The 144,179-nt window shown below is 45.0% G+C and overlaps 1 protein-coding gene across 19 annotated transcripts; it reads left to right on the top strand.

Annotated features, from left to right (window-relative positions):
• The first annotated feature begins 67,730 nt into the window (after window positions 1-67,730).
• On the top strand, window positions 67,731-126,352 carry LOC125513227 (uncharacterized). 19 transcript variants are annotated; one of them, XR_015608038.1, is made up of 13 exons: window positions 67,849-67,942; window positions 68,044-68,147; window positions 68,758-68,842; window positions 69,323-69,425; window positions 69,809-70,039; window positions 70,718-70,790; window positions 70,902-71,058; window positions 71,266-72,470; window positions 72,555-72,634; window positions 72,731-74,588; window positions 75,996-76,129; window positions 76,624-76,740; window positions 77,416-77,741. XR_015608038.1 is itself a non-coding variant. In XM_087527687.1 (13 exons), the coding sequence occupies exon 13, from the start codon at window positions 79,764-79,766 to the stop codon at window positions 80,184-80,186; it is 423 nt and encodes a 140-aa protein (XP_087383813.1). In that variant the 5' UTR covers window positions 67,849-67,942; window positions 68,044-68,147; window positions 68,758-68,842; window positions 69,323-69,425; window positions 69,809-70,039; window positions 70,718-70,790; window positions 70,902-71,058; window positions 71,266-71,630; window positions 72,071-72,470; window positions 72,555-72,634; window positions 72,731-74,588; window positions 75,996-76,129; window positions 79,511-79,763; the 3' UTR covers window positions 80,187-82,893. The 19 variants fall into 19 exon arrangements, 14 of the variants coding, with proteins under 14 accessions (XP_087383818.1, XP_087383823.1, XP_087383813.1 ...); XM_087527687.1 differs by lacking the exons at window positions 76,624-76,740; window positions 77,416-77,741 and adding an exon at window positions 79,511-82,893 and having other exon boundaries at window positions 71,266-71,630; window positions 72,071-72,470; XM_087527696.1 differs by lacking the exons at window positions 76,624-76,740; window positions 77,416-77,741 and adding an exon at window positions 79,511-82,893 and having other exon boundaries at window positions 72,731-73,021; window positions 74,510-74,588.
• The last annotated feature ends 17,827 nt before the right edge of the window (window positions 126,353-144,179 follow it).

Raw genomic sequence — 144,179 nt, 5'->3', positions numbered from 1 at the left:
CCACGGCTGCGCTTGCCCCCTTTGCACCAAAGAGGAAAGGAGGACGCTGCGCGGGCTGGCACCCGCCTGGCGCCCTGAGTCGTCATGGCTTGCGTCACGGGCACCTCGCGAGGTACCCCGCCTTGATCTCTCCGCCTCCTCGTGAGCCTGCCTGACGAGGCCGTGCCTGAGGAAGCTCCGCGTTGTCCACCCCGCGAGGCTTGGCCCCTCGCGAGGGTCTTGAGTTTGTGTTGGTGAAGATGGGCCGTGATGGGCCCCCCTTTGAGCCACGCCACAGGCCGCAGGCAGGCAAGTCTGGGGACCCCCGTTCCCAGAACGCCGACAGCCTGGTCAGGTCGAGGCCTCCCATGAAGGCGAAACCAATACACCTCGGTAAGCCTGTCGGGGCCAGCGTAGGTTCACTCCCCCACCAAGACTCCACCGCTCCTCCACACCGCAACGCAAGTCTCCCATCGGTGCGATGTCGAGCCCCTAGATGGTTAAGTGGAAGCCCTTTACCACATGGCAGCCACTTAGCAGGAAGCTTACTCAACATGACACCTGTCCAGAGACGTGTCAAGCAAACAGACAGGAAGATGACTAAACGGCGCGGCAAGGCTTGCTGAGCTACGTCCACGACGTGACATATAGCGGTGCATTTAACGCGCTTTATCCTGTCTGCCAGAGTTTACCAAGGAGCGTCCAAGAAATTGACATGCACCAGAGGTGGACTTTCGTCCCACTTTGTCTCCAGCCCAATCCGCATCCGTGTACCCAATGAGATCAAACTTAGCATCCTTGGGGTACCATAGACCTATCTTTGGGGTGTGAACAAGGTATCTAAGAATATGCTTAACCGCCTTATGATGACTTTCCCTAGGGGAAGCTTGAAATCTAGCACACATTGAAATTGCAACTAATCAATAGGTGGTTTTGGTAATTCTTAACAACATATAGCTCAACATCGTGAAGAGCTCGGGAATCGTTTTCGTCATCCCTTGCAAATTATAGTTCATCACGAAGTTCTAGTAGCTTGGTGATAGTGACTAGAGAACTCTTTCAATCATTATCTTATCTCGAAGATTAACTCCCACTTTATTGAAGTGATTATACTACCCAAACATCCTGAGTATATGCTCACTGGCTGAGCCATTATCCTCCATCTTGTAGGCAAAGTACTTGTCAGAGGTGTCATACCTCTCGACATGGGCATGATTCTGAAATACCAATTTCAACTCTTGGAACATCTTATATTCTCTGTGGCATTCAAAATGTTTTTGAAGTCTCGGTTCTAAGCCGTAAAGCATGGTGCACTAAACTATCAAGTATTCATCATACCGAGCATATTAAACGTTCATAACGTCTACATCTGCTCCTGCAATAGGTCTGTCACCTAGCGGAGCATCAAGGACATAATTCTTCTGTGTAGCAACGAGGATAATCCTCACATCACGGACCCAGTCCGCATCATTGCTACTATCATCTTTCAACTTAGTTTTCTCTAGGAACATATCAAAAAACATAGGGGAGCTACAACGCGAGCTATTGATCTACGACATAGATATGCAAATACTACCAGGACTAAGTTCATGATAAATTATGTTCAATTAATCAAATTACTTAAGAACTCACACTTAGATACACATTCCTCGAGTCATCTAAATGATTACATGATCCAAATCAACTAAACCATGTCTGATCATCACGTGAGATGGAGTAGTCTTCAATGGTGAACATCTCTATGTTGATCATATCTACTATATGATTCACGTTCGACCTTTCAGTCTCTAGTATTTCGAGGCCATGTCTGTACATGCTAGGCTCGTCAAGTTTAACCCAAGTATTCCGCATGTGCAAAACTGTCTTGCACCTGTTGTATGTGAATGTAGAGCTTATCACACCCAATCATCACGTGTTGTCTCAACACGACGAACTGCCGCAATGGTGCATACTCAGGGAGAACACTTATACCTTGAAATTTTAGTAAGGGATCATTTTATAATGCTATCGCCATACTAAGAAAAATAAGATGCATAAAAGATAAACATCACATGCAATCAAAATATGTGACATGATATGGCCATCATCATCTTGTGCTTTTGATCTCCATCTCCAAAGCACCGTCATGATCTCCATCGTCACCGTCTTGACACCTTGATCTCCGTCGTAGCGTCGTGGTCGTCTCGCCAACTATTGCTTCTACAACTATCGCTAACACATAGTGATAAAGTAAAGCAATTACATGGTGTTTGCATTTAATACAATAAAGTGACAACCATAAGGCTCCTGCCAGTTGCCGATAACATTTACAAAACATGATCATCTCATACAATAACATATATCACATCATGTCTTGACCATATCACATCACAACATGCCCTGCAAAAACAAGTAAAAACAAGTTAGATGTCCTCTACTTTGTTGTTGCAAGTTTTACGTGGCTGCTACGGGCTTCTAGCAAGAACCGTTCTTACCTATGCATCAAAACCACAACGGTGATTTATCAAGTTTGCTGTTTTAACCTTCAACAAGGACCGGCCGCAGTCAAATTCGATTCAACTAAAGTTGGAGAAACAGACACCCGCCAACCACCTTTATGCAACACTAGTTGCATGTCTGTCGGTGGAACCGGTCTCATGAACATGGTCATGTAAGGTTGGTCCGGGTCGCTTCATCCAACAATACCGCCAAATCAAAATAAGACATTGGTGGTAAGCAGTATGACGATCACTGCCCACAACTCTTTGTGTTTTACTCGTGCATATCATCTACGCATAGACCTGGCTCTGATAACACTGTTGGGAAACGTAGCATGCAATTTCAAAAATTTCCTATGCTCACGCAAGATCTATCTAGGAGATGCATAGCAACGATGGGGGGAGAGTGTGTCCACGTACCCTCGTAGACCGAAAGAAGAAGCATTTGACAACATGGTTGATGTAGTTGAACTTCTTCTCTTTCCGACCGATCAAGCACCGAACGTACGGCACCTCCGAATTCTGCACACGTTCAACTCGATGATGTCCCTCGAACTCTTGATCCAGCAAAGTGTCGAGGGAGAGTTCCGTCAGCACGACGGCGTGGTGATGGTGATGGTGAAGTGATCCACGCAGGGCTTCGCCTAAGCACTACGTGAATATGGCCAGAGGCGTAAATTGTGGAGAGGGGCGCCGCACACGGCTAACAATTGTTGATTGTTGTGTGTTCTAGCGGTGCCCCCCCCCCCACATATATATATATAGGTTGGAGGCGAGGAGAGGCAGCTAAGGGGGCGCCCCAAGTAGGAGGAATCCTACTTGGGGTCCTCCCAATTCGGCCTCCCCCTTTCCTACTCCTATTCAGAGTAGGAAGGAAAGAGGGGGAAGGGGGAATCCTATTCCATTTATCCTTTCCTTCTTCCCCTTTCCTTCTCCAATTTAGCCAACCCATATGGGGGCGCACCAGCCCCTTTGTGGCTAGTGTGTAACCCCTCTTGGCCCATTAGGCCCATATAACTTGCCGGGGGTTGCCCGGAACCCCTTCTGATGACCCGATATGTACCCGGTACCCCCATAACACTTCCGATGTCCGAATACTATCGTGTTATATATGAATCTTTACCTCTCGACCATTTAGAGACTCCTCTTCATGTCCGTGATCTCATCCGGGACTCCGAACAATATTTGGTCACCAAATCACATAACTCATATAATATAAATCGTCATCGAACGTTAAGCGTGCAGACCCTACGGGTTCGAGAACTATGTAGAAATGACCGAGACACCTCTCTGGTCAATAACCAACAGCGGAACCTAGATGCTCATATTGGTTCCTACCTATTCTATTAAGATCTTTATTGCTCAAACCGTAATGGCAACATACATTATTCCCTTTGTCACCGGTATGTTACTTGCCCGAGATTCGATCGTCGGTACCTTCATACCTAGTTCAATATCGTTAATGGCAAGTCTCTTTACTCGTTTTGTAATAGATCATCCCACAACTAACTCATTAGTCACATTGCTTGCAAGGCTTATTATGATGTGCATTACGGAGAGGGTCCCGAGATACCTCTCTGATACTCGAAGTGACAAATCCTATCTCGATCTATGCCAACCCAACAAACACCTTCAGAGATACCTGTAGAGCATCTTTATAATCACCCAGTTACGTTGTGATGTTTGATAGCACACAAGGTATTCCTCCGGTATCCGGGAGTTGCATAATCTCATAGTCGAAGGAATATGTATATGACATGAAGAAAGCTATAGCAATAAAACCGAACGATCAACATGCTAAGCTAACAGATGGGTCTTGTCCATCACATCATTCTCCTAATGGTGTGATCCCATTTATCAAATGACAACACATGCCTATGGTTAGGAAACTTAACCATCTTTCATTAGCAGGCTAGTCTAGTAGAGGCTTACTAGGGACACAGTGTTTTGTCTATGCATCCACACATGTATCATGTTTTCGGTTAATAAAATTCTAGCATGAATAATAAACATTTATCATGATATAATGAAATATAAATAACAACTTTATTATTGCCTCTAGGGCATATTTCCTTCAGCTTTCCACTCAAATCATCTTTCCACCATATCCAAATCTGTGAGAGAGAGTTGAGTGTTGGGGTGACTATCATTTGAAGCACAAGAGCAAGGAGTTCATCATTAACACACCATCTATTACCTTTTGGAGAGTGGTGTCTCCTGGATTGATTAGGTGTCACTTGGGAGCCTCCGTCAAGATTGTGGAGTTGAACCAAGGAGTTTGTAAGGGCAAGGAGATCGCCTACTTCATGAAGATCTACCCAAGTGAGGCAAGTCCTTCGTGGGCAATGGCCATGGTGGGATAGAAAAGGTTGCTTCTTCGTGGACCCTTCGTGGGTGGAGCCCTACATGGACTCGTGCAACCGCTACCCTTCGTGGGTTGAAGTCTCAATCAACATGGATGTATGACAGCACCACCTATCAAAACCACACCAAAAATCTCCGTGTCTACATTGCGTTTGCTCCCTCCAAACTCCTCCCCTTTACCTTCATGTGCAATGATTTACATTCCGCTTCTATACTCTTAGAATTGCTTGTGTAGGTTGATTCCTTGACTTTTGTTAAGTTGCTAAAATCTGCCAAGACTTAAAATTGGGAAAAGGCTAGATTTTTATTGGGTCAAGTAGTCTAATCACCCCCCTCTAGACATACTTTCGATCCTACACACATGCATACATTGAACATGATATCTGGTCTAGATGCACAAAGATAAAGCAATGAACCAATCATGGAGCGGTAAATAGATGGGTCAAAAGGGATATCGTTTGTGTCTTCAGTGGGTACAATTTTTGTTGGCATGGGTATCTTACATGGACTAGCATCAGACATGCCAAACTTCTCTAGAATATCCTTGAGGTATTTTTCTTGAGACAAGAAAATTCCTTCTTGAAATTGTTGAATTTGGAATCCTAGAAATAACTTCAAGTCCGCATTGAGTGACATTTCAAAATTCATGGTCATGGAGGTCGCAAACTTCTTGCACAAATGAATGTTAGGAGAACAAAAAATGATGTCGTCTACATAGATTTGGAATAGGATCAAATCACCCTTGTCCCTCATAGTAAAAAGAGTGGGATCGATCACCCCTCTCACAAAACTATCATTGAGTAGAAACTTCTTAAGATGATCATACCAAGCACGAGGTGCTTGTTTGAGGCCATACAAAGCCTTGTGAAGTTTATACACATAGTCTTTGTGGTCGGGATCAATGAACCCGGGTGGTTGTGATACATATACTTCCTCTTGTAGGGGACCATTAAGGAAAGCACTCTTGACATCCATTAGATGTAATGTAAAATCATTGTAAGTAGCATAGGCAAGTAAGATGCGAATAGATTCAAGACGGGCAACAGGAGCAAAGGTCTCACCAAAGTCCAAACCTTCAACTTGTGAGTGCCCTTGTGCCACTAACCTTCCCTTGTTGCGGATGATTATACCATTCTCATCTTGCTTGTTCTTGAAAATCCATTTTGTTCCAATGACATTGTGTTCTGTAGTTGGTCTCTTGACTAATGACCACACTTGGTTGCGCTCAAAACTGTTTAACTCTTCTGGCATAGCAACAAGCCAATCGTTGTCCATCAATGCATCTTGTACCTTGAGTGGCTCAACACTAGAAACAAACGAGAAGTGAGCACAAAAGTTTGTCAATTGTTTATGAGTGACTCTACCTTCCGATATGCCGGTAAGAATTTTATCAACATCAACACGACCAGCAACTCGGGGCATGATGGAGGTTAGGCTTTCGCGAGGTTCAACTTCATGTCCATCATCCACATCCTCAACATATGGGTCATTAATGTGTGGTGGGAGATCTTCTTCTTCATATTGCATTTGTTGAGGTTCATCATCAATGATTGCACTTTCTTGTTCTTGCTCTTGGTGATGATCTTGTTCTTGAAAATGATCATGATGAGGGACTTGATCATCTTCTTGCACTTAAACTATGGGCATTGGTTGAGAAATAGGAGCTTGTGGTGGTATCGATGTTGAAGTGGTTTGATGATGTGTGAAACTTCCATCTTCTTCTTCATCATCACGAGGTTCTTGTTCCATGGGAAGGAGGGCACCAACACCCATGGTCAAAATATCTTGAGATGAATCGTCTTCACCTACATCAGTTAGATCAACTTGCTCCCCATGGGATCCATTAAATTCATCAAACACCACGTGACAAGTTTCTACAACACATCCATTGGATTTGTTGTAGACTCTATAGGCTTGAGAGTTTGATCCGTAGCCAACAAATATGCCATCAGTTGTTTTGGATTGAAATTTTCCTAACCATTCTCTTTTGTTGAGGATGAAACATTTGCACCCAAATATATGAAAGTACTTGACGTTTGGCTTGTTCCCGGTTAGGAGCTCATATGGAGTATTCTCCAATATTGTGCGGAGGAAGAGCCGGTTTGATGCATGGCATGCGGTGTTGACAGCCTCAGCCCAAAAACTATGTGGCGACTTGTATTCATCCAACATGGACCTTGCCATCTCCACAAGTGTACGATTTTTCCTTTCGGTAACACCATTTTTTAAGGTGTGTATGGTGCGGAATATTGATGCTCAATCCCTTCATCAATAAGAAATCCTTCCATGGTGTAGGTCTTGAACTCGGAGCCATTATCACTTCTTATTGCCAAGATTTCTTTGTCAAACTTGTGTTGTGCTTGCTTGGCAAAATCAATGAAGGTGATCTTCGTCTCGTCCTTGGACTTGAGGAAAAACACCTTGAGTAATCATCAACAATGACAAGTCCATACTTTTTCCCACCAAGACTATCCCATGAAGGAGGCCCAAAAAGATCCACATGAAGGATCTCCAAAGGCCTTGAAGTAGACACTATATTCTTGGGTGGGTGCTTTGATTGATGTTGCTTCCCGACTATGCATGCACTACACACACGATCTTTCTCAAAAGAGACATTGGTTAGTCCAAGGATGTGATTACCCTTTAAGAGATCTTTAAGATTTATCATGCTGACATGGGCAAGCCGGCGATGCCATAGCCACCCCTTGTCAGCCTTGGCCATTAGACAAGTTTCATGAAATGTGCTCTCTTTCAAGAAATCAACCGTGTAAAGGTTGCCATCCAACTCACCAAAAAAGGCCACTTCGAGAGTATCTCTCTTAAAGACTTTCACATCTGTTAGTCCAAAGAGTGTATCATAACCAATAGAAGCCAATTGGCGAACGGAAAGAAAATGGTATTTAAGGGATTGGACAAGCATGACATTTACAAGAGACATGTCATTTGTGATAGCCACCTTGCCCAACCCGAGTACCTGCCTTTTGATCCACCACCAAACATAATGCTCATAAATGGTTGAATAGCTTCCATGAAATCGTGGAGCAATTTGCTGTCTTCGGTCATATGATTGGTACATCCACTATCGATCACCCATTTTACTCCACTAGAGAAAGCAACCTACACACAATTATGACTTGGTTAGAGGCACCCATTTTGCAATGGGGCCTCTCAAGTTAGTCACAAGGGTCTTAGGAACCCAAATAGCATAAAACCAGAATGCATTTCGAGGACCAACAAATTTTGCATAAACTTCTCCATCCTTAGTTTTACGAAGTACATAGGATGGAGGCATGAACTATTTCGGCTTGTTGAGAGTGGGCATGCCCCTTGTGGCATTCCCACTCACAACCTTACCTTTGTCCTTGTGCCCTTCTCATACAAGCGTTTCTTTCAGAGGAGCGGTGCACTTTTGACAAGACATCTTCTTCTTGCTTGTGCTTGGGTTAAACTTTGGCAAACACCTCATTGTGTTGGCTCAATACCCCATTAAGGTTCTTTTGTCCTTGAGCACATGTCATGAGTCCTTTCTCGATTTGAGCTTTGAGAAAATGATTCTCCTTAAGAATAGATGCTAGGTCACCACTAGAGTTAGCAATACAAGCATCAACATTGATAATAGGAGAAGAGTAAGCCTTGGCTACGGCTTCAAGATAAGTAAGCTTGAGTGTCTCAAAAATCTTTGTAAGAAGAGTGAGCTCTTCTTCCATAGTCTTGAGGGACACGGATAGAAGCTCACAATCCTTAGGGAGAGAAGCATGAGACTTCACAATCTTACTTTTATCATTCATCAACTCCTCGCAAGAGTCCTTAGCCTTTTTCAAGGAGGCAAGTTCTTTAGCATGAACATCAATGTTTGCACCAATTTTCAAGCATAGTTCATCATTTCGTGCTTCCTCATATTGGAATTTTTGCTCAAGGATTTCATATTTTTCCTTTTCCTCGATGACGAGGGTTTCAAGTTCCTTAATGGTGATGGTGTGCTTACTCACCATCTCCATAAGCATACGAAACATAGTGAGCTTCTTTCCTTTGAGGGAGCACATGAACTTATTTAGTTTAGCAAGCATAGGATCATCTATATCATCATCATAATTATCCTCCGCATCAAGATACTCATCACAAGGAGTAGAAGGGGTGAAAAGAGGAGGGTTTGATCGTGGGGTTACCTTGACCTTATTAGGAGAGTTTTGGTCCTCTCCATCTTCTACCACGTCCTTTGCCATTAGGCACTTGTGAGCATTGCCCTTGTAGTCTTTCATATAGTTGTAGGTGACAACATCACCACTCTTGTTGACTAGCCTCAAAGTGTTTTGAGAATCTTGAGCTACTCCGGCAACACCACTAACATCATCCAGATCGGATTCTTCATGTGCAACCATTGCTTTCCCATCTCTCTTCTTGAGCTTGGAGTTCAAAGGATTTGGTACCTTTTTCTTGGGAAAGGTCTTGGGAAACCTTGGTTTAGCTTCTCTCTTCTCATAAGGGCAATCATTTGAGAAGTGGTTGGTTTCTTCACAGTTGTAGCATTTTCTCACTTTCTTCTTCTGGAATCTTCCCTTGAATTTTCCCACGCTAAACTTCTTCACAAAGAGGGAAATGTATTCATATGAAGGGATCTCATCGGAGTCAATCTCATCACCATCTTCATCCTCATCATCTTCTTCTTCTTCACTTTGCTCTTCTTCATATACATGTTTGGCCTTCAATGCAAGGTTGATTTTTTATGTTGAGGTACCATGCATGGCAAGATGTTTTGTAGCATTTTCCTTTGACTCTTCAAATAGTTGGAAAGTGGATATGATGTCCTACAGAGTCATTTCCTTGAATCCATGGTGTTCTCTTATGTCCCAGACCATTTGGTGATGATACAGAGCAAGAGCATGAAGCAACTTGCCCAGGAGAAATCGCTTAGTCAAGTTGAATCCATCTTGTGTCTTGTCACAATCACAAGACTCGATGTCGGCGGTGAGAGTCATGAGACGCTCAAGGAGCTGCTTGGGGGATTCACCTTTCTCCATACAAAAGTTTTGGAATTAACCCTTGGCAATTTCATATCGAGCAAGCCAAAGAGTGGAGGTACCGGTCTTGGTCCTCACAATGCTATCCCACAATTCATTGGCACTTGTGATGTGTATGTATGGTCTCCTTTGCTTGTCAGTCATACCTCTCTCCTTATGCACATGGTTGTCGTGTCATTGAGATTCTTGTCATATATTTCTCTTGGTGTAAGATTCTTCGGGTCAACAACTTTGTAGCCATACTAAAAGATATCCAACATCTCATCTTTTCCATATCGAAGATGATCCTGCATAGCAACTCTCCACAAAGCAAAATCGGTAGTGTCATCAAGTAAAGGAGGTTTTCCTTGAGGGTTATACTTTGGTTTTTCTATTTGACGTCTTGCATAAAGCCATGGAACACTGGAGTGATCATTACTAGGAGGTTGTTGGCTAAATGAAGGAGTAGGCACAGTTGGCCACGAGGCCGCACCACCCAAAAGTGGTGCAAGCATCGTGGTTAATGTGGCTAATCTCATTTGAACCAAGTCCTCAAGAGAAGCATCATGCTCCTCCTTTTGCTTAGCAAGGGCCTGTTCCAGATCCTCAGAATTAAAGGACTTGACTTCCTTAGAAGCCTTGTCCTTGTCCTTCGGATCTGCAACAAGGGGAGTACCATCGGGGTTCATCTCGCTCTAGGGCAGTTAAGCCACAAGAATAGAGCACGAGGCTCTAATAGCAATTGAAAGGATCAAGATGGACCTAGAGGGGGTGAAGAGGTACAATTAAAAAAATTAATTATTACTTAGCAATTTTCGACAATAATGCGGAATATGAAAGTGAGCCTAACAATTGCAAATATGATGCTAAGAGCTAAAGAAGGTAAACGAGTAACACAAATATATGAGTAAGCAAGCACAATATAATATAAGTAAGGCCTAAGAGACAAGTAACCACAATTAGGAAGTTAGGGTTAGGAATAACCGCAACTCCGAGAGATGAGGATGTATGCCGATGTTCACTTCCTTGGAGGGAAGCTACGTCACTGTTAGAGAGGTGGATGTTACCACAAAGCCACACCAATGCCACGAAGTCTCACCCTATTCTCCCTTTGAGACAACACCACGAAGGCGTTTCTCCACCACCAGTGGTTGACCTTGTGGTGGTCTTCAAACCCTCACAAACTTTCCGGGGGAAATGACAATGGTCGATTCCTCTCTGAAAGACTCCTACCGCCTAGGAGTCTCCAACCTCCAAGAGTATCAAGAACGATGGGGAAAAGCTCAAGATTTGCTCAAATAACAAATTCCTTTGGTGCAAAGAAGGGGAAGGAGTGGATCTATCACTTGGGTGGACAACTTCTCTCAAAAGCTCTCAAATCCCTTAGGGATCTAAGATTTGGTGTAGGAGAGTGAGAGAGAGAGAGAGTGAAAAGTGTTCTTGAGGATGTTTGAAGTGAATGATCAACCCCCCCCCCCACGGGATAGGAGAGAGATATTATAGTATGCCTCAATAAGTCATCGTTGGACCAAAACAACACAACAGCATCGGACGTCCGATACTCGTCGGACGACCGAGGGCTCGGCAGACACCGGACGTCCGACAGGGATGGGATGTACGATGTTTTGGCACGGTATAGAAGGTACCGGATGATCGGAGGATCCTGGACGTCCGATGTTTTGGTTCTGTGGAAAAGGTACCGGACAATCGGAGGATCCTGGACGTCTGATGTTTTGGTTCTGATGAGGAGGAGTCGGACGTCCGGTGGAAACCGGAAATCCTATGTTTTGGTTCAGGAAAGTGTTGGGGAACGCAGTGTTCAAAAAAAATCCTACGATCACGCTAGATCTATATAGGAGATGCACTGCAATGAGTGTGGAGAGTGTGTCTACGTACCCTCGTAGACCGAAAGCGGAAGCGTTTAGTAACGCGATTGATGTAGACGAACATCTTCACGATCCAACCGATCCTAGTACCGAACGTATGAACCTCCGTGTTCAGCACATGTTTAGCATGATGACGTCCCTCGAGCTCTTGATCTAGTTGAGGATGAGGGAGAGTTTCTTCAGCACGACGGTGTGGCGACGGTGATGATGAAGTTACTGGTGCAGGGCTTCGCCTAAGCACTACGACGATATAACCGAGGTGGTAAACTATGGAGGGGAGCACCGCACACGGCTCAGAGATGTCTGTTGTGCCTTTGGGGTGCCCCCCACCTCCGTATATAAAGGGGGGAGGAGAGGAGGCTAGCCAAAGGGGGGCGCGCGCCATAGGGGAGTCCAACTAGGATTCCCAATCCTAGTTGAAGTCCCCTTCCTTTCCAAGAGAGGGAAGGAGGAGGAGGGGAGAAGGAAAGAGGAGGGAGCCATCCCCTCCCAAGTCCAATTCGTACTAGCCATGGGGGGCGTGGCCTCCCTTGCGGACCTCCTCTCTTTTCCATTAAGGCCCATGAAGGCCGATTAACTTCCCGGGGGGTCCGGTAACCCCCGGTACTCCGAAACTTATCCGAACCCATTCCGGTGTCCGAATGCAACCTTCCAATATATGAATCTTTAACTCTCGACCATTTCTAGACTCCTCGTCATGTCTGTGATCTCATCCGGGACTCCTGACAAACTTCGGTCATCAAATCACATAACTCATAATACAAATCATCATCGAACGTTAAGCGTGTGGACCCTACGGGTTCGAGAACTATGTAGACACGACCGGGACACATCCCTGGTCAATAACCAATAGCAGAACCTGGATGCTCATATTGGCTCCTACATATTCTACAAAGATCTTTATCAGTCAAACCGCACAACAACATACGTTATTCCCTTTGTCATCGGCATATTACTTGCCCGAGATTCGATCGTCGGTATCATCATACCTAGTTCAATCTCGTTACCGGCAAGTCTCTTTACTCGTTCTGTAATGCATCATCTTGTAACTAACTCATTAGTCACATTGCTTGCAAGGCTCATAGTGATGTGCATTACCGAGAGGGCCCAGAGATACCTCTCCGATACTCGGAGTGACAAATCCTAATCTCGATCTGTGCCAACTCAACAAACACCATCGGAGACACTTGTAGAGCATCTTTATAATCACGTAGTTATGTTGTGACGTTTGATAGCACAGAAGGTGTTCCTTCGGTATTAGGGAGTTGCATAATCTCATAGTCAGAGGAACATGTATTAGTCATGAAGAAAGCAATAGCAATAAAACTAAACGATCATTATGCTAAGCTAACGTATGGGTCTTGTCCATCACATAATTCTCTAATGATGTGATCTCGTTCATCAAATGACAACACATGTCTATGGTTAGGAAACTTAACCAACTTTGATTAATGAGCTAGTCTAGTAGAGGCATACTAGGGACACTATGTTTGTCTATGTATTCACAGATGTACTAAGTTTCTGGTTAATACAATTCTAGCATGAATAATAAACATTTATCATGATATAAGGAAATATAAATAACAACTTTATTATTGCCTCTAGGGCATATTTCCTTCAGTCTCCCACTTGCACTAGAGTCAATAATCTAGATTACATTGTAATGATTCTAACACCCATGGAGTCTTGGTGCTGATCATGTTTTGCTCGTGAGAGAGGCTTAGTCAACGGTTCTGCAACATTCAGATCCGTATGTATCTTGCAAATCTCTATGTCTCCCTCCTTGACTTGATCGTGGATGGAATTGAAGTGTCTCTTGATGTGTTTGGTTCTCTTGTGAAATCTAGATTCCTTCGCCAAGGCAATTGCTCCAGTATTGTCACAAAAGATTTTCATTGGACCCGATGCACTAGGTATTACACCTAGATCGGATATGAACACTTTCATTTACTGCTTCCGAAGCAGCTATGTACTTCGCTTCACACGTAGATCCCGCCACGACGCTCTGCTTGGAACTGCGCCAATTGACAGCTCCACCATTCAACATAAATACGTATCATGTTTGTGACTTAGAGTCATTCGGATCAGTGTCAAAGCTTGCATCGATGTAACCATTTATGACGCGCTCTTTGTCACCTCCATAAACGAGAAACATATCCTTAGTCCTTTTCATGTATTTTAGGATGTTCTTGACCACTGTCCAGTGATCCACTCCTGGATTACTTCGGTACCTCCCTGCTAAACTTATAGCAAGGCACACATCAGGTCTGGTACACAGCATTGCATACATGATAGAACCTATGGCTGAGGCATAGGGAATGACTTTCATTTTCTCTCTATCTTCTGAAGTGGTCGGGCATTGAGTCTGACTCAACTTCACACCTTGTAACACAGGCAAGAACCCTTTCTTTGACTGATCCATTTTGAACTTCTTCAAAACTTTATTAAGGTATGTGCTTTGTGAAAGTCCAATTAAGCGTCTTGATCTATCTCTATAGATCTTGATGCCAAATATATAAGTAGCTTCACTGAGGTCTTTCATTGAAAAATTCTTATTCAAGTATCATTTTATGATATCCAGAAATTTTGTATTACTTCCAATCAATAATATGTCATCTAGATATAATATTAGAAATGCTACAGAGCTCCCACTCACTTTCTTGTAAATACAGGCTTCTCCAAAAGTCTGTATAAAACCATATGCTTTGATCACACTATCAAAGCATATATTCCAACTCCGAGAGGCTTGCACCAGTCCATAAATGGATTGCTGGAGCTTGCACACTTTGTTAGCACATTTTGGATCGACAAAACCTTATGGTTGCATCATATACAACTCTTCTTTAAGATATCCATTAAGGAATGCAGCTTTGACATCCATTTTCCAAATTTCATAATCATAAAATGCGGCAATTGCTAACATGATTCGGATAGACTTAAGCATCTCTATGGGTGAAAAGGTCTTATCGTAGTCAACTCCTTGAACTTATCGAAAACCTTTCGCAACAAGTCGAGCTTTGTAGACAGTAACATTACCGTCAGCATTAGTCTTCTTCCTGAAGATCCATTTATTCTCTATTGCTTGACGATCATCGGGCAAGTCAACCAAAGTCCACACTTTGTTATCATACATGGATCCCATCTCAAATTTCATGGCATCAAGACATTTTGTGGAATCTGGGCTAATCATCGCTTTCTCATAGTTCGTAGGTTCGTCATGGTCAAGTAACATGACCTCTAGAATAGGATTACCATACCACTCTGGTGTGGATCATACTCTGGTTGACCAACGTGGTTCGGTAGTAACTTGATCTAAAGTTTCATGATCATCATCATTAGCTTCCTCACTAATTGGTGTAGCAATCACTGGAACTAATTTCTATGATGAACTACTTTCCAATTCGGTTGAAGGTACAATTACCTCATCAAGTTCTACTTTCCTCCCACTCACTTCTTTTGAGAGAAACTCCTTCTCTAGAAAGGATCCATTCTTAGCAACGAATATCTTGCCTTCGGATCTGTGATAGAAGGTGTACCCAATAGTTTCCTTTGGGTATCATATGAAGACACATTTCTTCGATTTGGGTTCGAGCTTATCAGGTTGAAGCTTTTTCACATAAGAATCATAGCTCCAAACTTTAAGAAATGACAACTTAGGTTTCTTGCCAAACCACAGTTCATATGGTGTCATCTCAACGGATTTAGATGGTGCCCTATTTAATGTGAATGCAGTCGTCTCTAAAGCATAACCCCAAAATGATAGTGGTAAATCAGTAAGAGACATCATAGATCGCACCATATCTAATAAAGTACAGTTACGACGTTCGGACACACCATTACGATGTGGTGTTCCAGGTGGCGTGAGTTGCGAAACTATTCCATATTGTTTTAAATGAAGACCAAACTCATAACTCAAATATTCAACTCCACGATCAGATCGTAGAAACTTTATTTTCTTGTTACGATGATTTTCCACTTCACTCTGAAATTCTTTGAACTTTTCAAATGTTTCAGACTTATGTTTCATCAAGTAGATATACCCATATCTGCTCAAATCATCTGTGAAGGTCAGAAAATAACGATACCCGCCGTGAGCCTCAACACTCATCGGACCGCATACATCAGTATGTATCATTTCCAATAAGTCAGTTGCTCGCTCCATTGTTCCGGAGAATGAAGTCTTAGTCATCTTGCCCATGAGGCATGGTTTGCATCAAGTGATTCCAAAATCCCATCAGCATGGAGTTTCTTCATGCACTTTACACCAATATGACCTAAACGACAGTGCCACAAATAAGTTCCACTATCATTATTAACCTTGCATCTTTTGGCTTCAATATTATGAATATCTATATCACTACAATCAACATTCAAAAAAATAGACCACTCATCAAGGGTGCAAGACCATAAAAGATATTACTATATAAATAGAACAACCATTATTCTTTGATTTAAATGATTAACCGTCTCGCATCAAACAAGATCCAGATATAATGTTCATGCTCAACGCTGGCACCAAATAAAAATTATTTAGGTCTAAAACTAATCCCGATGGTAGATGTAGAGGTAGCGTGTCGACGGCAATCACATCGACTTTGGAACCATTTCCCACGCGCATCATCACCTCATCCTTAGGCAATCTTAATTTAAACCGTAGCCCCTGTTTCGAGTTGCAAATATGAGCAACAGAACTAGTATCAAATACCCAGGCGCTACTACGAGCATTGGTAAGGTACACATCAATAACATGTATATCAAATATACCTTTCACTTTGCCATCCTTCTTATCCGCCAAATACTTGGGGCAGTTCCGCTTCCAGTGACCAGTCCCTTTGCAGTAGAAGCACTCAATCTCAGGCTTAGGTCCAGACTTGGGCTTCTTCACTTGAGCAGAAACTTGCTTGTCGTTCTTCTTGAAGTTACCCTTCTTTCTGTTGCCCTTTTTCTTGAAACTAGTGGTCTTATTAACCATCAACACTTGATGCTCTTTCTTGATTTCCACCTCCGCAGCCTTTAGCATCGCGAAGAGCTCGGGAATTGTCTTATCCATCCCTTGCATATTATAGTTCATCATGAAGCTTTTGTAGCTTGGTGGCAATGATTGAAGAACTCTGTCAATGACACTATCATCAGGAAGATTAACTCCCAGTTGAGTCAAGTGGTTGTGGTACCCAGGCATTCTGAGTATATGTTCACTGATAGAACTATTGTCCACCATCGTGCAGCTATAGAACTTATTGGAGACTTGATATCTCTCAATTAGGGCATTTGCTTGAAATATTAACTTCAACTCCTGGAACATCTCATATGATCCATGACATTCAAAACGTCTTTGAAGTCCCGATTCTAAGCCATAAAGCATGGCACACTGAACTATCGAGTAGTCATCAGCTTTGCTCTACCAAACGTTCGTAACATATGGAGTTGCTCCTGCAGCGGGTGACGATGTCCTGGACTAGGGGGTACTCACCACGTCATCTCCCGGTCAGTTAGATTGGGCCGAGGACCCCCATGGTCGTATACTCATGGGCCAGTTTAGACAGCTGCCGCATACAAGGAAGATTCCACAAGACTTGGTGGTCAAGACAAGGACTCCTCCCCCACCGGCGTATTTGGCTAGGACCCTTGTTATCCTAGGCCTCTGGTGCATTATATAAACCAGGGCCAGGCTAGTCGATAGATATACAAACAATCATACCATAGGCTAGCTTCTAGGGTTTAGCCTCTATGATCTCATGGTAGATCAACTCTTGTAATACTCATATCATCAAGATCAATCAAACAGGAAGTAGGGTATTACCTCCATCAAGAGGGCCCGAACCTGGGTAAACATCATGTCCCCTGCCTCCTGTTACCATCAATCCTAGACGCACAGTTCGGGACCCCCTACCCGAGATCCGCCGGTTTTGACACCGACAGCGGGTCTTGCACCTAGCGGTGCTTCCAGGACGTAATTCTTCTGTATAGCAATGAGGATAATCCTCAAGTTACGAACCTAGTCCGTGTAGTTGCTACCATCATCTTTCAACTTAGCTTTCTCTAGGAACGCATTAAAATTCAAGGGAACGGTAGCACGGGCCATTGATCTACAACATCATGCAAATACTATTAGGTACTAAGTTCATGATAAATCAAAGTTCAATTAATCATATTACTTAGGAACTCCCACTTACATAGATATCCCTCTAGTCATCTAAATGATCACGTGATCCATATCAACTAAACCATGTCCGATCAGCATGTGAGATGGAGTAGTTTTCAATGGTGAACATCACTATGTTGATCATATCTATTATATGATTCACGTTCAACATTTCGGTCTCAGTGTTCCGAGACCATATCTGCATATGCCAGGCTCATCAAGTTTAACCCTGGTATTTTGCACGTGCAAAACTGGCTTGCACCCGTTGTATGTGAACGTGGAGCTTATCACACCCGACCATCATGTGGTGTCTCGGCACGACAAACTGTAGTAACGGTGCATACTCAGGGAGAACACTTGTAACTTGAAATTTAGTGAGGGGTCGTCTTATAATGCTACCGCCGTACTAAGCAAAATAAGATGCATAAAGGATAAACATCACGTGCAACCAAAATATATGACATGATATGGCCATCATCATCTTGTGCCTTTGATCTCCATCTCCAAAGCACCGTCATGATCTCCATCGTCACCGGCTTGACACCTTGATTTCCATTGTAGCATCTTTGTCGTCTCGCCAACTATTGCTACTACGACTATCGCTACCGCTTAGTGATAAAGTAAAGCAATTATATGGCGATAGCATTTCATACAATAAAGCGACAACCATAAGGCTCCTGCCAGTTGTCGATAACTTTTATAAAACATGATCATCTCATACAAAAAATTATATCTCATCATGTCTTGACCATATCACATCACAACATGCCCTGCAAAAACAAGTTAGACGTCCTCTACTTTGTTGTTGCAAGTTTTATGTGGCTGCTACGGGCTTCAAGCAAGAACCATTCTTACCTACACATAAAAACCACAATGATTTTTCATCAAGTGTGTTGTTTTAACCTTCAACAAGGACCGGCCGTAGTCAAACTCGATTCAACTAAAGTTGGAGAAACAGACACCCGCCAGCCACCTGTGTGCGAAGCACGTCGGTAGAAACAGTCTCATGAACGCGGTCATGTAATGTCGGTCTAGGCCGCTTCATCCAACAATACCGCCGAATCGAAGTAAGACATTGGTGGTAAGCAGTATCACTATTATCGCCCACTACTCTTTGTGTTATACTCGTGCATATAACATCTACGCATAGACCTGGCTCGGGTGCCACTGTTGGGGAACGCGGTATTTCAAAAAAATTCCTATGATCACGCAAGATCTATCTAGGAGATGCACAGCAACGAGAGGGGAGAGTGTGTCTACTACCCTCGTAGACTGAAAGCGGAAGCGTTTAGTAACGAGGTTGATGTAGTTGAACGTCTTCACGATCCAACTGATCCTAGTACTGACCATACGGCACCTCCGTGTTCAGCACACGTTCAGCACGATGGCGTCCCTCGGGCTCTTGATCCAGTTGAGGACGAGGGAGAGTTTCGTCAGCACGACGGCATGGGGATGGTGATGATGAAGTTACCGACGCATGGCTTCGGCTAAGCACTATGACGATATGACCGAGGTGGTAAACTTTGGAGGGGGGAGCACAATAGACTTCCAGGGGGGCCGGTAACCCCCGATACTCCGAAACTTATCCAAAACTTCCCGAAACCATTCCGGTGTCTGAATGCAACCTTCCAATATATGAATGTTTACCTCTCGACCATTTTGAGACTCCTCGTCATGTCTGTGATCTCATCCAGGATTCCGAACAAACTTCGGTCATCAAATCACATAACTCATAATACAAATCATCATCGAATGTTAAGCATGCGGACCCTACGGGTTCGAGAACTATGTATACATGACCGAGACACATCTCTGGTCAATAACCAATAGTGGAACCTGGATGCTCATATTGGATCCTACATATTCTATGAAGATCTTTATCGGTCAAACCGCACAACAACATACGTTATTCCGTTTGTCATCGTTATGTTACTTGCCCGAGATTCAATTGTTGGTATCATCATACCTAGTTCAATCTATTTACCGAAAAGTCTCTTTACTCGTTCCACAATGCATCATCATGTAACTAACTCATTAGTCACATTGCTTGCAAGGCTCATAGTGATGTGCATTACCGAGAGGGCCCAAAGATACCTCTCTGATACTCGGAGTGACAAATCCTAATCTCGGTCTATGCCAACTCAACAAACACCATCAGAGACAAATCCTAATCTTTATAATCACCCCGTTACATTATGACGTTTGATAGCACACAAGGTGTTCCTCCGGTATTCGGGAGTTGCATAATCTCATAGTCAGAGGAACATGTATAAGTCATGAAGAAAGCAATAGCAATAAAACTAAACGATCATTATGCTAAGCTAACGGATGGGTCTTGTCCATCACATCATTCTCTAATGATGTGATCTCGTTCATCAAATGACAACACATGTCTCTGTTTAGGGAACTTAACCATCTTTGATTAATGAGCTAGTCTAGTAGAGGCATACTAGGGACACTCTGTTTGTCTATGTATTCACACAAGTACTAAGTTTCCGGTTAATACAATTATAGCATCAATAATAAACATTTATCATGATATAAGGAAATTTAAATAACAACTTTATTATTGCCTCTAGGGCATATTTCCTTTAGAAAGGAGGTACTGGACGTCCGATGAATACCGGTCGTCCGACACGCGTCGGTCGTCCGACAGAACCAAGGCACGGAAGATGAGATCCTGAATAAGATCATTTGAGCAAGACTTTAGTGAGACCCCATGTTCCCCTCCTAATAGTGCAGGATCCCTATACTCAAGAGCAAGCATAAAAAGGTGCCTAAGCCAGTAGACTTATTTCTTCGTTGTTGAGGAAGATAAATATTTCTGAATTCATAATCCACACACACAAGATCCCGAGGGGACTTAAAGCTGAGATATACTTGACAAACTTTGTTAGTCCCCTATGAGTATATTGTTATCAACATCAAAATAAGATTAAGGGTATGATTGCACTTTCAGTGCCCCTCCGCCAGGCTGTGGGCGCGAGCAAAGGTTTTCCAGCCACACCGGAAGAGCACAACATGAGGGGCAGGAAAAATCTACATCCACCCAATGCTGTCGTTACAACAACCCCCATGTGCAGCTTCAGTGCACACGGCTTCTCGAGCTCCATCACCCTCGCGAGCGGGGTAGGAAGATGGAGGCGACCGTGTGGGGGCTTGTGCAGCCTGATGATGAATTCCAGCAGCTAGTCCCCAACGTAGCCTTCCATTTGTGGATGAGCGGCCAGGGGAGGGGTGATCAGAGCGCCACCCCGTCCTCCTCAACCCTGAGCACCGTGACGGCTGCAACCACGCCCTCTCCCACCTCCTCTCATGAAGGGCTCCGCCCCAGCGTCTTCGACATGAGGAGGGAGCCGTTGTCAAGAAGTATCTCTCGTCGCCATCATTGGAACACCACCGCGCCCTTTCCCTCACGTCATGATGTAGAGGAGATGCCAAACGAATGGGGAGTGTGTCAGTAGGTGCCCCGCTCACGTCCCCTTTTTAGGCGGACAAAGTTGGGGGTTGGCTCCTCACCCAGGAAACGACCGCCCCGCTCCACCAATCCAACTCTTTTGCTTTTGGCAACGGCGCACAGGATCAGAACTGACCCCCTACGCGTATCTACGGCGCTTGGCTTTCTGCCATGTGATAACCCACAAGTACAGGGGATCGCAACAGTTTTCGAGGGTAGAGTATTCAACCCAAATGTATAGATTCGACACAAGGGGAGCCAAAGAATATTTGAAGCTATTAGCAGCTGAGTTATCAATTTAACCACACGTGGAGATTAATTATTTGTAGCAAAGTGATCAGTAGCAATGTAGTATGATAGTTTTGATAATAGTAGCAACATTAACGGTAACGGTAACAGTGATATCAGTAGTTTTGTAGCAAGTGTAACAGTGATGATAGAAGTAGTAACTTAGCAAGATCAATATAGGATAAATTCGTAGGCATTGAATCGGTGACTTGTTGGATGATATTCATCATGAGACAGTTATAACCTAGGGCGATACGGCACTAGCTCCAGTTCATCAATATAATGTAGGCATGTATTCTGGAAATAGTCATACATGCTTATGGAAAGAACTTGCATGACATCTTTTGTCCTACCCTCCCGTGGCAGCGGGGTCCTATTGGAAACTAAGGGATATTAAGGCCTCCTTTTAATAGAGAACCAGAACAAAGCATTAACACACGGTGAATACATGAACTCCTCAAACTACGGTCATCATCGGGAGTGGTCCCGACTATTGTCACTCTGGGGTTGCCAGATCATAACACGTAGTAGGTGACTATAACTTGCAAGATCGGATCTAGAACATGGATATAATGGTGATAACATAAATGGTTTAGATCTGAAATCATGGCACCCGGGCCCAAAGTGACAAGCATTAAGCATGGCTAAGTCATAGCAACATCAATCTTAGAACATAGTGGATACTAGGGATCAAGCCCTAACAAAACTAACTCGATTACATGATGAATCTCATCCAACTCCTCACCGACCAGCGAGCCTACGAAGGAATTACTCACTCCCGGTGGGGAGCATCATGGAATTGGCGATGGAGAAGGGGGTGTGATGATGAATAACGAAGATCCTCCTCTCCGGAGCCACAAACAGACTCCAGATCTGGCCTCCCGATGAAGAACAGGAGGTGACAGCAGCTCCGTCTCATGGATCGCGATAATTCTTTCTCCCCGATTTTTTTCTAGAAAATAGGATTTTATAGTGTCGGTTTCATGGTCTGCGGGGCCACCAGGTGGGGACAACCCACCTGGGCGCGCCTAGAGAGGGGGGCGCCCTGGTGGGTTGTGCCCACCCAGGTGCCCCTCTCCGGTAGGTCTTGGCTAGAAATTCTTGCTTATTGTATAAAAATTCCTCGCAAAGTTTTGTTCCATTCTGAGAACTTGTATTTCTGCACAAAAACAACACCATGATAGTTCTACTGAAAACAGCGTCAGTCCGGGGTTAGTTTCATTCAAATCATGCAAATTAGAGTCCAAAACAAGAGGAAAAGCGTTAGGAAAAGTAGATACATTGGAGACGTATCAACTCCCCCAAGCTTTAAACTTTGCTTGTCCTCAAGCAATTCAGTTGATAAACTAAAAGTGAAAAAGAAAAACTTTTATGAACTCTTTTGCTCTTGTTTGCATAAATAAGCCTAAACAGCACCCAAGTTTTTAGCCAACATTATAACTAACCATGCCGACAATAACTCTTAAATATTATATTAACTCATTTCAATGACATAATCAGCTAGCGAGCAATAATAAGATATCTCAAATGACAACACGTTGTCAAAACAACCATGATATAATATGACAATAGTGGTATCTCGCTAGCCCTTTCTGAGACAGCAAAACATAAATGCAGAGCACCTCCAAAGTCCAAGCAGTGACTAAACATTGTAATCCATGGTAGAAAAGATCCAGTCATGATGCACCCAAAATTAGCTACACACAATGCATAAATCATGACAGCAGTGCTCTCAGGTTCTAGCGCTTGTTTTAGAAGGTGATGGCACAACATAAAAGTAAACAGATAGTCCCTTCGCAGAGGGAAGCAGTGATTGTAGAGGTGCCAGAGCTCAAGTTTTTAAAACAGAGATAAATGATATTTTGAGACATTCACCCTTCTCATTTACTTCACGACCATCAGTTATCAATATCATCCATGCTAAGCACGCTAGTGGCGGTTCCCAAGCGGTAAAAGTAAAGGTTTTGACTCCATTGGGATTTTTTGTTTGATTATTTGTAAGCTATTTTTGTTTGCAGTTTGGTACTAGGCATCCCTATTACCTCCCTTTTCTCGTGCGATGGCGAGTGAATAAACACTCGACCTAAGAATAACCCGCTTAGCATGGAAGATACCGACCACCTCCTATCGTTCCATGAACGACCCAGGCACACAAAAAGGATTTTTTTAGAAGTTTTTAGAGGTGGCACATGCAAATTTACTTAGGACGGTAGGGTAATACCGCATATAGGTAGGTTGGTGGACTCATCTGGAATAACTTCGGGTTCCAGTTTTTGATGTACAGGCAGAATTCCCACTTAGTACAGGCGAAGGCTAGCAATTAGATTGCAAAGCGGCCAGCTAGAGAGCAGCAACGATCATGAACATGCATTATGCATAAGTAATATTGGACACTGGCATGAGTAGGATATGAACACCATGAACATAAATATCATAGAGGCTATGATTCAACTACATGCATGAACATGTGCCAAGTCAAGCCACTCGAACATTCATAGGAGGATACCATATCATCATACTACATCACAATCATTTTTACGCAATGTTGATATCCAGGATAAATCATTATCCACTCCTAGCTACTTATGGATGGCATGAGAAACTATAATATCTAATTGTCATTGCAAACATGTTCAATCATAATGGGCCGAATCATGGATACTAGGTTATTTACACAAACAGAACAAGTCGAGTTCATACTAGTTTCTGTCAGATGTCGGGTTCCGGCAAAACCCTTGAGGTTCAAACACTGGGGTGCGCACGAAGATCTCTCCCCCTCCCTAGCTCGCACGCTCTACGATCTCACGGCCTAGCTCGACGAACCCAAAGAACACGAGACACAAGATTTATACTGGTTCAGGCCACCATTGTGGTGTAATACCCTACTCCAGTGTGGTGTGGTGGATTGCCTCTTGGGCTGAGGATGAACAGTACAAGGGAAGAACAGCCTTGTGAGGAGAGGTGTTCTTGTGCTTGGTGTGCTTGTGTGGTAGAAGATCGGAATCTCCCCCTTTTCACGGTGGTGGCTAGTCCTATTTATAGAGACCCTGATCCTCTTCTCAAATATTCAGCGGGAAGGGATCCCACAACGGCCAAATTTGAAGGGAGACAACTAGTACAAGCTATCTTGATAAAAGTAGTTGTAACGCCCCGTGACCGATGTGCCAGGTGTCGTCCAGTTATTCGCTGTTGTTGCCTTGTCATTGCTTGCGTGTCATGCATTGCATATCATGTCATCATGTGCATTTCATTTGCTTACGTGTTCGTCTCATGCATCCGAGCATTTTCCCCGTTGTCCATTTTGCAATCCGGCGCTCCGTTCTCCTCCGGTGGTCATTTCTACCTTCTTCTCGTGTGTGGGGATTAAACATTTCCAGATTGGACCGAGACTTGCCATGCGGCCTTGGTTTACTACCAGTAGACCGCCTGTCAAGTTTCGTACCATTTGGACTTCGTTTGATACTCCAACGGTTAATCGAGGGACCGAAAAGGCCTCATGTGTGTTGCAGCCCAACACCCCTCCAAAGTGGCCCAAAACCCACCTAAACCTTCTCCATCATCTCGGTCATTCGATCACGATCGCGTGGCCGAAAACCGCAGCTCATTTGGACTCTCCTAGCTCCCTCTACCTATAAATATGTGATCCCCTCCGAAATATTCGCGGTACAAACCCTAACCTTCGTCCTCCTTGCGCCGCCGGACACGTCCGCCCGGCGGCCGGACATGTCCACCCCGCCCGGCCACCTCACTCCGACCAATGGGGAGCCACCACGTCACCGCCGCCACCGCCCTCACCCAATCGGACGCCGCCACCTCGCCCGCGCCTCTCTCTCCTCCGCCGCGGCCCGTGGGGCCCGAGTCAGGCCCGCCCGGGCCCGGAGGCGCCCGCCGCCGCTCTTGCGCGCCCAGGCCGCGCCGGACCTCATCGTCGGGCCGCGCCCGACGCCGCTGCTCGCCGCTGTATGCCTCGCCGCCGCCGCCATGCTCGCCGGCGTCCTGCCCCGCCGCCTCGGTCGCCGGACCACCCCGCGCCACCTCGCCCCGCGCGCCTCGCCGGAGCGCGCGCCACCGCCGCCCTTGTCGCGGATCCGGTCGGGCCGGACCGGATCCGGTCGTCCCCGAGCGCCCCGGCCATCCTCCAGCGCCGTCCCGCCGCCCCATCGCCGGAGAGGCCACCGGCATCGTCGTTGACCTCGGAACCCTAGATCTAGATCTGGAGGTGATATTTCCACTAAGTCCCAAATTTCCTGATTCAGATGCTCTTGTTCATCATGCCATAACTCATCATCCGTAACTCCGATTTGAGCATATAGCATATCAAAATGTTCGTCTCAGAGAGTACATCATTTCATCTCATTGCATCATTTTCATTTGAGTTCATCTTGATGCCCGAAATGCTGTTAGAAGAGTGCTACTTGAGATAATTGTCAGATCTGTTGCTCCATTTAGATATTTGTCATTTTTGCCATGATTATTGTATGCATGATATGCCCATGAGCTCTACATGTGTTTTGTTAAGGGTTTTGCCATCTATCCAGAGGTGCAACCCATGTATTTTTGTGATGTGTGTGGTGACTAGCACAAGCTTGGAAAGTGAGGCACTTGGTAATGCTGATTTCAGGGACTTAGCATTTCCACTAAGTCCTTGAGCTGTTTATCTCATATGGTAATATGTTCATGTTGTTTCCTAGTGATCCGTTCCTCTTTTAAGGATGATCAGTAAGGATGTTTTGTTAATCTTTTAGTGCTCTATCCATCCATGTCTTTGTTTGCAATTATGGAGCACCCTAGCTTGAGTCAATCGAGCTCTACTTTTGCTACTTCGTGAATCTGGGCAGATTGTCTACTTGTTAGCGATTTTGCCGTGGATGTTGTAGTTGATCCATGCATGCTATGCTATTGTTCTTGCCATGTCTAGCTTGTATTTTGTGTATTCTTGATGATTGTATGCTTAATTTGCCATGACTTGCTCTGTAGTGAGTGCATCGAGCTCGTAAACATGCCTACTTGATATCTGTTTCAGCATGCTCGAGTTTTCACTAAGTATGAAAACTTATTATGTTTTTGCCATGTTCACATGCTTGCAAATGTATTTTCTAATCCCTTTTGGCTCAAGGTCACTAAGGGACTTTTGTTAAGCTCTTTGAGTAGCTCCATGCCATGCTTTACTTTGCCATGTTCAGGTCCTGTAGCTTATAGTTTTCATGCTCCGAAGAGTACTATCTGATCTGAAATTCCAGGCTTGTGTTAATTTCACTAAGTCTGAAATCTGTTTACCAAATGCATTTTTGCCATGCTTGTTTGAACCTATTAATGGATGAATTGGCCGTAGCTCAGTGCTAGACTTTTGTTAAGCATCATGAATGGATCCCTGCCATTATTTTGATGCCATGTTTGGTGCTGTAGCATGTTCATCTTGTTGCATTTAGATGGCTACTTGCTATAAATCGCAAACCGTGGTCACATTTGCATTGCTTGCCATTTCCAAACCGTAGCTCCGATTCCGGCATTCTTTATATCGTTTTTAAGCGATTTCATCTCATATTTCCAGTGGCACATTTGGTTTTCCAAGTTGAGGCCAGGTTCATGCATTCCTTGTCCAATCATGCATATGCATCGCATACCGCATCCCGCATATCATACCATGTTCATGTGTTGGTTGTTTACTATGTTGTGTGCTTCTTTCCGGTGTTTGCATCTTCGGGTTGGTTCCGGTAACGTCGCGTTTGTGAGGACCCGTTCGTCTACGTCTGTTTGTCTTCTTCATGGACTCGTTCTTCTTCTTTGCGGGATTTCAGGCAAGATGATCATACCCTCTAAATCACTTCTATCTTTGCTTGCTTAGTTGCTCGCTCTTTTGCTATGCCTATGTTGCGATACCTACCACTTGCTTTTCATGCCTCCCATATTGTTGAACCAAGCCTCTAACCCACCTTGTCCTAGCAAACCGTTGTTTGGCTATGTTACCACTTTGCTCAGCCCCTCTTATAGCGTTGTTAGTTGCAGGTGAAGATCGAAGTTTGTTCCTTGTTGGAACATGGAGATGTTGTTCCTTGTTGGAACATGTTTACTTGTTGGGATATCACACTATATCTTATTTAATTAATGTATCTATATACTTGGTAAAGGGTGGAAGGCTCGGCCTTATGCCTGGTGTTTTGTTCCACTCTTGCCGCCCTAGTTTCCTTCATATCGGTGTTATGTTCCCGGATTTTGTGTTCCTTACGCGGTTGGGTTATAATGGGAACCCCTTGACAGTTCGCTTTGAATAAAACTCCTCCAGCAAGGCCCAATCTTGGTTTTACCATTCGCCACCTAGCCTTTTTCCCTTGGGAGTCGTGCATCCCGAGGGTCATCTTTATTTTAACCCCCCCCCCGGGCCAGTGCTTGTCTAAGTGTTGGTCCGAAATGGGCAGCCTGCGGGGCCACCTCGGGGAAACTTGAGGGCTGGTTTTACTCGTAGCTTGACCTATCCGGTGTTGCCCTGAGAACGAGATATGTGCAGCTCCCATCAGGATGTCGGCGAATCGGGCGGCTTTGCTGGATTTGTTTTACCATTGTCGAGGATGTCTTGAAGAACCGGGATACCGAGTCTGATCAGAATGTCTCGGGAGGAGGTCTATTCCTTCGTTGACTGTGAGAGCTTGTCATGGGCTAAGTTGGGACACCCCTGCAGGGATTTGAACTTTTGAAAGCCGTGCTCGCGGTTATGAGCAGATGGGAATTTGTTAATGTCCGGTTGTAGAAAACCTGAAGTTGACCTTAATTAAAATGCATCAACCGCGTGTGTAACCGTGATGGTCTCTTTCCGGCGGAGTCCGGGAAGTGAACACGGTTGTTGGAGTTATGCTTGATGTAGGTTGTTCCAGGATCACTTCTTGATCATAGTTGTTCGAACGTGCTTTGCCTTATCTTCTCGCTCTCATTTGCGTATGTTAGCCACCATATATGCTAGTCGCTTGTTGCAGCTCCACCTCATACCTTTTACCTTACCCATAAGCTTAAATAGTCTTGATCGCGAGGGTGCGAGATTGCTGAGTCCCCGTGACTCACAGATACTTCCAAAACCAGCTTGCAGGTGCCGATGAGTCCATGCAGATGACGCAACCAAGCTCAGGAGGAGCTCGATGAAGATCTTGTCCTTTGTGTTGTTTCGTTCTAGTTGATCAGTAGTGGAGCCTAGTTGGGGTCGATCGGGGACCGTGTCGCACTTGGGGTTCTTCTTTTATTTTGGTTCCGTAGTTGAACCTTGACTGTATTTGGATGTTGTAATGTTTTATTCACGTAATTGTGTGAAGTGGCGATTGTAAGCCAACTATGTATCGTTTCCCTTATGTATTACATGGGTTGTGTGAAGATTACCTCACTTGCGACATTGCTTTCAATGCGGTTATGCCTCTAAGTCGTGCTTCGACACGTGGGAGATATAGCCGCATCGAGGGTGTTACAAGTTGGTATCAGAGCCTTCCCCGACCTTAGGAGCCCCACTGCTTGATCGAATTAGCGGACGAGTTGAGTCTAGAAAAATGTTTTGAGTCATTTAGGAATTATATATCGGAGAGTTTAGGAATTCTTTTTACTTCCCAGTCTCCTCATCGCTCTGGTAAGGCATCCTGACGTAGAGTTTTGACTCTTCTCTTCTCAAATTTCACTAAATTTTTTTTAGGATCACGCGGGTATCTTGGAATCGTTCCGATGGTTTTGTGACGAGAACATTGACTTGGTGCCTCCTGTCAGGGGTTTTGTGGAAGTGTCCCGGGGAGTTGAGCTCTAAGGTGTTGTCGTCATAATTTTATCGTTGCAGTTCTGGAATACCTGAGTTTAGTACGCCGACATCGAAAATCTCTTTTATGCAGTTCGTTGGTGAGATAACCTCGACGCCACCCAGTACTGGGGCGGGAGTTCGGGAGTATCGCCATAACTCGTATAACGGATGTTTTCGAAGGTTGAGGTAGATGATTTCCGAAGGTTTCTTGGTTATGTGTTGAAGGATGGATACAGCTGGATGTAGGATTTGCTAGTTTGGGTGAGATATTATGCTTCCCCTGTATCCCCAACACCTGATTGCATAACCGGAAAATTTCGGGGGTTTATAAGTGGGAATTCAAGTAGATCTTAGGATATCTTTCCGACAGATGTATGATTTGAAATTGGGGTTCGACGTCTAGTGGTCCGCCTATTCACGATCGGTTTTACAGTGGTCTCGTTGTGTCTTAAAGAGTCCTTGGCTATGCCGACTCGGGGACGCTTCGTATGTCATGTGCACTGCCTTGTACATGATGGTGCTGTACGATCGAGCCCGTGTAGGCCCCACCACGAAAACTTCGGACGAAATCTCTATCATATGTTTGTTCTGGCTTATTCTACAAGCCAACCCTTTGTTTTTGTTTTGAGTTGTGGTATTCGAGTTGCTTCAATGTCAAGTGTTGATTCCATACCTTCCCCAAATGGTGTTCTCATATTCCTATGTGAATACTAGTCCTTCTCGATCATCAAGTTTGTCATGTCAATTCTTTTCAACCGGTGTGCTTCTCTTCTAGTGGATCCGAACATTTCAACATCCGCAAGATCCAATCTCAGCTTTCTCAACGGTGTCGTTTTCTTCCATCCCAAGTTGCCTTTGGTTTCTCACCCACCCACCCTTTTTCTTCGAGGTCTCGGATTTCTTTATCAAATATCCATTTTATTATGGAAGTCTCTCCATTCTTCTCCCTTCATGTTCTTATCCGGTGATTCTCATGAAGATACTAACGAAGTTTCTAGTTCATCATTCTCCATTCTTTCCTTTTCCGGTGGATCCAATTCAAGCTTTCAGTGTCGATCATATTCTTTTCTGTATTTCAAATGCTTTTCTCGTGCCGGTGCACCTCATAACCATTCATTTCTCGCTATTCATTTGTTCCGGAGTGCTCAAGATATCTCAGAAGGATCGTCTTGTCATTCAAGATCCGTTAATCCTATTTTGAGGATGTTTATCTCACTCAAGCTATTTAACTCAACCGGTGCAATCTCTCCTTCTAATCATTTCAACGGTGTTTTCTTTTGAGTGGGCCCTAACCCACAGGTCTCTTCCCAGGATCTTACTTGACTCTTCTAATTTCTACCGGAGTTATTCTCAAATCCATTTCGAAGTTTGACGTAAGAATGAAGTTTTCATCAGTCAAATGTTTTCTCCAAGATCTGTCAAATTCTTTTCATCATTGGTTCAACTTGCCTATTCTTATTTATTCCGGAGTTTCTCAACAATTCACGGTGGTGTTTCTCGTCTTCTTCCTCATCATTTGAAGACCGAAGAAGATTTTGCCTCCATATCTTATCCGTTCTCTTCAAGATTCATGATTCTAGCTTGTTGCCATCCTCTCGTAATTGTTTTGATCGTGAGAATTCCTTTCACCTATCTGGAGTAATTCAAGAGTCTTCTCAGTTTGCTATCCGGAGTCCATCAATTCAGATTTATTCATTCTCAGTTGTCAGTTATCATTCTCCAATCTTACCGGTCCTTCATTCTAGTGATCTTCAATCAGCTCATGATCTCTTTGTTCTCTTGTATCTAAATTCTCTCAAGCTTCTTCATTCATTTGCTAATTCTTACCCGGTGTTTCTTTATCTTCTCATCGTTCTTTTCAATTCTTACGGTGGTTGCTCAAGTGTTCTCTTCCTTCTTCATCATATCAATTCATTCCTTGTTTCAATCTTACCGGTGGTCCATTAAGTTTGTGCTATATCTATCTTAATCCTTTCTACGAGTATAAGTAGTATGCCAAATCCATTGTTTATCATCAATTTAATTGGTGAAGGACAAGCATAACATAATTATTATTCTTGTTCATCCAAGTGATTAATTCCTTATTCCGGAGTGGTTCATCATACATATTCTTGGTTTCAAGTGCTCATCTTTCTTTCCCAGAGTTCCAAGCTCTAATTATCATGGAGATCCATATAAATCATTACAAGGTTTCACATTGTGCTTCCAACTTCTATTTCTTTTCGTTATCCTTTTGTTTACCGGAGTACTTCATCAAGGTGCTACATGATGGTTCATCAAGGAAATAATTCCTTCTTCAAGTGTTCATTGAGATTCTTTTCAAAGGAGCTCAAGTATTATTTATCTTGCATTTTAAAGTGCAATTCTTTCAACCGTATCATTCGAGGTGGTGTTGTGTCATTCTTGATAATTTGAGTTTTGGTTTCATGATTCAAATGTTGTTAAGAATGAGATATTTTAAATCCATCAACCTCTTCGTCGGAGGTATCTTGGGTTATTTTTCACCTAAAGCCTTCCCTAAGGATTGTTGCTAATTATGGTGCTTATATAGGACCCAAGTTCTTCTTTATCCTCCTGGTGAAATAGTTTCTCCTCTCTTTGTTCTTATCCAATCTTGTTCCCGTTAGTGGCGAGTTGTCACCTCATAATTTTGAGATGTATTCTATAAGTCCATATCAAGCTTTTCCTTTCATTGTTGGTTTTCCAACAACTCCGCTCGACCCTTCTCCTAAAGATTCCTTTTCAAGCTCTTTTGTGGTAGATGTTGGCATTTTCTTCTCCATTCTCCTATTTCAATTATCTATCTTCTATTTCTTTCATTCCGGAACCTTGGTGATGTTGCTCTTCTCAACCCATCATCCCATTCGTCAAAGGTCAGGTTATTTTCATGATTATCCATTTAACCAGAGTGTTGTGCCCTCTTTTCAAGTTCTATCACCTTATCAAGTTCTTATTCAATTCCTTTCTTTTAAGCGGAGTGCTGCCCGAAGTTGTTCTTCCTCGTTCCTCTTTTCTAACGGAGTGTTTTCAACCTCGTTCATCTTTGTTGTATTCTTTCTTTCAATTTGTTCAACCTCTCAAGGTTCTTTGGTTTCATTCGTTTATCAAAGAAGCAACTTAGTTTTACCTCTTCTTTTTCTCTTCCGTTGTCCCTCCGGTGCCATTCTAGATCTCGGGACGAGATCCTCTCGTAGTGGGGGAGTGTTGTAATGCCCCGTGACCGATGTGCCAGGTGTTGTCTAGTTATTCGCTGTTGTTGCCTTGTCATTGCTTGCCTGTCATGCATTGCATATCATGTCATCATGTGCATTTCATTTGCATACGTGTTCGTCTCATGCATCCGAGCATTTTCCCCGTTGTCCGTTTTGCAATCCGGCGCTCCGTTCTCCTCCGGTGGTCATTTCTACCTTCTTCTCGTGTGTGGGGATTAAACATTTCCAGATTGGACCGATACTTGCCATGCGGCCTTGGTTTACTACCGGTAGACCGTCTGTCAAGTTTCGTACCATTTGGACTTCGTTTGATACTCCAACGGTTAACCGAGGGACCGAAAAGGCCTCGTGTGTGTTGCAGCCCAACACCCCTCCAAAGTGGCCCAAAACCCACCTAAACCTTCTCCATCATCTCGGTCATTCGATCACGATCGCGTGGCCGAAAACCGCACCTCATTTGGACTCTCCTAGCTCTCTCTACCTATAAATATGTGATCCCCTCCGAAATATTCGCGGTACAAACCCTAACCTTCGTCCTCCTTGCGCCGCCGGACACGTCCGCCCGGCGGCCGGACATGTCCACCCCGCCCGGCCACCTCACTCCGACCAATGGGGAGCCGCTACGTCACCGCCGCCACCGCCCTCACCCAATCGGACGCCGCCACCTCGCCCGCGCCTCTCTCTCCTCCGCCGCGGCCCATGGGGCCCGAGTCAGGCCCGCCCGGGCCCGAAGGCGCCCGCCGCCGCTCTTGCGCGCCCAGGCCGTGCCGGACCTCATCGTCGGGCCGCGCCCGACGCCGCTGCTCGCCGCTGTATGCCTCGCCGCCGCCGCCATGCTCGCCGGCGTCCTGCCCCGCCGCCTCGGTCGCCGGACCACCCCGCGCCACCTCGCCCCGCGCGCCTCGCCGGAGCGCGCGCCACCGCCGCCCTTGTCGCAGATCCGGTCGGGCCGGACCGGATCCGGTCGTCCCCGAGCGCCCCGGCCATCCTCCAGCGCCGTCCCGCCGCCCCATCGCCGTAGAGGCCACCGGCATCGTCGTTGACCTCGGAACCCTAGATCTAGATCTGGAGGTGATATTTCCACTAAGTCCCAAATTTCCTGATTCAGATGCTCTTGTTCATCATGCCATAACTCATCATCCGTAACTCCGATTTGAGCATATAGCATATCAAAATGTTCGTCTCAGAGAGTACATCATTTCATCTCATTGCATCATTTTCATTTGAGTTCATCTTGATGCCCAAAATGCTGTTAGAAGAGTGCTACTTGAGATAATTGTCAGATCTGTTGCTCCATTTAGATATTTGTCATTTTTGCCATGATTATTGTATGCATGATATGCCCATGAGCTCTACATGTGTTTTGTTAAGGGTTTTGCCATCTATCCAGAGGTGCAACCCATGTATTTTTGTGATGTGTGTGGTGACTAGCACAAGCTTGGAAAGTGAGGCACTTGGTAATGCTGATTTCAGGGACTTAGCATTTCCACTAAGTCCTTGAGCTGTTTATCTCATATGGTAATATGTTCATGTTGTTTCCTAGTGATCCGTTCCTCTTTTAAGGATGATCAGTAAGGATGTTTTGTTAATCTTTTAGTGCTCTATCCATCCATGTCTTTGTTTACAATTATGGAGCACCCTAGCTTGAGTCAATCGAGCTCTACTTTTGCTACTTCGTGAATCTGGGCAGATTGTCTACTTGTTAGCGATTTTGCCGTGGATGTTGTAGTTGATCCATACATGCTATGCTATTGTTCTTGCCATGTCTAGCTTGTATTTTGTGTATTCTTGATGATTGTATGCTTAATTTGCCATGACTTGCTCTGTAGTGAGTGCATCGAGCTCGTAAACATGCCTACTTGATATCTGTTTCAGCATGCTCGAGTTTTCACTAAGTATGAAAACTTATTATGTTTTTGCCATGTTCACATGCTTGCAAATGTATTTTCTGATCCCTTTTGGCTCAAGGTCACTAAGGGACTTTTGTTAAGCTCTTTGAGTAGCTCCATGCCATGCTTTACTTTGCCATGTTCAGGTCCTGTAGCTTATAGTTTTCATGCTCCGAAGAGTACTATCTGATCTGAAATTCTAGGCTTGTGTTAATTTCACTAAGTCTGAAATCTGTTTACCAAATGCATTTTTGCCATGCTTGTTTGAACCTGTTAATGGATGAATTGGCCGTAGCTCAGTGCTAGACTTTTGTTAAGCATCATGAATGGATCCCTGCCATATATTTTGATGCCATGTTTGGTGCTGTAGCATGTTCATCTTGTTGCATTTAGATGGCTACTTGCTGTAAATCGCAGACCGTGGTCACATTTGCATTGCTTGCCATTTCCAAACCGTAGCTCCGATTCCGGCGTTCTTTATATCGTTTTCAAGCGATTTCATCTCATATTTCCAGTGGCACATTTGGTTTTCCAAGTTGAGGCCAGGTTCATGCATTCCTTGTCCAATCATGCATATGCATCGCATACCGCATCCCGCATATCATACCATGTTCATGTGTTGGTTGTTTACTATGTTGTGTGCTTCTTTCCGGTGTTTGCTTCTTCGGGTTGGTTCCGGTAACATCGCGTTTGTGAGGACCCGTTCGTCTACGTCCGTTTGTCTTCTTCATGGACTCGTTCTTCTTCTTTGCGGGATTTCAGGCAAGATGATCATACCCTCTAAATCACTTCTATCTTTGCTTGCTTAGTTGCTCACTCTTTTGCTATGCCTATGCTGCGATACCTACCACTTGCTTTTCATGCCTCCCATATTGTTGAACCAAGCCTCTAACCCACCTTGTCCTAGCAAACCGTTGTTTGGCTATGTTACCGCTTTGCTCAGCCCCTCTTATAGCGTTGTTAGTTGCAGGTGAAGATCGAAGTTTGTTCCTTGTTGGAACATGGAGATGTTGTTCCTTGTTGGAACATGTTTACTTGTTGGGATATCACACTATATCTTATTTAATTAATGTATCTATATACTTGGTAAAGGGTGGAAGGCTCGGCCTTATGCCTGGTGTTTTGTTCCACTCTTGCCGCCCTAGTTTCCTTCATATCGGTGTTATGTTCCCGGATTTTGCGTTCCTTACGCGGTTGGGTTATAATGGGAACCCCTTGACAGTTCGCTTTGAATAAAACTCCTCCAGCAAGGCCCAATCTTGGTTTTACCATTCGCCACCTAGCCTTTTTCTCTTGGGAGTCATGCATCCCGAGGGTCATCTTTATTTTAACCCCCCCCCCCCCGGGCCAGTGCTTGTCTAAGTGTTGGTCCGAAATGGGCAGCCTGCGGGGCCACCTCGGGGAAACTTGAGGGCTGGTTTTACTCGTAGCTTGACCTATCCGGTGTTGCCCTGAGAACGAGATATGTGCAGCTCCCATCAGGATGTCGGCGAATCGGGCGGCTTTGCTGGATTTGTTTTACCATTGTCGAGGATGTCTTGAAGAACCGGGATACCGAGTCTAATCAGAATGTCTCGGGAGGAGGTCTATTCCTTCGTTGACTGTGAGAGCTTGTCATGGGCTAAGTTGGGACACCCCTGCAGGGATTTGAACTTTCGAAAGCCGTGACCGCGGTTATAGGCAGATGGGAATTTGTTAATGTCCGGTTGTAGAAAACCTAAAGTTAACCTTAATTAAAATGCATCAACCGCGTGTGTAACCGTGACGGTCTCTTTCCGGCGGAGTCCGGGAAGTGAACACGGTTGTTGGAGTTATGCTAGACGTAGGTTGTTCTAGGATCACTTCTTGATCATAGTTGTTCGAACGTGCTTTGCCTTCTCTTCTCGCTCTCATTTGCGTATGTTAGCCACCATATATGCTAGTCGCTTGCTGCAGCTCCACCTCATACCTTTTACCTTACCCATAAGCTAAAATAGTCTTGATCGCGAGGGTGCGAGATTGTTGAGTCCCCGTGACTCACAGATACTTCCAAAACCAGCTTGCAGGTGCCGATGAGTCCATGTAGATGACGCAACCAAGATCAGGAGGAGCTCGATGAAGATCTTGTCCTTTGTGTTGTTTCGTTCTAGTTGATCAGTAGTGGAGCCTAGTTGGGGTCGATCGGGGACCGTGTCGCACTTGGGGTTCTTCTTTTATTTTGGTTCCGTAGTCGGACCTTGACTGTATTTGGATGTTGTAATGTTTTATTCACGTAATTGTGTGAAGTGGCGATTGTAAGCCAACTATGTATCGTTTCCCTTATGTATTACATGGGTTGTGTGAAGATTACCTCACTTGCGACATTGCTTTCAATGCGGTTATGCCTCTAAGTCGTGCTTCGACATGTGGGAGATATAGCCGCATCGAGGGCGTTACAGTAGTCTTCGCCTGCCAAAGGCTCTGGTGGTGACGCCATCTTGGGCTCCACGGTGACCTCCGTCTTGCTGTCCCGCTGGTTGTAATAGCCTGGATTTTTGCCATTTTCTTTTTCCATTGATTTTCTTGGATTTCATGTTTTGTTTTGCTTTTCCGTGGCTATGTGGTTCTGAAACTTGGGAAGATCATGTCTTCCTAGGTTTTATAGTGGCTTGTCACCCTCTTCATCATCCCAAGATCATGTCATTTCCATCCTTGACCTAACCCAGAATTCTTTTGTTGGGAATATTCCTTTTCTGATAAAGGAATAACCCTTAAAACCCTAGGTTGTGAAGCAACCTATATTTATATCACTCCTAATATTCCCAAATAATTCTCATAAATTTTTTGGGTAATATCTTCCACAAATATGGCAAAATATATCATTGGCCATGTTTCCCATCATGCTCAATAAATTCATTTCATATTCTGTCATAAATGGCACATTGTGGAATAAGTGCCATTTATCTTTGCCCAATTCAACCCAAACTTCTTGGACATATTTTTCTGTCCAACTAATTGCCTCATGCAAAAATACAACTCAATTTGCCTAGTAAATATTCCTGAGCATTTTTTTAAAGTTCCTGTCTGAGGGAAGTCATTGTGAAGGAAGTACAAGCTATACATATCCAAATGAGTTGCAATTCTGCAAGGTCATTCCTATGGTCAAATAATGACTCTCCACCAAATATGAGCTCATGTAACTCATCTGTGTGAGCCCAGCCCCAAATCTTAGTTTCTAGTCATATTTTCAGTTTGTGAAGCAACTATATTTTATATTGATTCAATTGAGCTGAAACTTTACCAGGACATGATTATACCTATATCAACTCCCTCCACCAAGTTTTAGATCAATTAGTTAACCCAATTGCCCTGTGCAATTCTTCCAAGTTTTTGTCCAGAATAAAGCTTTGTGAAGCAAGTGCCACCTTGGTATTTCCAAATGGCATGAAACTTTTACAGCAGCTTCATATCATCATATAACCCCTCTATGCCAAATTTAAAGTCATGAAAATCAAGTATGTGAGTGTATCATCCAAATCCCTAATTCTGGCCAGTTTTGCACTTTCTACAGCAACCCTCGTCTAAACTCCTCCTCTTAGTATGATTTTTGGTGATAAGCATCACCTTAGTGTGTGATCATCAGCAGACAAACTATTTACCACATTACAAAGTTGGTTTAACCACGGCAAGTTACAAGCACCTTCCTGTTAATTTACTTTGGATATAAGTGCAGATCTCTTATTTGCCCCTGGACCGATTTATTTCCTCATTTTGACTAAGGGCACGACGGTCTATCTACTGGACATGGCCGGCCCGGCCATAACGCATCGTTTGCACCAATTCCTGTGGTGATCATGCTGATGTCACGTACAGTGCAAGCTATGGCTCGGTCCGGCCACTGTTCTCGTCTCCTCACTCCTCGTCTCGAACTCCATTCATGTCCTGGAGTTAGCCCGTGCTCGACTGCATCACCATGCGTCGCTGCTTCGTCGTGGTTCGCCTTAAATGCACCGCTAGCGCCATGCCCGTGCCGCGTCCAGCCTCTGCCCGCCATTAAAGCTTCGTCGGGAGCTCGTCCGTGAGCTCCAGAGCCTCCCCGGGCCTATATATAGGACCCCCGAGCCCTCCCGCAGCTCACCCATCTCTCCCTCGCCTCATTTGGTCACCAGGATCGCCCCATCTCGCCGGAGTTCGCCTCTGTCCACCATGGCCGCCTCGGCCTCGGCATGATTCTGGCCAACCCGAGCCTCCTCTCGTCCTCCCACCACGTCCACTGAGTCCTCCTCGTTCCACTCAGCCGCCCCACCCACTTGCCCCCTCGCCGAAGCCCCTGCTTCACCGAATACCTCGACCGCCCGAGCTCTCTATAGCCTCCCCGGTCGCGGCGTCTCACCACCTCTCCACCACTCTCCGACGCCTCCTTTGCCTCTGAATGGGTGCAGTGCTCCGCCCTGAAGCCGCCGGTGCCCGTGCCTTGGTTTGAGGTGGCCGGAGCAGTCCGCTCCATCGCCGGCGCCCGCCCTTGTTCTTCTCTGTTACCAACCACCGCCGCAGCTCCAGGCCTCCCCCGCGCCTCTTCTCTCTTGGAGAAGGTGCAGCGTGGCCCCGCACCCGCCGGTGTGTTCGGCCGGGCTGGAGCTGGCCTGAGCCGGCCGCCACGTCGCTGGCAGCGCCTTTGTCTCCCTCCCCTATTCCCTGTCACGACCGAGCACGGGAGGAGGAAGACGATGCCTTGCCAGCTGGCCAGGCAGGCCCCCATCTCCAACGGATCCCACCTGTAAGTGAGCCACCACCTTATCCACTTGGATAAGTGGAAACATTTTCCTGAAAGGCGTTTTCGTTACATGAAAGCGTATTTCCTTCCTCTTTTATCCAAAATGTGTTTTACCTTCAGGAAAGCGTATTCTCTTCTATTGCGGCTGAAAATATGTTTGCCTTCACAAAAAACGTGTTTGGCCCGAAGGCGCTTTATGTTTTTCCACCAGGGGCCTGTTTGCTGAAGTATATTCATAGATTGGTCCCTGATCTTCTACACTTCACAACTTTTCAACCGTAACTCCGATCGAGGTGAAACCATTGCTCACTTTTTCGTCTCGACGAGCTCTATCTTTTGGTAACATTTTCACTAGGTGGTCCCATAGTAAAAATGACCATTTTGCACTTGCCTCAAATCAGCCCCTCCGAGAAAGAACCGCCTCGCGTTTTGTTCCGCGGCTTCACCGCACTTCTTCCCGGAGTCTTCGTCACCCCAGGCAAGCCACAATACCCACTTGCATGATAGTCATGCAGCATCCATGGTTCTCAACTTGAATATTTGTTAAATGTTTGCTTGTTTAAAATATGGTTATCGTTGTTTCAGTAATGCTTCTGGGTAGTGCTTACTTTCTTGTTATGTTTTTATGCACCTGGTTGTCATGCCCTGCTAGTTGCTAGTATTCCTTTCTTATGCTTATGTGTGCTAGTAGTACATGTTGATGTTGGTGATGGTCTTCGGTTGACTGCCATCTATCCCAAGTACCGTTTTTATGCATGTTCCATTGCATCTAGTTGGTTAAATGCTTGCATGATGGCATTGTTGATATGTTCTTGCATGATATTTATTGTTGATGCTAGTGGTCATGCTATGTTTTGGAGAAGTATGTACTTATGATGTTCACGCTAGTCAGTATGCCATGCTTAGTTGGATATGATTCATGGTTGTTATGGTGGATAGTTATGTGGTACCCTCATGATTATGTTGATATCATGCTCATGCATTGTAATTGCATCATGTATTTTATCATGGCTCAGCATATTTGCATTCAAGTTTAACCGGATTAAATTGAACTTGAACAACTGTTGGCTGAGTCATGGTGCCACCATATCAAACTGACCAGTGCAACCACGCTTACCTTTATGGGAAGGTCCTAACTGGGTCTATTGCCGTGCCTCTCGCCGGTGCCTCCAACGAGGGAAGGTTATGGGCGTGCGGTACCTTGGCCCGGTAAGCAGACATAACCTTGTGTGCCCGTTGTTGTTATGGATCTGGGTCCCCATTTGGGAGCGTTTATGTTTGGCCACGGCGGTGGTCGTTGGTGTCTTCGGTAGACACGGGGCCACCCAGGACTAGCCAGTGGGGAGTGAGTCGGAGTGGTCGGAAGAGTGTCATGGCAGTAGGACGGTTTTGTCGGAACGCCGTTGGTCCACCCGAATGGGAGTGCGAGGCCATAGGTTCCATGGTGTGGGTACAGTGTACTAACCTATGCAGAGTGTATACTAAATCTATCGATAGTCGTGCCTGCGGATAAGGGCCCAGTTCGTGTCGGTCACACTGTGAGTCAACAGTAATAATAATAATGTGCTTAATAACAACCCCGGTTCGATGATGAGATAAGTTGGTTGTGATCACCGGAAAGATCACCGTTTCAGACCAAGTGTTGGTCATGGTTGTGATCGCCGGAATGATCACCGTGGTATCGAGGATACCGAGTTGTTGGATATTCGTGATGTTGTGCGAGAAACGTGGGTAAGTATCAAGCTCCTTGTGGTCATTTGATGATTACTATAGTATTGTTTATGCCAAGCTTGATTTGATCCTGAGATAATCGTGTAATGTCCGAGGTTGGTAAGTGATGCATGTAATGGATTAGGAGGTAACCTGAGCAAATGGTGCATATAGTGTCATCATGTTGCATGCTAGTATCATCAGATTTATATGTTCATGCCATGATCATATATTGTTCTAGCGATATTATGTTCATGTTGTTCATGCCATGTTATCCTGATGATCTCATGATAATTCCTTATTAACCTGTAATTGCCATGATGTTGTTTGTCTTGAATGCTTCTAGTTATTGTGAGCTTGCAAGTACATTCAATGTACTGACCTGGCGTGTCATGCCAGTTTGCAGGTCGTGCCTGGATTTCTTGCTTGTTTGGTGTTGTTCCCGTGTTCGCGAGCTATGATAAACGTTCCAGGCAGAGTCCCTGCAGATTGGAGTCCATCATCGCCATTCGTTGTTCCGCTGCCAGTAGTTGTTCCGCTGCTTCGAATTGTTATGCTGCTTGTATAGAGCAACCTCGTTGGCGTAGTGTCGCCGTGCCGATGTTATTCATTGTAATATCGGAACCCTTGTATTCATATTCGTGTTGTAATAGAGAGCTGGTTTGTTCTATACTAAGCAGTGATGTATTCTAGAAGACTTCACCTTGATCTCTGGGCTGGAATACGGGGCATTCCGGTTTTCTCTGAGCCGGGGTGCCACAGGCTTGGTATCAGAGAAGGTCTGGCTGTAGAGCGTCCTAGTCCGCTGGAACATTAGAAAATGGTAGTATAGGATCTGGTTGTTGCCCTTGCTTGCTGCATTTGGTTGTTGCATTTGTTTGCTGCATATAGTCTTATTTCTGAGTTAGTCCGAGACGCCATTCGAGCCAGGAGATTGCTTGGTGTCGCTATACCTCAGTCTCCGCTAGCCCCTCCAGATCGTCCGCCTCGTCCGTTCGGAGTTTCAGAGTCAGCAGTTCCACTCGGTACTCCCTTAGCTTCCTCGTCAGTTCGCGAGCGTTTGGTCAAGCGTAGAATGTAGTCCATCGTGTAGTGCTTGTGCATCTGCTATAGTATCATGCTTGTGTGTGCCTGTGTGGAGCAGCTTTGTAGCTTGTTTGACGTGTGCTTTGTTGCAATAAATCATTTTCTCGTGCCTCTTTTCTTTGAATCCTCTGTGTTACCCCCTTATGGAAATTACTCCTCAACCGACACCGGATCAAAAGAAGCCGTGAGCAGTACAGATATACACCAAGGAATTTAGTTAAAAGCAATGAGATTTTCAGCTGACATCATTGGAGACATCCGTCCGGATACAAATTGTATTATGATTAGACCTTTCAGCAACAAGTACCTGTCAAAGATACACTTTATCGCATCAATGATTAAATTAGCAATAGAACAAAATTGGATCAACAACGCATTTCAAGTCAAAGGAATGGGCTATGCACAATGATTGAATCTGCCGTAAGGCAAAATTAAAGCATTGTGACACCCAGAAGTCAGTCCAAATGCACGGTGAATTCAGTAAGGACAGTCAGACAATTCTTGTCATATAAATAATCAGATGCTGGGCTGACAAAGATATATATATATCATTCCATTCACCAAGAAAATCAGTCCCGTCCTTCTCCACAATTTATTGACGAAGTGTACAAAGATAAGGTTCCCAGTCTGCATCGGTAGGGAATGAATGGATTCCCATGCAAGATATTCAGTCTTCTCGATAAAATACTACAAAAGCTTCTGTCATAAGGTACCGAGTCTTCCCTGGCAAAGTCTTTCAGGGGGGAAGCTTATGAGCACAATATCCCGGTGGTTCCCAAACGCAAGCTGCCCAGTATTCTTCTGTACGACACTAATACAATACATTAAATTATGAATTGTCAGCATATGATAGTGTTCTCCAAATGGCAGATCTGCGACAATTTGGTCTGAAACAAAAATCAGTCAGAACAAAGGTATTCCTCGAGAATCAGATATTAGTTCATTCAGTATGCTGGCAAGTCCATGCAAGTCTCTCACACAAGGAAGAATTCACGGTACACATCCGACAACCTCACTGGTTATTCAAGAAACAAAAACCAGTGGGTGATGCCATAATCAACAAGTCTTGAAGGAAAGACAACATTGAGACAATAATCTTGGCAGTGACTATCAAGATCAGTCCCGCACATCCAACAATATGATGTTATTAACCCTTTCACTGTCCGGCATAATCCCCAACAGTATTGAGATCTGTATAACCACACGTGAGCCGGATAAATATACCAAGGCTCAAAACATGAACTAGATCAAGGTATGATTGCCAGATACTGTATGTAACAGTATTCAGGGCCGCAAAAATAATCAAGGATATATATAAGGCCCCGCTCTTTCAGTTGAGGATCCAGATGAAGAAAGTAATAATGAAAGAGCAAGACCAACAATACAGGTATGTCGGTTATCATGTGAAAAATTTGGATGCCCAATACCGTCTTATTCCACGGCAAACCCAAGCAAAGATCCACCTAAGAGGTATACTCCATTGTGGTAAGGACCTCATAGCGAGGCAACCAGCTCAGTCCACAGTATGCTCAGAACTGTCAACATTGAATACCCGAGTCTGTCCGGTCAGACTCATGGATGGCTAAATATATTGACCTCAACACCCGCGATGGAGCATCGCACAGACAGTTAATCCCAGGGAGATACTGGCAAAAATGAAGAATCAGTGTGAAAACATATACTTTGAGAATTGTTATCTCTCGCATAGGGGAAGCGATTAAAAGAATAGCCTGTGTGGATGGGATTCTTTGCCAAGCTCACCACCAGTCAAGTCTACAAATCTTATCATCGGGAGATGGTGCATTTTTCTATCAGTCACGACAAGCGACAGTCAAACCTTTGGTACAACTTGGATACTCAAGACTGTGAAGCCAGGCAAGATAAGTCACAAACTCCTGCAAGATGACAGCATCCGTTAGCAAAAACAGATATGATCCACATCACTGTTTTGGAACCAGAAGGCATGCCTATATTTGAGGAATCCGATGCCAGGATAGAAGAGATTCTTTGTTCCATGGGAAGATATGTTCCCCAACTTTGTGGAATATTATTGGTACTCGATACTAGGATAACATTTCCAGGAAGGATCAATATCAAGAAGGACAAGTATGTCCATAAAAATAATATTTTGGATGCTAGCTCAGCCAACAGATATGAAAGAAAATTTGAGTCAGTATAAATAGGAACATATAAGGTACATCCTATCAGAATGTCATATACGACAAAGCAAACCACCCCAGATCAAGACAGTCAGTCAGACCCAATTCAGTGGAAATATTATGAATAAAAGAAACCTGAGTTGGAAACGGTTTCTTCAAGTCAGGAAAATTATTTAACCCTGAACAACCAAATCTTGAGGACGAGATTTCTTTAAGGGGGGAAGGTTTGTAATAGCCTGGATTTTCGCCCTTTTCCTTTTTCCTTTGATTTTCTTGGATTTCCTGTTTTGTTTTGCTTTTCCGTGGCTATGTGGTTCTGAAACTTGGGAAGATCATGTCTTCCTAGGTTTTATAGTGGCTTGTCACCCTCTTCATCATCCCAAGATCATGTCATTTCCATCCTTGACCTAACCCAGAATTCTTTTGTTGGGAATATTCCTTTTCTGATAAAGGAATAACCCTTAAAACCCTAGGTTGTGAAGCAACCTATATTTCTGTCACTCCTAATATTCCCAAATAATTCTCATAAATTGTTTGGGTAATATCTTTCGCAAATATGGCAAAATATATCATTGGCCATGTTTCCCATCATGCTCAATAAATTCATTTCCTATTCTGTCATAAATGGCAAATTGTGAAGCAAGTGCCATTTATCTTTGCCCAATTCAACCCAAACTTCTTGGAAATCTTTTTCTGTCCAAATAATTTCCTCATGCCAAAATTCAACTCAATTTTCCTAGTAAATATTCCTGAGCAATTTTTCAAAGTTCCTGTCTAAGGGAAGTGATTGTGAAGGAAGTACAAGCTAGACATATCCAAATGAGTTGCAATTTTTCAAGGTCCTTCCTATGGTCAAATAATGACTCTCCACCAAATATGAGCTCATGTAACTCATCTATGTGAGCCCAGCCCCAAATCTTAGTTTCTGGTCATATTTTCATTTTGTGAAGCAACTATATTTTATATTGCTTCAATTGAGCTGAAACTTTACGAGGACATGATTCTACCTATATCAACTCCCTCCACCAAGTTTTAGCTCAATTAGTTAATCGAACTAGTTGACCCGGGCAACGCGAAGGCGGCGAAGCTAACGGGGGCCATGCTCCTGAGGGAATTCTTGGCGCTGCAGGTAGCTCCTCTCCAGGCGCGCTCGCGCCCCTTGTGGACACTTTTGGATGGAGAAGACAAGCTCCGCTTGAGTCCGAAGGCCTTGTCCGACGAGGAGCTGGCCGTGGCCCTCCGTCTCCTGGTCAAAGACGACCAAGAGTATCCACCGAATCCCCACACTTCCTTGTTCCTCCAGAAGGACGGGACGGAGGTCGTACCTGCCATGCCCACCTTTGACGGGCGTGGCTTGGTGCCGCCAGCGCCTTCTGAAGCTCCGGTGGCGATGGCGGCGGTGGACGTGTCTTCTGGTGATTCCCGCAGGGACGGAGAAGAGGAGGAGGACAAGGAGCGCGACTCAGAGGCAGCCCCCGAAGAGATGGGGGAGACCTCCCCCTTGCGCAAGGCCAACATCCTCCGCCTCCTGCCTGACAACAATGGCGAGGCCGACGTCCTCCCGAAAGAGGGGGAGCCGCCCGTGGTTCCTACGAAGAGCAGGTCGGCGTTGCTCTCCCGGGACGACGATCCAGCCTCACCGCCGCCTAGAGCTGCTTCCGGCCCAGCTGCTGCCCCTGCTTCTGCTCCCGGAGCTGGCGCGCCCGCGCCTCGGGCCGCGAAGCTCTCCGGCTTCAAGCTCCCGAAGCGGAGGGAGTATGCCGCGGTGGACCAGTAAGTGTTATCGCCCTGCCTTGTTCTTGCTTCTTGGTGCTTGTCCTTGACTCTTCTTCTTCATTGTGCAACTAGGCCGACGCTTGCGGTGAAGAGGAGAAGGGAGGGCGAGGTGGTGCTGCTTGAGCCCAGGTCGCCTCCTGCGGTCATGATGTCTACTACACAACCTTCTTCTTGTAGACGTTGTTGGGCCTCCAAGTGCAGAGGTTTGTAGGACAGTAGAAAGTTTCCGTCAAGTGGATGACCTAAGGTTTATCAATCCGTAGGAGGCGTAAGATGAAGATGGTCTCTCTCAAGCAACCCTGCAACCAGATAACAAAGAGTCTCTTGTGTCCCCAACACACCCAATACAATGGTAAATTGTATAGGTGCACTAGTTCGGCGAAGAGATGGTGATACAAGTAGTATATGGATGGTAGATAATAGTTTTTGTAATCTGAAAATGTAAAAACAGCAAGGTAACTAATGGTAAAAGTGAGCATAAACGGTATTGCAATGATAGGAAACAAGGCCTAGGGTTCATACTTTCACTAGTGCAAGTCCTCTCAACAATAATATCATAATTGGATCACATAACTATCCCTCAACATGCAACAAAGAGTCACTCCAAAGTCACTAATAGTGGAGAACAAATGAAGAGATTATGGTAGGGTACGGAACCACCTCAAAGTTATTCTTTCCAATCAATCCGTTGGGCTATTCCTATAAGTGTCACAAACAGCACTAGAGTTTGTACTAGAATAACACCTTACGACACAAATCAACCAAAACCCTAATGTCACCTAGATACTCCAATGTCACCTCAAGTATCCGTGGGTATGATTATACGATATGCATCGCACAATCTCAGATTCATCTATTCAACCAACACATAGAACCTCAAAGAGTGCCCCAAAGTTTCTACCGGAGAATCACGACGAAAACATGTGCCAACCCCTATGCATAGGTTCATGGGCGGAACTCGCAAGTTGATCACCAAAACATACATCAAGTGAATCACGTGATATCCCATTGTCACCACAGATACGCACGGCAAGACATACATCAAGTGTTCTCAAATCTTTAAAGACTCAATTCGATAAGATAACTTCAAAGGGGAAACTCAATCCATTACAAGAGAGCAGAGGGGGGAAGAAACATCATAGGATCCAAATATAATAGCAAAGCTCGCGATACATCAAGATCGTATCACCTCAAGAACACGAGAGAGAGAGATATCAAACACATAGCTACTGGTACATACCCTCAGCCCCGAGGGAGAACTACTCCCTCCTCATCATGGAGAGCACCGGGATGATGAATATGGCCACCGGAGAGGGATTCCCCCTCCGGCAGGGTGCCGGAACGGGTCTAGATTGGCTTTCGGGGGCTACGGAGGCTTCTGGCGGCGGAACTCCCGATCTATTGTGCTCCCGGATGTTTTTAGGGTATATGGAGATATATAGGCGGAAGAAGTACGTCAGGGGGGCCACGAGGGGCCCACGAGGGTGGAGGGCACGCCCAGGGGGGTGGGCACGCCCCCCTACCTCGTGGCCTCCTCGAAGCTTCCCTTATGTAGACTCCAAGTCTTCTGGGCTTCTTCTGATCCAAAAATAAGTTCTGTGAAGTTTCAGGTCATTTGGACTCCGTTTGATTTTCCTTTTCTTCTAAACCATAAAATAGGCAAAAAAAACAGAAACTGGCACTGGGCTCTGGGTTAATAGGTTAGTCCCAAAAATAATATAAAAGTGCATAATAAAGCCCATAAACATCCAACGTTGATAATATAATAGCATGGAACAATCAAAAATTATAGATACGTTGGAGACGTATCAGCATCCCCAAGCTTAATTCTTGCTCCTCCTTGAGTAGGTAAATGATAAAAACAGAATTTTTGAGGTGGAATGCTACCTAACATATTTATCCATGTAGCCTTATTTATTGTGGCAAGAATATTCAGATCCATAAGATTCAAGACAAAAGTTTAATATTGACATAAAAATAATAATACTTCAAGCATACTAACTAAGCAATCATGTCTTCTCAAAATAACATGGCCAAAGAAAGCTATCCCTACAAAATCATATAGTCTGGCTATGCTCCATCTTCACCACACAACATTTAAATCATGCACAACCCCGATGACAAGCCAAGCAATTGTTTCATACTTTTGATGTTCTCAAACTTTTTCAATCTTCACGCAATACATGAGCGTGAGCCATGGACATAGCACTATAGGTGGAATAGAATGGTGGTTGTGGGGAAGACAAAAAGGAGAAGATAGTCTCACATCAACTAAGCGTATCAATGGGCTATGGAGATGCCCATCAATAGATATCAATGTGAGTGAGTAGGGATTGCCATGCAACAGATGCACTAGAGCTATAAGCGTATGAAAGCTCAAAAAGAAACTAAGTGGGTGTGCATCCAACTCGCTTGCTCACGAAGACCTAGGGCATTTTGAGGAAGCTCATCATTGGAATATACAAGCCAAGTTCTATAATGAAAGATTCCCACTAGTAGATGAAAGTGACAACATAGGAGACTCTCTATCATGAAGATCATGGTGCTACTTTGAAGCACAAGTGTGGTAAAAGGATAGTAGCATTGTCCCTTCTCTCTTTTTCTCTCATATTTTTTTATTTGGGCATTTTCTCTCTCTTTTTATGGCCTTTTTTTATTTTTTATTTGGGCTTCTTTGGCCTCTTTTTTTATTTATTTTCGTCCAGAGTCTCATCCCGACTTATGGGGGAATCATAGTCTCCGTCATCCTTTCCTCACTAGGACAATGCTCTAATAATGATGATCATCACACTTTTATTTACTTACAACTCAAGAATTGCAACTCGATACTTAGAACAAAATATGACTCTATATGAATGCCTTCGGCGGTGTACCGGGATGTGCAATGAATCATGAGTGACATGTATGAAAGAATTATGAACGGTGGCTTTGCCACAAATACAATGTCAACTACATGATCATGCAAAGCAATATGACAATGATGGATCGTGTCATAGTAAACGGAACGGTGGAAAGTTGCATGGCAATATATCTCGGAATGGCTATGGAAATGCCATAATAGGTAGGTATGGTGGCTGTTTTGAGGAAGGTATATGGTGGGTTTAAGGTACCGGCGAAAGTTGCGCGGTACTAGAGAGGCTAGCAATGGTGGAAGTGTGAGAGTGCGTATAATCCATGGACTCAACATTAGTCATAAACAACTCACATACTTATTGCAAAAATTTATTAGTTATCGAAACAAAGTACTACGCGCATGCTCCTAGGGGGATAGATTGGTAGGAAAAGACCATCGCTCGTCCTTGACCGCCACTCATAAGGAAGACAATCAATAAATAAATAAATCATGCTCCGACTTCATCACATAACGGTTCACCATACGTGCATGCTACGGGAATCACAAACTTCAACACAAGTATTTCTCAAATTCACAACTACTCAACTAGCATGACTCTAATATCACCATCTCCATATCTCAAAACAATTATCAAGTATCAAACTTCTCATAGTATTCAAAGCACTTTATATGAAAGTTTTTATTATATCCCTCTTGGATGCCCATCATATTAGGACTAAATTCATAATGAAAGCAAATTACCATGCTGTTCTAAAGGACTCTCAAAATGATATAAGTGAAGCATGAGAGATCAATTATTTCTATAAAATAAAACCACCGCCGTGCTCTAAAAAGATATAAATGAAGCACTAGAGCAACGACAAACTACTCCAAAAGATATAAGTGAAGATCAATGCGTAGTTGAATAATTATGCAACTACGTGAAGACTCTCTAACATTTAATAATTTCAGATCTTGGTATTTTATTCAAACAACAAGCAAATCAAAATAAAATGACATTCTAAGAATAGCAAACATCATGTGAAGAAGCAAAAACTTAGGATCAACCGAAGCTAACCAATAGTTGTTGAAGAAGAAAGGTGGGATGCCAACCGGGGCATCCCCAAGCTTAGATGCTTGAGACTTCTTGAAATATTATCTTGGGATGCCTTGGGCATCCCCAAGCTTGAGCTTTTGTGTCTCCTTAATTCCTCTCATATCACGGTCTCCCTAAATCTCAAAAGCTTCATCCACACAAAACTCAACAAGGACTCGTGAGATAAGTTAGTATAAACCATTACCAAAACCTTATCATACTCTACTGTAGAAAATCACTAAAATTATTGTTCAACATTGCATACTAAATGCCTCTTCATATTTAATAGTCCTATCCTCAAATAGAATCATTAAAGAAGCAAACATATGCAAACAATGCAAACATAACAGCAATCTGCCTAAACAGGACAGTCTGTAAAGAATGCAGCAACATCCATACTTCCCTAGCTCCAAAAATTATGAAAGAAAAATACCACTGTAGTAAATTTATCATAGCTTAATATTCAAAAGGTTTCAACATTTTATCACATTCTTAATTTTCTAGGGAATTATTGCAACAGCGGTAAACTTTCTGTTTTCAAACAACAACATGTGGACTTCTAAAATAGACATAGTAAAGGCTATCAATGCCACTTTTATTGAAATAAAAGATGAAAAACTTTGTTATAAATAAAAGCAAGCAAATCTTAACAAAATAAATTGACGCTCCAAGCAAAACACATATCATGTGGTGAATAAAAATATAGCTCCAAGTAAAGTTACCGATGAACGAAGACGAAAGAGGGGATGCCTTCCGGGGCATCCCCAAGCTTAGGCTCTTGGCTATCATTGAATATTACCTTGGGGTGCCTTGGGCATCCCCAAGCTTAGGCTCTTGCCACTCCTTATTCCATAGTCCATCGAATCCTTACCCAAAACTTGAAAACTTCACAACACAAAACTTAACAGAAAACTCGTAAGCTCCGTTAGCGAAAGAAAACAAAACACCACTTCAAGGTACTGTAATGAACTCATTATTTATTTATATTGGTGTTAAACCTACTGTATTCCAACTTATCTATGGTTTATAAACTCTTTTACTAGCCATAGATTCATCAAAATAAGTGAACAACACATCGAAAACAGAATCTGTCAAAAACAGAACAGTCTATAGTAATTGGATCAAACGTATACTTCTGTAACTCATAAAATTCTCAAATAAATTGATGGACCTGAGGAATTTATCTATTAATCATCTGCAAAAAGAATTAACTAAATAGCACTTTCCAAATAAAAATGGCAGCAATTCTTTTGAGCGCTAAAGTTTCTATTTTTACAGCATGATCAACAAGACTTTACCCAAGTCTTCCCAACGGTTCTACTTGGCACAAAAACTAATTAAAAGCATAAAACCACATCTAAAAATAGGATAGATCAATTATTTATTACTAAACAGGAACAAAAAGCAAGGAACAAAAATAAAATTGGGTTGCCTCCCAACAAGCGCTATCGTTTAACGCCCCTAGCTAGGCACGATAATTTCAATAATGCTGACATAAAAGATAAGAATTGTAACATAAAGAGAGCATCATGAAGAATATGACTAGCACATTTAAGTCTAACCCACTTCCTATGCATAGGGATTTTTTGAGCAAACAACTTGTGAGAACAAGAATCAACTTGCATAGGAAGGTAAAACAAGCATAACTTCAAAATTTTAAGCACATAGAGAGGAAACTTGATATTATTGCAATTCCTACAAGCATATATTCCTCCCTCATAATAATTTTCAGTAGAATCATGAATGAATTCAACAATATAACCAGCACCTAAAGCATTCTTTTCATGATCTACAAGCATAGAAATTTTATTACTCTCCACATAAGCAAAATTCTTCTCATGAATAATAGTGGGAGCAAACTCAACAAAATAATTATCATGTGAGGCATAATCCAATTGAAAACTAAAATCATGATGACAAGTGTCATGGATATCATTATTCTTTACAGCATACAAGTCATCACAATAATCATCATAGATAGCAACTTTGTTCTCATAATCAATTGGAACCTCTTCCGGAATAGTGGATTCATCACAAAATAAAGTCATGAATTCTCCAATTCCACTTTCATCAGTATAATCATCATAAATAGTAGGCATGCTTTCATCATAATAAATTTGCTCATCAAAACTTGGGAGACAAAAAATATCATCTTCATCAAACATAGCTTCCCCAAGCTTGTGGATTTGCATATCATTAGCATCATGGATATTCAAGGAATTCATACTAACAACATTGCAATCATGCTCATCATTCAAAGATTTAGTGCCAAACATTTTAATGCATTCTTCTTCTAACACTTTGGCACAATTTTCCGTTCCATCATACCCACGAAAGATATTAAAAAGATGAAGCGTATGAGGCAAACTTAATTCCATTTTTTTGTAATTTTCTTTTAAAAACTAAACTAGTGATAAAACAAGAAACTAGAAGGCTCGATTGCAAGATCTAAAGATATACCTTCAAGCGCTAACCTCCCCGGCAACGGCGCCAGAAAAGAGCTTGATGTCTACCACACAACCTTCTTCTTGTAGACGTTGTTGGGCCTCCAAGTGCAGAGGTTTGTAGGACAGTAGCAAATTTCCCTCAAGTGGATGACCTAAGGTTTATCAATCCGTAGGAGGCGTAGGATGAAGATGGTCTCTCTCAAGCAAACCTGCAACCAAATAACAAAGAGTCTCTTGTGTCCCCAGCACACCCAATACAATGGTAAATTGTATAGGTGCACTAGTTCGGTGAAGATATGGTGATACAAGTAGTATATGGATGGTAGATAATAGTTTTTGTAATCTGAAAATATAAAAACAGCAAGGTAACTAATGGTAAAGGTGAGCATAAACGGTATTGCAATGATAGGAAACGAGGCCTAGGGTTCATACTTTCACTAGTGCAAGTCCTCTCAACAATAATATCATAATTGGATCACATAACTATCCCTCAACATGCAACAAAGAGTCACTCCAAAGTCACTAATAGTGGAGAACAAACGAAGAGATTATGATAGGGTACGAAACCACCTCAAAGTTATTCTTTCCAATCAATCCGTTGGGCTATTCCTATAAGTGTCACAAACAGCCCTAGAGTTCGTACTAGAATAACACCTTAAGACACAAATCAACCAAAACCCTAATGTCACCTAGATACTCCAATGTCACCTCAAGTATCCGTGGGTATGATTATATGATATGCATCACACAATCTCAGATTCATCTATTCAACCAACACATAGAACCTCAAAGAGTGCCCCAAAGTTTCTACCGGAGAATCACGACGAAAACGTGTGCCAACCCCTATGCATAGGTTCATGGGCGGAACCCGCAAGTTGATCACCAAAACATACATCAAGTGAATCACGTGATATCCCATTGTCACCACAAATTCGCAAGGCAAGACATACATCAAGTGTTCTCAAATCTTTAAAGACTCAATCCGATAAGATAACTTCAAAGGAGAAACTCAATCCATTACAAGAGAGTAGAGGGGGGAAGAAATATCATAGGATCCAAATATAATAGCAAAGCTCGCGATACATCAAGATTGTATCACCTCAAGAACACAAGAGAGAGAGAGAGAGAGATCAAACACATAGCTACTGGTACATACCCTCAGCCCCGAGGGAGAACTACTCCCTCCTCGTCATGGAGAGCACCGGGATGATGAAGATGGCCACCGGAGAGGGATTCCCCCTCCGGCAGGGTACCGGAATGGGTCTAGATTGGCTTTCGGTGGCTACGGAGGCTTCTGGTAGCGGAACTCCTGATCTATTGTGCTCCCGGATGTTTTTAGGGTATATGGAGATATATAGGCAGAAGAAGTACGTCAGGGGGCCATGAGGGACCCACGAGGGTGGAGGGCGCGCCCCCCTATCTCGTGGCCTCCTCGAAGCTTCCCTTACGTAGACTCCAAGTCTTCTGGGCTTCTTCTGATCCAAAAATAAGCTCCATGAAGTTTCAGGTCATTTGGACTCCGTTTGATTTTCCTTTTCTTCGAAACCCTAAAATAGGCAAAAAAACAGAAACTGGCACTGGGCTCTGGGTTAATAGGTTAGTCCCAAAAATAATATAAAAGTGCATAATAAAGCCCATAAACACCCAAAGTTGATAATATAATAGCATGGAACAATCAAAAATTATAGATTTGTTGGAGACGTATCAGGCTGCACCCCTCTCCATGAGTAAAGGCGGAGATGACGCTCGTGCTTCTCCAGCCCGATCATCCTCGCGAGGCTGGGTGGAGCATCCTCGGGAGGGGTCAACCCCGAGGCCCCGCCGGCTCCGGAGGTGCCAGCGTTTGGCTCGGGCGCTGGGGTCCTCGAGGCTCAGGAGCCTCTGGCCTTCCAGGCCATGGTGACGACATCGCCTCCTCTTCCTTCTTCTGTTGCGCTGTTGATCCCAGGTTCCTCCGCCTCTCCTGACGTCCTGGAGCAGGCTCTTTCTGCGATGGCCCTGCAGCAAGAAGACCTTCAGGGCTCCGACCGTCGCCTGGTGGCCAGACGCCTGGAACTGGTTTCCGGTTGGCTGCATTCCGATGCATCCATCCGGGTGGCACTGAGCCAAGTTGCTGCTGACTCCGAGAAGGACAGGGAGACCGTTGCTCAGCTTGTGGCCGCCCGCGAGGTGGCGTTGAAGGATGCCGAAGCTGCCCAGGACCGCTGCCGGTCGCTGGTGGCCGAGCTAGAGACCGTGCGGAGAGAGCGTGCGAATGAAGCTCGAGACCACAAGGCGGAGGAGGAGAGGATGAAATCCCGAGAGGACGCCGTGAAGGATCACGACGCCAAACTAGAGCAGTTGGCGAAGGCGCGGGCCACAGAGCGCGGACGACTGGAAGAGCTGGAGCAGAATCTGAAGGCGGAGAAGGCCGAGCTCGATGCCAAGGCGAAGGTCCTGACTGAGGACCGCGCGTTCTTCAAGCTCCTTGAAGAGAAGGCTCGGACGACGCTGAAGTCGCTCTACGAGAAGGGCTTCGAGGAGCCGCTGGTTGCCGACGACGGGCCCCCAACCAGCTGGTTCCTTTTCTGGTTGATGCGCTTGAGGACGTCGTGAGCGGCATCGGCCCCATGGCAGAGGGAGAAGCCCGCGTTCTCTCCTCGGCCGCGCTGACACGCGTCTTTAGCCACCTCCACCTTCGCGATCCCGCGGCCCGCCTTAACGAGCTGCTGGAGCCTGTGAAAGACGAGCACTATGAGGCCGCTGCTGCAGCTGTGAAGGGTCAGGTGGAGGCCCTGCTGAAGAGGTTCCGCGCCTTCGCTCCCGCGCCGCCGACCGGCGGTGATACCGATCCCGCGACTCCGGCTGGTGGCGCAGGTGAAGGCGACGCTGTTGGAGAAGAAGCATTCCTTGCAGGCGACGGTGGCGTGCAGGGATGACGAGGCAACCTGCCGGCGGCTCCTTTCCTGTTTTAACTTCTGCAATATGCACCATGCCTCGTGGAGGCGTTAAACTATCGTTTGATTTCAGGGGAACAATATGTCTTGTAATATTTGCTTTGAAATTTTGTGATTTCCTTTCAATTTGCTTTATGTTCTACATCGGCAGGGCCCGACCCCACGCATACCTCAGCCTCCATTGGGCCGACCGGATCACCAGGACGGACCAAGGAGTGAGGGGCTACGTGATCAGTTAGGCTCTTGAGTCGCGATACTCAGGAGTCCCCCTTGATGCGCAAACAGCTTATAAAAAGGAGATATGGGAGTAGGTCTAGTGTTCTACGTCGGCAGGGCCCGACCCCGCGCATACCTCAGCCGCCATTGGGCCGACCGGATCACCAGGACGGACCAAGGAGTGAGGGGCTACGTGATCAGTTAGGCTCTAGAGTCGCGATGCTCACGAGTCCCCCTTGACGCGCAAACAACTTATAAAAAGGAGATTTAGAAGTAGGTCTAGTGTTCTACATCGGCAGGGCCCGACCCCGCGCATACCTCCACCGCCATTGGGCCGACCGGATCACCAGGACGGACCAAGGAGTGAGGGGCTACGTGGTCAGTTAGGCTCTTGAGTCGTGATGCTCAGGAGTCCCCCTTGACGTTCAAATGACCTTCATACCTTGGCTCCGCTTGGGAGGGCGCGCGACGACCAGGTCCGAGGGACCTGGCAGGGTGGCGTACGCTTGGGCGTGACCTGAGCGTAGCCCCCATGCCCAGCCCCCACGCACGACTCTCCCGAGGGGAGGTGTTGCGATGAGGCCGGACACCGAGCTCGGAGGCTCCCTAAGGTTGATACGGCCGTGAGGCCGCCCTCAGTTGTTTATCACTAGGACGGACCATGTAGCTTCCGCACTTGCACGTGCATAGCCGCTCCTCGGCAGTGTCGACTGCCAGCGTGGAGCATGGTGCTTCCACTGGTATGTGGGAGGGGACTCCCTACTGTGGAGAGCCCCCGGGAAGTGTACAGCCCCGCCCTGACACATGGCTTGCACGGCAGGGCTAGACAAGGTGTATCTGGGCACTCGTGAGCCAGCGCGGGACTCACGAGGCCCTACCTCAAGGCGGGTTGCGCCTGGTCTTGGTTCTTGATGGATGCGGTGTTCCCGCGAGATGGTTAGACAACCCGTGCCGAGTGGATTCCCTGAGGCTATCCCACGAGAAGTCCAAGCACCAACGACCCCAGGAGGTGACGTGAATGGGGCCGGCCCACCAGACAGAGCTCAGTTGTTGGATTTATTGACGCTACAGGCATGGGCCCGAGCACACATGCCGTGCCTAGCCTTCTTATGCGAAGGATCCTGAAGAAAGACCATCGGCGCGCGGCTCCCTTGGTGGGTGACAATCAAGTAGGTGATAACCATAGATAGATTATGCATGAAAAGCAACTAGCTCAGGTAAATGCGAGGACGATACATGCCATTAGGTTGGACCCGAGCGGCCAGGGTTTGATGCAGCCCGAGGGGCGCTCCCAGCAGAGTGAACTAAAGATGCAAGCACATACATGCCACAGGGACGGACCCACACGGCCTGGGGATGATGCAGCCCAGGGGTTGCTCCCAGCTAAATGAACTTGGAAAGATGTCACCTGGTTTGGTTATCGAAGGAGTGTTGGGGTAGCTGAAGACACGTAGCGAAGAAGTCGCTTCTCATGAGCTGCCGAGACCCTGAGCCTCGGGAAGTTCTGGAGGCTCAGGTGGCCTCCGGAGGACCGTCTCCATCTCTGCCAGGACCGCGTGGTGCCTGGCCTCCTGACCTGCCAGGATGCTCTGCAGATTGCGCTGGAAGGCGGCGGCCACGCTCGGCAGGCCGAATGGCATGCGAACATAGCTGTGAGGCGGGCCCTCACACCGGTCAGTGTGTGAAGGCCAGAAGTGCTCCTGAGATGCGGCCCTATTGAGCTCTAGGATGTCGATGCAGACGCGCAACTCACCACCCTCGCCTGGGTGGGGAGCAACGCTAGGTGGGTGGCGGTCGCCGCGTATTGCTCTTGCTTCCTGAAGCTCCTGAGATGCCTTGGTGATGAACTCCTGAGCGTCAGGCGCTCCTCGCCCGGTGTCCTCCTGAGGGAAACGTGCCGTGAAGCACGCCTCCATGTGGTGCCCGAGCGCCTCCCTCGTGACATTGGCCAGGTCTGAGGCCCTCCAGAAGAGAGCCCCTGAGCCCTGCCCGAGGAGGGCGCTGGGCGCACCTCCCTATGCGAGGGAAGGAGGTGCCCCAGGCGCTGGCGCGGATCCTGAAATGGTGCCGCTGGAGGTGCCGCTCCCTTGAGGCCCAGTGCGGAGTAGCTGCTTCTTCTTCTTGGGGTTGGCCTCAGGAGGGTACTGCACACCCGCGCTGTCAGGGTCTTCGATTGATGCAGCTTGGAAGGTGCGCTCGAGGGAGCACACCGCGTCTCTTTCTTCATAGGGGACTGTGATGATTCCACCACTTCCCGGCATCTTGAGGACGTTGTAGCCATGGTGGGTGACTGCCATGAATTTAGCCAGTGCTGGGTACCCGAGGATGGCGTTGTACGGCAGACGGATGTGGGCGACATCGAAGTCGACGAGCTCCGTGTGTTAGTTGTCACGTTGACCGAAGGTGATAGGGAGGCAAACTTGCCCTATCGGGGTGGTGGAGCCGTCTGTCACTCCTGAGAAAGGCTTGGTGGGCTGGAGCTGGTCGTATGGCACTTGAAGGCTGTCGAACGTTTCGACGGACAGGACACTGAGTCCTGCGCCGCCGTCAATGAGGGTCTTGGTGACTTGGACATTGCCGATGATGGGTGAACAGAGCATCGGGAGGACGCCAGCGGTTTCCGCGCATTTGAGCTGGTCCGCCGAGCCAAAGGTGATGGCGTACTTGGACCACCTGAGCGGGCGCGTAGCCTCGAGCTTGGGAAGGGCTGCATTCACTTCGCAAAGAGAATTGCTTGAAGATGCATTGGAAGGCTGGGGCCTGAGCGCCACCCAAGATGCAGGCGATGGCACGCTCCTGGAAGCCCCAGCCCCTTCGTCCCATTGATGGTCGTCGTTCCTTCTTGGCGGCGGCAGTGGAGGGTGACCAGGGTTGCCCTGAGGGCGATCCTCACGAGGCTGGTCTCTCCAAGCGTCCTCACGAGGCTGGTCCTGCCAATGATCCTCACGAGGCTGGTCATGCCACTCTTGGCGAGGCCCACGGTCGTCCCAACGTCCTCCACCTCGTCCGCCTCCTCAGACGTAGCCCCGGTCATTGCGCTCGGGGCGTCGACCGAAGCGTCCATCTCGAATGGCCCTGAGCTCTTGACAATCGTTGGTGTTGTGTGTGCGCACGTTGTGGAAGGCGCAGAATGTACGGCTGCCCTTGGACGATTCGGGAAGATCTTGGCCGTGCTTGGTGTCCGGTTCTGCTACGAGCACGGCCACCCCTTGCGCTTCACGTCCTTGACCTTGGCCTTCTTCTCCTCTGGATCCGAGGCGGGGAGCTCGAGGAGGGAGAGACGCTCCTCCTCAGCCCTCGCACACTTGGTTGCTATGTTGAACAGCTCCAAGGTCGTGCACAACTTCTCATGGATGGAGAGCTCCTCCTTCATCTTGACATCGCGGACACCATCGGAAAATGTCGAGATGATGGCCTCGTCCGTCACCTTGGGGATCTTGATACGTGCATTGTTGAAGCGCTGGATGTACTTTTGCAGGGTTTCTCCTGGTTGTTGCTAGATGCGGCGCAGGTCACCCGCGATCGGGGGCGGGCGCGAGTGCCCTGGAAGTTGGCGATGAAGTGGCTGTGCATCTCATCCCATGAGGAAATCGAGCCTGGGGGCAGGTTCAGGAGCCATGAGCGGGCGCCGTCCTTGAGAGCCATGGGAAACCAGTTCGCCATGACCTTTTCGTCGCCGTTGGCCGCTTCGATGCTCAGCTCGTAGAGCTGCAGAAACTCCGCATGGTCGGGGTGCCATCGCAGGGAGGAGGCAGATCCGGCTTGAACTTGCCCGGCCAGACGACGCTACGCAGCTCAGGAGTGAAGGCACGACAGCCTGCCATGGCCACCGGGCCCGTCGTGGAGGCGGAGCTTGACCTTGGCATCCCTGTGCCGCCACGGCAAGTGGCACATGGCCCTGCCACAGCAAGCGATCCTGACGTGGTGGTGCTAGGAGTGGTGGAGCATCTTCTTGCGGACGGGGGACCTCCTGGCAACTTCTTTCTTCGCGCGGGGGCACACGGCGCGAAGGATCACGCTGTTGGGCCGCGCATCTTGGAGCGAGGACGTCATCTTGATGCGGGGGAGGCTGAGGCGCTCCCTGAGCCGCGCGCCTCAGCGCGAGAGCGCCATCTTGGTGCTGAGGGGGTGGAGGCGCTCCGTGAGCCACATCGCCCGCAGCCGGGGGCAGGCGAGGCAGCGAGAGGGATGGTGCAGGAGAGCCTCCCGCGGTGCTGACGAGCTCGGCGTTGTGGTCCTACCAGTCCTCGTAGAGGTCGCTGACCGGGCGGTAGCGCAGGAGCTCGCGAGCCATGAGCAGCGTGGCCTGTGCGTCCGTGGGGGCGCAGTGAGCGTGAGACGATGAGGCGGCCGGAGCCAGCGACGGGGTGGCAGTGCGACCATCTCGCCGCACAGAGGGGTGCAGTCAAGAGGTTTGCTGCTCGTTTGCCACCGGGCTGGTGGTAGTGTAGGCGGCGGGTGACGGAGAATGATGGGGAGGTCTGCCGACAGGGGCGGTCTGAGCGACGCGGGTGGCGAGAGCATCCCGGCGCTCAGCGCGGGCCCGACGAGCGTCGGCCATGAACTTGGCAAAGCGGTGAAGCGCGGATCGACGAAGGGGAAAGCTTCAGCGCACCCCTACCTGGCACGCCAAATGTCGGATTTCGGGTTCCGGCAAAACCCTTGAGATTCAAACATTGGGGTGCGCATGAAGATCTTTCCCCGTCCCTAGCTCGCACGCTCTACGATCTCACGGCCTAGCTCGATGAACCCAAAGAACACGAGACACAAGATTTATACTAGTTCGGGCCACCGTTGTGGTGTAATACCCTACTCTAGTGTGGTGTGATGGATTGCCTCTTGGGCTGAGGATGAACAGTACAAGGGAAGAACAGCCTCGCGAGGAGAGGTGTCCTTGTGCTTGGTGTGCTTGTGTGGTTGAAGATCGGAATCTCCCCCTTTTAATGGTGGTGGATAGTCCTATTTATAGAGTCCCTGGTTCCCTTCCCAAATATTGAGCGGGAAGGGATCCTACAATGGCCAGATTCGAAGGGAGATAATTAGTACAAGCTATCCTGACAAAAGTAGTCTTCATCTGCCAAAGACTCTAGTGGTGACGCCGTCTTGGGCTCCACGGTGACCTCCGTCTTGCCGTCCTACTGGTCTTGGTCTTGTTGCACCGATATGGAAACCTTTGCCTAATGCCTCGGGACTCCTCGTCTGCACTTGCCCCTTTAGCACCAAAGAGGAAACAAGGACACTGCGTGCGCTGGCACCCACTTGGCGCCTGCCTGGTTCCAGTCATCATGGCTTGCGTCACAGGAACCTCGTGAGGTGTCCTTTGCCTTGATCTCTCCGCCCCTCGCGAGCCAGCCTGGTGAGGCCGCCCTTGAGGAGGTCTTGCGTCATCCTCCTAGCGAGGCCTGGCCCCTCGCGAGGGTCTTGAATGTTTGCTGGTGAAGATGGGTCGTACGGGGCCGCTGGTGGAGCCACGCTGCGGGCCGCAGGCAGGCATGTCTGGGGACCCCCGTTCCCAGAATGCCGACAGTTTCTCTCTGCCACGGCCAGTTCATCGAATATCATCATTATTGCCTTTCACTTGCATGAGCGAATGATGTGAAAATAATAATAGTGCAAGAGTGCCATGGACTAAGCTGAAATCTGCAAACATTTTATTCAACAGGAGAAGACAAGGTAAAATGGGCTCTTTATTAGTTCAACAGTTATTCATATGAGAGCCGCTTAACATTTTCATCGTGGTCTTCTCCTCGGTACAACTCGAAATAAAGGAAAAGAAAATTAGAGAAACACACTGAAATATTTTTGGAGTTCTTGGTTTTCTTGAACACGCAAATAAAAAAGGAAAGCAAAAATGAGCAAAACTATTTACACGGGAAAACTCCCAACAAGCAAAAGAAGAACAAGGAAATCTTTTTGGGTTTTCTTTTTAATATTATAGCTAAGCATGCATAGAAAGTTAACTAACTACAACTATTCTTTTTGGTTTTTCTAAAGTTTTTCAAACACACAAGAACAAAGAAGAAAATAAATTAAGCATGGATGATATAATGAAAAAGTGTGAACACCGACAAATGGAATAAGTGGACATGAATGTAATGTCGGTGAGAAACACGTACTCCCCCAAGCTTAGGCTTTTGGCCTAACTTGGTAATCGATCAGAAGCATGGATAGTAGTTAGGGTACTGAGGAGCGGGTATCCACTGATACCACTGCTGAGGCTCTTCCTCCTCCTCTGCAGCAGCCTTATTGTTCCGGTAGGCGATGATGTCCGCAGGCATAATCCTATATCCGTCCTTCGCAACAGGATCAAACAAAGAAGGAGCAGGTAATGGAATAACATCACGAGTGATGATGCTGAAAACCAGGTTATATGGAACAGGATGTTAGGAGACTCGATATCAGTAAAATGATGGTGATCCATGGCCCCACGATCTAGGTAAACCTTGGTTAGAGGGTAATCATGAAGGCGTATCTCAACCTCGAAGTGAGCCGCCAAACGAGTAGCAAAAATCCCACCATGTATTTTACCCTTGGACCTATTAATGTGGAGGCGACGTGCCACAATATCTCCCAAGCTATAAGTGGTGTCGCTCTCTAGTGCGCGACATAGAACAACAAAGTTTGGTGTGCTGAGCGCACCCACCTTTTGTCTAGCAAGCAAACACTTAGCGATAAATAGAGTAAAATAATGCACTGAAGGAAAGTGTATGCTAGTGGCAGTGACGGCCGACACCCCTCTCTCATCTCCCACTGTCAAAGTACGATAAAATGCCTCAAACTCTGCCGGCCTAGTCTCAGCTAAGCTCACATCAGAAGGGATCATGCATATGTTACAAAATCCAGTAAATGGAATCTGATGGGTTTCAGCATATAAATCAAATTGCACTTCAGAAGGATTATTCCTAGAGAGGAAAGTAAAGCTTTGAACAAAGGAGTTTGTGAGGAGATGATACTGTTCGCATTCAGCTACAATGAAGTCAGTCAGGCCGGCATTAGCAGCATATTCTAACATATAAGAAGCCTAGCCGACCCGCTCTCCTGAGGCCTCATCGTTTTTGCACCACGCGTGTTCGTCCGATTGGTTTTGGTCGGGTCAACGCGCATGTGGTTGTTGTTCGATTTTCACTTGCTATTTTGACTCAGCAGTCATGCGTGGAAGCCGATGACTGGTGGGCTCAGTGAGTTCTCTTATTGGCTGGGTTTGAAAATCTCCGGTGACCACTCTTCACACGTCGCGTGGCTTGTCCGCGCTGACCGCGGTGTGCGTGCGTCGGTGGGCCGTGAAGGGGTTGGCCGATGCATCCGCACTCGTTTTGTACGCCCTCCTCATGATGACTGGTGGGCCATGTTGCTACTAGTCCCGCACGTTGGTGGATGGACTTGGTTGTTTTTCTGTGTGTGTGGTGTTACGTCTTGTCCGTATTTGGAGAGAGAGAGGGGCTGAGCGGCCGATTCATGTGTGTGTGGGGCCCTGGCTGACCGATGGATAGTGCGCGCGTTGTGCGTGCCTCGCCTGCCATCTGCGGTTGGAGAGAGAGAATGTGGACGGGCAAAATATCTCGCGAGCAGGCACGTGGGACGTTGGGGATGTCAAAAAACACGCACAAAAAATGACCCAGGTCAAATGACATGCGGGTAGGGCTGGGCATATAACCCGAAAACTGATGTACCGAACCGAAATAACCGGCACCGAAGCTGAACACACCGAAACCGAGAGCTTTGGTAGCGCGATCGGTTAGCATATTTGGAAAACCGAATTTACTTCGGTGAATTCGGGTTTACCCCTCGGTCAACCGAACTGACCGAACACCGAGTAAAATAGAGGCCCAGCCCAACCAGCCGACCCATATGCTATCGCTACAGACCTTGCCCTAATCCCCTGCAGCCGCATGCGTGAGGATTCGAGGTAGCGAGTGAGCCGCCGCCGCCTCCCGTCTGACCTCTGCGATTCCATTCGCCGCCTCCTCACTTCTCGCATGGTGTTTATTGCTCGATGCTTAAGCTTCTGTCCCTTCTGGAGTTCCCGATGGTGCCCCGTCCTTTTATACTGTCTGCAACGCCCGCTGGGATGGCGAGTTAATGACCGGGGAGGCGGGGACGAGGAGCTCTGAATCCTAGCCGGCTAGCTGGAGACGGATCCATAGCAGTGTCGCCAGCAGCGCTGCTCGCGCCATCCTACTGAGGAACTGTGGATCTACGCGGCTACGCCCATAGGACGATTCTGCAAGGCTGCCTAGCTGCAACGTAAGTCCCCTCTCCTCTATTTCAATCATGTGTTCATTTTTCCCCATCTAAAAAATCTGAAACGCGGTCGAATTTGAAAATTGTTCTGTACTATAGTGCTTGTATTATTGCATCTGATGTCAGTCTAGTTAGAGAAATCATTCTTGTGTTGAACTGTTGATGAAAATGTGGCCTTAAATAGTTGCAGAATCATAGTACTGTACTACCATTCTTCATTGTCAGCCATCTGGTTTGATTTGTTTATGTGGAATACTTGTTGACAGTGAAATTTGGTTTGACTGTAGATGTCGTTCGAGGTTCAAGAGATCGTGGGGACAGAGACTGTTGTGCCTTCTTCAGCTCTAACAGCAGTTGGTGTAGTACCTATGGACGTCGAGAAGGCCGCTGGAAGTGATCATGATGTTGAGATTGTGCAAGCAGGGAAGCAAGGAAGGAGGATGACAAACAGGGGACTGGCAAGGCAAAAGTTGTGAAGGGGGATGACAATGAAAAGAAAGACACCCGGAAGCAGATGGCATCAAGATCAGAGATGTGGAACCACTTTGAAAAGGTCATGATCAATGGTGTTTTACAGAAAGGAAAATGCAACTACTGCAAGAGTGATATCAACGCCCATACTACTGTTAATGGTACATCTGCTTTGCGCAAACATTTTAATATTTGCAAGCGTAATCCTCATAGAAATATTGGTGATGATAAGCAAGCTGTGTTGCAATATAATCAAGGGGATAGTGTTAGTACTTGGAAATATGATCCTGATGCTGTTAGGGCTGCTCTTGTTGAAATGATGATAGAGGATGAACTCCCGTTTGCATTTTGTGAAAAAGCTGGGTTCAAGAAGTTTATGTCTGTAGCATGCCCACGTTTCTTAGTTCCATCTAGGAGAACATGCACTAGGGACATTGTTGGCAAATATTTTGAAGAGAAGGCTAAACTGAAACTTTTCTTTAAAGAACATTGTGAAAGAGTGTGTCTCACCACTGATTGTTGGTCTTCTCAACAAAAGGATAGCTACATGACTGTTACTGCCCACTTCATTTGTAAAGACTGGAAACTTCACAAGAAAGTGATTGGTCTTTTCAATGTTAAGAGTCATAAGGGAGATGATATTGGGAAATACTTGCAAAAAACCTTGATCGATTGGGGGATAGAGAAGGTCACGACCATTACTGTTGATAATGCTAGTAACAATGATGGTGGAATTGGTTATATGAAAAAGGAATTGAATAAAGCTAAGACTTGCATATCTGAAGGCAAATATCTCCACATGAGGTGTGCTGCCCACATTGTCAACTTAATAGTTACTGATGGTCTAAAAGAAGTTGATACTTCAGTCAAGCGTGTGCGTGCAGCTGTTAGATATGTGAGGAACAGCCCAAGTAGGTTGACTAAGTTCAAAGAATGTGCTGACCTAGAGAAGGTTAACACTAAAGTTTTCTTAATCCTTGATGTGACCACTAGGTGGAATTCTACATATTATATGTTGAAGGCTGCTGCTAGCTATGAGAAAGTCTTTGCAAGGTATGCTGATGAGGATCCGTACTATGCAATTGATCTACTTAGTGACAAAGGTAAGGACAAGGGCCCTGGAGTTCCAGAAGAGCAGGATTGGGAGAATGTGAACAAGTTGGCAGAATTTCTTGCACATTTTGCTGATCTAACAACTCGTGTTTCTGCCTCACTACATGTGACTGCTCACAGTTTTTTCCATGAGATTGGTGAGGTGAATATATTAGTGAAAAAATGGATGGACAGTGGGGATGGTTTGAAAATTTCAATGGCAGAGAGGATGAAGGAGGAGTATGACAAATACTGGGGTAATTGGCATGAGCCCGATCCCAAGAAGAAGGGGAAGGAAAAGGATAACATGAACTTGCTGATTTTCATTGCAACAGCACTTGATCCAAGGTAAAACAATTCAAGTATTGTAATCTATTTTTTTATTAGGTGATCTCTCTTCTTATCTAGCAGCACATATTAAATTATCTATTGTTGAATCGCAGATACAAGCTTGCACAATACACACATCTTGCCATTTTGGAAATGTATGGGGATGACAAAGGGCCTAAGGTGTGGGCTGCAATCAATACTTGTCTCCGAGATTTGTTCGAAGAGTATAGGGTGATGTATGCTCCAGAAAATGCGTCACCTCAAACCACCCGGGAAGCTGAATCTGCAAGTGGAGGGCACGCAAGCATGATGAAGTCTTTGATTGCCAAAAAAATGAGGTTGAACAATGGAGGTAGCAGTAGTAGCAAGTCTGAGCTGGAAAAGTTCCTTGCCGAGGAAACTGAAGATGATGGCCCAAACTTTGACATGTTACTTTGGTGGAAGATCAATTCATCCAGGTTTCCTATACTGGCATGCTTGGCTCGTGATGCTTTGGCAATCCCCATTTCGACAGTTGCATCAGAGTCTGCATTCTCCACTAGTGGGCGCATTCTTGATGACTTCAGAACTTCTCTTACTCCTTTTATGGTAGAAGTTCTTGTATGCACTCAAGATTGGCTTCGACATGGCACTCCTCCCAGCATAGCAAAGAACATCGAAGTGCTCACCAAGCTTGAACAAGGTAACTCAAATACATTAACCTTGCATCGTCTAGTTTGTGTTCATTTGCGGTTATACAATGCTTGATTCCACCATTTTTGTTTTCAGAATTAATTGCGGAGCACAAGGAGAAAGCAAAGCTGCAAAGCAATGCCAAGTCCACCACCACCGCAAAGCCTACTTAAGAATTGGTGAGATTTCGAAATGGAAAAAGCATAACTTTATTTATGAGTGTATCTATTCGTATGAACCACTCATGTTGTATTGTTGGTTGTAGTTCTGGATAACTTGTTGATGAAGGCCGGAGCAGAAGTTTTGGATAGCTTGATGATGAAGGCTGGAGCAAAAGTAAAGCTTCCAACTTTAGATGTTGGCGAATTCCAAGCAGTGATAATGCTCTTATATGCATGCTGCCTGCTACTATCTATTTCCTATTTCCAAATTAAGTCCTGAGGGCTAAGTTATTGTTGAACTTTATTGTTATTGTCGTGTCTTGAGACTTGAGTTGGTTCGTCTGCTAAATTATTGTTTGGATGCTATATTTTGAGTCAAATTTGGTATGCTTATGTCTATTCCAGAACCACAGTCTGTTATTAACCTTTTCACTTTGTTATTACTTCCTATGAGAGAATTGGTAAGTACTCTGAGACATGCTAAAAGGGATCTCTCTCCCTAATCATATTCTATCATTTTCTAATGTTGGCGTGGAGGCTAGCTTTTAACATGCAAGCATGCATGCAGGCATGTAGTACTACAGCTACAGGCACTGAGTACTGTATTGTCAGCATGTTCAGTCACAGTCTGACAGAGATTCCTATTGCTGCTGCTCTTTTTTATTATATAATTGTACATATCGGTGCTGTTCGGTCACACCCAATGGCCGAAACGATCTCTCGGTGCACCGAAGCCTCGGTTTGGCAATTTTTTATTAACTGATTGGTCATTAATTTCTCAAAACCGATCTAGTATAGAGACCGAAGAACCGCACCATTCAGTTCGAGGGAACCGAACACCCAGTCCTACATGCGGGTCAATCTTCATGGGCCCCGTATCTACTACCCCTATAAAATGAAGAAAGAGCGGAGAACCAAATCATTCTATCCATTCAAACCTGCAATCTGATGGTCTACATCGCTTCAAAACACCAAATATGTTTTATGCTTTAATTACCTACCATGCCATTGGGTTACAATCCTCATAAACACGTGCGGTCAAAAAAAGCGCCCTCCCGTGACCACGCCCTCGGGCAGTTTGGCCCCTGCCCGACCTCTTCCCCCCACATACTCCCCGCCAGCCACCGCCGCCTCCGTCTGCACGCCGCCGGACCGCCACGCCCACTCTCCAGCCGCTCGGCCGCCCCGTCCACGCGCCGCCCGGTCCGGCCCCTCCCCGCCCCGTCCACAACGCGCCGCGCCCAGAGGAGAGCCGAGCCGTCAGGGCCGCCGCGCCCAGCCGAGCCGTCAGGGCCGTCGGCGCGCCGCCCGGTCCGCCGCCGCCGCCATCCCTCCTCCACGCACTGCCGCCTCCGTCGAGGAAGAGGTGCCCCGCGAAGGGGAAGTCCCTCCAGGGACGGCGCAGTCGGCGAGCACCGTGTAGGCGTCGGTGAGGACATGGGCGAGGGAGGTGGCCCTGTTGTGCGCGGCGGGGAGGCAGATGCCGACCGCGTGTCTCCTCTCCGAAGGGGTGTGCCTGCATCCGATGGTGAGGGACCCTAGCTCCACACCCTTTTGTCGTTGATGAATGAAACCTGCAGGTACATCTCTTTCTTTCTCTGATCTACTTTTCCTCTCTCACATACACAGTTCTGCACCTTCTCTTGTCCAAGTCATGATTCCTTGTAGTAGGAGGGGATCACATTGGATCCGAGTATGTGAGGGAGGAGCAAGAGCAACAGGAAATTGATAAGGCAAGATCACCCCCCCCCCCCCCCCCCCCCCCTTGTTAATTTGTATTTCTGTTGCTGCGTGATGATATAATCTAAGTAAGTGATGAAACGTCAATTCTGTATGTGACTGATGAAAGAGAGGTTTCGCATCACAAAGCAAAAAAAACCTATCATGACACAGTGTTTGCATTTTACTTGCACATGCTGTAGGAATATAGACAGTATGCATCACAGGCTTATAGTGCTGATGTTCTCAATAGTATCCAAAATTTTCTTTGTAGAACCAAATAAGCAACGAAATATATTAATAAGTTTACAATTTAGCTGTGTACCACAAAGAATCATGGAAACCAGATTTCAGGTGTTTTGGATGTGTGTGTTCAGTTCCGAAGGCAATGGTTAACAAATGTGTGTTTTCAGATTTTTCAAATGAATTTCACCCTATGGCTAGAGCATCTTCAATGAAATGCAAAACTGTTCATTTGTATTTACCATTAATAGTTTAATACTCATGCTGAAATATTGAGGTCTTCTATTTACGCTTTGTGTGCTATGTTTTGCTCTCACTGTACTTCAGTAAGAATATTATTCAAATTCTTCACCACGATGTCCTATATTTCTATGCTTGTAGGTTTTCCACCGGGAGAACAATTTCTAGATGCTAAATTGAAATGTATTGTCCAGTGTCTTGCGATGTCATTCTTTCATTATTCAAGGTATGTGTCTCACAAGGAAATAGAAAATCCTGAATTTTGCATGTGTGATTGGTTCAACAACCTCAACCTCTGCACCTCACTGTCAACCACATGCAAGCTTCCTCCTTACTTTAGGTGAGAGGATTTATTTCATCGCCTTTTTAGCTTGCTCAGATTGCAAGTTTGATAGGTTTCCCCAACCCGGGTTAGGAACCCCTTTGATTTTGGTTCCTTGCTACAACTCTTTATGCAATTTTGTTTCTCTATCACAGTTTGATCGATCCATTATTAGCTACAAATGCTTATTTATAAACAGATGGGTACAAGGTTCATTGTAGTCTTGCAGTTTGGAATACCAAAAAAAGCATTTGTTTGAGTGGTGTAGCGTTTAGATGTCATTTTCTTGTTTGCTGTTTTTTATCGCCTTTTATTGTCGTGCTATGAGTTGATATGAATCAGCTAGCTATTGTCTAATTGTTGAAATACCACCCTTTCGAGCAGCCCTTGAACACAGAACAAGGAAACAAGGATATTTCGGAGTCCCAGTTTCACTGCCTTCGTGGACGCTGGAGCCACTGCCACCTTTACTATGTGTGTGGTTAGGGTATAGATCAAACTACAATTCAACAATGGTCATCTACACCATCAGATCTCCGACTATAAAACTCCATGCTAATGTTCCATATTCCTCTTTTCTGCTAATTTTTAGAGTTTATCCTTTTATGAATTACCTAATTTCAGTCACAACTGACAAATATCAGTCTATTTGTTAACATCTCCTTCTCCATCAAGGTTTATAAATTGACTTAAGAGTATGTATGTGCCCCTATCATTTTTTTGGTTCGTCAACATATGAAGTAATCAACCGTTCGAATGAGGGATTAGGAGTACATCATCTAAAATATTTCTATTCCCAGTTAAATGTGTACTGATAAATTTAACTATCAAAGTCATTGTAGTGAGAAAAAATTTTGTTCTTATTTGCAGGCATTGTGTGGCGATGAACACATGACCAGCAAGGGGCCCTGCCCCCCTCCCAATACTATGGATTTGTTCATAATAAACACATGAACAATGCAGCATTTGCCTTGTTTTCTGCTCCAACCGGCCCTCCCCAACATCCTAATCCCACTAATCCCGCCTCCGCCACTGCAGGCATGCCGGCCTTTTCTTAATTGCTATACTTTTGAGGACGCATCACTTAAAAAACTAAAAGAGGTACCACAAGTCTGTAAAACCCTTATTACATTTTTGCATACGTACAGAAGTGAAAAATGAAAGTGAATTTAGCTATATACTTTGAAAATTGTAGTGGTTTTGCATGTCTTATAATTTTTTTTGTTATGATATTATTTTGTTCGCCGGTATTTAACCCTTGGGGATTTTTATCTTTCCCATTCAGAGTAGTCCAATTGATACTTCCGATGGACATACGACAGGTTGCTGATGATGTCGTCTAATCCATATTGGAAGGTTTAATAACGTACTTGAACACTAAAACTATATAATGGATGGTTCTAGATGGGGGCAGGGATCCTCTATTTCCTTTACCAAATGGAGTCGGTCGTAATCACATGTTGTCTGACCTTCTCTCTATGCTCTCTTCACCTTATTCTTTGCATCATTTCACCGGTACAAGTCATCAGATGGGTATTACTGTTTCCAGTATGTTGTGTGTCGGTGGCCTGAAGCACAAGCTACTCACTATACTATATAGTACTGTGCTACAACTGTGAATTTTGCAAACCTGGTATACCCTAATTTGAGGTGATTTGTATGCCAGGTTATCCTAATCTTTATGTATCTGATGCTAAAACCATCATGCTTGCTTGCAGAGATTCAGTTAAGACTTAAATTAACAATTATGTATCTGAAGACTGACATTTGAAATTACAGGTTTCATGGCAATGATGAAGTGCTACCAAATTATGTTCCAAGAAAAATGATTTCTGCTTCAACTTGACTACATGTACGTGACTTGCAGTCAGTATGAAGTTCATTACACTACTAATATTAATTTCCTCATCTCCTTTATTTAGCTATTTGTCTATAGTCAACTCACATCACTCGATATCTACAGGCATGTTGAATTGTTGACCCGATTTGACGGACTATATAAGTGCTCTTCTCCTTGGGAATTTGAAAGCACGCCCCTTCTAAGCATCGCACAATATATATGCTTATATATGTGGTAGCAGTCATTGGTACAAGCATATGTGCATTAGACCAGAAAAGAGGTAAGTTGCCTTTGATACTGATCTGGTACCCCCCCTATAAGCGTATGATATTAAATAGGTTTCTATTGATTTATCAACAAAGAATTTATGTCAATTGATTTAATGTCGATATAAGCTTTCCGCAAGTTTGTTTTCTCGAGAGTACACAATCGGTACTATAGCTTCTTTATATAAGTTTGTGATTTCTGAAGTAGTGGATCCTATCAGGTTTCAAACTCGCAGAGCATATTGAAGATGGTACAAATCATTGCAGAGTGAATTACAAGTAGCTATATATGGATTGGAATTTACTGAAGCTTTGCATATTCAAAATTTTAAGTCAAATGAGACGTGCATTGCACGTGCAAGCTTACTAGTGGTAGTAAAGGAGCAGGCGAACAAGACGGTAAGAAAGGGATCCCACCCGATGCTGAGCCCTCTCTCCAACCGTGCGAGCGAACGCATGGGAAGTCAAAAAGCATGCACCATGCGTGCATCATCTGCGGTGGTTAAGAGATGGACTGACACATGCTCACACGTTGCTGCCTTTTCGCACTATGACTGGTGGGCCGAGTTGGCTGCTGGTCCCACGGGTATGTGCCTTGCCTTTGTTCTCGCTCGTGTATCATCTGGGGTTGGAGAGAGCCGGGTCGTGGGTCGTGCGTCGTGTCGTGCGCCATGCCGGGTCCTGCGGCTGGGTGTGGGTGTTTGCTTTTGATGCAGCGCTGAACGTGCAGCGAAGACAGTGTTCCCTCCCGTCCCAAGCCGTGCACCCCCTCCTTCCCTCTCTCCTCCTTTCTCCTCCCTAGCCACCGATCTGCCTTCTCGTCTCGCTGCTTCGTCTCCTCCACCGCCTTGTCTCCGGCCGCTGGCCTCCCGGCAGCCCTACCTCACAACATGTTTCTCGAGGAGCAACGCGAGCAAGGCCAGCATACGAAAGGAGTGGATCGAGGCTTCGCACGCTGGCTCCGTCATCTGCTTCGCCACGTTCTGGATTCGCGCCGCCGTGTGTGATGGTTCTAGATCAGTGCAGGTCATCGCCGCGGGATATCAGGAGCGGTGGGTTCTTCACATCGAGGGTTGGCAAGCTGGGGAGGGTCAAGAGGCTGACATGGCATGTTTAGAGCAGCGAGGTCGGCTGTAGGGGAGCGGCTACCCCGGAGCTTCAGACTGCGCACGCGTCGCGAGTTTGGCTATGGGGGAGCGGTTGCCCGGAGCTCGGTTGCGCACGCCTCATGGGATCTGGTCTCACCTGGCACTCGATGCCGGCCTCGTCGGCTTCCCGAGGTGACACAACGACGGTCACACTCGACACCCTCTTTCATGATTCGACGACAGCCGGCTCATACGGCGGCCTCAGCGGGTAGCTGACGACGACTGCAGCTGGTGCACGAGCTCTCAGTCGACATATCCACACTCGACTCCTCGTCTCGGTACCAGCTCTTGCAGCATGTTCGAAGTTTTCTCTTTTTTCCATTCTTCATTTGTTTGACCTGGTTCTGCTCGGGTGGATACAGGGTGCGGAGTGCGGACTGAGAGTTGGATGCTCTGTGCTAGCATATAGAAGTGTTGCAACCACCACTGTTCCGGCTGTGAGGTATAATGCTAATTGGGCTTGTGAATTAATCATGTCGGGAATGGATTGCCTAATTGTTGGGGTTTCTCAGTATGTAATTTCTTTTACTCATTGTAGATTCTTAATTCGGTGGTTCTTGATTGCAACCTGGGGTCATCCTGTTCCTACTCACATGTTACAGTAGTGTTTTGTATAATATACCCAACCTCTCGCTCCTGAAAATTACCCGTCTTCTCTGATGCACGCGGGTCACTGGAGGAGAGGGGGTCTGGCTTGTGAGTTTCGCCGATGCGGTCACAACGGCGATGCCAAACTCTGAGGAGATACTAAAGGTGTACTGGGAGGCGGTGCTTCCTGGAATCCCAATGCCTCCACCTATTATCAACCTGCTGTTAGCCCAGCAAAATGGTATCTCTCTCCTTCCCTCCCTCCCTCCCTTCCCACCTTGGTGACCTCATTTAAGTGGTTTTGATAATTGGTGGTACAACTTTCCCTCTTTGATACCTACAAATTCTTTATAACGACTCTTAGTTTGCAATCCATTATGGAACATAAATGAACATACTAGATGTGAATCTTTTGTTATGATGAATGATAAATGTTTGACTTAAAGCATAGACTATTGCATATACAATATGATATGTGTACCATAAAGGATAAATTAACCTTTTCTCTACCGGTGAACTGAGAGCTTACAGTGGCTAATTTGATAAGAAGCATAGTACTTGTATCGTTCAGAAAATGACCCTTCTGCACTTCATTTTCAGGGATAGTCCTATTGTGCTTTGTTTTTATATGATCTAAAACTACAGAGTTCTTGTGCAGTTCAGATGTTCTGTTTTGTACGAATTTTACTATATCTGAACTTCTGAAATTAGTATAAGTCTAACAGCCTTGCAACCAAACCAAAACTAAAACTGCAGGGATCTTGTGACAGCCTTGCAACCAAAACTAGAACTACAGGGATCTTGTGTAGTTGAAAGCTAGCTGTCGTTTGTTGGAATATCAATTATCTTGTTTGTGCACGATTAACCTGCTTATCATGAAAAGGTAGAATATTTTAGGACAGACCATCAAGTTGGTTGGGATTTGTTTAGATCTTTATGAGAAGCAGCTCTTCTCAGTGGGACTTTTCTTTTTTATCCAGCCTAAACATATTCAGCCTTTCACCTAAAATGTTATTACTTTCTCATGTCCTACTTTTTGTTACACGATGTTCAAGAAAGAATTATGGATCATTTTGTCATGAAGCATGATCAGTGCCACCTCTTTCTTCTGTGTAGTGCTAGGCTAGATTGGTATTCTCTTTACTGCCCCAGTTGGATTATATCTCAAACTTCTCTTGTTCCTATGCTGAGATTCTCCTAGCCAGTGGCAAGGGTACATACTGCCTCATCTTCTTTTTTCCTTTACATTTTTCTTCGATTGGAAGGAGTGGATTACTGCCACCAAGTTCTTGGATAAAATGAAGAAAGATATGTATGACGTCATGTCAGTTATTTTGTTTTACAACAAAATGGATAGTTCATGTATTCCCTACTGAGCAAGATTTATGTTGAGGTGTGGCATCTATTTTGCATTTCTTGATTATGGATTTTTGATAATGCGAAGTTTTTATTCGGAATGGACGATGAGTGCTTACTTCTATTGTTCCCCAAAACACCATTAATGATTTATCCAGTCCTACACATTGCATGCTTGCCACAAGCTTAGAAAATCTCCATCTTACTTCGCTAAATGTTCTTTCTTACCGAACTAGCTTCAGGACGAATGGCAGGTTTATTAACCATTTGATCATTTTTGTGCATTGCATGTTTGCTGCTAAGTCTCATGAAGTAGTGTTTTTTTTTGCGTGACCATCCTGTGGAGCCATGATATTTGAACCAATGAATTCAGAGGACATTTAGTATGTTTATGGACCACATCATGTTCTGTTGGTACAAGTGAGATCCTTTTTCCACTGATCACTTTAAAGGTACATATATTTTTAAACAAAAGCTTATGTATTTTTTGCTCCAACACACAGTCACTGAAAAATGCAAATATTTTCAATGCGAACATGGTAGCGAATATTTTGTGCTATCAAATTAAAATGTCTATATACATCTCATTGTAGACAACAATCCACCATGTTTTCTATTAAAGGGGATTAAACCATGGATGGTTGTTTCATCCCAGACATGGATTTAGTGTGCCTCTGCGCCATTTGGTGCAGCGGGTCCACTAGTTGTGTGAACTCCTGAAGGATTCCAGCTTCTTCCACGAACTGGGTGTGCGGTCATTCGCACGGCCGTACTTCCGCCAACCTCCCAGGATGGAGGTCACTGTCAGATGACTCTCGAATAACACCCTTGGAGTTTTTGGAGCCAAACTTCCTAAAGATATTCATGGTTTTCCTATGAACAAAAATTCTGAAATTTATTAGCCCATAAAATTTTCTTGACAAAACTTCACAAAAATAATATCAACTACTCATAGGGATACATAGAGACCATAGCAAGCATTCAAACTACTTAGAACTCTAAGAATTTAACATGCAAGTTCATCTACAGCAACACCAAAAGTAGCTAATTATTCAAAATATAAACCACTAAAACAAAAACTAATTGGACAAACAGTGGAGTTACATACCAAGCAACAATCCCTCGAAATAGTTTCAGAAACGGAGCTTCGAGCAAAGAGATCGAAATCTGCGGGCTTGAGAGCAAGAACACGAGAGAGAGAGCTATGGGGATTTTTTTCGAAGGTAGGTGATGATGTGGTGTAAAGAGATAACTGAGGGGGCCCACGTGAGGACCACTACCCACCAGGGCACGCCCAGGGGTTCTGGCGTGCCCAAGTGGGTTGTGCCCACCTGGTGCACCTCCCCCTGATGTTATTTGCACCAAAAATTCAGAAAAAATCATATTAAATTTTCATTGTATTTTGAGAACTTTTATTTTTGGGTCATTTTTATTGCCTGAGAAAATCACAAAATAGACAAAACATGGCATTTTATTTTATTTAACTAATAAAAACAAAAAACAAAAAGTAGGGCAGAAGGTAGTGCTTATTAAATTCATTGACTTTATATCGCTAAAAAATGATTCATTAATAAGGTCGATCAAGTCTTATTAACAATCACTTTCAATTAGCATGAAACCGAAGAACTTTCGTGAATAACTAAGTTACCTCAATGTGGATATGAATGCCTCAACAATAAGCATTTTATATTTTTTTTTGACAGTAGGTAGAGGTATTTGAAAACTTTCAATAGTGATTGTTGGAGTTTTTTCAATAACATTAATACCATTCACTTGGAATTGTTTCTTCAGAAAGTGCACCATATGCTCATTACCATTGATATGAAAAGTGACTTTGTTTTTATTGCAATCAATAACAGCCCTTGCAGTATTCAAGAAGGTCTACCAAGGATAATCGACATGTTGTCGTCCTCGGGCATCTCAAGTATAACAAAGTCAGTCAAAATAGTAATATTAGCAACAACAACATGCACATCCTCACAAATACTGATAGGTATGACAGTTAATTTATCAGCCATTTGCAAAGATATTTCAGTAGGTGTGGATTTATTCAAATCAAGTCTTTTATATAAATAGAAAGGCATAACACTAACACCAACTCCTAAATCACACAAATCAGTTTTCACATAATTCTTTTTGATGGAGCAAGGTATAGTTGGTATTCCCGGATCTCCAAGTTTTTTAGGAACTCCATCTTTAAAAGTATATATTAGCAAGCATAGTGGAGATTTCAGCTTCCGGTATTTTTCTCTTATTAGTGATGATGTCTTTCATATATTTTGCATAAGGAGGCATTTTTAAGATATCAGTCAAGCGAGTACGCAAAAAAAATTGGCCGCAGCATTTCAGCAAAGCGTTTAAATTCTTCATCATCATTCTTTTTAGTTGACTTGGGTGGAAAGGGCATAGGTTTTTGAACCCACGGTTCTCTTTCCTTACCGTGTCTTCTAGCAACAAAGTCATTTTTATCATACCTTTTATTCTTAGGTTGGGGGTTATCAAGATCAATAGGTGGTTCTATCTCAACATCATTGTCTGGTTCTTTATTATTATTAGGTTGAGAGTCTTCATGAACATCAGCATTATCTTTTTTATTATCACAAGGTGAATGTTCATTACCGGACTGAGTTTCAGTATCAGAGATAGAAGTTTTATTATCATTATCAGGAGGTTTCTCTATTTCAGGTTCACTAGAAGCATGCATAGTTTTATCATTTTTCTTCCTCCTGTTCTTTTTAGAACTAGGTGCACTAGTGTTAGCTCTTTGTGAATCATGTACAATTCTTTTTGGGTGTCCCTCGAGATAAAGTGGTTCCTAAGTCATTTTACCTCCTCTAGTTGCAACTCTAACAACAAATTCATGTATATTATTATTATCCATTTCATCAAGCAATTCTTTTTGAAATTTAGCAACTTGTTCTAACTAGGTGTGTATCATAGAAACATGCTTTCTAACACCAACATCATTTGAGATTCTAAATAACAAGTCACTCAAGTGAGCAATCATATCAGAATTGTATTTCAACTATTTCATAACATTTGCATTGAAGTGATCTTGTTTTCTAATATAGTTTTCAAACTCATAAAGGCATTGGCTAGGATGCATATTGTGAGGATTGCCATTATCATTGAACTTCATTAGAGAATTTACCTCTACCGCCTTAGGCAGTGGTGGTGTAATAAGCCCATGTATTTCTTCAATAAGATTTAAATTTGTAACATCCTCAGCTTTAATACTTTTTTCCTTCATAGATTTCTTTGCCTCTTGCATATTTTCAGGACTGAGATATAATATACCCCTCTTCTTTGGAGTGGGTTTAGCTGGTGGTTTAGGAAGAGTCCAATCATCATAATTTTTCAATATATTATTCAATAATTATTCAACGTGTCCAATAGTTCGTTCCATGAAAACACAATCAGCACAACTATCTAGGAAATTCCTAGAAACATCGGTTAGTCAATTATAGAAGATATCAAGTATTTCATTTTTCTTAATAGGATGATCAGGCAAAGCATTAAGTAATTGGCAAAGCCTCCCCCAAGCTTGTGGGAGACTCTCTTCTATAATTTGAATAAAGTTAAATATTTCCTGCAAGGCAGGTTTACTACTGCAGGATGCTGCTAACGCAACACTATGATCACAGACCCTTTGACGAAACAATGTGTGATGCATTAATCACAAACGGGGATGTAAAAAACTGTCAAAAAGCATCAAAATGTTTGCAATGGAGGATGCATCAAACACAGTTTAGATTTTAGTTGTGTGTGTGATGCAGGGCACACGGTTAAACCGTTCAAACTGTTTGCGATGAGGCAGAACAACAGAAACGGGCAGCCATATTAATGTGTGTGCGATATATGGCATACAGTTCGCTTCGATGAACCGTTTGCTATTAGGGAGTGCAACGTAAACGGTTAGCCAGATCAATGTGTGTGTGATATAGGGCATACGGTTCACTCGGATGAACTGTTTTCGATTAGCGAACGCAACAGAAATGGTTCAACTTAACAAGATGTGTGTGATACGTGGCAAATAGCCGACTCGGATGAACTGCTTGCGATGAGAATTTACAACACAGACTGTTAATACAGTTAGTACGTGTGCGATTTTGTGTGTACAAAAAACTTTGGAAAATGCAAACTAGTTGCTTGCGGTGGCTAGGAGTATCGCACACAATGCGTCTGCGGGTACTCGTGTGCGATGATTAGTAAGTTACACATGCATTTCCTTATGTTAACACTTGTGTGATAAATAACACATGGCACTAGGTACGATATTCGGGCTGTGTGTGCTCCACTTAGTCTTCCCGCGCTCTAGCGAATGCTTCCCGTGCTCCACATGGGTGAATTGTAAAATCCACGCCTATTCCCTCACCGGTTTCCCGCCACCAGCTAACGGCTTGCTACATATAACCCAGACAGCAACGCACCGCCGCGACACTCTGCGAAGATCTAGTCCCCACACATCTACCATTAGTTATTCCAAGCATGCCAGGCAACGACCAAAGCTTCGACGTCGACGCCTACTCGCGTTACATCTTCGGCGAGGAGAACGAGCCGGAGCAGGTCGGGGAGCAAGAGCTTCATCGGCCGGTGCAGGCACCATAGCCCATCGATAGCGATATCGGCGTCATAGTCCTTGGGAGCACAATCGACATATTGGAGAGGAGGTGTGATGAGCAGTTTGCCATCCACCATGCAAAAGATCCAGAGCTGCTCGGCGGCATGATCGACGACCCACCCGAAGAACCACCGTCACTAGTGCTCATCGAGAGCTTGATGCCCCGCAAGGAATGGGCAGAGGACCTCTGCGATTCAGTCAAGACAAAGGCAGCATGCAGCTTCATCATTGCCCGCGGCGGCCATGTCAACCTTGATCTCGATGATGTGGTGGCTAGGCTCGAGCGCATCCTTGGTGGAGTTGACGTCCTCGACGAAGTAGAACATCGCCAACGTGATATCTTGAGGATGCAGTTGATCGACGAAATTTGCTACCAGGCCTGAGACATGGAAATGGAGCGATTCCGCGAAGTTGTCATGCGCACGATTGCATGCTGTCAAGCTCTTCTGGAAGAGGCCTAGCAGGCCCAAGAGCCTCCCAGCACCTGCAGCTCCGCATAGGCAGAGGCGGGTCGGTACACTCGGAGTGAACGGTCGCAAGGGTGCTATGCTGATCATGGAGTCCGAGAAGACCATCGTCGGAAGGCCGCCAGCTCAGCCTTTTAGCTTATATTTTATTATAATTGTATGCATATGTAGGTTGTGAGTGTTCTGGGCCTTGCCGCATTTGGCATTTGAAATTATCCTGAATATGTAAGGCAATTATTAAGAATATTAACCATTTCCATTGTAACTTTGCCTCAACGGCGAGCAGAGTGCGCAGGGACGCCGGAGTAGAGCGCACCGCGGGCGCCTCAACGGCGAGCAACCACGTGATCAACCTTCTGCCATCAATAAATTTTGACCTTGTTTCTCGCAGTAAGTAATTGCAAATCTGTTCACACCTATCAAAATAATATGTGTTCACACTTAGCACCGGGCTATAAAAACTACCCACTTGAAAATTACTTCACAGTTTCTCTCCTCATCACCCACAAAACTAGTTTTTTTTGTCAAGTCGTTCCGCCATGACCGGTAGGAGGAGTTTAGGGTGGACATATAACCAGGCAGCAAAGACCAAGGCCGCAGAAGCACTAGAGAGTTCCCGCCGCGAAGCCGCAGCCGCAACAGAGATGTCTCGGCACGCCGCGGAGCCCTCGAATGAGCTCTCACGGGAACGCGGGGGCTCTCACAAGTGCATTCACGGCGTCGGCCATCATGATGAGCCGGTGTTCCTGAAGTCCTTCACTGGCGATGACAACATTCTCGCTGGCGTCACTATGCAGCAAGAGCTGGTCGACAGCTTGATGAAGCTGCTCAAGATCAGCGATGCCTCGGTTGACAAGGCGACCGGCCTCGTTGAGCAACTCATGGGTGACAATGTGAAGCTCCTCAAGTTGGTCGCCGAGAAGGAGGAGGAGGCCGCCGGCTGGAAGATGCTGCATGAGTAGAGCAGTGCCTTGGAGATGACGCTGAAAGCGATCGTCGAGGAACTGATGGGTGGCTTGAGGAAGCTCCGGATCGAGCGCGAGCAGGAGGTGGAGGAATCCGTGGGTGCTTTCAAGCAAAGTCATGAGGAATTGAAGAAGGAGCTGGAGGATTTCGCCGCCCGGCGATCCATCGACGAGTAGAGACAGTAGCGACCCAGATCGTTGTCTACAATTTCCTTCTTATCTTGCCCCCGTGTCTTCCGGGCTTTGCCGCATGTGGCATTTTAAAATATCCGGAATATGTAAGACAATTATTATCTGCGCCATTGTAAATTTGTCGTCATATTATCCATTGCCACTTTATTTGTGGTCGTGTTATCCATTGCCCGATGTGGCAATTTAAATTAGGGCAGAATACTAGTTGAAAACACGAAAAAAGCAAATGCTGCCATGGGATTGCAAGCAAACACCCTCCGTCTAGGTACTTTAATTAACCCATTATTGGAGAAGTTGTGAGCGAGGCGAGTGGCGGCTGGTGCATGGAGGTCAAAGAGCTCGCTTTCAGGTGAGCATGGGCGGCCTTGCTGCTCGCACGTGTCCCGTCGAGCCTGTGAGGTGGACAGGATGCACGCGTCCCATCAAACCTGTGCGGCAGACTGCTCGCATGCGTCCCGTCGAGCCTGCACGGCGGACTTCTCACGCTCGTCCCGTCTAATCAAACAGCTGCACACACGCCACCGAGTATGGTTAAATTTCGACACGGTTAATATAATACAACCGTTTGCGATATTAACGTGTCAGTTTTTTGTTTCAAAAAGGACTTCGTTGGCTACTAATGTGTGTGCCTCTTCTCAAACTGAACGATTTTTTACCACGACATATATGTGCCATGTTATGAAACTATGCCAAGTTTCAAGTTTTTGGGTGACTTTTTGATTTACTGGGATTTAAAAACCGAGATTCTCAATGTTTCAGGATGACGAGAAGTTTGTAATTCATTCCCATTCCTTAAATAAGACTTAAACATGCACCCAATGACACATGTATGATTTCACACCCATTTGCTTCACTGGAGCATGTGATTGTAGTTCAAATTTGAATTATGGACTACATTAAATGCATATAATGATGGGTTTCGTAGTAATTTCAAAAAATTTCCTACACACACGCAAGATCATGTGATGCATAGCAACGAGAGGGGAGAGTATGATCTACATACCTAGTAGATCGACAACGGAAGCATTTGGTTGATGTAGTCGTACGTCTTCACGATCCGACCGATCAAGCACCGAAACTACGGCACCTCCGAGTTCTAGCACACGTTCAGCTCGATGACGATCCCCGGACTCCGATCCAGCAAAGTGTCGGGGAAGAGTTCCGTCAGCACGACGGCGTGGTGACGATCTTGATGCACTACAGCAGCAGGGCTTCGCCTAAACTCTGCTACAATATTATCGAGGACTATGGTGGCTGGGGGCGCCGCACACGGCTAAGGAACAGATCACGTGGATCAACTTGTGTGTCTCTGGGGTGCCCCTGCCTCCGTATGTAAAGGACTAAGGGGGGGGGAGGCTGGCCGGCCAAGGAGGGTGCGCCAGGAGAGTCCTACTCCCTCTGGGAGTAGGATTCCCCCCCCCCCCCCAATCCTAGTTGGAATAGGATTCGCGGAGGGGGAAAAGAGAGATGGGGGGCCGGCCACCTCTCCTTGTCCTAATAGGACTAGGGGAGGGGGGAGGCGCGCGGCCCATCTTGGTCTGCCCCTTCTCTTTTCCACTAAAGCCCACTAAGGCCCATATAGCTCCCGGGGGGTTCCGGTAACCTCCCGGTACTCCGGTAAAATCCCGATTTCACCCGGAACACTTCCGATATCCAAACATAGGCTTCCAATATATCAATCTTTATGTCTCGACCATTTCGAGACTCCTCGTCATGTCCGTGATCACATCCGGGACTCCGAACAACCTTCGGTACATCAAAATGCATAAACTCATAATATAACTGTCATCGTAACCTTAAGCGTGCGGACCCTACGGGTTCAAGAACAATGTAGACATGACCGAGACACGTCTCCGGTCAATAACCAATAGCGGGACCTGGATGCCCATATTGGCTCCTACATATTCTACGAAGATCTTTATCGGTCAGACCGCATAACAACATACGTCGTTCCCTTTGTCATCGGTATGTTACTTGCCCGAGATTCGATCGTCGGTATTCCAAATACCTAGTTCAATCTCGTTACCGGCAAGTCTGTTTACTCGTTCTATAATACATCATCCCGCAACTAACTTATTAGTTGCAATGCTTGCAAGGCTTAAGTGATGTGTATTACCGAGAGGGCCTAGAGATACCTCTCCGACAATCGGAGTGACAAATCCTAATCTCGAAATACGCCAACCCAACATGTACCTTTGGAGACACCTGTAGTACTCCTTTATAATCACCCAGTTACGTTGTGACATTTGGTAGCACCCAAAGTGTTCCTCCGGCAAACGGGAGTTGCATAATCTCATAGTTATAGGAACATGTATAAGTCATGAAGAAAGCAATAGCAACATACTAAACGATCGGGTGCTAAGCTAATGGAATGGGTCATGTCAATCAGATCATTCACTTAATGATGTGATCCCGTTAATCAAATAACAACTCATTATTCATGGTTAGGAAACATAACCATCTTTGATTAACGAGCTAGTCAAGTAGAGGCATACTAGTGACACTTTGTTTGTCTATGTATTCACACATGTGTTATGTTTCCGGTTAATACAATTCTAGCATTAATAATAAACATTTATCATGATATAAGGAAATAAATAATAACTTTATTTTTGCCTCTAGGGCATATTTCCTTCAGTCTCCCACTTGCACTAGAGTCAATAATCTAGATTACACAGTAATGATTCTCACACCCATGGAGCCTTGGTGCTGATCATGTTTTGCTCGTGGAAGAGGCTTAGTCAACGGGTCTGCAACATTCAGATCCGCATGTATCTTGCAAATCTCTATGTCTCCCACCTGGACTAGATCCCGGATGGAATTGAAGCGTCTCTTGATGTGCTTGGTTCTCTTGTGAAATCTGGATTCCTTTGCCAAGGCAATTGCACCAGTATTGTCACAAAAGATTTTCATTGGACCCGATGCACTAGGTATGACACCTAGATCGGATATGAACTCCTTCATCCAGACTCCTTCATTTGCTGCTTCCGAAGCAGCTATGTACTCCGCTTCACATGTAGATCCCGCTACAACGCTTTGTTTAGAACTGCACCAACTTACAGCTCCACCATTTAATGTAAACACGTATCCGGTTTGCGATTTAGAATCGTCCGGATCAGTGTCAAAGCTTGCATCAACGTAACCTTTTACGATGAGCTCTTTTTCACCTCCATATACGAGAAACATATCCTTAGTCCTTTTCAGGTATTTCAGGATGTTCTTGACCGCTGTCCAGTGATCCACTCCTGGATTACTTTGGTACCTCCCTGCTAGACTTATAGCAAGGCACACATCAGGTCTGGTACACAGCATTGCATACATGATAGATCCTATGGCTGATGCATAGGGAACATCTTTCATATTCTCTCTATCTTCTGCAGTGGTCGGGCATTGAGTCTTACTCAACTTCACACCTTGTAACACAGGCAAGAACCCTTTCTTTGCTTGATCCATTTTGAACTTCTTCAAAATTTTGTCAAGGTATGTGGTTTGTGAAAGTCCAATTAAGCGTTTTGATCTATCTCTATAGATCTTAATGCCTAATATGTAAGCAGCTTCACCGAGGTCTTTCATTGAAAAACTTTTATTCAAATATCCCTTTATGCTATCCAGAAATTCTACATCATTTCCAATTAGTAATATGTCATCCACATATAATATCAGAAATGCTACAGAGCTCCCACTCACTTTCTTGTAAATACAGGCTTCTCCAAAAGTCTGCATAAAACCAAATGCTTTGATCACACTATCAAAACGTTTATTCCAACTCCGAGAGGCTTGCACCAGTCCATAAATGGATCGCTGGAGCTTGCACACTTTGCTAGCTCCCTTTGGATCGACAAAACCTTCTGGTTGCATCATATACAACTCTTCTTCCAAAAATCCATTCAGGAATGCAGTTTTGACATCCATCTGCCAAATTTCATAATCATAAAATGCGGCAATTGCTAACATGATTCGGACAGACTTAAGCATCGCTACGGGTGAGAAGGTCTCATCGTAGTCAATCCCTTGAACTTGCCGAAAACCTTTTGCGACAAGTCGAGCTTTGTAGACAGTAATATTACCGTCAGCGTCAGTCTTCTTCTTGAAGATCCATTTATTCTCAATTGCTTGCCGATCATCGGGCAAGTCAACCAAAGTCCATACTTTGTTCTCATACATGGATCCCATCTCAGATTTCATGGCTTCAAGCCACTTTGCGGAATCTGGGCTCACCATTGCTTCTTCATAGTTCGTAGGTTCATCATGATCTAGCATCATGACTTCCAGAACGGGATTACCGTACCACTCTGGCGCGGATCTTACTCTGGTTGATCTACGAGGTTCAGTAGTATCTTGTTCTGAAGTTTCATGATCATTATCATTAACTTCCTCACTAACTGGTGTAGGTGTCACAGAAACAGTTTTCTGTGATGTACTACTTTCCAATAAGGGAGCAGGTACAGTTACCTCGTCAAGTTCTACTTTCCTCCCACTCACTTCTTTCGAGAGAAACTCCTTCTCTAGAAAGTTTCCGAATTTAGCAACAAAAGTCTTGCCTTCGGATCTGTGATAGAAGGTGTATCCAATAGTCTCCTTTGGATATCCTATGAAGACACATTTCTCCGATTTGGGTTCGAGCTTATCAGGTTGAAGCTTTTTCACATAAGCATCGCAGCCCCAAACTTTCAGAAACGACAACTTTGGTTTCTTGCCAAACCACAGTTCATAAGGCGTCGTCTCAACGGATTTTGATGGTGCCCTATTTAACGTGAATGCGGCCGTCTCTAGAGCGTATCCCCAAAACGATAGCGGTAAATCAGTAAGAGACATCATAGATCGCACCATATCCAGTAAAGTACGATTACGACGTTCGGACACACCATTACGCCGTGGTGTTCCGGGTGGCGTGAGTTGCGAAACTATTCCACAATTTTTCAAATGTACACCAAACTCGTATCCTCCATGGTCAGATCATAGAAACTTTATTTTCTTGTTACGATGATTTTCAACTTCACTCTGAAATTCCTTGAACTTTTCAAACGTTTCAGACTTATGTTTCATTAAGTAGATATACCCATATCTGCTTAAATCATCTGTGAAGGTGAGAAAATAACGATATCCGCCACGAGCCTCAATATTCATCGGACCACATACATCTGTATGTATGATTTCCAACAAATCTGTTGCTCTCTCCATAGTACCGGAGAACGGCGTTTTGGTCATCTTGCCCATGAGGCACGGTTCGCAAGTACCAAGTGATTCATAATCAAGTGGTTCCAAAAGTCCATCAGTATGGAGTTTCTTCATGCGCTTTACACTGATATGACCTAAACGGCAGTGCCACAAATAAGTTGCACTATCATTATCAACTCTACATCTTTTGGCTTCAACATTATGAATATGTGTATTACTACTATCGAGATTTAACAAGAATAGACCACTCTTCAAGGGTGCATGACCATAAAAGATATTACTCATATAAATAGAACAACCATTATTCTCCGATTTAAATGAATAACCGTCTCGCATCAAACAAGATCCAGATATAATGTTCATGCTCAACGCTGGCACCAAATAACAATTATTCAGGTCTAATATTAATCCCGAAGGTAGATGTAGAGGTAGCGTGCCGACTGCGATCACATCGACTTTGGAACCATTTCCCACGCGCATCCTCACCTCGTCCTTAGCCAATCTTCGCTTAATCCGTAGTCCCTGTTTCGAGTTGCAAATATTAGCAACAGAACCAGTATCAAATACCCAGGTGCTACTGCGAGCATTAGTAAGGTACACATCAATAACATGTATATCACATATACCTTTGTTCACCTTGCCATCCTTCTTATCCGCCAAATACTTGGGGCAGTTCCGCTTCCAGTGACCAGTCTGCTTGCAATAGAAGCACTCAGTTTCAGGCTTAGGTCCAGGTTTGGGTTTCTTCTCTTGAGTAGCAACTTGCTTGCCGTTCTTTTTGAAGTTCCCCTTCTTCTTCCCTTTGCCCTTTTTCTTGAAACTAGTGGTCTTGTTGACCATCAACACTTGATGCTCCTTCTTGATTTCTACCTCCGCAGCTTTTAGCATCGCGAAGAGCTCGGGAATAGTCTTATTCATCCCTTGCATATTATAGTTCATCACGAAGCTCTTGTAGCTTGGTGGCAGTGATTGGAGAATTCTGTCAATGACGCAGTCATCCGGAAGATTAACTCCCAACTAAATCAAGTGATTATTATACCCAGACATTTTGAGTATATGCTCACTGACAGAACTGTTCTCCTCCATCTTGCAGCTATAGAACTTATTGGAGACTTCGTATCTCTCAATCCGGGCATTTGCTTGAAATATTAACTTCAACTCCTGGAACATCTCATATGCTCCATGACGTTCAAAACGTCGTTGAAGTCCCGATTCTAAGCCGTAAAGCATGGCACATTGAACTATCGAGTAGTCATCAGCTTTGCTCTGCCAGACGTTCATAACATCCGGCGTTGCTCCTGCAGCAGGCCTGGCACCCAGCGGTGCTTCCAGGACGTAATTCTTCTGTGCAGCAATGAGGATAATCCTCAAGTTACGGACCCAGTCCGTGTAATTGCTACCATCATCTTTCAACTTTGCTTTCTCAAGGAACGCATTAAAATTCAACGCAACAACAGCACGAGCCATCTATCTACAATCAACATAAACAAGCAAGATACTATCAAGGACTAAGTTCATGATAAATTTAAGTTCAATTAATCATATTACTTAAGAACTCCCACTTAGATAGACATCCCTCTAATCCTCTAAGTGATCACGTGATCCAAATCAACTAAACCATGTCCGATCATCACGTGAGATGGAGTAGTTTCATTGGTGAACATCTTTATGTTGATCATATCTACTATATGATTCACGCTCGACCTTTCGGTCTCCGTGTTCTGAGGCCATATCTGTATATGCTTGGCTCATCAAGTATAACCTGAGTATTCTGCGTGTGCAACTGTTTTGCACCCGTTGTATTTGAACGTAGAACCTATCACACCCGATCATCACGTGGTGCCTCAGCACGAAGAACTTTCGCAATGGTGCATACTCAGGGAGAACACTACTTGATAATTTAATGAGAGATCATCTTATAATGCTACCGTCAATCAAAGCAAGATAAGATGCATAAAAGATAAACATCACATGCAATCAATATAAGTGATATGATATGGCCATCATCTTCTTGTGCTTGTGATCTCCATCTCCGAAGCACCGCCGTGATCACCATCGTCATCGGCGTGACACCTTGATCTCCATCGTAGCATCGTTGTCGTCTCGCCAAGCTTATGCTTCCACGACTATCGCTACCGTTTAGTGATAAAGTAAAGCATTACATCGCGATTTCATTGCATACAATAAAGCGACAACCATATGGCTCCTGCCGGTTGCCGATAACTCGGTTACAAAACATGATCATCTCATACAATAAAATTCAGCATCATGCCTTGACCATATCACATCACAACATGCCCTGCAAAAACAAGTTAGACGTCCTCTACTTTGTTGTTGCAAGTTTTACGTGGCTGCTACGGGCTTAAGTAAGAACCAATCTCACCTACGCATCAAAACCACAACGATAGTTTGTCAATTTGACTCCGTTTTAACCTTCGCAAGGACCGGGCGTAGCCATACTCGGTTCAACTAAAGTTGGAGAAACTGTCACCCACAAGCCACCTCTGTGCAAAGCACGTCGGGAGAACCGGTCTCGCGTAAGCGTACGCGTAATGTCGGTCTGGGCCGCTTCATCCAACAATACCGCCGAACCAAAGTATGACTTATATCGCCCACAACTCACTTGTGTTCTACTCGTGCATATAACATCAACATATAAAACCTAGGCTCGGATGCCACTGATGGGTTTCGTAGTAATTTCAAAAAATTTCCTACGCACACGCAAGATCATGTGATGCATAGCAACGAGAGGGGAGAGTATGATCTACATACCTAGTAGATCGACAACGGAAGCGTTTGGTTGATGTAGTCATACGTCTTCACGATCCGACCGATCAAGCACCGAAACTACGGCACCTCCGAGTTCTAGCACACGTTCAGCTCGATGACGATCCCCGGACTCCGATCCAGCAAAGTGTCGGGGAAGAGTTCCGTCAGCACGACTGCGTGGTGACGATCTTGATGCACTACAGCAGCAGGGCTTCGCCTAAACTCCGCTACAATATTATCGAGGACTATGGTGGCTGGGGGCGCCGCACACGGCTAAGGAACAGATCACGTGGATCAGCTTGTGTGTCTCTGGGGTGCCCCTGCCTCCGTATATAAAGGACTAAGGGGGGAGGCTAGCCGGCCAAGGAGGGTGCGCCAGGAGAGTCCTACTCCCTCTGGGAGTAGGACCCCCCCCCCCCCAATCCTAGTTGGAATAGGATTCGCGGAGGGGGAAAAGAGAGATGGGGGGCCGGCCACCTCTCCTTGTCCTAATAGGACTAGGGGAGGGGGGAGGCGCGCGGCCCATCTTGGTCTGCCCCTTCTCTTTTCCACTAAAGCCCACTAAGGCCCATATAGCTCCCGGGGGGTTCCAGTAACCTCCCGGTACTTCGGTAAAATCCCGATTTCACCCGGAACACTTCCGATATCCAAACATAGGCTTCCAATCTATCAATCTTTATGCCTCGACCATTTCGAGACTCCTCGTCATGTCCGTGATCACATCCGGGACTTTGAACAACCTTCGGTACATCAAAATGCATAAACTCATAATATAACTGTCATCGTAACCTTAAGCGTGCGGACCCTACGGGTTCGAGAACAATATAGACATGACGGAGACACGTCTCCGGTCAATAACCAGTAGCGGGACCTGGATGCCCATATTGGCTCCTACATATTCTACGAAGATCTTTATCGGTCAGACCGCATAACAACATACGTCGTTCCCTTTGTCATCGGTATGTTACTTGCCCGAGATTCGATCGTCGGTATTCCAAATACCTAGTTTAATCTCGTTACCGGCAAGTCTGTTTACTCGTTCTGTAATACATCATCCCGCAACTAACTTATTAGTTGCAATGCTTGCAAGGCTTAAGTGATGTGTATTACCGAGAGGGCCCAGAGATACCTCTCCGACAATCGGAGTGACAAATCCTAATCTCGAAATACGCCAACCCAACATGTACCTTTGGAGACACCTGTAGTACTCCTTTATAATCACCCAGTTACGTTGTGACATTTGGTAGCACCCAAAGTGTTCCTCCGGCAAACGGGAGTTGCATAATCTCATAGTTATAGGAACATGTATAAGTCATGAAGAAAGCAATAGCAACATACTAAACGATCGGGTGCTAAGCTAATGGAATGGGTCATGTCAATCAGATCATTCACTTAATGATGTGATCCCGTTAATCAAATAACAACTCATTATTCATGGTTAGGAAACATAACCATCTTTGATTAACGAGCTAGTCAAGTAGAGGCATACTAGTGACACTTTGTTTGTCTATGTATTCACACATGTGTTATGTTTCCGGTTAATACAATTCTAGCATTAATAATAAACATTTATCATGATATAAGGAAATAAATAATAACTTTATTTTTGCCTCTAGGGCATATTTCCTTCAGTCTCCCACTTGCACTAGAGTCAATAATCTAGATTACACAGTAATGATTCTCACACCCATGGAGCCTTGGTGCTGATCATGTTTTGCTCGTGGAAGAGGCTTAGTCAACGGGTCTGCAACATTCAGATCCGCATGTATCTTGCAAATCTCTATGTCTCCCACCTGGACTAGATCCCGGATGGAATTGAAGCGTCTCTTGATGTGCTTGGTTCTCTTGTGAAATCTAGATTCCTTTGCCAAGGCAATTGCACCAGTATTGTCACAAAAGATTTTCATTGGACCCGATGCACTAGGTATGACACCTAGATCGGATATGAACTCCTTCATCCAGACTCCTTCATTTGCTGCTTCCGAAGCAGCTATGTACTCCGCTTCACATGTAGATCCCGCTACAACGCTTTGTTTAGAACTGCACCAACTTACAGCTCCACCATTTAATGTAAACACGTATCCGGTTTGCGATTTAGAATCGTCCGGATCAGTGTCAAAGCTTGCATCAACGTAACCTTTTACGATGAGCTCTTTTTCACCTCCATATACGAGAAACATATCCTTAGTCCTTTTCAGGTATTTCAGGATGTTCTTGACCGCTGTCCAGTGATCCACTCCTGGATTACTTTGGTACCTCCCTGCTAGACTTATAGCAAGGCACACATCAGGTCTGGTACACAGCATTGCATACATGATAGATCCTATGGCTGATGCATAGGGAACATCTTTCATATTCTCTCTATCTTCTGCAGTGGTCGGGCATTGAGTCTTACTCAACTTCACACCTTGTAACACAGGCAAGAACCCTTTCTTTGCTTGATCCATTTTGAACTTCTTCAAAATTTTGTCAAGGTATGTGGTTTGTGAAAGTCCAATTAAGCGTTTTGATCTATCTCTATAGATCTTAATGCCTAATATGTAAGCAGCTTCACCGAGGTCTTTCATTGAAAAACTTTTATTCAAATATCCCTTTATGCTATCCAGAAATTCTACATCATTTCCAATTAGTAATATGTCATCCACATATAATATCAGAAATGCTACAGAGCTCCCACTCACTTTCTTGTAAATACAGGCTTCTCCAAAAGTCTGCATAAAACCAAATGCTTTGATCACACTATCAAAACGTTTATTCCAACTCCGAGAGGCTTGCACCAGTCCATAAATGGATCGCTGGAGCTTGCACACTTTGCTAGCTCCCTTTGGATCGACAAAACCTTCTGGTTGCATCATATACAACTCTTCTTCCAAAAATCCATTCAGGAATGCAGTTTTGACATCCATCTGCCAAATTTCATAATCATAAAATGCGGCAATTGCTAACATGATTCGGACAGACTTAAGCATCGCTACGGGTGAGAAGGTCTCATCGTAGTCAATCCCTTGAACTTGCCGAAAACCTTTTGCGACAAGTCGAGCTTTGTAGACAGTAATATTACCGTCAGCGTCAGTCTTCTTCTTGAAGATCCATTTATTCTCAATTGCTTGCCGATCATCGGGCAAGTCAACCAAAGTCCATACTTTGTTCTCATACATGGATCCCATCTCAGATTTCATGGCTTCAAGCCACTTTGCGGAATCTGGGCTCACCATTGCTTCTTCATAGTTCGTAGGTTCATCATGATCTAGCATCATGACTTCCAGAACGGGATTACCGTACCACTCTGGCGCGGATCTTACTCTGGTTGATCTACGAGGTTCAGTAGTATCTTGTTCTGAAGTTTCATGATCATTATCATTAACTTCCTCACTAACTGGTGTAGGTGTCACAGAAACAGTTTTCTGTGATGTACTACTTTCCAATAAGGGAGCAGGTACAGTTACCTCGTCAAGTTCTACTTTCCTCCCACTCACTTCTTTCGAGAGAAACTCCTTCTCTAGAAAGTTTCCGAATTTAGCAACAAAAGTCTTGCCTTCGGATCTGTGATAGAAGGTGTATCCAATAGTCTCCTTTGGATATCCTATGAAGACACATTTCTCCGATTTGGGTTCGAGCTTATCAGGTTGAAGCTTTTTCACATAAGCATCGCAGCCCCAAACTTTCAGAAACGACAACTTTGGTTTCTTGCCAAACCACAGTTCATAAGGCGTCGTCTCAACGGATTTTGATGGTGCCCTATTTAACGTGAATGCGGCCGTCTCTAGAGCGTATCCCCAAAACGATAGCGGTAAATCAGTAAGAGACATCATAGATCGCACCATATCCAGTAAAGTACGATTACGACGTTCGGACACACCATTACGCCGTGGTGTTCCGGGTGGCGTGAGTTGCGAAACTATTCCACAATTTTTCAAATGTACACCAAACTCGTATCCTCCATGGTCAGATCATAGAAACTTTATTTTCTTGTTACGATGATTTTCAACTTCACTCTGAAATTCCTTGAACTTTTCAAACGTTTCAGACTTATGTTTCATTAAGTAGATATACCCATATCTGCTTAAATCATCTGTGAAGGTGAGAAAATAACGATATCCGCCACGAGCCTCAATATTCATCGGACCACATACATCTGTATGTATGATTTCCAACAAATCTGTTGCTCTCTCCATAGTACCGGAGAACGGCGTTTTGGTCATCTTGCCCATGAGGCACGGTTCGCAAGTACCAAGTGATTCATAATCAAGTGGTTCCAAAAGTCCATCAGTATGGAGTTTCTTCATGCGCTTTACACTGATATGACCTAAACGGCAGTGCCACAAATAAGTTGCACTATCATTATCAACTCTACATCTTTTGGCTTCAACATTATGAATATGTGTATTACTACTATCGAGATTTAACAAGAATAGACCACTCTTCAAGGGTGCATGACCATAAAAGATATTACTCATATAAATAGAACAACCATTATTCTCCGATTTAAATGAATAACCGTCTCGCATCAAACAAGATCCAGATATAATGTTCATGCTCAACGCTGGCACCAAATAACAATTATTCAGGTCTAATATTAATCCCGAAGGTAGATGTAGAGGTAGCGTGCCGACTGCGATCACATCGACTTTGGAACCATTTCCCACGCGCATCCTCACCTCGTCCTTAGCCAATCTTCGCTTAATCCGTAGTCCCTGTTTCGAGTTGCAAATATTAGCAACAGAACCAGTATCAAATACCCAGGTGCTACTGCGAGCATTAGTAAGGTACACATCAATAACATGTATATCACATATACCTTTGTTCACCTTGCCATCCTTCTTATCCGCCAAATACTTGGGGCAGTTCCGCTTCCAGTGACCAGTCTGCTTGCAATAGAAGCACTCAGTTTCAGGCTTAGGTCCAGGTTTGGGTTTCTTCTCTTGAGTAGCAACTTGCTTGCCGTTCTTTTTGAAGTTCCCCTTCTTCTTCCCTTTGCCCTTTTTCTTGAAACTAGTGGTCTTGTTGACCATCAACACTTGATGCTCCTTCTTGATTTCTACCTCCGCAGCTTTTAGCATCGCGAAGAGCTCGGGAATAGTCTTATTCATCCCTTGCATATTATAGTTCATCACGAAGCTCTTGTAGCTTGGTGGCAGTGATTGGAGAATTCTGTCAATGACGCAGTCATCCGGAAGATTAACTCCCAACTAAATCAAGTGATTATTATACCCAGACATTTTGAGTATATGCTCACTGACAGAACTGTTCTCCTCCATCTTGCAGCTATAGAACTTATTGGAGACTTCGTATCTCTCAATCCGGGCATTTGCTTGAAATATTAACTTCAACTCCTGGAACATCTCATATGCTCCATGACGTTCAAAACGTCGTTGAAGTCCCGATTCTAAGCCGTAAAGCATGGCACATTGAACTATCGAGTAGTCATCAGCTTTGCTCTGCCAGACGTTCATAACATCCGGCGTTGCTCCTGCAGCAGGCCTGGCACCCAGCGGTGCTTCCAGGACGTAATTCTTCTGTGCAGCAATGAGGATAATCCTCAAGTTACGGACCCAGTCCGTGTAATTGCTACCATCATCTTTCAACTTTGCTTTCTCAAGGAACGCATTAAAATTCAACGCAACAACAGCACGAGCCATCTATCTACAATCAACATAAACAAGCAAGATACTATCAAGGACTAAGTTCATGATAAATTTAAGTTCAATTAATCATATTACTTAAGAACTCCCACTTAGATAGACATCCCTCTAATCCTCTAAGTGATCACGTGATCCAAATCAACTAAACCATGTCCGATCATCACGTGAGATGGAGTAGTTTCATTGGTGAACATCTTTATGTTGATCATATCTACTATATGATTCACGCTCGACCTTTCGGTCTCCGTGTTCTGAGGCCATATCTGTATATGCTTGGCTCATCAAGTATAACCTGAGTATTCTGCGTGTGCAACTGTTTTGCACCCGTTGTATTTGAACGTAGAACCTATCACACCCGATCATCACGTGGTGCCTCAGCACGAAGAACTTTCGCAATGGTGCATACTCAGGGAGAACACTACTTGATAATTTAGTGAGAGATCATCTTATAATGCTACCGTCAATCAAAGCAAGATAAGATGCATAAAAGATAAACATCACATGCAATCAATATAAGTGATATGATATGGCCATCATCTTCTTGTGCTTGTGATCTCCATCTCCGAAGCACCGCCGTGATCACCATCGTCATCGGCGTGACACCTTGATCTCCATCGTAGCATCGTTGTCGTCTCGCCAAGCTTATGCTTCCACGACTATCGCTACCGTTTAGTGATAAAGTAAAGCATTACATCGCGATTTCATTGCATACAATAAAGCGACAACCATATGGCTCCTGCCGGTTGCCGATAACTCGGTTACAAAACATGATCATCTCATACAATAAAATTCAGCATCATGCCTTGACCATATCACATCACAACATGCCCTGCAAAAACAAGTTAGACGTCCTCTACTTTGTTGTTGCAAGTTTTACGTGGCTGCTACGGGCTTAAGTAAGAACCAATCTCACCTACGCATCAAAACCACAACGATAGTTTGTCAATTTGACTCCGTTTTAACCTTCGCAAGGACCGGGCGTAGCCATACTCGGTTCAACTAAAGTTGGAGAAACTGTCACCCACAAGCCACCTCTGTGCAAAGCACGTCGGGAGAACCGGTCTCGCGTAAGCGTACGCGTAATGTCGGTCTGGGCCGCTTCATCCAACAATACCGCCGAACCAAAGTATGACATGCTGGTAGGCAGTATGACTTATATCGCCCACAACTCACTTGTGTTCTACTCGTGCATATAACATCAACATATAAAACCTAGGCTCGGATGCCACTGATGGGTTTCGTAGTAATTTCAAAAAATTTCCTACGCACACGCAAGATCATGTGATGCATAGCAACGAGAGGGGAGAGTATGATCTACATACCTAGTAGATCGACAACGGAAGCGTTTGGTTGATGTAGTCATACGTCTTCACGATCCGACCGATCAAGCACCGAAACTACGGCACCTCCGAGTTCTAGCACACGTTCAGCTCGATGACGATCCCCGGACTCCGATCCAGCAAAGTGTCGGGGAAGAGTTCCGTCAGCACGACTGCGTGGTGACGATCTTGATGCACTACAGCAGCAGGGCTTCGCCTAAACTCCGCTACAATATTATCGAGGACTATGGTGGCTGGGGGCGCCGCACACGGCTAAGGAACAGATCACGTGGATCAGCTTGTGTGTCTCTGGGGTGCCCCTGCCTCCGTATATAAAGGACTAAGGGGGGAGGCTAGCCGGCCAAGGAGGGTGCGCCAGGAGAGTCCTACTCCCTCTGGGAGTAGGACCCCCCCCCCCCCAATCCTAGTTGGAATAGGATTCGCGGAGGGGGAAAAGAGAGATGGGGGGCCGGCCACCTCTCCTTGTCCTAATAGGACTAGGGGAGGGGGGAGGCGCGCGGCCCATCTTGGTCTGCCCCTTCTCTTTTCCACTAAAGCCCACTAAGGCCCATATAGCTCCCGGGGGGTTCCAGTAACCTCCCGGTACTTCGGTAAAATCCCGATTTCACCCGGAACACTTCCGATATCCAAACATAGGCTTCCAATCTATCAATCTTTATGCCTCGACCATTTTGAGACTCCTCGTCATGTCCGTGATCACATCCGGGACTTTGAACAACCTTCGGTACATCAAAATGCATAAACTCATAATATAACTGTCATCGTAACCTTAAGCGTGCGGACCCTACGGGTTCGAGAACAATATAGACATGACGGAGACACGTCTCCGGTCAATAACCAGTAGCGGGACCTGGATGCCCATATTGGCTCCTACATATTCTACGAAGATCTTTATCGGTCAGACCGCATAACAACATACGTCGTTCCCTTTGTCATCGGTATGTTACTTGCCCGAGATTCGATCGTCGGTATTCCAAATACCTAGTTTAATCTCGTTACCGGCAAGTCTGTTTACTCGTTCTGTAATACATCATCCCGCAACTAACTTATTAGTTGCAATGCTTGCAAGGCTTAAGTGATGTGTATTACCGAGAGGGCCCAGAGATACCTCTCCGACAATCGGAGTGACAAATCCTAATCTCGAAATACGCCAACCCAACATGTACCTTTGGAGACACCTGTAGTACTCCTTTATAATCACCCAGTTACGTTGTGACATTTGGTAGCACCCAAAGTGTTCCTCCGGCAAACGGGAGTTGCATAATCTCATAGTTATAGGAACATGTATAAGTCATGAAGAAAGCAATAGCAACATACTAAACGATCGGGTGCTAAGCTAATGGAATGGGTCATGTCAATCAGATCATTCACTTAATGATGTGATCCCGTTAATCAAATAACAACTCATTATTCATGGTTAGGAAACATAACCATCTTTGATTAACGAGCTAGTCAAGTAGAGGCATACTAGTGACACTTTGTTTGTCTATGTATTCACACATGTGTTATGTTTCCGGTTAATACAATTCTAGCATTAATAATAAACATTTATCATGATATAAGGAAATAAATAATAACTTTATTTTTGCCTCTAGGGCATATTTCCTTCAGTCTCCCACTTGCACTAGAGTCAATAATCTAGATTACACAGTAATGATTCTCACACCCATGGAGCCTTGGTGCTGATCATGTTTTGCTCGTGGAAGAGGCTTAGTCAACGGGTCTGCAACATTCAGATCCGCATGTATCTTGCAAATCTCTATGTCTCCCACCTGGACTAGATCCCGGATGGAATTGAAGCGTCTCTTGATGTGCTTGGTTCTCTTGTGAAATCTGGATTCCTTTGCCAAGGCAATTGCACCAGTATTGTCACAAAAGATTTTCATTGGACCCGATGCACTAGGTATGACACCTAGATCGGATATGAACTCCTTCATCCAGACTCCTTCATTTGCTGCTTCCGAAGCAGCTATGTACTCCGCTTCACATGTAGATCCCGCTACAACGCTTTGTTTAGAACTGCACCAACTTACAGCTCCACCATTTAATGTAAACACGTATCCGGTTTGCGATTTAGAATCGTCCGGATCAGTGTCAAAGCTTGCATCAACGTAACCTTTTACGATGAGCTCTTTTTCACCTCCATATACGAGAAACATATCCTTAGTCCTTTTCAGGTATTTCAGGATGTTCTTGACCGCTGTCCAGTGATCCACTCCTGGATTACTTTGGTACCTCCCTGCTAGACTTATAGCAAGGCACACATCAGGTCTGGTACACAGCATTGCATACATGATAGATCCTATGGCTGATGCATAGGGAACATCTTTCATATTCTCTCTATCTTCTGCAGTGGTCGGGCATTGAGTCTTACTCAACTTCACACCTTGTAACACAGGCAAGAACCCTTTCTTTGCTTGATCCATTTTGAACTTCTTCAAAATTTTGTCAAGGTATGTGGTTTGTGAAAGTCCAATTAAGCGTTTTGATCTATCTCTATAGATCTTAATGCCTAATATGTAAGCAGCTTCACCGAGGTCTTTCATTGAAAAACTTTTATTCAAATATCCCTTTATGCTATCCAGAAATTCTACATCATTTCCAATTAGTAATATGTCATCCACATATAATATCAGAAATGCTACAGAGCTCCCACTCACTTTCTTGTAAATACAGGCTTCTCCAAAAGTCTGCATAAAACCAAATGCTTTGATCACACTATCAAAACGTTTATTCCAACTCCGAGAGGCTTGCACCAGTCCATAAATGGATCGCTGGAGCTTGCACACTTTGCTAGCTCCCTTTGGATCGACAAAACCTTCTGGTTGCATCATATACAACTCTTCTTCCAAAAATCCATTCAGGAATGCAGTTTTGACATCCATCTGCCAAATTTCATAATCATAAAATGCGGCAATTGCTAACATGATTCGGACAGACTTAAGCATCGCTACGGGTGAGAAGGTCTCATCGTAGTCAATCCCTTGAACTTGCCGAAAACCTTTTGCGACAAGTCGAGCTTTGTAGACAGTAATATTACCATCAGCGTCAGTCTTCTTCTTGAAGATCCATTTATTCTCAATTGCTTGCCGATCATCGGGCAAGTCAACCAAAGTCCATACTTTGTTCTCATACATGGATCCCATCTCAGATTTCATGGCTTCAAGCCACTTTGCGGAATCTGGGCTCACCATTGCTTCTTCATAGTTCGTAGGTTCATCATGATCTAGCATCATGACTTCCAGAACGGGATTACCGTACCACTCTGGCGCGGATCTTACTCTGGTTGATCTACGAGGTTCAGTAGTATCTTGTTCTGAAGTTTCATGATCATTATCATTAACTTCCTCACTAACTGGTGTAGGTGTCACAGAAACAGTTTTCTGTGATGTACTACTTTCCAATAAGGGAGCAGGTACAGTTACCTCGTCAAGTTCTACTTTCCTCCCACTCACTTCTTTCGAGAGAAACTCCTTCTCTAGAAAGTTTCCGAATTTAGCAACAAAAGTCTTGCCTTCGGATCTGTGATAGAAGGTGTATCCAATAGTCTCCTTTGGATATCCTATGAAGACACATTTCTCCGATTTGGGTTCGAGCTTATCAGGTTGAAGCTTTTTCACATAAGCATCGCAGCCCCAAACTTTCAGAAACGACAACTTTGGTTTCTTGCCAAACCACAGTTCATAAGGCGTCGTCTCAACGGATTTTGATGGTGCCCTATTTAACGTGAATGCGGCCGTCTCTAGAGCGTATCCCCAAAACGATAGCGGTAAATCAGTAAGAGACATCATAGATCGCACCATATCCAGTAAAGTACGATTACGACGTTCGGACACACCATTACGCCGTGGTGTTCCGGGTGGCGTGAGTTGCGAAACTATTCCACAATTTTTCAAATGTACACCAAACTCGTATCCTCCATGGTCAGATCATAGAAACTTTATTTTCTTGTTACGATGATTTTCAACTTCACTCTGAAATTCCTTGAACTTTTCAAACGTTTCAGACTTATGTTTCATTAAGTAGATATACCCATATCTGCTTAAATCATCTGTGAAGGTGAGAAAATAACGATATCCGCCACGAGCCTCAATATTCATCGGACCACATACATCTGTATGTATGATTTCCAACAAATCTGTTGCTCTCTCCATAGTACCGGAGAACGGCGTTTTGGTCATCTTGCCCATGAGGCACGGTTCGCAAGTACCAAGTGATTCATAATCAAGTGGTTCCAAAAGTCCATCAGTATGGAGTTTCTTCATGCGCTTTACACTGATATGACCTAAACGGCAGTGCCACAAATAAGTTGCACTATCATTATCAACTCTACATCTTTTGGCTTCAACATTATGAATATGTGTATTACTACTATCGAGATTTAACAAGAATAGACCACTCTTCAAGGGTGCATGACCATAAAAGATATTACTCATATAAATAGAACAACCATTATTCTCCGATTTAAATGAATAACCGTCTCGCATCAAACAAGATCCAGATATAATGTTCATGCTCAACGCTGGCACCAAATAACAATTATTCAGGTCTAATATTAATCCCGAAGGTAGATGTAGAGGTAGCGTGCCGACTGCGATCACATCGACTTTGGAACCATTTCCCACGCGCATCCTCACCTCGTCCTTAGCCAATCTTCGCTTAATCCGTAGTCCCTGTTTCGAGTTGCAAATATTAGCAACAGAACCAGTATCAAATACCCAGGTGCTACTGCGAGCATTAGTAAGGTACACATCAATAACATGTATATCACATATACCTTTGTTCACCTTGCCATCCTTCTTATCCGCCAAATACTTGGGGCAGTTCCGCTTCCAGTGACCAGTCTGCTTGCAATAGAAGCACTCAGTTTCAGGCTTAGGTCCAGGTTTGGGTTTCTTCTCTTGAGTAGCAACTTGCTTGCCGTTCTTTTTGAAGTTCCCCTTCTTCTTCCCTTTGCCCTTTTTCTTGAAACTAGTGGTCTTGTTGACCATCAACACTTGATGCTCCTTCTTGATTTCTACCTCCGCAGCTTTTAGCATCGCGAAGAGCTCGGGAATAGTCTTATTCATCCCTTGCATATTATAGTTCATCACGAAGCTCTTGTAGCTTGGTGGCAGTGATTGGAGAATTCTGTCAATGACGCAGTCATCCGGAAGATTAACTCCCAACTAAATCAAGTGATTATTATACCCAGACATTTTGAGTATATGCTCACTGACAGAACTGTTCTCCTCCATCTTGCAGCTATAGAACTTATTGGAGACTTCGTATCTCTCAATCCGGGCATTTGCTTGAAATATTAACTTCAACTCCTGGAACATCTCATATGCTCCATGACGTTCAAAACGTCGTTGAAGTCCCGATTCTAAGCCGTAAAGCATGGCACATTGAACTATCGAGTAGTCATCAGCTTTGCTCTGCCAGACGTTCATAACATCCGGCGTTGCTCCTGCAGCAGGCCTGGCACCCAGCGGTGCTTCCAGGACGTAATTCTTCTGTGCAGCAATGAGGATAATCCTCAAGTTATGGACCCAGTCCGTGTAATTGCTACCATCATCTTTCAACTTTGCTTTCTCAAGGAACGCATTAAAATTCAACGCAACAACAGCATGAGCCATCTATCTACAATCAACATAAACAAGCAAGATACTATCAAGGACTAAGTTCATGATAAATTTAAGTTCAATTAATCATATTACTTAAGAACTCCCACTTAGATAGACATCCCTCTAATCCTCTAAGTGATCACGTGATCCAAATCAACTAAACCATGTCCGATCATCACGTGAGATGGAGTAGTTTCATTGGTGAACATCTTTATGTTGATCATATCTACTATATGATTCACGCTCGACCTTTCGGTCTCCGTGTTCCGAGGCCATATCTGTATATGCTTGGCTCATCAAGTATAACCTGAGTATTCTGCGTGTGCAACTGTTTTGCACCCGTTGTATTTGAACGTAGAACCTATCACACCCGATCATCACGTGGTGCCTCAGCACGAAGAACTTTCGCAATGGTGCATACTCAGGGAGAACACTACTTGATAATTTAGTGAGAGATCATCTTATAATGCTACCGTCAATCAAAGCAAGATAAGATGCATAAAAGATAAACATCACATGCAATCAATATAAGTGATATGATATGGCCATCATCTTCTTGTGCTTGTGATCTCCATCTCCGAAGCACCGCCGTGATCACCATCGTCATCGGCGTGACACCTTGATCTCCATCGTAGCATCGTTGTCGTCTCGCCAAGCTTATGCTTCCACGACTATCGCTACCGTTTAGTGATAAAGTAAAGCATTACATCGCGATTTCATTGCATACAATAAAGCGACAACCATATGGCTCCTGCCGGTTGCCGATAACTCGGTTACAAAACATGATCATCTCATACAATAAAATTCAGCATCATGCCTTGACCATATCACATCACAACATGCCCTGCAAAAACAAGTTAGACGTCCTCTACTTTGTTGTTGCAAGTTTTACGTGGCTGCTACGGGCTTAAGTAAGAACCAATCTCACCTACGCATCAAAACCACAATGATAGTTTGTCAATTTGACTCCGTTTTAACCTTCGCAAGGACCGGGCGTAGCCATACTCGGTTCAACTAAAGTTGGAGAAACTGTCACCCACAAGCCACCTCTGTGCAAAGCACGTCGGGAGAACCGGTCTCGCGTAAGCGTACGCGTAATGTCGGTCTGGGCCGCTTCATCCAACAATACCGCCGAACCAAAGTATGACATGCTGGTAGGCAGTATGACTTATATCGCCCACAACTCACTTGTGTTCTACTCGTGCATATAACATCAACATATAAAACCTAGGCTCGGATGCCACTGATGGGTTTCGTAGTAATTTCAAAAAATTTCCTACGCACACGCAAGATCATGTGATGCATAGCAACGAGAGGGGAGAGTATGATCTACATACCTAGTAGATCGACAACGGAAGCGTTTGGTTGATGTAGTCATACGTCTTCACGATCCGACCGATCAAGCACCGAAACTACGGCACCTCCGAGTTCTAGCACACGTTCAGCTCGATGACGATCCCCGGACTCCGATCCAGCAAAGTGTCGGGGAAGAGTTCCGTCAGCACGACTGCGTGGTGACGATCTTGATGCACTACAGCAGCAGGGCTTCGCCTAAACTCCGCTACAATATTATCGAGGACTATGGTGGCTGGGGGCGCCGCACACGGCTAAGGAACAGATCACGTGGATCAGCTTGTGTGTCTCTGGGGTGCCCCTGCCTCCGTATATAAAGGACTAAGGGGGGAGGCTAGCCGGCCAAGGAGGGTGCGCCAGGAGAGTCCTACTCCCTCTGGGAGTAGGACCCCCCCCCAATCCTAGTTGGAATAGGATTCGCGGAGGGGGAAAAGAGAGATGGGGGGCCGGCCACCTCTCCTTGTCCTAATAGGACTAGGGGAGGGGGGAGGCGCGCGGCCCATCTTGGTCTGCCCCTTCTCTTTTCCACTAAAGCCCACTAAGGCCCATATAGCTCCCGGGGGGTTCCAGTAACCTCCCGGTACTTCGGTAAAATCCCGATTTCACCCGGAACACTTCCGATATCCAAACATAGGCTTCCAATCTATCAATCTTTATGTCTCGACCATTTCGAGACTCCTCGTCATGTCCGTGATCACATCCGGGACTTTGAACAACCTTCGGTACATCAAAATGCATAAACTCATAATATAACTGTCATCGTAACCTTAAGCGTGCGGACCCTACGGGTTCGAGAACAATATAGACATGACGGAGACACGTCTCCGGTCAATAACCAGTAGCGGGACCTGGATGCCCATATTGGCTCCTACATATTCTACGAAGATCTTTATCGGTCAGACCGCATAACAACATACGTCGTTCCCTTTGTCATCGGTATGTTACTTGCCCGAGATTCGATCGTCGGTATTCCAAATACCTAGTTTAATCTCGTTACCGGCAAGTCTGTTTACTCGTTCTGTAATACATCATCCCGCAACTAACTTATTAGTTGCAATGCTTGCAAGGCTTAAGTGATGTGTATTACCGAGAGGGCCCAGAGATACCTCTCCGACAATCGGAGTGACAAATCCTAATCTCGAAATACGCCAACCCAACATGTACCTTTGGAGACACCTGTAGTACTCCTTTATAATCACCCAGTTACGTTGTGACATTTGGTAGCACCCAAAGTGTTCCTCCGGCAAACGGGAGTTGCATAATCTCATAGTTATAGGAACATGTATAAGTCATGAAGAAAGCAATAGCAACATACTAAACGATCGGGTGCTAAGCTAATGGAATGGGTCATGTCAATCAGATCATTCACTTAATGATGTGATCCCGTTAATCAAATAACAACTCATTATTCATGGTTAGGAAACATAACCATCTTTGATTAACGAGCTAGTCAAGTAGAGGCATACTAGTGACACTTTGTTTGTCTATGTATTCACACATGTATTATGTTTCCGGTTAATACAATTCTAGCATTAATAATAAACATTTATCATGATATAAGGAAATAAATAATAACTTTATTTTTGCCTCTAGGGCATATTTCCTTCAGTCTCCCACTTGCACTAGAGTCAATAATCTAGATTACACAGTAATGATTCTCACACCCATGGAGCCTTGGTGCTGATCATGTTTTGCTCGTGGAAGAGGCTTAGTCAACGGGTCTGCAACATTCAGATCCGCATGTATCTTGCAAATCTCTATGTCTCCCACCTGGACTAGATCCCGGATGGAATTGAAGCGTCTCTTGATGTGCTTGGTTCTCTTGTGAAATCTGGATTCCTTTGCCAAGGCAATTGCACCAGTATTGTCACAAAAGATTTTCATTGGACCCGATGCACTAGGTATGACACCTAGATCGGATATGAACTCCTTCATCCAGACTCCTTCATTTGCTGCTTCCGAAGCAGCTATGTACTCCGCTTCACATGTAGATCCCGCTACAACGCTTTGTTTAGAACTGCACCAACTTACAGCTCCACCATTTAATGTAAACACGTATCCGGTTTGCGATTTAGAATCGTCCGGATCAGTGTCAAAGCTTGCATCAACGTAACCTTTTACGATGAGCTCTTTTTCACCTCCATATACGAGAAACATATCCTTAGTCCTTTTCAGGTATTTCAGGATGTTCTTGACCGCTGTCCAGTGATCCACTCCTGGATTACTTTGGTACCTCCCTGCTAGACTTATAGCAAGGCACACATCAGGTCTGGTACACAGCATTGCATACATGATAGATCCTATGGCTGATGCATAGGGAACATCTTTCATATTCTCTCTATCTTCTGCAGTGGTCGGGCATTGAGTCTTACTCAACTTCACACCTTGTAACACAGGCAAGAACCCTTTCTTTGCTTGATCCATTTTGAACTTCTTCAAAATTTTGTCAAGGTATGTGGTTTGTGAAAGTCCAATTAAGCGTTTTGATCTATCTCTATAGATCTTAATGCCTAATATGTAAGCAGCTTCACCGAGGTCTTTCATTGAAAAACTTTTATTCAAATATCCCTTTATGCTATCCAGAAATTCTACATCATTTCCAATTAGTAATATGTCATCCACATATAATATCAGAAATGCTACAGAGCTCCCACTCACTTTCTTGTAAATACAGGCTTCTCCAAAAGTCTGCATAAAACCAAATGCTTTGATCACACTATCAAAACGTTTATTCCAACTCCGAGAGGCTTGCACCAGTCCATAAATGGATCGCTGGAGCTTGCACACTTTGCTAGCTCCCTTTGGATCGACAAAACCTTCTGGTTGCATCATATACAACTCTTCTTCCAAAAATCCATTCAGGAATGCAGTTTTGACATCCATCTGCCAAATTTCATAATCATAAAATGCGGCAATTGCTAACATGATTCGGACAGACTTAAGCATCGCTACGGGTGAGAAGGTCTCATCGTAGTCAATCCCTTGAACTTGCCGAAAACCTTTTGCGACAAGTCGAGCTTTGTAGACAGTAATATTACTGTCAGCGTCAGTCTTCTTCTTGAAGATCCATTTATTCTCAATTGCTTGCCGATCATCGGGCAAGTCAACCAAAGTCCATACTTTGTTCTCATACATGGATCCCATCTCAGATTTCATGGCTTCAAGCCACTTTGCGGAATCTGGGCTCACCATTGCTTCTTCATAGTTCGTAGGTTCATCATGATCTAGCATCATGACTTCCAGAACGGGATTACCGTACCACTCTGGCGCGGATCTTACTCTGGTTGATCTACGAGGTTCAGTAGTATCTTGTTCTGAAGTTTCATGATCATTATCATTAACTTCCTCACTAACTGGTGTAGGTGTCACAGAAACAGTTTTCTGTGATGTACTACTTTCCAATAAGGGAGCAGGTACAGTTACCTCGTCAAGTTCTACTTTCCTCCCAATCACTTCTTTCGAGAGAAACTCCTTCTCTAGAAAGTTTCCGAATTTAGCAACAAAAGTCTTGCCTTCGGATCTGTGATAGAAGGTGTATCCAATAGTCTCCTTTGGATATCCTATGAAGACACATTTCTCCGATTTGGGTTCGAGCTTATCAGGTTGAAGCTTTTTCACATAAGCATCGCAGCCCCAAACTTTCAGAAACGACAACTTTGGTTTCTTGCCAAACCACAGTTCATAAGGCGTCGTCTCAACGGATTTTGATGGTGCCCTATTTAACGTGAATGCGGCCGTCTCTAGAGCGTATCCCCAAAACGATAGCGGTAAATCAGTAAGAGACATCATAGATCGCACCATATCCAGTAAAGTACGATTACGACGTTCGGACACACCATTACGCCGTGGTGTTCCGGGTGGCGTGAGTTGCGAAACTATTCCACAATTTTTCAAATGTACACCAAACTCGTATCCTCCATGGTCAGATCATAGAAACTTTATTTTCTTGTTACGATGATTTTCAACTTCACTCTGAAATTCCTTGAACTTTTCAAACGTTTCAGACTTATGTTTCATTAAGTAGATATACCCATATCTGCTTAAATCATCTGTGAAGGTGAGAAAATAACGATATCCGCCACGAGCCTCAATATTCATCGGACCACATACATCTGTATGTATGATTTCCAACAAATCTGTTGCTCTCTCCATAGTACCGGAGAACGGCGTTTTGGTCATCTTGCCCATGAGGCACGGTTCGCAAGTACCAAGTGATTCATAATCAAGTGGTTCCAAAAGTCCATCAGTATGGAGTTTCTTCATGCGCTTTACACTGATATGACCTAAACGGCAGTGCCACAAATAAGTTGCACTATCATTATCAACTCTACATCTTTTGGCTTCAACATTATGAATATGTGTATTACTACTATCGAGATTTAACAAGAATAGACCACTCTTCAAGGGTGCATGACCATAAAAGATATTACTCATATAAATAGAACAACCATTATTCTCCGATTTAAATGAATAACCGTCTCGCATCAAACAAGATCCAGATATAATGTTCATGCTCAACGCTGGCACCAAATAACAATTATTCAGGTCTAATATTAATCCCGAAGGTAGATGTAGAGGTAGCGTGCCGACTGCGATCACATCGACTTTGGAACCATTTCCCACGCGCATCCTCACCTCGTCCTTAGCCAATCTTCGCTTAATCCGTAGTCCCTGTTTCGAGTTGCAAATATTAGCAACAGAACCAGTATCAAATACCCAGGTGCTACTGCGAGCATTAGTAAGGTACACATCAATAACATGTATATCACATATACCTTTGTTCACCTTGCCATCCTTCTTATCCGCCAAATACTTGGGGCAGTTCCGCTTCCAGTGACCAGTCTGCTTGCAATAGAAGCACTCAGTTTCAGGCTTAGGTCCAGGTTTGGGTTTCTTCTCTTGAGTAGCAACTTGCTTGCCGTTCTTTTTGAAGTTCCCCTTCTTCTTCCCTTTGCCCTTTTTCTTGAAACTAGTGGTCTTGTTGACCATCAACACTTGATGCTCCTTCTTGATTTCTACCTCCGCAGCTTTTAGCATCGCGAAGAGCTCGGGAATAGTCTTATTCATCCCTTGCATATTATAGTTCATCACGAAGCTCTTGTAGCTTGGTGGCAGTGATTGGAGAATTCTGTCAATGACGCAGTCATCCGGAAGATTAACTCCCAACTAAATCAAGTGATTATTATACCCAGACATTTTGAGTATATGCTCACTGACAGAACTGTTCTCCTCCATCTTGCAGCTATAGAACTTATTGGAGACTTCGTATCTCTCAATCCGGGCATTTGCTTGAAATATTAACTTCAACTCCTGGAACATCTCATATGCTCCATGACGTTCAAAACGTCGTTGAAGTCCCGATTCTAAGCCGTAAAGCATGGCACATTGAACTATCGAGTAGTCATCAGCTTTGCTCTGCCAGACGTTCATAACATCCGGCGTTGCTCCTGCAGCAGGCCTGGCACCCAGCGGTGCTTCCAGGACGTAATTCTTCTGTGCAGCAATGAGGATAATCCTCAAGTTACGGACCCAGTCCGTGTAATTGCTACCATCATCTTTCAACTTTGCTTTCTCAAGGAACGCATTAAAATTCAACGCAACAACAGCACGAGCCATCTATCTACAATCAACATAAACAAGCAAGATACTATCAAGGACTAAGTTCATGATAAATTTAAGTTCAATTAATCATATTACTTAAGAACTCCCACTTAGATAGACATCCCTCTAATCCTCTAAGTGATCACGTGATCCAAATCAACTAAACCATGTCCGATCATCACGTGAGATGGAGTAGTTTCATTGGTGAACATCTTTATGTTGATCATATCTACTATATGATTCATGCTCGACCTTTCGGTCTCCGTGTTCCGAGGCCATATCTGTATATGCTTGGCTCATCAAGTATAACCTGAGTATTCTGCGTGTGCAACTGTTTTGCACCCGTTGTATTTGAACGTAGAACCTATCACACCCGATCATCACGTCGTGTCTCAGCACGAAGAACTTTCGCAATGGTGCATACTCAGGGAGAACACTACTTGATAATTTAGTGAGAGATCATCTTATAATGCTACCGTCAATCAAAGCAAGATAAGATGCATAAAAGATAAACATCACATGCAATCAATATAAGTGATATGATATGGCCATCATCTTCTTGTGCTTGTGATCTCCATCTCCGAAGCACCGCCGTGATCACCATCGTCATCGGCGTGACACCTTGATCTCCATCGTAGCATCGTTGTCGTCTCGCCAAGCTTATGCTTCCACGACTATCGCTACCGTTTAGTGATAAAGTAAAGCATTACATCGTGATTTCATTGCATACAATAAAGCGACAACCATATGGCTCCTGCCGGTTGCCGATAACTCGGTTACAAAACATGATCATCTCATACAATAAAATTCAGCATCATGCCTTGACCATATCACATCACAACATGCCCTGCAAAAACAAGTTAGACGTCCTCTACTTTGTTGTTGCAAGTTTTACGTGGCTGCTACGGGCTTAAGTAAGAACCAATCTCACCTACGCATCAAAACCACAACGATAGTTTGTCAATTTGACTCCGTTTTAACCTTCGCAAGGACCGGGCGTAGCCATACTCGGTTCAACTAAAGTTGGAGAAACTGTCACCCACAAGCCACCTCTGTGCAAAGCACGTCGGGAGAACCGGTCTCGCGTAAGCGTACGCGTAATGTCGGTCTGGGCCGCTTCATCCAACAATACCGCCGAACCAAAGTATGACATGCTGGTAGGCAGTATGACTTATATCGCCCACAACTCACTTGTGTTCTACTCGTGCATATAACATCAACATACAAAACCTAGGCTCGGATGCCACTGATGGGTTTCGTAGTAATTTCAAAAAATTTCCTACGCACACGCAAGATCATGTGATGCATAGCAACGAGAGGGGAGAGTATGATCTACATACCTAGTAGATCGACAACGGAAGCGTTTGGTTGATGTAGTCATACGTCTTCACGATCCGACCGATCAAGCACCGAAACTACGGCACCTCCGAGTTCTAGCACACGTTCAGCTCGATGACGATCCCCGGACTCCGATCCAGCAAAGTGTCGGGGAAGAGTTCCGTCAGCACGACTGCGTGGTGACGATCTTGATGCACTACAGCAGCAGGGCTTCGCCTAAACTCCGCTACAATATTATCGAGGACTATGGTGGCTGGGGGCGCCGCACACGGCTAAGGAACAGATCACGTGGATCAGCTTGTGTGTCTCTGGGGTGCCCCTGCCTCCGTATATAAAGGACTAAGGGGGGAGGCTAGCCGGCCAAGGAGGGTGCGCCAGGAGAGTCCTACTCCCTCTGGGAGTAGGATCCCCCCCTCCCAATCCTAGTTGGAATAGGATTCGCGGAGGGGGAAAAGAGAGATGGGGGGCCGGCCACCTCTCCTTGTCCTAATAGGACTAGGGGAGGGGGGAGGCGCGCGGCCCATCTTGGTCTGCCCCTTCTCTTTTCCAAGAAAGCCCACTAAGGCCCATATAGCTCCCGGGGGGTTCCAGTAACCTCCCGGTACTCCGGTAAAATCCCGATTTCACCCGGAACACTTCCGATATCCAAACATAGGCTTCCAATATATCAATCTTTATGTCTCGACCATTTAGAGACTCCTCGTCATGTCCGTGATCACATCCGGGACTTTGAACAACCTTCGATACATCAAAATGCATAAACTCATAATATAACTGTCATCGTAACCTTAAGCGTGCGGACCCTACGGGTTCGAGAACAATGTAGACATGACCGAGACATGTCTCCGGTCAATAACCAATAGCGGGACCTGGATGCCCATATTGGCTCCTACATATTCTACGAAGATCTTTATCGGTCAGACCGCATAACAACATACGTCGTTCCCTTTGTCATCGGTATGTTACTTGCCCGAGATTCGATCATCGGTATTCCAAATACCTAGTTCATTCTCGTTACCGGCAAGTCTGTTTACTCGTTCTGTAATACATCATCCCGCAACTAACTTATTAGTTGCAATGCTTGCAAGGCTTAAGTGATGTGTATTACCGAGAGGGCCCAGAGATACCTCTCCGACAATCGGAGTGACAAATCCTAATCTCGAAATACGCCAACCCAACATGTACCTTTGGAGACACCTGTAGTACTCCTTTATAATCACCCAGTTACGTTGTGACATTTGGTAGCACCCAAAGTGTTCCTCCGGCAAACGGGAGTTGCATAATCTCATAGTTATAGGAACATGTATAAGTCATGAAGAAAGCAATAGCAACATACTAAACGATCGGGTGCTAAGCTAATGGAATGGGTCATGTCAATCAGATCATTCACTTAATGATGTGATCCCGTTAATCAAATAACAACTCATTGTTCATGGTTAGGAAACATAACCATCTTTGATTAACGAGCTAGTCAAGTAGAGGCATACTAGTGACACTTTGTTTGTCTATGTATTCACACATGTATTATGTTTCCGGTTAATACAATTCTAGCATGAGTAATAAACATTTATCATGATATAAGGAAATAAATAATAACTTTATTATTGCCTCTAGGGCATATTTCCTTCATATAAAACTTAGTAATTAGTAATATATATACAATGGCCAAACGAACCCTGAACAGTTTCAAATTTCAGCCCGACACTCCTGTTATTCTATGTTGCCTGTAGAAAACAAAGTTCAAGGTGAGAAGAGGCAGCGATTATCGTTTCACCCACAAGAGGGGCATGTTTCCCTACCGGAACCATGAGGGTTGCGACAGGCTCCGGTTTGTAAAAGGCTTGTAATATAGCTTCGCCCAAATTGGACAATTATATGTACCATGTAGTGACACCATGCCAAGTTTCATGATTTCCTGGTGAGTTTTGGATTTACAAAGATTTAAAAACTGAGATTCACAATGTTTGTGGCCAATCTAGGATGGCGAGATAGTTGAATTCATTCCCATTCGTTCCATGGGACCTAACCATGCACCCCAAGGAAACATGTATGTTTTTTGTACCCATTTTGGTGCACTGGAGCATGCATTTGTAGTTCGGATTTGAATTATGGACATTAAATGCCTAGAAAACTCAACTAATGAATAAAAAAGGTCAAACGAACCCTGAATAATTTCAAAGTTCAGCGTGAATCTCCAGTTGTTCTGTGTCACGTGTAGAAGAAAATACGAGGCTAGCAGAGGGAGTGATTATCGTTTGGCCCACAAGGGGACACATTTCCCCATCGAAACCACGAGGGTTCCTGCGACAGGCTCCGGTTTGTAAGAGGTTTGTAATAGAGCTTGGCCCAAATTGGCAATGTTTTTACCACGACATATATGTGCCATGACGTGACACCATGCCACCTTTGATGACTTTCTGGTGAGTTTAGGATTTATGGGGACTTAAAAACTGAGATTCGAAATGTTTGAGGACGAGCCAGGACAACGGTACGGTTGTAATTCGTTCCCATTCCTTGCATGAGACCTAAACATGCACCCAAGGGCACATGTATAATTTTTCTGGCCATTTTGGTGAACTAGAGCATGTATTTGTAGTTTACATTTGAATTATGGACATTAAATGCCTTGGAAACTCAATTAGTGTATAAAAAGGCCAAACGAACCTTGAATAAGTTTAAATTTCAGCACGGATATCATGTCGTTCCATGTTGCCTATGGAAGAAAATACAAGGCGAAAAGAGGCGGTGATTACGTTTCGCCCACAAGGGGAACATGTTTCCCTATCGGAACCACGAGGCTTATTTGAGAGAAGCTCCAGTTTTTGTAAGAGGTTTGTAATAAAGCTTGGCCCAAATTGGACAATGTTTTTACCATGACATATATGTGCCATGATGTGACACCATGCCACCTTTGATGACTTTCTAGTGAGTTTAGGATTTATGGGGACTTAAAACCGAGATTTGAAATGTTTGAGGATGAGCCATGACACCGGTATGGTTGTAATTCGTTCCCATTCCTAGCATGGGACCTAAACATGCACCTAAGGACACATGTATAAATTTTCTAGCCATTTTGGTGAACTGGAGCATGTATTTGTAGTTCAGATTTGAATTATGGACATTAAATGCCTAGAAAACTCAACTAGTGTATAAAAAGGCCAAACGAACCCTGAATAAGTTTAAATTTCAACACGGATATCCTGTCGTTCCATGTTGCCCATAGAAGAAAATACAAGGCAAACAGAGGCAATGATTACGTTTCGCCCACAAGGGGGGCACATTTCCCTATCGGAACCATGAGGCTTCTTTGAGAGAAGCTCTGGTTTGTAAGAGGCTTGTAATAAAACTTGCACCACAATGGACGAAAAAAATTCCTCGACATATAAGTACCATGTCATGACACCATGGCAGGTTTCACGATTTCTGGCTTAGTTTTGGATTTGCGGGGATTTAAAAATCGAGATTCTTCTCACAAAATGTTTTCAAATAGCACACGGTTCACTCACAAAAGCCGATATTCAATGAAAACTTTGTGGAAACCATATTTTAAAGTTTCATAAAAATATGAAAAAAATGTGGGATGTTAAGAAGGTGATGTTTTATTGTGACACAAAATTTCGAGTTGAAAAACATTACGACATGTGAGCTATGAAAAAGACAAATTCAGCCCTGAATAGTGACATTACTATTGGGCACCTTTCAACACTGTTTTTTTTCTTTTTCATAGCTCACATCTCGTAATGTGTTTCAACTTGAAATTTTGTGTGGCAATAAAACATCATCCTCTTAACATCCCGCATTTTTTCATTTTTTTTAAACTTCAAAACATCTTTTTCTCGTGGTTTTCACCTGTTTCCACCGAATGTTGGTTTCCGTATGATATCCCGCCCCACCGCTGCACGTGCAGTCTGAGTCATGCGTTCTGACTGGCCAGAACCCAAACCCCACGGATCGTACATGTGCGCCATTGGATGCTCCCAGATCGAACGGCAACCCTGAGCCCTTTCGACAGCACATGCAGTACATGGATAAGCACTATGCGCATGCATCGTGTAGCTCACGCTTCCTTCTCTACTAGGTTTTCATTCAACACAGGCTACTGTTTCTCGCCACTCCTCTCATCGGTTTCCCGCCTCTTCTCCCAGATATGCATGATGTAGATGTTCGTTTAATTCTTATAGTTCATCTCATCCAAAATCAATTAGTTTTATAAAAAAAATCTATTTTAAGATTCATGGAATTGTGCATTAGAAAGGTAAAAACAAAAAGTGACAATTCATTTAGAAAAAAAGTTTGGGCAATTAAGATATGGAAGATTCTAGAGAACAAAGGAGAAGTGCTTGTGTTTTGAGGTTGTGCATTATGCTTAAGTTCAACCATGGAGTCTTCTAGATTGTACATGCGGCAAAATCTGGTGGAATGTAGATGATATCCAACGGCCAGTAGTGCTCGGATTTTCCATCTCTGTACCGTCAGATTGGCTTCATCCAACGAGCAACTTTCAAAGTTATTCGCACACTATATAGGTGTATAGATGTATAGATATATATATATAGGTGTGTCCGATGCTAGACAAAATAAAGTTTGAGCGCATGCGTGGGAGGACCCCCCCCCCCGCCGCCGCCTCGAAGTTGGGAAACTAACATCATACGTATTGAACCAGGCTTGGAGTCGGGTACGGTGTTCGGTTTGTAATGTAGTTGGTGGCCCATCGAAGTTGTGCATTTGGGATTTAAACACATCATACACCATCGTACCCATACATATTTTCGGGCTGCATGCAGTGTATATGAGGTCTTCTGATCGACCACGTCTCCCTTGTGCTGTTTTTTGTGACGACACGGATATCGGTGGGCTCCCCGGGTGTATATATATCATCCCTTTGACCGATAATGAGGGGTATGTGTTGGCCATGAATGGATTCCTCCTAGTTCGTGTTAGGGCTGGTCACCATCAAATGTCGGTCAACCAAAGCTTGAGCTCATGCGTTGTCAGGATTCCCTCCCAGATGCTCGGATTGCTGGGTTCGACCTACATCAAACCCTGCGTATCTCGTCCTTAACTACCTTGCCTTCATGGTTGTTGTCTGTATCGAGAGGTAGGCACCACATCTAAATTGTACATTATTCTATATTGAAAACACACATCTCCCCTTCCCAACGTACATCATTTTGGGCCGCATGTAAGAGGTGCTGGTTTTGTGGTCCCTCTCGTGCGATTTTTATGATGGTTCAATCTATTGGCCCAAGCGGTTTATCGACAACAACAACTGCCATTTGACCAAATGATAGATTCATTGGTCCGTCTTATGGTAGGTCATGGCGACACACATGTTTGACCAAAGTACCGATCATTACGTGCATCCGTCCCGCTGACACGAAGTGGGAGGTGGTGGGCCAAGCATCCTAGCTAGGTACAACATTATGTCATTATATATATATATATATCCTAGCTAGGTGGTTGTTAGGGTGCTTTCGGGTTTGCGAGGCAGGTGCCACCGAAGTTATGCATTGTGTATTTAAAGTTTTAAACATCCCCAATATTCGTACATATATTTGGCCACTTTCAGGTGGTTCTTGACTTCTGGCCCCTCTCATCGATCTTCAACGACGTGCCCAACCGTGGGCCCGCGGGGTCAAAGTTGTGCATTGGAATTTTGAACATCACAGACCACCCTTTTCACTCATATATATTTGGGCCACGTGTTGGTGTGGCTGTCTTTTGACCCTCTCTAACGTTAATTTTTGCTGCAAATACTCTGATGACCCTCAACGGACACGGGGTATAATATCTTAACCGTGTGTGATACAAGTGCGATGTGAATCACCATGCCTGCGCAAGCGCGAGAAAATTAAGGTGGAGGTACTGGCTCAACCGTGTGCGATGCAAGTGCGCTGAAATTACCACGACCACGCAAGCGCGAGCAAATTAAGGTGGAGGTACTGGCTCAACCGTGTGCCACTCAAGTGCGCTGAAATCACCACGACCGCGCAAGCGCGAGCAAAGGATGGAGGTACTAGCTTAACCGTGTGTGATGCAAGTGCGCTGTAAAACTACCACTTGTGCAAGCTAAAGGCGGGTAAGTTTATTTGGAAATTAGGACCAACCATGTGCGATAGACCAGCTATCTAGAAATATAAAAAACAAACTACCCGCCTTGAGCATTGCAAAAATCGGCGGGTCCACGCCACTTTTCCTTATTATCATACATGCTTATTGTTATTGGACCGTGCGCAATCTTGGGCATTCCCGCCCCACATCAATTCCTTTACCCAAATTTTAGTAGCCGCCGTACTTCAACCGTCGCCCATACTCCTCCAGCACCGACCTTATAGTAAAATTGCAGTAGTCGAGGCATTTGAACCGTCGCCCTCCCTCATCCACCACCATCTCCACCCACCATTACTAAAATTTTCAGTAGCCGCGGCGTATCCTCAAACACCAACCCCACCCCCTCCACAGTCCCCCACCCACCCCCTCCCCCCTCGAACCCTAGCTCGCGGCGGCCATCGGCGCCACCGCCAACCTGCCGGTCTGCCCGTTCCTCCTAGCTTAGATAATAAAGTTAAGGTTACCCAGCGATTCCCATACCGTCGCCCCACTCCCCCTAAGTTTTTAGATGAGGCCTGCGGTGTCCCTCCCCGCCAGATCCACATCCCCTGCTCCAGAATGTCATAGCCTAAGCCCGACCACGTATCCCGGGGAGCCCGACGAGCGTTCGGCCAAGAAGAGGTTTATCATGGCCTCTCCGGCGGACGTTGGCGAGGTGGCCGCCATTCTCCCTGACCTGTCGATCCCGGAGCAACACGTCACCGCGGAAGCCGATGAAGACATTGACTACGTTGCCATGTCGAAGGCTTCATATCAGCGGGCTAGCGTATTACTGTATCTTGGGAAAGCTGGCTACGACATCAAGCTCGTCCACACCGACGGCTTCACGCGGGCCATGTCATAGGTTAAGTGGTCCATCCCCAACCCCTCTGGTTCAACCGCCGTCGATCTCTTCGACAACCCTACTGCTGATCTCCTTCGCTAAGCGGTCAAGGATTTGCGATCTTTATACGCCATCGAGCCCATTTTGTCATTTCTGAAGGATACGTTCTACGGTGGCGGCTTGGGATCCTCAATTGCCAAGTCAGATCTCATCGACCACGACCATGAGGAGGGCACCCACGAAGGTGCTTCCAAGGTGAAACAGCCCATCTGTGACATCAGAGAGCGCACCATGGGTCTATGCTCTTCCAACTGGAAGGATCCTATCCATGAAATGTGAGGCAACATTCTATCAGCAAATCTTACCTTTTCTAGCTTACCAACCCGTACCCTTTGTTGTAGTAGCATTTTCCATGTGGTGCTTTAACTGTGTTGTGTTTAATTATTTCAGTTATGCAAAAATGTATTGTCCAATAGGTCTATGTGATGTTTAAGTATGAACTGTCCACTTCTGTTTCACGAATGGCTATATTTGGTTGTTTATAGTGAGTAGATACCTTGTTTGTCTATATTTGGTTGTTTTTTTGCGGGAGTCTATATTTGGTTGTTAGGTTGGTTGGAGTGAACATTTTTTCAGTTATCGAGCAGATGCCTTGTTTATCTGTATTTGGTTCTTAGTTTGGTTGTAGTGAGCATTTGTCCAGTTATCAAGCAGATGCCTTGTTTATCTGTATTTGGTTGTTAGGTTGCTTTTTTAGCATTTGTCCAGTTATCAAGCAGATGTCTTGTTTATCTTTATCTGCTTGTTAGGTTGGTTGCAGTAAGCATTCGTCCAGTTTTCAAGCATATGCCCTGTTTATCTGTATTTGCTTGTTAGCTTGGTTGCAGTGAGACTCTGTCCAGTTTTCAATGGCTATATTTGGTTGTTATACTGGTCATTTATGCCTTGTTTATTTCAGTCATTCACAATGCGTTGTTCATTATGTGAAAGTCTATATTTGAACGGCTATGTTTGGTTCCAGTTATTCCTGGTGTAGTTAACACATGCCCTTTATTTCAGTTTTACACACTTATCCAGTGTGATGTTTAAGCATTACTGATGTCTACTAGACAACCTTCTTCTTGTAGACGTTGTTGGGCCTCCAAGTGCAGAGGTTTGTAGGACAGTAGCAAATTTCCCTCAAGTGGATGACCTAAGTTTTATCAATCTGTGGGAGGCGTAGGATGAAGATGATCTCTCTCAAACAACCCTGCAACCAGATAACAAAGAGTCTCTTGTGTCCCCAACACACTCAATACAACGGTAAATCGTCTAGGTGCACTAGTTCGGCGAAGAGATGGTGATACAAGTGCAATATGAATGGTTGATATAGGTTTTTGTAATCTGAAAATATAAAAACAGCAAGGTAACTAATGATAAAAGTGAGCGAAAATGGCATTGCAATGCGTTGAAACAAGGCCTAGGGTTCATACTTTCACTAGTTCAAGTTCTCTCAACAAGGATAACATAATTAGATCATATAAGAATCCCTCAACATGCAACAAAGAGTCACTCCAAAGTCACTAATAGTGGAGAACAAATGAAGAGATTATTGTAGGGTACGAAACCACCTCAAAGTTATTCTTTCTGATCAATCCATTGGGCTATTCCTATAAGTGTCACAAACAGCCCTAGAGTTCGTAGTAAAATAACACCTTAAGACACAAATCAACCAAAACCCTAATGTCACCTAGATACTCCAATGTCATCTCAAGTATCCGCGGGTATGATTATACGATACGCATCACACAATTTCAGATTCATCTATTCAACCAACACAAAGAACTTCAAAGAGTGCCCCAAAGTTTCTACCGGAGAGTCAAGACGAAAACATGTGCCAACCCCTATGCATAAGTTCACAAGGTCACATAAATCACAAGTTGATCACCAAAACAAACATCAAGTGGATCACGTGAATATCCCATTGTCACCACAGATAAGCACATGCAAGACATACATCAAGTGTTCTCAAATCCTTAAAAGACTAAATCTGATAAGATAACTTCAAAGGGAAAACTCAATTCATCACAAGGAGGTAGAGGGGGAGAAACATCATAAGATCCAACTATAATAGCAAAGCTCGGGGTACATCAATATCATGCCATATCAAGAACACGAGAGAGAGAGAGAGATCAAACACATACCTACTGGTACATACCCTCAGCCCCGAGGGTGAACTACTCCCTTCTCATCATGGAGAGCGCTGGGATGATGAAGATGGACACCGGTGATGGATCCCCCCTCTGGCAGGGTGCCGGAATAGGGCCCCGATTGGTTTTTGGTGGCTATAGAGGCTTGCGGCGGCGGAACTCCCGATCTAGGTTTCTTTTCTGGGGTTTCTGTATTTATAGGAATTTTTGGCATCTGTCTCACGTCAGGGGGTCTCCGAGTCATCCACGAGATAGGGGGACGAGCCTAGGGGGTAGGGCATGCCCTCCACCCTCGTGGATGGCTCGGGACTCTTCTAGCCCAACTCTTTTACTTTGGGGGCTTCTTTTGGTCCATCAAAAATTGGCAGATCAAGTGGACTCCATTTGGTATTCCTTTTCTGTAAAACTCAAAAACAAGGGAAAATAGAAACTGGCACTGGGCTCTAGGTTAATAGGTTAGTCCCAAAAATCATATAAAATAGCATATAAATGCATATAAAACATCCTAGATGAATAATATAATAGCATGGAACAATCAAAATTTATAGATACGTTGGAGACGTATCAAGCATCCCCAAGCTTAATTCCTGCTCGTCCTCGAGTAGGTAAATGATAAAAACAGAATTTTTGATGTGGAATGCTACCTAACATATTTATCCATGTAATTCTCTTTATTGTGGCAAGAATATCCAGATCCGAAAGATTCAAAACAAAAGTTTAATATTAACATACAAATAATAATACTTCAAGCATACTAACAAAGTAATCATGTCTTCTCAAAATAACATGGCCAAAGAAAGTTCATCCCTACAAAATCATATAGTTTGGCTATGCTCCATCTTCGTCACACAAAATATTCAAATCATGCACAACCCTCATGACAAGCCAAGCAATTGTTTCATACTTTAGTATTCTCAAACTTTTTCAACTTTCATGCAATACATGACCGTGAGCCATGGACATAGCACTATAGGTGGAATAGAATGGTGGTTGTGGAGAAGACAAAAAGGAGGAAGATGGTCTCACATCAACTAGGCATATTAATGGGGTATGTAGATGTCCATCAATAGATATCAATGTGAGTGAGTAGGGATTGCCATGCAACGGATGCACTAGAGCTATAAATGTATGAAATCTCAACAAAAGAAACTAAGTGGGTGTGCATCCAACTTGCTTGCTCACGAAGATCTAGGGCATTTTGAGGAAGCCCATTATTGGAATATACAAGCCAAGTTCTATAACGAAAATTACCACTAGTATATGAAAGTGACAAAATAAGAGACTCTCTATCATGAAGATCATGGTGCTACTTTGAAGCACAAGTGTGAAAAAAGGATAGTAGCATTGTCCCTTCTCTCTTTTTCTCTCCTTTTTTGGTTTGGCTTCTTTGGCCTCCTTTTTTTCATTGGCTTCTTTGGCCTCTTTTTTTTCCTCACACAGGACAATTCTCTAATAATGATGATCATCACACTTCTATTTATTTACAACTCAAATATTACAACTCGATACTTAGAACAAAATATGACTCTATATGAGTGCCTCCGACGTTGTACCGGATGTGCAATGAATCAAGAGTGACATGTATGAAAAAATTATGAATGGTGGCTTTGCCACAAATGCGATGTCAACTACATGATCAGGCAAGGAAATATGACAATGATGGAGCGTGTCATAATAAATGGATCGGTGGAAAGTTACATAGCAATATATCTCGGAATGGCTATGGAAATGCCATAATAGGTAGGTATGGTGGTTGTTTTGAGGAAGGTAAATGGTGGGTTTATGGTACCAGCGAAAGTTGCGCGGTACTAGAGAGGCTAGCAATGGTGGAAGGGTGAGAGTGCGTATAATCCATGGACTCAACATTAGTCAGAAAGAACTCACATACTTATTGCAAAAATCTACAAGTCATCAAGACCAAGCACTACGTGCATGCTCCTAGGGGGATAGATTGGTAGGAAAAGACCATCGCTCATCCCCGGCCGCCACTGATAAGGAAGACAATCAAAGAAACACCTCATGCTTCAAATTTGTTACACAACGGTTACCATACGTGCATGCTACGGGACTTGCAAACCTTAAGACAAGTATTTTTCAAATTCACAACTACTCAACTAGCATTACTCTAATATCACCATCCCCATATCTCAAAACAATCATAAGGAATCAAACTTCACATAGTATTCAATGCACTTCATATGAAAGTTTTTATTATATCCCTCTTGGATGCCCATCATATTAGGACTAAATTCTTAACCAAAGCAAATTACCATGATTTTCTAAAAGACTCTCAAAATGATATAAGTGAAGCATTAGAGTTCAAAAATTTCTTCAAAATAAAACTATCGTCGTGCTCTAAAAAGATATAAGTAAAGCACTAGAGCAAATGATAAACTACTCCAAAAGATATAAGTGAAGATCAATGAGTAGTTGAATAATTATGTAACTATGTGAAGACTCTCCAACATTTAAGAATTTCAGATCTTGGGATATTATTCAAACAGAAAGCAAAAAAAATAAAATAAAATGACGCTCCAAGCAAAACACATATCATGTGGTGAATAAAAATATAGCTCAAAGTAAAGTTACTGATGAACGAAGACGAAAGAGGGGATGCCATTCGGGGCATCCCCAAGCTTAGGCTCTTGGTAGTCCTTGAATATTACCTTGGGGTTCCTTGGGAATCCCCAAACTTGGGCTCTTGCCACTTCTTATTCCATAGTCCATCGAATCTTTACCCAAAACTTGAAAACTTCACAACACAAAACTCAACAAAAAACTCGTAAGCTCCGTTAGTATAAGAAAATAAATCACCACTTTTGGTACTATTGTGAACTTATTATAAATTCATATTGGTGTAATATCTATTGTATTCCAACTTCTCTATGGTTCATACCCTCCGATACTACTCATAGATTCATCAAAATAAGCAAACAACACATAGATAACAGAATCTGTCAAAAACAGAACAGTCTATAGCAATCTGTAACTCTCGAATACTTATGTAACTCAAAAAATTCTGAAAGATTAGGACGACCAGGATAAAAAGTATATTGATCTACTGCAGTTGGAATTGGTATTTTATTGCTCTCTGGTAAAAATATGATAATTATTTTCATGAGCGCATACTTTCTGTTTTTATCAGCAAGATCAAACAACAATCACCCAAGAAGATCCTAAAGGCTTTACTTGGCACAAACACTAATTAAAACATAAAAAACACAATCATAACAGAATCTAGATGAATTATTCATTACTAAACAGGAACAAAAAGCAAAGAACAAAAATAAAATTGGGTTGCCTCCCAACAAACGCTATCGTTTAACGCCCGTAGCTAGGCATGATGATTTCAATGATTCTCACATAAAAGATAAGAATTGAAACATAAAGAGAGCATCATGAATAATATGACTAGCACATTTAAGTCTAACCCACTTCCCATGCATAGGGATTTTGTGAGCAAACAATATATGGGAACAAGAATCAACTAGCATAGGAAAGCAAAACAAGCATAACTTCAAGATTTTAAGCACATAGAGAGGAAACGTGATATTATTGCAATTCCTACAAGCATATATTCCTCCATCATAATAATTTTCAGAATCATCATGAATGAATTCAATACTATAACTATCACATAAAGCATTCTTTTCATGAGCCACAAGCATAGAATTTTTATTACTCTCCACATAAGCAAAATTCTTCTCATTAGGAATAGTGGGAGTATCATAAGAAACTCTAATACTATAAATTGTTTCCACATTAAAAGAGTAACGTTTAGGAAAAGGGTAATCATCATGACAAGTTTTGTAAATATAATCATCACTACTTTTTATAACATAAGTATCATCACAATGATCATCATAAGTAGCAACTTTGTTCTCATTATAATCAATTGAAACCTCTTCCAAGATAGTGGAATCATTACTAAATAAAGTCATGACCTCTCCAAATCCACTTTTATAATTATCAATAAGATTCAACATCCTCCAAAACAGTGGGATCATTATTTCCTAAAGTTGACACTCTTCCAAACCCACTTTCATCAATATAATCATCATAAATAGGAGGCATGCTATCATCATAATAAATTTGCTCATCAAGACTTGGGAGACTAAAAATATCATCTTCATTAAACATAGCATCCCCAAGCTTGGGACAAACATTAATTGCAGCAAATAAATTCTCAAACATGTCATTCTCATCAAATATAGCACCCCCAAGTTTGGGCCTTTCCATATCATAAGCATAATCACTCTCATCATTAATAGTATGGATAGCACCAATAGTATAGCAATTATCATCATCATAATGAGTAATAGGAGCAACATCATTTGGGAGGGATACCTTTTTACCTTTGCTTCTCCGTCTTTTATTTTTCTTCTTCACATTAAGTATGGGTTTAATCCTCTTTTTTGAGCTCCTTATTAATGAGATTGGTTAAATAGAAGGCTCCTCCTTGTTACCTGATTCATCATAAGAAAGAATAGGAGGATATTGCGAAATCTCTTCCCTTTCATTAGTATTCTCTTCATCTTCTATTTCTTTTCTTGTCTTTATGTAATTGGCAATATAAGGATTTTCAATGCAATTCACTGCACAATACATATAAATTTCCTCTAGATCAAAATCAAGAACTTTATCAAGGGAAAATTCTGGAATATCCTTAGCTATACGTTTCATTTCTTCATAACCCACAAGCAAACTAAGTTCATTATGATGCGCAAGGGAAATCAAGTCATCACAATTTGTGGACACGATTCGATCATGAAGCAATTTGCATTGGATATTTAAATGACCATGTTCATTGCAAAGTTCACAAGTATGGCTAAGAAAATTTAAATTTTCAGCACAAACATCTAGCCTTTCTTGCAACCATTTAGTTTCTAAATATTTATGCCTCTTGCAAAATCTATCTTCCCTATTTGGTGTGTACTTGCAAACTCTATGCACTCCACAAAAATTGGCATGCTTATAAGAGACATTTTCATCATGAACAGTGCAATCATCATTAGTACTATGGATATTCAAAGAGTTCATACTAACAACATTGCAATCATCCTCATCATTCAAAGATTTAGTGCCAAACATTTTAATGTATTCTTCTTCTAACACTTTGGCACAATTATCAGAATCCTTATTTTCACGAAAGATATTAAAAAGATGAAGCATATGAGGCAACCTCAATTCCATTTTTTGTAGTTTTCTTTTATAGACTAAACTGGTGATAAAAGAAGAAAAAAAGATTCGATTGCAAGATCTAAAGATATACCTTCAAGCGCTAACCTCCCCGGCAACGGCGCCAGAAAAGAGCTTGATGTCTACTACACAACCTTCTTCTTGTAGACGTTGTTATGCCTCCAAGTGCAGAGGTTTGTAGGACAGTAGCAAATTTCCGTCAAGTGGATGACCTAAGGTTTATCAATCCGTGGGAGGCGTAGGATGAATATGGTCTCTCTCAAACAACCCTACGACCAAATAACAAACAGTCTCTTGTTTCCCCAACACACCAAATACAATGGTAAATTGTATAGGTGCACTAGTTCGGCGAAGAGATGGTGATACAAGTGCAATATGGATGGTAGATATAGTTTTTTGTAATCTGAAAATATAAAAACAGCAAGGTAACTAATGATAAAAGTGAGCGAAAACGGTATTGCAATGCGTTGAAACAAGGCCTAGGGTTCATACTTTCACTAGTGCAAGTTCTCTCAACAAGGATAACATAATTAGATCATATAAGAATCCCTCAATGACAGTGTCCTGGACTAGGGGGTACTCAACACGTCATCTCCCGATCTGATAGATTGGGCCGAGGACCCCCGTGGCCGTATACTCATGGGCCAGTTCGGACAGCTGTCGCATACAAGGAAGATTCCACAAGACTTGGCGATCAAAATAAGGACTTCTCCCCACCGGCGTATTCGGCTAGGACTCTTGTTAACCTAGGCCTCTGGTGCATTATATAAACCAGGGCCAGGCTAGTCGATAGATCATACACAATAACAATCATACCATAGACTAGCTTCTAGGGTTTAGCCTCTCCGATCTCGTGGTAGATCTACTCTTGTACTACCCATATCATCAATATTAATCAAGCAGGACGTAGGGTTTTACCTCCATCAAGAGGGCCCGAACCTGGGTAAAACTTCGTATCCCTTGCCTCCTGTTACCATCCTTCCTAGATGCACAGTTCGGGACCCCTACCCGAGATTCGCCGGTTTTGACACCGACATTGGTGCTTTCATTGAGAGTTCCGATGTGTGATCGACAAAAGGATCGATGGCTCGCCTGTAGATCAACTGCGACTTCGGCATCTTCGTCACCAGCTCGACTGGTCACCTTGGTTCGACCAAGAATTGCGCCCCGTGTTCAGATCACCATGTTCGGACGAGGGCCTTCATCAAACATCAACTCTGATCTCTAGCAAGATCACGGAGGAATCATCTATGGAGCTCGGGGGCTCAACGTCAACATTGCCCTCAAGCGACCGTGCTGTTTTTTTGGACAGCGAACTCGTATCTGCCGCCACCACCTCCTCGAGTATCGCTTTGATGATTTCTTTGGTGGAATTGTGCGGAATTGAGTTTACAACAACCCTGGAAAATTTCGTCGAGTTCCGATGGACGAATCTCTGGCAATCCACGATATACCGGAGCCGTGTCAAATCTGGATGGGAATCTGGATGATTTTAGGGCATGGTGTCCAGCTTCTAGCTCGGACGTCCTTTGGAAGATCCAACCGTTGATCGGCTGCGGAATTCCTATATCTACCGCCTCTCAAAATTTCAGCTCGATCCGACCGTCCAAACTCCGGGAACCTTCCGATTAGTGCATCATTTTTCGGATCTATTTTCTGCGCGAAAACGAATCCGACCCGAGTTCATCTTTTTTATGAACGGGGTTTCGGACATCCCTTTTGAAGGAAGTTTTGTATGGGGTATTGTGTTTTGTTCCCGAACACATCCCACTAACTTTAAGATCTTTTGAACATGATCTTCGACATCATGCTGGTGTCAAACCAGTCCGGCAATATTACTTCACGGCTGCCGACCTGCGCTAGACACGGCGTCACTTTGTTGAGCCGAGCTCAACTTTTTTGGATCATCATAAGTTCCAACTATAATAGCAAAGCTCGCGGTACATCAAGATCGTACCATATCAAGAACACAAGAGAGAGAGAGATCAAACACATAGCTACTGGTACATACCCTAAGCTCCGAGGGTGAACTACTCCCTTCTCGTCATGGAGAGCGCCGGGATGATGAAGATGGCCACAGGTGATGGATCCCCCTCCGGCAGGGTGCCGGAACAAGGTCTCGATTGGTTTTTTGTGGTTACAGAGGCTTGCGGCAGCGGAACTCCCGATCTAGGTTTCTTTTCGGGGGTTTCTGTATTTATAGGAATTTTGGCGTCGGTCTCATGTCAGGGGGGTCTCTGAGTCATCCACGAGATAGGGGCGAGCCCAGGGGGTAGGGTGCGCCCTCCACCCTCATGGATGGCTCGGGACTCTTCTGGACCAACTCTTTTATTTCGGGGGCTTCTTTTGGTCCATAAAAATCATCAAAAATTGGCATATCAATTGGACTCCGTTTGGTGTTCCTTTTCTGTAAAACTCAAAAACAAGGAAAAAACAGAAACTGGCACTGGGCTCTAGGTTAATAGGTTAGTCCCAAAAATCATATAAAATAGCATATAAATGCATATAAAACATCCTAGATGAATAATATAATAGCATGGAACAATCAAAAATTATAGATACGTTGGAGACGTATCAGTTACCTACGTTCTATTCATTTTCAACAATACCAGTTTGAATTGCAATATTTGATGGTTATTAAGCCTGATGTCTATAACATTGCCTTCCATTTTATATCTGCTTTAACAACATGCTGAAACCAATACATTCAATCTATCATTTGGAGGTGATGTTGTTTACCTTTGCTATATGTGTTTGATGTTAAGATTGATGTGCTTATCATGCCTTTCCACTACTTACGCAGGACAACAACGGGAGTGGCCACCATTTTCCGCCGAGGTTAGCTTCATCCCTCGGCTTGTACTGGACGTAAACCGTCCAGGAGTAGCCGGATTAACTCTAGGAAGATTAGAAGCCCATGAAGACGTAAGGATGGTGGCGCTTTACGAAGGCCCAAGGCCCAAAGGCGAGTTAAGGCCTGTAGATGTAAACCGGTTCTCTCATGTAACTTGTATTGTAAGTTAAAAGGAGTAGAGACCGAGCCGGACACGTTTACGATCCGGCCTCGGGACTCTGTAAACCAGCGGGCATCAACCTATGTATATAAAGGGACGACCCGACAGCGGTTTAGGGACAACACACAAGAACTCGAGAGCTAAGCAAAGCGGATTCGCTCCCTGGTCATCGAAACCCTAGCAATACCAACACAACTAGACGTAGGCTTTTACCTTCATCGAAGGGGCCGAACTAGTATAAAAACCCTCGTGTCCCTTGTCCGGTTTAACCCCTTTAAGCTAACCCGTAGCGATGGCGACTAAGTCCTTTCACGAGGACATCTCCCGTGACAAAACCACGACAGTTGGCGCCCACCATGGGGCTATCACACGATTGTTCCGAGTTCTTGAAGGGCAGCTTCGAAGGACTCAAAGGATACTCTGTGGGCCGGATGACGAGGAGTTGTCACGGCAAGATCTACATCGACGACGCGGGATGGGGCCCCGAGGCCGGTTCAATTGAATACGGGTACCGGGTCCCCTTTGGCAGAATTCACGTCTTCATCGGCAAGATCGGCGAACCGGGCCCTGAGCCGGACACCTGCACCGACATCATCAAGACGGCTCAGCGCGCAAGCCCTGACCCGGTTTAGCCCATAGCAAGGCATGTGTCGTAGGTGTCATCCATGGAGCGGAATATGAGGATGGACCGGCATCTGATGGGGAAACCGTTGTCTGTTCTGATGACGAGTCTTCAACCGGAGAGACCGAGTCACTGTATCAGCTGCAGGACGGCCGGATTAGTGGAGGTTCTGATGGCAACAGTATTCCGGGCCCCCTCGATCTGCCAAACCGGGTCGCGGTCTTCATGGCCGGTACACAACCAGCGCAGCACTCTTCTACCGCCGCGGAAATGCTCTTCGGTTCAGCAACAGCAACGCCAGCAGGAGTAGGGGGCTCTGCGCCGCCTCCGGCTCAGGTTCTGTCTGATTTGTTCGACGCTTTGGCAACATTGATGGCAGCAGAAGTGGACGCCACAACCCGATATCAGCACAATGCGGAGATCGCAAAGGTGAAGGATCAGATAACTCAGGCTAAAGCGGACCTGGCAGCAGAGAACGCCAGGATGGCTACACAATGGGCCGAGTTGGAAGCTCAGGCCTACCGGCTTAGGCTGGATCAGAGTGCCTCGGATCATGTCATGAGGAGGAGATACCGGTCGCACCTCCCGCCGGGTTATGAGCCAAGAAATCTCTTCAACACGCCAGGAGCAGGAACCAGTAACCAGCCGGTGGGAAACCGGACTGAGGCACTGGGAACAGGAGTGACGGTTCAGCCGCGCATGATGAACCCCCCTCATCAGAACAACATTGTGCCACAGTATGTTCCGACGCCTCCGGGGCATTACTCCAACCCGTTGGATAACATTGTGGCCGCCGCTTCACGATTGGTGGCCCTCCCAATGGACGGCGAGTCACCATTGGCGATTGAGACACGACGGGCCAGAGAGCTCCTTCAAACATCTTTAAACTAGTAGCAGGCTTATTCACATAGTCGCGAGAGGATTCATTCCACCCCCCGTCCGAGTCGGAGCTACAGCAGGCACGTTGAGGATGAGTCGGCCGTATCAAGCAGTGCACGTCACCGTAACTCGCCGCGAGGGCATAACCCGACAGGTGGTGGTGCCAATGCGCAGGATGTGGTGGATCATGGTCGTGCACGTCGAGAAGCCGAGTTAGCAGCTCAGCACGCAGCTCGTCAACCTACTCCGGTTCGTCCTACCGCTTCAGTGGAGCCAGGCATGGTCTTCAGTTCTTTAGGGGTGCCGTGTCTTACCCCTGCATTACGTAATGTGTGACTGCCCAAGGATTTTAAAGGCCCTCGTAAGGTGCCCAATTACACCGCCGATTTGCAACCAGAGTCATGGGTTGAGAGTTATGAGATGGCAATGGAGATGCTGGATGTGGATGAAGCGGTGTGCGCTAAATACTTCACCATGATGTTGGAGGGGACAACTCGTACTTGGTTAAAGAGCTTACCGGCTAATTCTGTCGGGTCATGGGCGGAGTTAAAACACCGATTCATCCAGAATTTTAAAGATACTTGTAAGCAGCCTATGTCGATTGTGGACCTGGCCGCTTGTGTTCAAGAGGATGGGGAGTCTACAACTCATTGGGTGAAGCGAGTCTCAGCTATTCTGCATTCGTCGGACCATATCAACGCGGACACAGCGGTTTTGACGTTGGAGGGTAATTGCCGGTTTATGCCATTGAAACTGAAGCTAGGGAGGCTCAAACGTCATTGCAATGACATGTCAACCCTTATGGCTGCTTTGGTGAAATATGCCGATTCAGATAGTATCAAAGACCCTGAGTTTGAGGATGACAAACCGGGGAAGGGGAAAAAGAATGGCAATACCAAGGGGCAGCAGCACAATCTGGCAGGTCATGGGAATAATGGTAAGTGCAAGGCAGACAATAATTTGTACTTTGTGGCTAACACCAATGCTCAGGACAACGGTCAGCGCCGTAAGGGCAAACCGCCCCAGAGGGGTGGAGGTTCAGGCCCCAATTTGGAACGCCTGTTAAATCAACCTTGTCCAAAGCATGGATCGAAGGAGAGGCCAGCTTCACATGTTTGGAAGGATTGTTTCATCATGCGAGAGTTCAAGAACTCCAATATGTTTCAATACGATAATGGCCCGCCCGACAGTTCAGGAGGTGGTTTTCATGGGCCGGGTTATGAAGGCAGCAGCTCCGGTTCAGGATTCCAAGGCAATCAAACCGGACATGGTAATCAAGGGAACCAGGGCAATTAGGGAGGTTATAACCATCAGGGGAATCAGCAGCAGCAGCAGTCGGGTTATCAGAGCAATCCGAAGCAGTTAAATAGTGGGCAGTATCATGTTTTCACCACTAGCTTGTGCAAGCGTGATCAGAAGCTTCACAAGAGGGTCGTGAACTCTATTGAACCGACAGTGCCTCAGTATTTGCGCTAGTCTGAGCAACCAATTTTATGGAGTCGAGAGGATCACCCACCCCAGGTTGATAATCCGGGTCATCTGGCCTTAGTGGTGGCACCTCAAGTTGGGGGGTATAAGTTCACCAAGGTGCTTATGGATGGTGGAAGTAGTATCAACATCCTTTACTATGATACCTTCCGTTGTATGGAATTGACAGATAAGAATCTTAAACCGTCGAACATAGTTTTTCATGGTGTGGTGCCTGGTAAGTCTGCGTATCCAGTGGGCAAGATAGCCCTAGAGGTGGCTTTTGGAGATGATCATGATTCAAGGTCAGAAACGTTGACTTTTGAGGTGGTGAAAATCAAGAGTCCGTATAATGCCCTGTTCGGACGACCGACTTATGCCAAGTTCATGGCGAGGCCGTGTTATGTTTATCTATAGCTTAAGATGCCGGGTCACAAAGGGACCATCACAGTACATGGGAGCAGGAAGATTGCTTTGGAATGTGGAGAGGGTGATGCAGCTTATGCTGAGTCGGTTTGTGCCACAGAGGAGCTGAAGTTTTATAAAGACAAGGTTGATCCGGCAGACATGACTTCTTTGAAAAAACCAACTACAGAGCATGATCCGAGTTGAAGTTTAAATCGGCTACAGACACTAAGATGGTTGATTTTGTTCCTGGTGATTCATCCAAGCAGTTCAGCATCAGCGCTAACCTGGATCCCAAATAGGAAAGCGCGCTCATCGAGTTCATCCGTGAGAACTGGGACATTTTTGCATGGAAGCCTTCTGACATGCTAGGTGTACCAAGGGAAATCGCTGAGCACACACTTAATATAGATCCTAAGTTTAAACTGGTCAGGCAGTTTCTCCGCCGCTTCAACGAAGAAAGGTGTAAGGCTATCGGTGAGGAGGTAGCTCGGCTGTTGGCCGCAGGGTTTATCGTGGAGGTCTTTCGCCCGAAGTGGCTGGCTAACCCGGTGCTAGTCCTTAAGAAAAACAACACTTGGCGTATGTGTGTGAACTACACAGACTTGAATAAGGCTTGTCCAGCTGATCCCTTTGCCCTCCCACGTATTGATCAGATTATTGATGCTACGGCAGGTTGTGACCGTTTGTGTTTTTTGGATGCTTATTCTGGTTATCATCAGATCAAAATGGCAGTTAAGGACCAGGAGAAGACGACTTTTATAACTCCCTTTGGAGCCTTCTGCTATGTCTCTATGCCATTTGGGCTCAAGAGTGCCCAGGCGACTTATCAGCGTTGTGTTCAGAATTGTCTTCATAGGCAGATTGGGCGCAATGTTCATGCATATGTGGATGATATTGTGGTGAAGTCCAGGAAGGAGGAAACATTGATAGATGACTTGAGGGAGACCTTTGACAACCTCTGGGTTTATAAAATGATGCTTAACCTGGACAAATGTGTCTTTGGTGTTCCGGCAAGCAAGCTCTTGGGTTTTCTGGTGTCTAACAGAGGCATTGAGGCTAATCCGGAGAAAATTTCAGCTATCACGTCCCTGGCTAAACCGGCGTGTATCAATGACGTTCAACGTTTAGTAGGACGGATTGTGGCTTTGAGCCGGTTTATCAGTCATCTTGGGGAGAAAGCTATCCCTTTATATCATATGTTAAAGAAAACGTATGAATTTGTCTGGAGTGATGCGGCTCATCAAGCGTTTGAGGATTTGAAGAGACAGTTAGCTGAACCGCCTGTCCTTGCTGCTCCAGTCGATAAAGAGCCTTTACTACTATATGTGGCTGCTAATGCCCGGGCTGTTAGTGTGGCTATTGTTGTGGAGCGCAAGGAGGCTGGAAAAGAGTATCCGGTTCAATGGCCGGTTTATTATATCAGTGAGGTGCTTATTGAATCAAAGCAGAGGTATCCGCATTGGCAGAAGCTGGTGTATGGAGTTTTTATGGCAAGCAGGAAGCTCAAGCACTATTTTCAGGGTCATCCTATCATAGTGGTTAGTTCAGCCCCTTTGGGAGATATCATCCAAAATAGAGAGGCGACTGGCCGGATTGCCAAGTGGGCTATTGAGTTTGGACCTCACGGGATCAAGTAGACACCTCGCACAGCGATAAAATCTCAAGCACTCGTGGACTTCATCAATGATTGGGTAGAGTTGCAAGCACCAGAGGAAAAGCCAGACAACACTTATTTGACTGTTCATTTTGATGGATCCAGGCAATTGGAGGGCTCGGGGGCTGGAGTCATATTAACTTCCCCACAAGGTGACAAGTTTTGTTATGTTCTTCGTTTAATGTTCCCTTGCACTAACAATGCAACTGAGTATGAGGCCTTACTCCATGGTCTTTGGATGGCTAAGGAGATGAACTTAAGCAGGGTTAAGTGCTTCGGTGACTCGGACCTGGTGGCTCAACAGGTATCTGGCACTTGGGATTCTAAGCACCCACTCATGGTTGCATATCGACGAAAGGTGGACATAGTGGCTGGTCATTTCAAGGGCTATCAAGTTGACCATATAGACCGGCGAAAGAATGAAGCGGCGGACACTTTAAGTCATCTAGGCTCTCAGCGAAAACCGGTGCCACCTAATGTCTTCCTCGACGTACTTCATAATCCATCGGTCAAGATACCCACAGAGGAGGAGTTGTCTATTCCTGACCCGGAGGCCTAGTTGGTGGCAGCTTTGCACGTTATACCGGATTGGACAGTCCCGTACCTGGCTTACATGAACCGGGGCGAGTTACCGGAGGATGAAACCTTGGCCCGGCAGATAATCCAGCGATCCAAGTCAATGACCATTGTTAATGGGGAATTACATCGTTACAGCGTCACAGGAGCAATTCAGCGTTGTGTGTCTCCTCAAGAGGGTTGTGAGATTTTGCGAGAAATTCACGAAGGAGATTGTGGTCACCACGCCGGTTCAAAATCCTTGGTGGCTAAGGCTTTTCGTCACGGCTTCTATTGATTGACGGCTCATGCTGATGCTGAGGATTAAGTCAAAAGGTGTGACGGTTGTCAGAAATTTGCACGCCCCGCTCATGTTCCGGCTCAGGAGTTGAGAATGATTCCAATTACTTGGCCGTTCGCAACTTGGGGGCTCGATATGGTTGGACCCTTTAAGAGATCCAAGGACAAAAAGACCCACCTGTTAGTGGCAGTTGACAAGTTTACCAAGTCGGTAGAACTAGAGCCAGTCAGTAAGTGTGATGCAGCCACATCGGTTCAATTCATCAAAAAGGTGATATTCTGGTTTGGTTTTCCACACAGTATTATAAATGATAATGGTATTAATCTTTCCAAGGGTGATATGGAGGAATTTTGTCAACATGAGCACATCTGGCTTGATGTAGCATCAGTGGCTCACCCCCGGTCTAATGGTCAAGCAGAGAGGGCAAATCAAGAAATTATGAGAGGTATCAAACCCCGGCTTATGGTTCCTTTAAAGCGGACGCCTGGTTGTTGGGTGGAGGAGTTACCTTCCGTATTATGGAGTATCAACACCACACCAAACAGATCTACGGGTTACACCCCTTTCTTCATGGTTTACGGAGCAGAGGCGGTTCTCCCTAATGACATCCGTCATGATTCACCCCGTGTGACGGCGTATGTTGAAGCTGAGAATGAGAAAGCACGTCAGGACTCACTGGACCTGTTAGATGAGGAGCATGATTTAGCAGCAGCACGTTCGGCGATTTATCAACAAGATCTCTGACGTTATCACAGCCGCCGGGTTAAGACCAGAACTTTTCAAGAAGGCGATCTGGTGCTCCGGCTCATCCAGGATCAGACAGATATGCACAAGTTATCCCCACCTTGGGAAGGACCTTTTGTGGTCAGCAAAAACCTGCACAACGGGTCATACTACCTCATCGATGTTCGAGAGCACAAAGACTCACGCAAATCGGAGGAGGAGACCCAGCGGCCGTGGAATATAGCTCTTCTTCGGCCTTACTATACTTGAGCCATAGGCTCTTCTTATGTACATACTTATGACAATGTATATATTATATAATAAACTGGAGCCTTAGCTAAAGCAGGGTCTCTGTTCTTTTTTACATCATGTGTGGTTCCATGGGGGCTTCTATTTACAAAGCGGGGTTCTATTAACCCGGCCTACAAAGCCACACAGATATGAAGGAAATCACTAGGGGGCTTGGTCGTATCCGAACCATAGCTACACCTCTTGATCGGTTTAAAACCAAAAAGGGAAATCACTAGGGGGCTTGGTTGTCTTTACACCATAGCTACACCTTTTGATAGGCTTAAGGCCAAAAGGACATTATGTGGCACCAAAGAGAGTCTGTTGCATAAAGCACAACTCAAACATAGGTAACCACTGAGCATAGCTCAAATATTACCTGGGGGCTCCTTGCTTCTCAAAGAACAACGAGCTTGCACCCTTGTAATAGGCTATCAAGCCAGGCTTGGAAGCCAGGTGTATTCACCTATAACCCCGGGTTATCCTGCCTCTTTAAGTAAGCGACTCCGTCCAGGTAAACCTGGTATGACCCATCGAACGTTTGACAAGTCAATCTCATAGATCCTGAACTTGTCAAAGTTAAAACGGTGATTGGTTAAAGATTGAGGTCCATCTTAAAAGGCTTTGTGAAATGGTTTAACTCAGTGGCCTGGCAGCCCATGAAAAGCCTCGATTTAGGGCTTGGCAGCCCATGAAAAGCCTTGCATATTTCTTTTGTCTTTGCTGTTTTAAAATCTTTTGATCAGGGATTTATGAATATTTTTTGATAAACCGGTGTTTATTACAAACCGGCGTGGCTTTCAACGCTCAGTTGTTAGTACATGATCAGTTTTAAACCGGCAGTACGTTGCTCCGGTCTGGTTTTGATTAAATGTCACCAGCATTATATGAACAAATCGGTGCCTATTATAGCCCGGTATGGTTTTTTCTATGAACCGGCACAAGGGTAAGGAGTCATCAACACTCCAGATTGGTGTTCTTCACCCTTACTATACAAACAGTTGGTTAGCCAACAAGGTATATCCCAGGTATCATCTATTTTTATATCTGGTTATTACAATCTTGGTTATCCATCCAGGTTATGTATATATTTTTCGGGCATTATGACCCATACAGTGGTAAACCACTAGGACATTTTCAAGTTTTTTATATGCAGGAACAAAAGCCATAATGGACTGTGCATACCAAAGGCATGACAAGTTTTCAGTCACAAGCAAAACAAACATGCTCGATGGCATGGCAGATAAAGGTGTTCACGCTATCCTATTACAAGGCGCTTTCAACAACCCAAATTGAATAATTGTTTTAAAGAGTGGAAGACTACAACTGGTAAACCGACCTCCGGTTTATGCTTCCTCATCTGGACGGCTTGCCGATTGAGGATCATCTTGAGTGGTCACATTCTCTTCATCTCTACCCAGTCGCTGGAAGTCAATCATTGACCAATCGATTCCGGTTAAGGCTTGAAAAACAGCTTCTTCATGAATAAGGGTGGAAGGGTTGATGTCGGGAGCGTAAGTGTGCTTACGGATTGGCGGCACAAGATCTTCCACATTGTGAATCAACGCGGGCTGTCTTTTCCCTTCAGCGTCGTAAACCGGTTGAAAATGAGATAGATCTGTGTCATCCGCCAATTTGCTTGTTATAGGCCGCATCTCCTTCGTCAGTCTTCCAAGATCATCGTTGTTGAAGTTGGTACCATCTTCCTTCACGCTGGGGTAGCCTTGGCCAATATGTGTCGGTTCAAGATCTGGAATCCACGCCTTGGCCCGGATTAGCGCGGTCAGTGCACCTGACCTTGCAGCTGCTCTCTTCAGTTCATCCAACCGGGCAGGTAGCATGGTCAGCTTTTCAATTGTTTCTTTGATCAGCGTTGGCGGAGGCTTGTTATAAGCTGCAGCGCAAATGGCTCGCTGGGATCCAGAATACAGCTGTTCTATCAAAGTATAGGCCGCTTTAAGCTTCATCCGCATATAGGAGCCCAGATGAGTAATGCGGGTCCCTGTCATGGTAAAGCATCAGTAAGCCGTTTTTCTGATAAGATGTTATGGATTGGAAAAACTTCATATGCAGATACTTACCAAAGACAGCAGAGGTCATGGCGTTAATCTGCCGTTTTAACCCAGTCAGTTCTTCAACCACCGGTTTCAGGGCCGCTTCTGCGTCTTCGGCCTTCTTTGTTAAACCAGCCTTTTCTGTCTCCCAGTCTGCATGCTCTTTGTTAAAGGTCTCTTTCAGCCTTTCCATGGCTGCTAAGGCATTTGTCAACTCCTCCTTGGCCTTGGAAGCCTCTGCTTGCTGAGATTTGACGTTCTCCTGAAGGTCAGTGGTTTGAGCATCCCTTTTACTCAGCTCGGCCTGTAAAGGCAAGATATATCAACAATGAGATATGTATTTTTGAAGTACCAAGCGTATAACAAGTTATGCACTTTCTACTTGGGGGCTAATGCCTATTTTCTCTATCATAAAAATTTTATTTGCAAGTCTCAAGTACAATGCAAGCATTATCCTTGACACTTGGGGGCTAATGTACATTTGTTCAAATGGATGCATGGATTAAAGACCCGATTCACCTTGGAAAGATAAACTGGCCCTTGGGGACTACATAGGCGAACACTACAGGAATACAATGGTCACATCTGGTTTACTTCAAAAGATCAGTTGGTATATGGAGGACAAGTTTGCAAGGGTTAAGATATTATAAAGTCCCGTTTGTGATTGCCATCATAAACTGGCCCTTGGGGGCTACTTGGGTTGGTATTTGTACTTTAGATTTAAGAAAGGAAAAGTGATGAAAATACCTCATAGCGCTCCTTCATCATGTTCACCAAACCGGCTTCATAATCACGGTTTGAGTGCAGATAGTTTAGAAAACCGGAGTGGAGTTCTTGAGCGATGAGATGGGCGTAGCTTGACAAGTCGGTGCTCCATTTGCCTTTTTCCATGGCAGCACGCTCTTCCTTGGCACTATGTTTGGCCAAGATTACAGGATGGCCAGGAGAGGTGTGACCAATACCAGTAATGATAACTTCGCCTTCTTTGTCTCCAGCAGCCTTTTCTGGAGTTGATGAGTGTCTGTATCTCTCACCGGACTAGAAGATCTGTCAACAGCCCGGATTGGATTTGCCAGTTCGTCAGCAGGCACAACAGTATCAACTTCTGCTTGTTCATCAGTATTGTGATCTTGAGGGGGTGGTTCATCAAAGGTAGCTTCAGGATTTGGACCCTCTGGTTCAGCAGTCTGCTCCGGTTCAGTAACCACCTGGTCTTCGGGCGGATTATTCACCCGAGCCTTTTTACTGGGTCTAGCTTTGGCTCTAAACAGAATAAGATGCAAAGGTTAGCACAACATATAAAGTATGAAACATCAAAATAAAGGGGTGAAGTACTTACCCAGCTACAGTTTTGAGAGGAGGGAGTTGTGTTGCTGTTGACTCGCTAGAAGATGAAGGATGTGTCACCTGATAATTCGAATTGGACAGATTAAGAGGTTGTTGGAAATAGCCTGCCTTGGGATAAGAAGTGTCAGAAGTGGATGAGACCTCAGATCGACGCTTTCGAACCGGGGTGTCTGGTAAACCGGTCGAAGTGACCTTTTGGCCGCTGTGCCGGGTTGTGCGGCGAGCCTCGTGCTGCTGCTTCTTCAAAATAAATGTTGGATCCAAGTGAGCAATAGGATGAGAAAAGCTTACTTTCCGGACCGCTTGACGGATTTTTTGTGTTGGCAGAGAGTCTGAACCGGAGGAAAGGATAATTACCTCTGCATCGTCAGCTTGGTTGCCCTCAATGTCCTTCTGATAAGTATCATTGTCAATGAGATGCATGAAAAGTGAACCAAGTGAATCAAGTTCTACCTCAACTTCTGGTTCATCCGGGTCGTCATCTAGTTCCATACTGATGCGTTCAGGTGCCTTCCACTTTGAGGTTTTCTTGACGGCTTTTGTTTTAGGACGGGAAGGCTTTGCCGCTTTCTCTTGAGGTTTCTTCTTCCAGAATGGATCATCACCCTATTTAAGAATAAGCAGAAGAATATTCAAAGATTGGACAGTCTAAAGATATCAGGTGTAAAGTGGAAGAACAATACTTACAACAAGCGGTTTGTTTTGCCTGTAAAAAGGGTCTAATCCAGTTTGGCGATAGATAGCTTCCGATTCATTCAATATCTTCTTGACAGCCTCAGTGACTTCTTCATCTGTTAGTTCAATATTTATATGACGTTGAGAGTCTTCTGCTTCCCCAGTGTACTCGCACATTAAGCGGGAGCGGCGACTTAGCGGCAAGATACTCCAGGATATCTAGCAACGGACAAAGTCTACACCTGTTAAACCGTTGGCCAAGAAGGCTCTCAGCTTGGTGATTTGAGGTGCATACGGGGCCCATTCCTGGGCACTTAGAAGTTGTGGAAGTGGATGAGTATTGGCAAGCCGGTGGGCACGGTAACCCGGCAGAGGATTCTCATCTTCAGGGGAGGTGTCTTTACAGTAGAACCAAGTTTGATTCCACTCTTTGGGGTGACTGTGTAGCTTGGCGTGAGGAAATTCAACCTCTTCTCTTTTCTGAATGGATACGCCACCAAGTTCAGTATTGGGTCCGTCTACAAATTCAGTGCGCCGGTTCAGATGAAAGAAGTCCCGGAACAGCTCAACAGTTGGCTCTTCTTGTAGGTACACTTCACAGAAAACTTGAAAGTTGCATATATTGGATACCGAGTTGGGTCCAATATCTTGAGGGTGGAGTTGAAAGCTGGCAAGTACATCCTGGAAAAACTTTGATCCGGGCAGTTTGAAACCACGGCCTATGTGATCAACAAACACCACTACCTCACCCTGCTTAGGGGTGGGAGGATTTTCCGGTCCAGGAACTCGCCACCGGATTTCATTCTTCTTTGGTAAGGTGCCGATCTTGACAATTCCATTCAGTTGCTCCTCTGTAACCCGGGAGGGAGCCTAGTTGCAGGAATAAAACTGTTTCGCCATTGCAAGTGAAGGGCTGAGAAAAAAATGTCGGTTTACAATTCATTCATAGTGATGCATAAGGTACAAAAGGACAAGGGAGTCCAAGTATGTGAAATTGGTAAACCAGAGGATGATATAATTATCAATGACAAGGCAATAAGTGGAAAAAGCAATATACACATATTATTAAACCGAAGTATGATAACGGAGATAAAGGGATTGCCAGTTTACAAGGGGACTAATGGTATGTGATAGATTGCTTTCTACAAAGGTAAACCGCCTATGTGATAAAGAAGGTACAGATCTAAAAATGGCTAAGTGAGGAAAAACAGATTTCACAGAGATCACATTAGCATTTCGGATCTACCACAGGTCAGGAAAGCAAAAAGATTTAGACCTAAAAAGGTTGATCCTGAAGTGATTCGCAAAAAGTCCAGATTGGTTTTTATGCGCATTAGGGTTTGTTTTGATAGCAAAGACAAGGAATGCTACAGCTACTACACGGAATACATCAAGCTTAAGGTCTTTCATCTATGGACTAAAGAGGAACAGGGAAGAACAGTGTCGGAGCTTCGATGAACTTTGATGAACACTGAAACCCTAGATAGATCTACAAAGGAGGAAAGGGGAAGACTTACAGCGGCTGTTGAAGCAGCAGAGATATGCCGCGATTCTCTGGTGCGGTCAGGTCGATGCAGCGGCCAAAGGAGATGTAGAGGCGGAGCTTGGAGACGGCGGCTGTCGGTGTCAAAACTGGCGGATCTTGGGTAGGGGGTCCCGAACTGTGCGTCTAAGGCGGATGGTAACAGGAGGCAGGGGACACGATGTTTACCCAGGTTCGGGCCCTCTCGATGGAGGTAAAACCCTACGTCCTGCTTGATTGTTCTTGTTGATATGAGTATTACAAGAGTTGATCTACCATGAGATCAGAGAGGCTAAACCCTAGAAGCTAGCCTATGGTATGATTGTCTGTTGTCCTACGGACTAAAACCCTCCGGTTTATATAGACACCGGAGGGGGCTAGGGTTACACAAGGTCGGTTACAAGGGAGGAGATATCCATATCCGTATTGCCTAGCTTGCCTTCCACGCCAAGTAGAGTCCCATCTGGACACGGGACGAAGTCTTCAATCTTGTATCTTCATAGTCCAACAGTCTGGCCAAAGGATATAGTTCGGCTGTCCGGAGACCCCCTAATCCGGGACTCCCTCAGTAGCCCCTGAACCAGGCTTCAATGACGATGAGTCCGGCGCGCAGTGTTGTCTTCGGCATTGCAAGGCGGGTTCCTCCTCCGAATAAACCATGGAAGAGTTTGAATGCAAGGATAGTGTCCGACCCTGCAAAATAAGTTCCACATACTACCGTAGAGAGAATAATACTTCCACAAATCCAATTTGCTGACACGTTTTGATAGTATGACATCACTTCATGGCCCGGTTATTATTCGAACCGCTTTTCTCAGCCAGCTCCACACATATCGTGAGGCGGTTTTCTTGATACGTCTTGTCAAAGCAGAGATCGTGTTCCCTTTATCACGGGATTCTCATCAATACGGACGTGGGTAACCCAACCGCGCCATCAATTACGGCGCCTGAGGAATAAGCGGTTTTGCCAGGCAAGTGGGGAGACTCCTCGCCTCCTCCGCCCTTATAAAGGGACAAAGATTTACTTTTTTCACCCACGCCTTCTTCCTTCTCGCTTACCCATTCCCGCACACCCGAGCTCTAGCGTGCAAGCTCGCGTTCTTCTCAAACCACTCCAATCATGTCTGGAGCAGGAGGTAAGTGGATGGACGGAGGAGAACATCAAAAAGTTACAGGAAGCCGGATACCTAGCTGCGAATATCGCGCACTGGCTGCCGAATGCGGGGCAGATCGTCCCAACGCTCGAACCCCATGAGAGGGTTGTTTTTCTCACCCATTTCGTCCGCGGACTGGGATTTCCTCTCCACCCGTTTGTCCGCGGGCTCATGTTCTACTACGGGCTGGATTTTCATGATCTGGCCCCCAACTTCATCCTCAACATCTCGGCGTTTATCATCGTGTGCGAGGCCTTCCTCCGCATCAGGCCCCACTTCGGCCTATGGCTGAAAACCTTCAATGTCAAACCAAAGGTAGTGGGTGGCCAGCAAGCAGAATGCGGATGCGCCATGGTGGGCAAGATGCCTAATGTCACCTGGCTTGAGGGTACCTACGTGGATACCATAAAGGGGTGGCAATCGGGGTGGTTCTACATCACCGAGCCGCGTGACTCCAACTGGGTGGCGGCCCCCAAATTTTGATCCGGAATCCCCACGCGGCTCACCTCCTGGAAAAAGAAGGGCCTGTCCTGGGGTTCCTCGGTAGAGCTGATCGGACTCCAAACCTGCATCGAGAACATGACGAACAAGAAAATCAAGCTCGTCAACGTGGTCCACATTATGCTCTTCCGCCGGATCCTTCCGTGCCAACAACAGGCATTTGTTTTGTGGGAGTTTGACTTGGCCCAGCACCAGACGCTGCGAGAGCTCTACGACACGACGCACGAGGATGTCTGGAGGGTGCTGTTCAAGGGCGCCGAGATGCCTCCCTCCCTCACCGAGGACCGCGGACTCAGCGCAAAGCGCCGCGCCCATCTGGTAGGCTTTTATATCTCTCAGGGTATTCATTTGCCCTAGTTTAGTTATGTGCTGGATCTAAGCTTTCATGTCATTAACAGGACTGGATAAAGACAGCGGAGCAGCTTGATTGCCCAGCCCCCCTGCCCGAAGATCCCACAAACGCTCTTCTAATGAAGATGCTGACTCTGGCACCTTACGAGGCGCCGGAAAAGAAGGCCAATAAGAAGGCCGCGGGGACCCGAAAGGGTCTCCGGCGCAAGGTTCTATCGGACTCATCATCCGATGAGTCCGACACGCACTCCTCCCACGGAAACGAGGAGGAGGAGAAAAGCTCTCTCCCCCAGCCGGGGGAGACAAGAAAAGGAAGGCCAACCCATCCGGGGAGGCCGAAGGGTCCAAGAAGGGAAAGACCCTCCCTCCGGACTGTGCCACGACGGCCGCCGACATCGGCGACAAGTGGCTACCCAGGGAAAAGCCCCTGGCGAAGTCGTAAGTGTCCGGACACCATAGTACTTCATGGTATGTTTTATTGTACTGCCTTTGCTCATGCCGAACATAATTATGCAGTACGACCCGAGCTCGTCTCGACGTACCCTCGTCGAGCGTCTCTTTGGGCTCGTCGGATATGAACAACGGTTCTCCTCCGACGGCTTCCACCCCTCGCCCTACGGACAACGCCGAGGTGGTGTCTCAAAAGGCACTGACCCAAGGGGAGGCGATCCTGGGGGCGCCTCACGGCGACCTCCTGGACCCTGGGTACCAAGGGAGCGAGGCTCTTGCGGGCTTCGAGTTCGGGCCTCAGCCGGACACTGCGCCGGAACCTTCAATGGTTCCGGACTCCGGCAGGCGGTCCCCCATTAAGGGGGGCCAACCATCCGTGCTGGTGTCCTCTGTCCAACCAGAGGCACCGGACAACTTCCTGGAAGCGCTTCACAACGCTTCCATCGATGAGGAACACTGCACTATCATGAGTGCGGTGGTCAAGAAGGTTCAGTCCGCCAAAAACGGACTGACCGAAGCTTGCGCCAGCCTCCTAACAGGCTTTGAGGTAAGCATTCAAAATATAAAAATATTACCACATAGATAGTAGCCCCTGATGCTCTGTTCGGCGTTCGCGAAGAAAAGCCTAATAGAGTATAAAATGATAACTCAGGAGTCTAATTAGAGTATGTCTATGTGTATGTGCAGGCTTCCCTGCTGGCCGCTGCCGCACATACCGCGGAGGTCTCTGCGCTGAAGCAGGCCCTGAAACGGTCCAAGGACGAGCTCGGCCTTACCAAGGGGCAGCTTGAAGAGAGCAAAGGTAAGATATACCCCAGTTTATATAGTTAAAAAGAAGTTCGGGTGTAAAGTAATAGGGTCATCATGAATTTGTCAGGGGCCACAACCGAGGTGGAGACCCTGAGGAAGGCGGTGTCCGAGGACGAAGACAAAGCTGCCAAAGAACGCCTGGACCGGGAGAAACAAGAAGCCCGAGTAGGCGAGGTGCAGCAGGAGCTCGAGGCTCTCGCCAAAAAGCATGAGTCCTTGGAGCTTGACTCCAAGGCACGAGAATCCGAGCTCGCGCAGGCTCTTGAAAGCGTTCGAAGTGCCAAGGCCGAAGCCCACAAGGCCCTCCAGGAGATTGACGAGGCGAAGAAGATAGCAGCGGGTAAGGCATTCAATATGCAAAGCAAGCATGTGAAGGAGAATTTCCTTTTTCTTACCTGAGTTCGGGGCTCTCCAGGAGCGTTTGCAGATCTTCCCCACAGTGTACTGGATGCCACGGAGTTTTACTGGGCTGAGGAGGGGAGCTCAACAGAGAAGTTGTTCTGGTCTCAGTATACTGGGACCGAACACCCCGTGTCCTTGAGCGACCAGCTGAAGCAGTTGGTCGAACTTCACAAGGCGGCCGAACAGGCCATGTGGGGCCTTATAGTCCGGATGTGGCCTGGCGAGCCCCTGTCCATCAGCTACTTCGGACTGGTGAGGCGGCTTGTGGAAGCCTGCCCATGACTTGAAGTCATCAAGCGGTCCGTCTGCATCGAAGGTGCAGGCAGGGCTTTTGCCCGGGCGAAGGTGCACTGGGCGAAGCTGGACGCCGTGAAGCTAGTGAAGGAGGGGCCGCCGGAGGGCAAGGAGCATCGTTGCCCCGAGAATTACTATGAGAGCGTCCTAAAGGGTTCCCGCTTAGTGGCAGATGAGTGTACCAAGGATGTAATTTTTGAACGAACATGCCCATGTGATCCTGTAATATGAAATGAGTTCTTTTGCGCCATGCGATGCTTTCTTAATTTAAAATATTACCTTATGTGCGGCCGTTTATAAAATCTGAGAGTTGGCCAGTCGTCGGTTTCTACCCCCATGTAACTAGTATTGGGGTGTTCGGGGTAAATCTGAACACTCTTTACCCCAATTTTGGGTCCTTCGAGGGAGGTGTTCAGCCCAACGAACCAGGCAATCGGACTATAATGCTTTATCACTCTCACTTAGCCATAGAAGTATATGATTTTAAATTTTTGGCGAAGCCCCTGGTATTCGGAGGGACGAATTTGGGGCGCTGTACATGCCTAAGCCGGACTAGGCCGACTCCTCGCCCGAAGCGGAAAAAGTCTTTAAGGACTTGAGACCTCTCGAACAGCGACCAATCTCTCGCCTTATCATGGCAGTCGGTTTTTGGCTTTCTCTACTGAGGTGCTTGTCCGGAAGAACCGGGACACAATCGCAGTAGTTCTCTCGCCGCTACCTTAGCCGATATAGCGGAACGTAAGGTACCAAAGCATGGGAGCCGGGCGACCCAACATTTGACCCAAGACATGATTCGGAGCTGATGCATATAATGCTATAAGTTCGGGGTGCCGCACTGTCAAAAGTGTTTGGACTTCTTGCGCCGTATTACCGGGTAAACGAGAGCCCCTGGCGTACTGACCGTACCCGAGCGTGCATGTGCGGAATGTCTTAAATGGACATATAAGAGGAAAAAAACTTAGATAATGCAATGACAGAGTAATAATATGCATTGTTATTTGAATAATACGTTGAAGCGTACTGGTACAAGTAGTGCAATAAGCATAAAGTAGGACAATTCGAAATGTCCTATCCCAAGGCAAGCTACGCATAAATAGTGAAAAGCGGTTATATCAAGTATTACTAGAGACCACCTGGCGGTTCCCGTGTTCATCTTAGCTTCTTGCTGCCTTGGTTGT

Source organism: Triticum urartu, chromosome 6A (genome assembly GCF_056163025.1).
Source record: "Triticum urartu cultivar PI428250 chromosome 6A, HENAU_Tu73, whole genome shotgun sequence".
Lineage (NCBI taxonomy): Eukaryota > Viridiplantae > Streptophyta > Magnoliopsida > Poales > Poaceae > Triticum > Triticum urartu.
Note: the sequence above shows the minus strand (reverse complement) of the source record. Positions and strands in the feature narration are given on the sequence as shown.

Coding starts and splice junctions, on each gene's coding strand:
- LOC125513227 (XM_087527697.1), top strand. CDS start 79,764: ATGACCGGTAGGAGGAGTTTAGGGTGGACATATAACCAGGCAGCAAAG.